General features: G+C 48.6%; 1 protein-coding gene and 1 long non-coding RNA gene across 4 annotated transcripts; one reads left to right on the top strand and one right to left on the bottom strand.

The window, feature by feature from the left end:
* Positions 1-44222: 44222 nt before the first annotated feature.
* Positions 44223-47039, bottom strand: LOC123850583 (uncharacterized). 2 transcript variants are annotated; one of them, XR_010405364.1, is made up of 3 exons: positions 46490-47039; positions 46316-46392; positions 44223-44772 (listed from the first exon to the last, which is right to left on the bottom strand). It is a non-coding gene; the product is annotated as an uncharacterized LOC123850583 (long non-coding RNA). The 2 variants fall into 2 exon arrangements; XR_006792380.2 differs by having other exon boundaries at positions 44223-44643.
* Positions 47040-56019: 8980 nt separating this feature from the next.
* STK35 (serine/threonine kinase 35) lies at positions 56020-128827 on the top strand. Of its 2 annotated transcripts, none has more exons than XM_064572924.1 (4): positions 56020-56517; positions 57117-57714; positions 69804-70553; positions 128696-128827. In XM_064572924.1, exons 1-3 carry the CDS (start codon positions 56212-56214, stop codon positions 70514-70516), a joined length of 1617 nt encoding a protein of 538 aa, XP_064428994.1. In that variant the 5' UTR covers positions 56020-56211; the 3' UTR covers positions 70517-70553; positions 128696-128827. The 2 variants fall into 2 exon arrangements, with proteins under 2 accessions (XP_064428994.1, XP_045741488.1); XM_045885532.3 differs by lacking the exon at positions 128696-128827 and adding an exon at positions 94797-99567 and having other exon boundaries at positions 56022-56517.
* The last annotated feature ends 14560 nt before the right edge of the window (positions 128828-143387 follow it).

Raw genomic sequence — 143387 nt, 5'->3', positions numbered from 1 at the left:
GGTGCCAGACTCCTCTGTCCCAGCTCCAGTGGCAAGCTGCCCTGCTGCCCCCAAAGAGCCTGAAACCTCCCACTCCACAGCCTATGGAAACAGAAGTACCCCGCCCCCACCAAGTTCCTGTGACTTCCATGGGGCTGTGTCTGGTCCCCTCTGTTGACTGTATTGGGGCCACTGTCTCTGATATCTTGGCAAACCCCACAGGCAGCCCCCCCCCAATGCCGTGGCCTCCACAAGCAGTCCAATCACAGAAAATGGTCAATGAATCCAGAGGCACGTCCATGGGGAGATGTCCTATAGGGTTTTCTGCTGGCTGTAAACAGCCTGACCCTGCTAGGCACTCTATAAGGAGAGAAGAAGGGAGGGAGGGAGTGGGGAGGTTGGGGAGTGAGGAGGGAGAGAGGGAGGGAACGGGGTGGGAAAGAAGGAGGGAAGGAATACCTGGGTGGCTCAGTCGTTAAGCGTCAGCCTTCGGCTGGGGTCATGATCTCAGGGTCCTGGGATGGAGTTCCATATGGGGCTCCTTGCTCAGCAGGGAGCCTGCTTCTTCCTCTACCCCTCCCCCTGCTTGTGCACTCTCTCTGACAAATAAATAAATAAATAAATATTTTTAAAAAGGAGGGGAGTGGGGAGCACATGGATAGCCCCCTACACCATCACCATTCCTAATTCATTTCAGAACCAGAAGAGATGCCCCTGCTTTGCTCAGTTCCCACATTAGAGCAATCACCTCTCCATAGTTAAGTGATGCTCTTGAGGGTCTCATATCCTATCCACCCCAAAGAGCCCATCCAGCCATTTATTTTAAATAATGACAGGGCTCCCCAAAGGCAAATGATGCCCAGGTCCTACCCCAGACCAACAGAAAACAAATCTGTGGGGAGGACCCAGTCATTGGTAGTTTGAAAATATTTCCCCTCCATCCCCCCACCACCCCTGCACCATTGCCACTCCTCTTGTGTGGTTAACTCTCACTGGTCCTTTAGGTCTCTCTTCCTCCAGGAAGCCCTCCTATTGTCATTCTCAAAACCCAAGTTGGGTGTGCCTCCTCTGAGCTCCCATAGCACTGATCATCTGCTATAGTCACACTGACTGCCCTGGGAAAACTGTCCCCTCTGAACCTTGAGTGTTACATCCAGATTGTGTCTTATTACTTGCTTGTGTCCCCAGAGTCTAATACAAATGTCTACCCCATTGTAAAAGGCCTTAATAATGGAAATAAATGGGTGAATTGCACACTGAGGATGCTTCTGGAATTTTACTCCTGTAAATAACAGCGAGCATCTCCATAAATAAGCCTTTTCTTGGGTTTTAGAACATTCCCCCAGAAGTAGGGCTACCAGGACAAGGACATAAAGATTCATGTGTCTCTTGCTGTAGGTAAGATGTGTCTTGCTCCATACTTTTCCTTTCCCTCTTCTTTATAAGACGTGGGATATGCCACCCACAGAGTTTAGGTAGGATTGACCAACCCTTAATCCCTTGAGTAAATTTTCGGTTTAATCCAATCAGGATATCCTATCGCTCCCCACACCCACCCACTGCCACATGCAGCGATGGATTTAAGGATAATTACATGATCAAAGTTAGGCCCATGGGGCCAACCAGACTCAGATTCAACACCTTTTTTTCACTATCAGGAAAATGCATGACTCTGACCAGAGCCAGAAAGCATAGAGCTCCTATGCTGGTAATAATCAATTCTGTGGCCATAAGGGGAAGTCCCATTGCTTAATAAGGATTAGCACACACCCCCCCCTCCTGTAAAGGAAGCAAAGGAGGGAAATGCACAAAAAGAAACTGACCCTGGTCACATTGCTGCTGGATTAAGCCTCACCTGAAACTTCTCTACCTCTCAGCTTTTGAGTTTTGTTAGTCAATAAATGCCCTCTCTCGTTTAAAACACGTTGCTTTTTTTTTAAGATTTGTTTTTAAGTAATCTCTACCCCTGCAATGTGGGGCTCAAACTCACAACCCCAAGATCAAGAGTTGCGCATTCTACTGACTGAGCCAGCCAAGCACCCCTGAGTTGCATTTCGTTTTTCCTTACAAACATAAGCATCCTAATGCATATACTACATGCTGCCAGACTGTTTTTCAAGGATTTGTCCGCATTTGCAATTAGGCTGAAATTGCTTTAACCTGTTTGATAAGACAACTGCTTCAAAGAACTCAATAATTCAGAATATCAGGGATCACAAAGATCACATTGACTCATTCACATTGCTCCCCCTCCCAGAGAGCAGTAGAATATAAGGTCAAACAATATCTGTCACCCTGACCTGGAGAAACAGGTAGATGCGAGAACAATTTCTGTTCCCAGATGGTGCTGTGGGTTTTTTGTTTGTTTGTTTTTATGTCTGCGACTTTTGAGAATAACCTTTCTTGTTGGTGTTTCTTTTTCAATTCTTAAATATAAAACAAACCTTGTTCATTGCAGAATAACCAGAAATATCTAGGTTTCAACTATCTATTGATGTGTAACAACCCTTTCCAAAATTTCGCAGCTCCCACATTCTGTGGGTCAACAATCTGGAAAGGACACAGTGGGCATGATATATATTTGCACCACCATGGGCCATCAGTTGGGAAGACCCCAAGGCTGGGACTGACTTGACTGCTGGGGGCAGAATTATTTGGAAATATCTGAACTTAAATGTCTGGTCCTTGATGCTGGCTGGCTATTAGCTGGGACCTCAGCTGGGGCTGTCAGCTAGAACACATACATAGGGCTTGTCCGTGTGGCCTGGGCTTCCTCATAACATGGCTGCCTCAGACGTCTTGCATGGAAGCTCCAGGCTCCAAGGCTTGTGTCCCAAAAGAACTGGACCAAAGCTTCTTGGCATTTTATGACTTAGCATTGGAAGTCACATAGCCTAATTTCCACCACACTCTGGAGAGCATTCAGTCATTAAGGTCCTCCAGATTCAGTGGGAGAGAACAGAGACCCCATCTTTTGCTGGCAGAGGTATCAAAGAATTTGTGGACATGTTTGGGGTTTGGTGGTGGGGAGGGGGTTGGACATGTTTTAAATTTACTACAATATTCCAATAAAAAGAAGACAATAAGCAACAACATAGCCCTGACCACCCAGAGAAATCACAATCAACATCTTGGTGTCTACTTTTATGAATACTTTTTTTAAGATTTTATTTATTTATTTGAGATAGAGAGAGCAAGAGAGGGAGAGCACAAGCGGGGGCAGGGGCGGGGCGCAGAGGGAGACAGAGAAGCAGGCCTCCTATGGAGCAGGACCCTGGGATCATGACCTGAACCGAAGGCAGACGCTTAACCTACTGAGCCATCCAGGAGCCCCAATACTTTTTTTTAATGAATTTTGAGTTTTTTGTTACTGAATTTTATAAAACTGGGCTTGTTTTAGTCAAGTCTTTTTTACTTTAAAGTGAGAGAAATCCAATTCAAACTAATGTAAACAATAAAAGAAATGCATTGGCTCATAGAGTTGAAAATCCTAGGGGCTTCATGATCCTGGAGTCCTGGAATCGACTCCTGCATCAGGCTCCCTGCTCAGCAAGGAGTCTGCTACTCCCTCTCCTGCTCCCCCTGCTTGTGTGCTCACTCTCTCTCTCTCCCCCTCTGTCAAATAGATAAGTAAAATCTTAAAAAAAAAAAAAAAAAAGAAAGAAAGAAAATCCTAGGGGCTGACTTCAGGAGCAGGTGGATCCAAGGGCTCAATAACTGTCATCTGAATCGTCTTCCCACACCTCCTGATTCTACTTTCCCTTGTTTGATTTCATTTCAGGCAGACCCTCCCACATGGAGGCAAAAAGGGATGCCAGAACTCTTGGCATGTGTGGTTGTCAGGCCTTAGGCCTATAGAAAGAGAGTTGCTTCTCTCCTGAGGGTTTTAGCATCATCTTAGGGATGGCCTTCATTGGCCCAGCTTGAGTGAGGAGCCCAGGGCATCCTGTCATGACATGGCCTGCCCCAAATATCCTGAGGAGATGAAAAGCTCATGTCAACTCCAGGGATCATACAACACTTGCAGTTTTGTTCCCTGGTTTTCTCCAATTAACTTTGTATTTATGCAAATGAATACACTTCCAAACACATCATTTAGAACGACTGCTTAGCCTTATCAGCAGATGCACCCTTATTTATTTAAGAATTTGTTGCTGAACATTGAGCTATTTTCAGTTTTTCACTGCAACTGTCAGTCTAGCATGCCCTTTAATTAAATCTTTGCAAGTATCCACTAAATATTATATATGGCCGTGGAATTGCTAAGTCAAAGGACACGCATGTTTTTAATGCTCTTGATGCTTTTTTTTTTTTTTTTTTTTTGGTCAGATTCCCTTCATGAAAAGTTGTAGCAACTTCTACTCCCACCTACATGATTTAAGACTGTTGATTTCTCCCCACCAGGACCTATACTGATACTAAAACTTTAAAAACAAAATCTTTACCAAACAGACGAAATGTTATTTTGTGGTTTTCAATTACTTTTTTTTACATTTTATCACCTATAGTTCTTTTTTTTATTTTATTATGTTATGTTAATCACCATACATTACATCATTAGTTTTAGATGAAGTGTTCCATGATTCATTGTTTGCATACAACACCCAGTGCTCCATGCAGAACGTGCCCTCTTTAATACCCATCCCCCCACCACCCTCCCCTCTAAAACCCTGTATGTTTCTTAGAGTCCCTAGTCTCTCATGGTTCACCTTCCATTTGTTTTTTGTTTTGTTTCATCTTCCTGATCGCTAGGGAGGCTCAATGCATTTCACTTCCTTCCATTAATTGCATTTCCTAGGGAAGAAGCAAAGCCTATGAGGGTAGCCTGGCTCAAGACCCACAGCTCCCAATCCCTGAGCAGCAGCGGGGAATAACAAGAGTGCTATTTGTGGTGATAATTTAAATAATAGTAGCTACAGTAATAGAGCCTCCCTCTATTAGTAATGATCAAGCATTGTGCCCAACACCATCTGTTGGTTATAGCATCTGACCTCCTGGGACATCATATGTGGCCCCTTCTGCTGGGGCCCCCTCTGGTAGACAGAGAGCTTTGCTCAGACCTCAGTTTCGTGGCTATGACGTCCTCCCTCGGGATTTCTGCCAAAGGTAAAGAAATATATATATATTATATATTATATATATATAATAAATACATGCAAAATAAAATATATGCAGAAAAATCTCCGTTTCATCCCCTCCCTACTCAACCTCTTCGCTTACAGACCCAACAGCCACAGAAAGTGGGCAAGCGGCTTACAGCACACACGGTCTGGCCAACTTCACTGTTTCTTGTTTTCTCTCCTCCTCCCAGGAGCAAAATCATCCTTCTCTGTCCACAGAGCAGCATAGGAAGGCCCGGGGTGATTTCAACATGCCCTCGTATGGGTATGTGGCTCTCATCCTGCACAGGCTTATCAAGGTATTTATTTCCACACGCAGAACAGGAAAGCAGTGGAAAATAAAATGTTCTCTAGGCTTTCAATATCTATAAGGTAGGGGGCTGACGCTGCCCCATTTTACAGATGAGAAAACTGAGGCTAAAAGAAATACCATCATTTGTCTGCGGTCCTCCGCTTACTTTCGGCCAAGAAACCCTCAGGGATGCTGCCCCCAGCAACAAGAACCATCTACTCACCCTAAACTTAAAGCACATCTTCTTGCCCCAGGCCTTCCCTCCTGCAGCCTCCTGTGTTTCTCGCTGACCATCCCACGTCCTCCCATTATCCCAATAATGGATGTGCCAAGAGGCCACATCCTCGTCCTGCAGCTGGCCAAACAGAGCTCAGCTCCTGACAGCTGGAGAGATCGGTCACAGACACCTGTCCGCATCGGCCTGAAAGGTGAGCCTCTTGTGACCCTGAGACCTCTCTGTCCAGTACCCCCAGGCGCTCAGCCTGGAGAACTAGGGCACCCTGAGCAGCTCTTGAGTGACTCACAGCTCCTCCGGACACGGGTAGAGATCAGCCTGTACCAGGGCTGGCAACTGACTCATTCACCCAGATCCTTTCCCATCTTCTCGACTCAGGCAGCTCCTGGTGCAAAGCTGAACGCTCTCCTCTGCCTCTTTGTCTGCCTATTCTTGGGGGCGGGGGCTTTGGGTAGATTTTTGAAAAGCAATTATGCTTATTACTGGTTAGGATTTCAGAAACCTTCTCTGTTTGCTGAGTGCATTAATTGCCAGCTCTTTCCATCAATCATGCTTCCTGACAGCCCCATTTTGCAGGTGGAAAAATGTGCCAATGCCGAGCAACAGAGAAAGGCTGTAACAAGAAACCAAAGACGGAAAGAGAATGTCCTGATGACGTTATTGGTGTCCATGGAGTTCCCAAGCCCTCACCCTGGACATCTTGGTTATGTGAGCCAATAAATCCTCTCCTTTACTTAAACAGGTGCCAGGTGAATTTCTCTCCCTTGCAATCAGCAGACTCCTAGGATGCCTCTTGGCATTTAAACATTTAAAATATATGTTTTAGGGGCACTGGGTGGCTCAGTCGTTAAGCGTCTGCCTTCGGCTCAGGTCATGATCCCAGGGTCCTGGGATCGTGCCCCGCATCGGGCTCCCTGCTAGGCGAGAAGCCTGCTTCTCTCTCTCCTGCTCCCCCTGCTTGTGTTCCCGCTCTCATTGTGTCTCTGTCAAATAAATAAAATCTTTTAAAAAAATTTAAAAATTTAAAAAAATAAAATATATGTTTTAAAAAATAAAATATGAATTATATTTATTTTTACTAAATGTTATTATATATATATAATATTTTAGTTTATTTTGCAAACTAAGGGCTCATGTTAAAAATTGAAACCATACAAAACTCTCTAAGGACTTGGGGTTAAGCGTAACCGAAGAAGCCCGTGGGCGTGCCCCCTTGCAAATTCCCACTACAGTGAAAGGACAGGGATAAAAGAGCTGAGCCACAAGGGTGAGGCGAAGGAGAGAGAGGACAACGGCCATCAAACACAGAGGTGCCACAGCAAATGGACAAATGGTGACTGTCAGAGCAGAGCTAAGAAAGCTGAAACCTGTGCGAAGCAGAAGAGAGCGGGCAAGCCATCTAATTTGTGCCTGGATTCCCCAAAAGGCTCAGGAATGAGAGGTGTCAGGTGCTTCCTAAAACAGGGTGCAGACAGGGCAGGAAATGGCCTGTGTGTTAGAAGTCTGTAAAAAGCAGCTATTAGAGGCCTCTGCGGGAGGACCCCTCACCCAGGCAGAAGATTAAAGGGTGTCTTTGTGGGGTTGAGGCAAGAGACTTTGGCTGTGGGAGTCTCCATCCAGAAGCCAGGAAGGAGCGGAGTTAAGTGAGAGGTATAATCTGAAGGCTGAGGCCCAGCTGTCCTCTCTACTCTGAGAGAGTCAGGCTTTTCCCCCACTGGGCAACTGGAAGATTCCACTGTGGAAAAATGAGCAGCGTTATGAGAAAAGGCACATCAATACTCACAGAATTGCTCAAATAAACAGCTCAGCCGGACCAGTCCTTTTCCAGGCAACACCCTCCTCCGATGCATTTACTCACATGCATAATCACTTGCAAAGGAAGGAAGGCTGTAATTATCCACACAACGCTGCCTTTTGCTTTTTTAATTTAATAATGTACCGTGGACACATCCCGTGTCTGTACATATAAGTCTCTTTTTGCAGTAGACGGACCTGTGTGAAGAACAAGGTATTCATGCAGCCTCCAAGAAGCACCCCACAGGTTACTTACATACAGGGCGAGGAGGGTTCTTTCCAGTGAGAAATCCGATGACTACTGCTTTCATCAAAGGCTCGAATTTGGCCTCATCAGTGAGGGACGCACTAATACCACACATTTCTGTGATGCACTAGCAAGCATACCATTACTTGCAAGACATTCCCGCTGGAACTGCACGTCCCGAATCTAGCCAGGAAGAAATAGACAAATCCAGAATGTGACATAGTCTTCTAGACTCTTCAAAAATGTCAATGTTATGAGAGGGGGAAAAAAAAGGCTGAGAGCTGTTCTAGATTGAAGGCAACCAAAGAGATATGACAATCGAATGTAGCGGGATCTTAGACTGGAAGGAAACCAGCTGGAAGGGACATTTCGGGGACAACTGGGGAAATGTGAATATCGGATGTAAATCTGAATACAGAATGGATGGAATGTATTAATTAAAGTGTTACCATTGTGATTCTTGAGTATGGTACAAATATGGCAAATTGTTGGCAATTGGTGAAACTAGGTAAAGGTTATATGGGTGTTCGTTGCCCAAGTCTTGCAAGTTTGCTGTAAGTTTGAAATTTTTCACAATAAAAGGCTGGGGGATGAGGGATTGGCCTCCGGAGACTGATCCACGTGATCCATTTGGGCAGGCGACTCAACTTCTCAAGTGCCTCTTCTGTCAAGAGGGATAATAATAGAACCTACCTCATGAGCCCGTTGAATTAAATGAGATAATGCCTGCAAAGTGCGTATGAGAGTTCCTGACATAGCAAATGGTAACTGTCACGAGCATCTGCCGCATTCTCTTTAATGGATGCATAATTCCATTGTCTCGAGTTTCTCTTGATTTGGCAGGAAAGTCATCGCCCAGCTAATGAGCTGTGCTATTTTCTTGTCAGTGCCAGATAAGGTGGCCCCAGCTGATGCTGATGCAAGGGATTGGAACAGAAAGAGGTCTTGCCCCGACTGTTGAATCTGGATGCCCGACCAGTGGACCTCTGCCCTTTTCCCTACCTCCTTTGGGTTAGAGCTCCCTTTACAGGAGCACCCATTCGAAGTGGTGTGATTTGGGTTAACTCTGCTTCTATTGCCAGTGAAGCAGCCACCCACCCAGTCCTGGATAAAGCCCTTTCCTCCTGGCAGTACTGGTTACTTTAAGCATCATCGCAGATAGGGTCCTCCCTAGGAGTCATTTGCTAGCACAATCTGGAATAGCTACGATGAACCAGAAGTACAGAAATAGATGCAGCCCAGCCCCGGACAGAGGTGATCCTCGGGTCTAAAAGGGGAGACAGCCAATACGAAGACCCAGCTCCCCAGTACCGCAAATCCCAAAAAGATCACTACTTCTCACTTCTCTGTCTTCATGCCTTCAAACGAGGCACCAAAACTGAACTTCTCAGAAACCGGCTTTATCCGGAAGACAGAGATTTAAGGTTGCCACAGAAAGACTCGCGAGGAGCAATTTCCTCCCAATTACCACTAGTTTCTCAATGCCATTCCCTTGGGAGGCTTTATCGAGGGGAGATGGTGCCGGCTGATAATGTCAGGGGATCTGCATTATTAAGGAAGTTCTGGAAATCCCCAAGGTTTAATGACAATGCTTTTCCTTTGAACTCCTTACTTCTTATATATAAAAAAAAAAAAAGCATTCTCCAGCTATTTCATTTTATTGTGTTCAGACTATCCTTTGACGCAAATGGGACAAATATAGTCCTATCTGTCTCTCCGAGAGCAGAGGAGGTGGTGCAGTGTCGTGGAGAAGAACGCGGGCTCTGGCGTCAGACTGCTGCCTTCACCCTTGGCTCTGCCAATTAGCAGCTTTGTAATCCTGGGCCAGTGACTTGGCTTTTTTTGAGCCCCAGGTTCCCTCTTCTGTGAAATAAGGGTTAAAAAGTACCTGCTGTGTGGCATCGTGGTAAAGCTCAAAGGAAATCATGAATACAGGGGCAAAACCTGGCACATAGTAGGTCTTCAATAAGTATTAGCTATTATTATTATTGTTGTTGTTATTGTTATTATTGTTATTGCAGACAGTCCAGGGATGACAAAGGTAGATAAGCAATCATGGATGGCTTCCAGGCAGAAGCATGATATTAGACATGGAGGCAGATACAAGGGCCAAGAAAATTGTCCCTGCTCTCCAGGACCTCACAACTAGGTTGGGAAAGGGGGACAAAATCAGGGGCAAGCAAAATAATAATGCCCAACAATTAGAAAGGGGTCTTCCATCAAAGATGTTTCAAGGGGGCATCAACACCCAGGTGTACACTATAGGCAGGGATGTGAGCTCCACATGGTCAGATGGGGACTCATTCATCTCCAGCTGGGACTCAGCAGGGACTCAAGCCCCAGGAGATGCTCAAGTAAACATATATATACATATACACGTTCAAATGTTCAGAGTGAGGACATTTGTTACAGACAGATGTGCTTTGAGAAGTGTCTTGCCAAATTCTCACAGGGAGGAAATGTCACGAAGTCAGCCTGGCTTAGAATTCAGGCCTATCTGATGCCAGAGTTCCCGATCTTTCTGTGACATCCCACTGCCTTCATTGATTTCTGCCCACATCTCCACGGTTCTGAAGCACGGTGGGTGGAGATGATAGAAAGATGCGTAGATGGCATACAGTGGGTGGAAGGAGGAGAGAGGGTAGATGGTGCGTGAATGGAAGATGAGGGATAGAGAGAAGGATAGTGGATAGCAGAAGGGGTGGATGGTGGCCAGATAGATGTGCGGTGGATGGATGGGTGGCTGGTGGCTGGAAGAACAGGTAGGGGGAATGGATGGGGGGGATGGACACAGACTTGCTTTGTACGTAAAAGCCCAGGAGATGTAGCCTATAGATGAGACACTAGCCCAGGGTGAAGTCCGGATGACAAAGCAACCTAGTCAGGTACTTAAGAGCCCAGTTACTCCTTGTTAAAATAACAACTATCTCATGGTAGTTCATAAGTACTATAACTGAGTACTTACTATGTGCCTGAGCCTGTGCTAAGCCCTTGAGAGGGATCATGTCACAAAAATCCCGAGGTCACTGTCGTCACACCCCTACAGAAACGGGAGCTTCGGGAGGTGTGTCCCCAGGTTGCACAGCAAGTAAACAAGTTGGCAGAATCAGGACTCAGGCTCAGGCTGCCAAAAACCCAAAACTCCTGTTCTTAACCACTGTGATTGACCCTCTTCTTCACAGAAGAAGCGTCAGAGCACCAGCTAAGAGTCAAGAAATTTTCCCAGGGAAGGAGACACCAGAGCTGAGTCTTAAAAGCCAGGAGAAGGAAGGGCTGTCGAGGCAGAAAGCACAGAGAGCCTAGCACCGAGGAGACATGACAAATCCTACCTACATGTGATAGCGAAGCAGGAAAAGAAATGAGGCTGGAGATGTAGGCTGGGACCGAGTCAAGGAGGGCCTCAAGTGCCATATGTAGAATAAGTAATAGTAATATTAATAGCAGAGCACTATGAGTCAAGCATTCTGCAAAGTACCTTCACTGTGTTAGCGCATCTGATCCTCTTAAATACGTGAGCTTAGCTGCTACTGTTTGCCCAATTTGTGGCTGAACATCTGAAAGACTGAGTCACTTACTGAAGGTCACACAGCTAATAAGTGGCAGAGCCACGCCTCGAACCCACATTTCTCTGACTCCATGGTCCATGTCTTAACCACCATGCTGCACTGCCCCGTGTGAGCTTGAACTTGATCCATTCCACAAGGGTTTGGACTTCCTCCTGTCCAATGGGAAGCCATTGGGAGTTTTTGAACAGGGGAATAACCTGATAAAATGCATGTCTTCGAAATGTCCCCAACTCTGCAAGTTGGACAGAGTAAGACAAAACTGGTCTCTACCGTAAGCCCACCTTTGATCAGCCTCTCCTAAGTGCCTCGCTCTGCCTAGACAACCTGGAGCTCACCTCCCAGCCCCCAGAGCCCACTCACTGTGTCAGGAGGCCAAAACAACGGCTTCTCTGTGGGACCTTAAGCAGGACCTGCCCCTCACTGGGCCTCGAATTCCCGATAGGAAGGGGGTGGCTTCTACATCTTTAAAAATTTCTCCAGCTCTGACATTATACTTCCCTCTGATGTTCTCTGGGGCTAGGCAGCGAAATGTGTCACTTTTAGCCACTCATAACAGCCTCGGGAAAGTTGACATCTGCATTTTTTCCCCACCACCATGAAGTTCCAATGGCTCTTCCTCCCATCATAAAAGAGTTATTTTTGGCCGCTGTTCAATATAAAGCTTTGTTCTCCCAGCCCTTATGTGTCATCACCAGCTTGTCGCTATAGAATCCCCTTCAAGACACCTTTGCCTTCCGGAGCCACTAACTCCAAGAGGGAAGCTATTTATAAGCCTCTGACAGTGCGTAATTGCTGATTGCGTCTAGCTGAGGAGTTGTCAACAAGCTGGAGACTGGCTTTCTTAATGCCAGCAGATGTGTCAACTGTCACTCTGTTGAGACTCTGGGGAAGGTCTGCATTCCATTTAAATGTAGCCCAAGAACTAAATGGAGGTCGGGGGGAGGGTTGTTGTAAACCAAATGGTGAACATGACCTCTGGCCTGTGCCCTGAATCATATTCGGGTAGACCTGGCTCCCTTAGTCCCTGATGGAAGGGCAGGTGCTGATGAGCAGGGAGCACTGTAGTGTGGTATCCAGAGGAGTGGGCTTAGAGCCAGACTGCCTGGGTTCAAAGCTCAGCTCTGCTTCTTAGAGGTGCTACAACCCTGAGCAAGTCACCTAACATCTCCGTGCCTCACGTTCCCCATGTGGAAAATGGGGATATTGTGGGTTTAAGGGAGTTATTGTGAGTGAAGTCATAAGAGCATAAGCACATCGTAACAGCTCAACAAAATGTGGGACATGGTCATTATTATTATTAGGATTCCAGGCATAGTGAGAGCCCCCACTGGACTGAAGAAATGAGGAGACCACAAGGCAGTGGTCCTCAAAGTGTGGTCCCCAGCTTTACCAGAGAACTTGTTAGAAATGCAAATTCTCAGACCCCACCCGGACCCACTGAATCAGACTCTCTCAGGGTGGAGCCATAAATCTGGGTTTTAAGAAGCCCTCTGTGTGACACCGATACACAATGACATCTGGATGGCATCCTTCCCTTTCTCCTAACTGGTCATCCCCTAAGATGAATGAAAATGGCAGCACTCACTGTGTGACTTAGGGCAGGCCTTTTCCTTTGCCTGGCCCTTCTCTCCACGGTGAAATGGGTGAAGACGCAGGGCTGGCGTGGGGGAGTCAATGATATTAGGTATATGACAAGCCTGAATGACCTCTCCCGCCTCTGTTTGGTCTTCCCAGGTGACCTGAGGAAAATGTCCCTGGGACAAAAGTCAGGCTCCAGCTGATTCCACAGTTCGGTTCACTGGCTTTGGAAACATGCAGACCTTTACAGTGAAGAGAAAACCAACAGACGGGCGAGTGTCTGAGTGGCTCTCAGCAGGTGGCTCCCTCCTCCTGGATCCAGTTCCTCCCAGCCATTGATAAACATGGCAGCAGAGGGCCTTCAGACCAGATGACTGGGGGAAGAAGAATGGCTTCAGAATGATCAAGACTCAAATCTTGGTCCCAGCTGAGTGACACAGACAACTTGCTGCACCTCCCTGAGCCTTTCTGTAAAACAAAAATAAGCATCCCTCCGTTCAGATGGCTGAGACGAGGAAATGAGCTCTCTCACCAAGAGACCCTCCTCAAGCACGTACTCTGTGCAGGCTCCGCAGATACAGAGTGACAAGACAGATGGGCAGATGTTCTAATGAGGGAGAGAGATATCCAGCATCCAGTTACCAGGCTAATTATCTTATTTCAGTTGTCATCGATACATGGCGGCCTCAGAGGGACTCACTCTAATGTGAGGAAAAATGGTAACATTTGGTCTGAGAGCAAGAACTCGGTGGGTAAAATTCCAGAACCTTGAAGGCCGCCTTGAGAATTCTGAGCAATAAGAAGCAATAACAGATTTCCAGCCAGGGTATGAAGTGATCAAATCTGAGTTTTTTGAAGAACCCTCTAATTAAAAAAAAAAAAGGCCATACCAAGTGCTGATGAGGATATGGAGCAACTAGTACTCTCCCGTATTGCTGGCGGGAATGTTAAATTGTACAATGACTTTGGAAAACAGTTGGCAATTTCATATAAAGTTAAAAATACTTTTGGGGCGCCTGGGTGGCTCAGTTGGTTAAGCGACTGCCTTCGGCTGAGGTCATGATCCTGGAGTCCCCGGATCGAGTCCCGCATCGGGCTCCCTGCTCGGTAGGGAGTCTGCTTCTCCCTCTGACCCTCACCCCTCTCATGCTCTCTCTCTCAAAAATAAATAAAATCTTAAAAAAAAAATACTTTTATTACCATCTAATCCAGCAGTCCCATTTTTAGGTATTTGCCCAGGTGAAATCGACCATCATGTTCACACACACACACACACACACACATACACACTGGAGGCCAATGTCTATAGCAGCTTTGTACAAAATCACTAAAACCTGGAAACAATCCACATGCCCCCTGACTGCTCAAGGGATAAACAAAATGCCCACTACTAAACAGCAAAAAGAAACAAATCACAAATACATGCAGCGACGTGGCTGAATCTCATAAGAATGATGCTGTGTGAGAGAAGACTCGAGAGTACCTACTGTATTGTTGTATTTACATGCTATTTGAGAAAAGCCAAAGCTCCAGATAGAAAACAGATCAGTGGCTGCCAAGGGATAGAGGGAAGGAGGGTTTGATTGTAAAGGGGCACAGGGAAACTTTTGGGGGTCACGGAACTGTTCTACATATCTTGATTAAGGTGATGGTTACCTGACTGTGTATTTGTCAAACTCACAAAACTGTACGTGAAAAAGAGGGAATTTTACTGTGTGTGAATTATGCTTTAAAAAAAAAGTGTTACAGAAAGGAAATAATTAGGGCTGGGGGACCATTAGAAGAAGGCTTTTACAGGTCAGAGATAAGAGAGGACAAGTCTGTGCTTGGGGTGGGGTGCTAGGGATAGAGAAGCAGGCAGATTTAATAACTGGTCCAGGGGTGAGTATACACACAAAATGCCCCACAGCATGAGGGCTGGCCCCTCACCTCTCTCCATGTTATTTATATGAGCCATATGTATACACAGACAGCTTTCACATACTTATCTGCAACTCCTGCCAATCACAGCATGCTGTGGCCTTGCAGTTTCATAAGGGACAGTGTCAGGTGAGGGCACAGAGGCATCACTGGGGACAGAGTGGAACAGAGAGTCACAGGAGGACAGCAGGGCAGGTTGGAGTCAAGGCACATCTGAGGTGTAAACATGGCGGCAGAGGAACAACCAGCCCTGTCCGTGAATGAAGAGACCAATGTAAGGATGACAGTGACCCTGACATGGCTGTCCTGGGCTACCACCACCCCTGCCTGTACCCGCTTATATACCCCTTCTCCTCTGAGCCATTGAGCCTCAAAGCAGAGCCATGAATCATGGTTCAAATCTCAGGTCTAATTATTTCCTTGGATGACATTACCCTGTCTTTCAAATCTTGGACACAGGCTAGTCTTGCGCCGTAAGACCTGGGGTGGGAGTCGTGAGACCTGAATCACCATTCTGGTTCTGACTCTCTGACTCTGGGTGACTTACTTTCACTCTCTGGACTTTGACTTCTGTGTTTGGAAATGAGCTGGTTGATCTCTAAGGACTCACCCAGCTTTTAAAATAAGTGAATTCTGGGGTGCCTGGGTGGCTCAGTCGTTGAGCGTCTGCCTTCGGCTCAGGTCATGATCCCAGGCTCCTGGGATCGAGCCCCGCATTGGGCTCCCTGCTCCACGGGAAGCCTGCTTCTCCTTCTCCCACTCCCCCCTGCTTGCATTCCCTCTCTTGCTGTGTCTCTCTCTGTCAAATAAATAAATAATCTTAAAATAAAATAAGTGAATTCTACCCCAAAAGTTTTTATTTTGCCCATCCTAATTCCAAAATGTATATGTTAAAATATTTTACCAAAATGAATAGAGCAAAATAGAATGAATTGATTAGGAAATTGAGATGAAGGAGGCCAAGGGTAGGATTATAGGCTTGTACTTTGCTAGAGATTAACCTTATCCTTGACCGTGGAGATTGAATTTATCTCCAAGATTTCTAGCAGCCAAAGCAAAGAGGCAATCAAGATTCATTAGATTAGAGGGCGCCTGGGTGGCTCAGTCGGTTAAGTGTTAGACTCTTGGTTTCGGCTCAGGTCATGATCTCAGGGTCCTGAGATCAAGCCCCATGTCGGGCTCTACACTCAGCGTGGAGTCTGCTTGTCCCACTCCCTCTTCTCCTCCCCCTGCTCTCTCTCTCTCTCCCTCTTGAATAAATAAAATCTTTTTTTTTTTAAAAAGATACATTAGATCAGAACTGTTTGATAGAAATTTCTGTGATGAAGTCTGGTGATGGAATATTCTATATCTGCCCTGTTCTAATGTAGTAGCCTCTAGCCACATGTGGCTACTGAGAACTTAAAATGTGGCTAGTGTGACTGAGGATGGGAATTTTAACCCTTTACTTAATTTTAATGAGTCTAAATTGTAGTAGCCTCTAGCCACAGGTTTCACGTGGCTGTTCTATCAGTGCAGCTTTAGAGAATTCACCATGTTTTCTCGGGGTGCCAGTTATAAATCTACTGCCTTAGTCCCACCCCTTGTTGCCGAGTCTGCCATACTGCAGGCGGGCCTTGAAATTATTTCTCCTTTGCCAGCTGGTACAATGTTAGGTTTTTTCACGAGCGGCAAGGGTGGGACCCTGAAGGAGGAAGGGGTTTCTCTTCTTGTTTCCAGCCCACTCTCCCAGGTAGGCTTCCACAGCTCTGCCTGGTTCATGCAGCACCAGGCTCTGGGTAGCACCTGCGGCTTCAGCAGGTCCAGCTCCTGACACACACTGAGAAGCCACGTGTGGGGGGCTTCTCCAGGGCCTGGCAGCTTCTCCCGCAGTGTGTGGGGCTTCTTCAGGGCCTGGCAGCTTCTCCAACCCTTGGCCTCTGGAGAGACAGCACCGACTCCTGCAAAGTGCCCAGAGACAAGCAGCTTTCCCCAGGAGCTCTTCAGGTGCCTCCAGAGTGGAAGGCTACAGACCAGGTACCTCCCTGTGAACCACCCCCCCCCCCAGACAATTTTATAGCAAGCTCCAAGGCATCGCATCTCCAGGCAGATGGCTCCCCACTGGGACCCCTGAGGGCAAATGTCCAGCAAATCCTGCAGATGCAGGACTCAGAGGCTCATCCACTATCCCACTGGCCCTCTCCAAGGTCTGGGTCATAGCCCTGGGGCCGGGAGCCTTTCCTAGGTCGCTCTCTTAGTCCCAAGCGCAGGACTACCCTCAGAGCCTTGTATCCACTATTCCTGTATTCTTCGCAAGTTCTTTACTTCTCACTAGCCAATTCTTTGTTACTCCAATCTTCTCTTTTGGTTAATTTTATATTAATTTTTCTCTGTTCCAATTTCTGTGTAGTTTTTATCTCCTGATGGACTCCGCCTGCGATAGGAGTAGTCTCCGGAGACAGACCTGTAAAAATGGGATTTTGGTGTTGGTGTGGTCATACCCTTGGGCTTGAGAGCAATAATGAGCTCCTCGCCAATGGGAAATGGGATGCTAGTGATCCACTGCATGCAGCGCTGATTAAATAAGCTATCACCTGTGCTCGACTGTGATGAAGAGCCAGCTGAAATAAGCGCCCAGGGAGCCCCGTGAGATGATTCACTTGACTCTATGGCTGTAATGATGACGATAATGACTAGAGTGGGGGATATGTTCCTTTGAGTGGACTGGAATGCTTATAGAGAAAAAAAATGCCAAGTTCAGTTCAAACCATGGCCTGAGAAGTTAAAATGATAGAAGTTAAGTGGGTTGAGCATCTGACTCTTGATTTCAGCTCAGGTCATGATCTCAGGGTCGTGGTATCTGGCCCCGTGTCAGATTCCACACTAGGCTTGAGATTCTCTCTCTCTCTCTCTCTCTCTCTCTCTCCTGCTCCTCCCCACTCTAAAAAAAACAAAACAAAAAGAACAGAAGTTAAAAGGATATTTTATTTCCTAAAGACATAAGGTTGATATGACTGAAAATATAGAATTTAATTGTATGAGTGGCTGAATGTCAATAACAATAGAATTCACAGCTTCATTGAGTCATTCATGTGAAACTAGATCGGGAAAGAATGGGATCATAAAATGTGAAAGGGAAACATCTGATTGAATCCGGATGAAACTGACAATCTTGAACCCCTATGTCATTCTGAGCATCCATTATCAGTAGCAGTAGTTTTCCCCCTGGTGTATTAGGACACTAGCATTTTTTTTTTACCTTGAACCCCGTGATAACTTCATCTAAGGCAAATGCCTTAAGAGGGTATGCTCACTCTCCTCAACACCCACCACGACCACCTCTAGTTGCCACTAAACCCACAAGTAGGGTATTAGTATGCTTTATGGAGACAGGTACACATGATGATCCTGGAGGAAACAGCTTAAATATCCAAGAATTACAAAATTTTGCTAATATATATCAGCAGAAATCTGGGATCCCATGCGTGGGTCTGGATTTGAAGAGTGGAGTGTTAGACCAAGGATGGTGGACTGTAACACTACAGTAGGCAAATTCATTGATGTAGATGAACCTACTAGAGACTCTAGATTTATTGTTATCTCATACCCCTGGAGGTGTCTCTAACTGCTCACTTGGTGATTGACTGAGACTTGAACTCAACAGTGACCTACATTTAATGAAATTGAGAGGCTACAGCCTGGATTTATATGCCTGGAATTATATGGAATACATGAGAAGATTTGATTGGATTTGTCATGTACAACTTGTACACCCACCCACCAACTGTGTTCCATGAGAACACCCAGAAGACACTCCCTTGATTAAGGCATTGAGAAATACATTTGAGAGGGGAGCACCTATATTCTCGAAAGCTCTGGGGTTGCTCTTTTTGAATGATAGGTTCAACTATAGGGAATGTCACTGTTGATATGGGCTCCCTGATTTCAGTGGAAATCATGGGATCCTGAAGTAGCAGAGGACAAATGATATTACTTAACTGCTAAAGACCAGGTGGGTATATCTAATGGCAGCAGGGATGTACCAGTAACTAGATGTCTTGGTACACAAAGATCTTTGTAATGATTAATTGATCATGGAACCCTAGGGATAAAACAGATGGCCACCCTAGGAGGGCACTGCTTGATTTCTATAACAGGAAAAGACTCTAGGTCTCGTAGCCAAAAATCTGACCTAATGTCCACAGTAAAGAGTCATGGCTCTCACCCAATTTCGAAGCCTAGGTCAATTCACACAGTAAGAGCCCTTTGATTGAAGGAGTGGTGGGATACCCTTGAAGAATGGCCCTGCACCACTGCCTCAAATATGCACAGTAAATCTTCTTGTAAGAGTTCCCCAAAAGGACCACCAGTCATTTGCTAGAGTGACTTTATTAGGAGGAGAAAGAAAATTTCAGAGGTAACTAGACACTGGCTCTAAACTGAAGCTTATTCCTGGAGACCCAAAACACCACTGCAGCCCAAGGTGGGGGTTACAGTGGCCAGGCAGTAGAATCTTAGCTCAAGTCAGATTCGCGGTAGACCCAGTTCATCCACAAATCCATCCTGTAGGTTATTTTCCCGGCTTCTAAATTTATCATTTAAATAGACATACTTGACAACCGGCAGAGTCCTCACACTGGCTCTCCGACCAATGGGAAGAGGATCGCTATGGTGGGAAAGACAGAGTGGAAACCCTTAGAACTTCCCCTCTTATTGCTGTGGCAAACCAGAAGTGATACCATGTCACTGGGGAAATTGCAAAGATTGCTGTCACTTTCAAAGACTTGAAAAAAGTAGGGATAAGTGACCTATCACGTACCCTAATTAACTCACCAGTTTGACCTATGAGGAAATCAGATAGATCTTGAAAAATGTGAACTCATATAAACGTAACCAGTGATGCTTCCCACGACAGTTGCTGTTCCAGATTTAGTATCTTTACTGGAACACACCAACAAGGCCCCAGGCACTTAGTAGGCAGTGGATTGTCTACTGGATTGTCTAATGCCTCCCCCCACCCCAGATCAGTGTGTACGGACAGTTAGAAGCAGTTTGTTTTTACTTAGCAGGGACAACAGTCTACCTTCCCAGTTGTGCTCCATGAATACATCAATTCCATTCTCTGCCATAAACAATAATCTGTAGAGATCTTAATTAACATGATATTCTACAAAATATCATACCGATTCACTACATTGATGACGTTTTGCTAATTGGATCTGAGCTATTTTACGCTTCTCATAGTTTTGTTTTATATACACAAGTTTTTGCAACTTAGTCTTACAATTTGGTCTTCTGATAACAATATTCAGTGGGACGTGACAGAACTGGGGAACAATTAATGTAGCTAGCAATGGATACAATGCCTGTTGGGATGGTGCTTCTCCTCTTTTGGGAGAGAGGGTGAGAACTTCTTCATGTGTAATAAGGAGAACTATATCTTATTAGATGGAAAGTTTAATCCCATTGGAGATTTCTGGGACACAGTGTAGAACCCACACCTCAGGGATATCCACCCCGAGGATCAACACAGATAGACTACTTATGCGCGAACTCCCACCAGTCAGTGGTTGAAAGCTGCTGGGGATTGCTGATGCTCCAGCACCTTTAGCTGCCAGGCCAAGGGCAATAGGAAACGCCTGGGCAAAGAAATGCAGGTGCCCACTGTTGGAAGGGGTGGTAAGGGCAGGAAGATGCAGGTGAGGCCCTGAAAGTGCCTGCTCCCTGGCAGTTTCCTTCTTTCTAAACCAGGAAGGACAGGGGCGCCTGGGTAGCTCAGTTGGTTAAACGTCCAACTCTTGATTTAGTTTTAGGTCATGATCTCAGGGTCATGAGATCGAGCCCTGCATCGGTCTCTGCACTCAGCAGGGAGTCTGCTTGAGAGGCCCTCTCTCTCTTTCCCTCTGCCCCTCCCCCACCAAAAAAAGCGTATAAAACAGGGAGGAAAATTCCTACTTCATAGGGTTGTTTCTGTGCTCCTGACTTGCAAGCTCCGGGAGTCACTATTCATGACTTGGGGGCCCTGAACTGCTGGGAGAACTAAGAGAGATGGTGTAGAGAGAGCAGCTGACAAAGAGTCCGTCCTCAATGGGAGTCCATTCCCTCTCCCTTTCCATTTTAGTAACTGCTTCCCTATATCCAGGACTTACTCTGCCTGTGCAGTACAGATGTTAACCATCCTATCCAGAAGAGGAAACAGAGGCTCGGAGCGTTTAAGTCCCTCTCCCCATGTCACTGATGGTCTGACTCCAGCGCCCTGGCTCTTAACCTCTGTGCTGCACTACGTCACCAAGGGCTGGCTTCCGACATGCTCGCAACGGTGCTTAGTGAGGAGCTCAGGTACCACACACCTCAGGAGCATCCGCCCTAGCCAGACGGGACCCAGATTCACTTTGGGAGAAGCCGCTGCCAGGAACGGGTGTGTCTTCTGCTTCTCTTCCTTCATAACTGGTGTCCCACCAAGATAGCTGAGGTGGGTAGGAGAAAGTCTCCTTCCTACCTGCCCCAGGCTTCGTCCTCTTCTACCCACACATGCCCCCGAGGCATCACCTAGCCTCACCTTCTGAGGGCTTCCTTCGGGGAATTAATCTTGAGTCTAGGCCTCGAGGCTCCATGGCCAGGCTCTTTGTTCTGTCAAGCTGGTTCATCTGAGCACAGACAACATGGACGTTCTGCCTACTTTCTACCTTTCTGCCTGGGAAGGCCCAAGCTGTCGCTGCTCACCTTTTCCTCACTGGGCTCGTAGTCTAGCAGAGGCAGAATGAGCATGTGCTTAGGGCACCAGCAAAGAAAGGCACCAGAAAGGGATAGTGATAAGTGCAAACCAATGCAGTGACCAGGAAAATGGTTCCTACATTTGGGGTGTGCTTCTGACATCAAGGGTTGGCTCGCTCAACTCCATACCCCGCCCCTGGGCCTACTTTACCACATGCTAGAGGCTGGCGAGCGCAAGTCTACAGACTGGGTCCTTGAGGAACTTGATTTCCAAAAATGGCCACGTCGTGTGGAAGCTAGAAGTGAGGTGGAGAATGTACTTCCGCTCTCTGCATTAACAAGTGTGTTCTTGGAACATTTTTTTTCCCTTGCAGCAGGGACAGCCGAGGTCCAGGGACTGGGGCCTCACTTTGTTTTACTAAGAGGAAGGTCCTGGGACATCGTTTGGTCGCCTTTGATCAAGGCAGAGGTAGCATGGCCCTAGAGCCTAGAGCCTCTCCACCTGGCCTTGCAAAGGAGAGGGGGTAGCAGTTTCCTGATCTATGCATCTCAGCTGAGGCAACGTGGCCTTGGAGCCAGCGACTGAGACACAGGCTTCCTGAATCTTCATCTTCCTCATCACAGAAGCTCCTTTGGTGGACCAATCCTACTGGCACATTCTGGGAGACATTCCTGGAAGTTCTGCCTACATCTGGGAGGCAAAAGGCACATTTTGATCCCCCTGCGCTTGTGGGCAGACACATGGGCTTCAGCAGATGGCCACAGAAGCCTCTAGACATTCTCTTAAAACTGTGGGGCCTACGAGCAATTGTGGAGCTCCAGGCAACACGCCTGATACTGAAAGGGGCTCCGGAAAACACATACATGACCTCATTTGATTTTCACAGCAACCCTATGAAGAAGAGGCTGTCCATAATCCCACCTTACAGATAAGCGAGGTTAAATAATCACCCTAGGCCACAGGTCTATGTGACTGCAGAGGTCCTGTTCACCTTCTCCTATCCCCCAACATCCTGCCCTGCTCACCTCCACCCCTCATTTGCAAAGGAGAGGGGGTAGCAGGTGCAGGAGAGGAGAGAACTGGGCGGGAAGGACCCAGAGATCGCCTGGAGCCAGGTAGTGGTCAAAGCACAAACTATCCTTGGAGTGTTAGAAAGTTCTCTTGGAAAGTCCTTCAGAGCCTGGAGCACATTCTTCTAAAGCACTTTCTTGATGGGAAAAATCCGGGGCTTTGAGGATGGAACTGAATGCGTGGGAATGGCCCAAGGATGCTGGGTGGCACAGCTGCAGAGTAAGGAAGCAGGTCAAGCTAGGGGACATCATCAGAGGTCAGAGCCAGCCAGCATCACCCAGGGACAGGCCCCAGGGGGTGGTCAACATTGTCAGGACCGTGGAAGCTTCAAGGGAGGAACCCAGAGGATGAGCATTCCAAAGGCATTCATTAGCTGTGCACCCTCGGGGAAGTCACTTCACCTCTCTGAGACTCAGCCTCCCCATCAGCCCTCTGCCGGAGGGGCAGAGCATTACGGTGGTTAGGATTGCTGGCTTTCAAACCCGCCAGCTGAGTCCTTGGCTCTGCCACCAGCGTGGTTTCTCAGTGCCTGTTTCACGTCTGTGAAATGAGAATGAAAGTCCCTAGGAAACAGCGTCATTGGGACAGTTAAATGAATTGGCATAGAAAAGGATTTTGAACTGCACTAGGCGTATAGCAAACACCGAATACACGTTAGCTGTTGTTTTTCTTACCTAAGAGGGAAGTGTGAGGATTAAAGGAGACAGTATGGGGGCGCCTCGGGGGCTCAGTCGGTTAAGCGTCTGCCTTCAGCTCAGGTCCTGATCCCAGAGTCCTGGGTTGGAGCCCCGCATCGGGCTCCCTGCTCAGCCTCCTTCTTCCTCTCCCTCTGCCTGCAGCTCCCCCTGCTTGTGCTCTCGCTCACTCTCTCTCTCTGTCAAATAAATAAATAAAAATCTTAAAAAAAAAAAAGAGACGGTATGTGTGTAAGGTTTCATATATAATTTGCCTTAGAAGATGAGCTCAGAAAGTGGTGGTATTCTGATTATCTAATACTGCATAAAAAAACCATTCCAGAACATAGTGGCTTAAAATAACAATGATCAATTACTTTGCTCACAAATCTGCAATCTGGGCAGGCCTTAGCAGGGTTGGCTCATCTCTGCTCCATGCAACATCAGCTGGGGAGGTTGAAGGGGGGCTGACGGATTCACCTCCAAGATGGTTCACTCCCATGGTAGCGGGTTGGTGCTAGCTGATGGCTAAGAGTTCAACTGGGGCTATAGAGCAATGGCCTATATTATCTCTCCATGGCGTGTCCACAGGGCTGCTTGGGCTTCCTCACAGCATGGCAGCTGGATTGTAAGAACAAGTGTTCCAAGAGATGGAAGGTGGAGCTTCCAGTCTCTAAAGGTGTTGGCCTGAAAAAGGGCCCAACCTCATTTCTGCTGTATTCTGTTAGTCAAGCACTCACTGAGCCTGTCCAGTCTCAAAGGGAGGAAGACATATTCCTCCTCTCGAATGGAAAGAATGTCAAAGAATTTGCAGCCTATTTAATCTATTACAGGTAATTTGTGTTTTCATCCAGGTACTGGCCCCAGGTCTGTGTAAGACATAGGTGGGTAAGCTCTTGTTCCCAAACCACACCCAACTGAGAAGTAGATGATCAAAGGGGGAAAGAGGTACCCCCTCCAACCTGGATAAGTCCTATTTGTTGTTCCAGATCCAGCAGAAGAGAGTCTGTGAGTCTCTCATCTCCCAAGATCCCTGGGTCAAATGCCTACCCTGCATCCCCAGTATCCCTGCTTCCCTTTCCCTAGAGCTGGTTGGGAGCCCATGGTTTATTCAGGGTTATAAGTCAGAATGGTGAAGCACACAGGCTGTGGAGCCTTTGGGTAGCTTCCTAAACTCTTTCAGCCTTACGTATCTCATCCAGAAAATGGGCATGAGATGCCCTACATCACAAAGTTGTTCTGAGGCTTAACTGAGGTCATGAGTAGGTAGGGTGAAAGCAAATTAACAAGTGACCCATCAGGCTCTTTTTTTTTTTTTTTAATGTGGCATATTTTTCATTTCAGAAACAGATTTCCTCTTTCTCTCCAGCTCCCTACCTTACTAGATTGTGGCGAGTAGGCAGGAGTCAGGAGACTTTAAATAACCAATTAAAAGTAAGCCTTCCTAAAATAGATAACTAGTATAGATATAAGAACAGCTATAGATCATAGTATAGTACATAGAGAGAGTATGATCTTAACTATGTGAAAAGATAGAGACTAGAGGAAATGTGCTGAGATATTAACAGTGGTTGACTCTAGAAGATGAGACTACGGCTGATTTTTTTCCCTGCTTCTCCTTTATAATTTTTGTGTGTGCGACCCCCACATCTTAGTAGATTCTGTGTTACTTTTATAATAAAGACATACAGATAAAATGAACAGATATGTGATAGCACCCTTCCCACACATCCTCCCACACAAACTTTTCTACAGAGCAGGCTTTGCACAGGATGATGCTATTGGACCTTTGGGGCGACAAGTCTTCCTTGAGCTGGAGTAGACCAGGCATCGGGGGACATTGAGCATCCCTGCTCCTCGCCCTCGGAATTGCCAGCAGAGCTCCCCAGCATCAACTAAGAACGCCCCCACGTTATGCAGAAAAAATGTTCTTGTTTTTCAGAGATGCATTTGGGGTGAAATGTCAGGATGTTTGTAATTTGGTTTCAACTACTTCAAAAAAAAATGGAACAAACAACAATCGAGAAATCTAGGCCATGGATATATGTGCATTGGTTCAATTACTCTTCTTACTTTTCTGCTTGAACATTTTCACATAATCAAAAAGTGGGAGGAAACGCCCCCCCTCCCTATTTTCCAAATGCCCCTGATGGGTGTGGTACCACCCCTTGTTGAATACCCTATGGCTACGTTCTGTACCAGCCTCTTCTTCATAGATGGTGTGTCTGGTTCTGTCGAAAACCCCTACAGCGGTGCTTCTTTGGTCTTCAAATGTTTCCTCGATGACGTCTGGAGGTAGGGGGACTGTCCTCATGGCAACGAGAAGAAGGGGCCCTTGTCCGGTCCTCTGGGGCCTTGCTGGTTCCGTGAGGTGCCCCCTGCCCTGCCTGGTCAGTGGTTGTCCCGATGGCTTGAGCTACAACTCACGATCCATTCCCACTGGCACGGACTCAACGCCTCCACCTCTGTCCTGGGCACCTGCGTGGCTCGGAGACTCAGATGCACCCTCCATGCAGCCCTGCCTCAGCTTGCCACGTGGCCGCTCTCCAGGCTCACCCATTCTTCCCTGGGGGCACATAGGGACCTCCAGGGCCTCTCGGGCCATGCACATCCTGAGATGATTCTTAACACAGGTGACAACACCGGATGGGATAAGATGCAGTAACAAGGAAGCCCAACCATCCACCTGTACCTTACTTGTACGTGGCATTTTATAGATTTCATGTACATGCTCCCTTCAGTCACAAACCCTTTCTGAGTGCCCACCCTGTGCCAGGCACTGTGCTAAGGGTCTGGGCCCCCCACCCCACTGCATATACACACCAGGTGTCTACTGATAGGTGGAAAGGCAAACAGATCATGCTGTAGCCATACAAGTGAATATCAAGCTGCTGTTACAAAGAATAAAATGAATTGATATGTACTGATAGGGAAAGATATCCAAGCAACGTCGTTCGAAAGAAAGGCAAGTTTCAATATAATAGGTGGGGTAGGCTAGGAGCCCTTTTCCACGAAAAAAAAAAAAGTATAATAATGAGAACTGAAAGCAACACTCTTTTCTGTCCCTGCATTAAATAACATTGCGACCAAGTAATAATTTAGTTGCTTGCTCTAGGAAATTCCTGCTCACGGAAGATAAGACAGAACCAGCCAAGGGGCACCTGGGTGGCTCAGTCGTTAAGCGTCTGTCTTCGGCTCAGGTCATGATCCCAGGGGCCTGGGATCAAGCACCGCATCAGGCTCCCTGCTCCGTGGGAAGCCTGCTTCTCCCTCTCCCACTCCCCCTGCTTGTGTTCCCTCTCTCGCTATGTCTCTCTCTGTCAAATAAATAAATAAAATCTTAAAAAAAAAAAAAAAAAAAAGACAGAACCAGCCAAATGCCTTACTTACCGAAACAGAATGTGCTCATCTGGACTCACTTCAAGTCCCTTGCCTCTCTGGGCCCACAATCCAAAGCTCTTAGGTCATAAATTTTGCCCAATCTCAACCAGTTACCTGCCTTATATGACCACCTTAATGAGTTATCCATTTACATGATCAGTGCAGCCTTTAACGCCCCGGCAGTATCCTTCCTTAACGTCTTCACTTTCCGACACACCTAAGACTTTTTCTAGGTGGTGGTCTCCCTTTCTGCAGGAAGTTGAATACACTTAGCTTTGTCTGATCAACAAGTTTTCCTGGTGGCCTTTTAGGGAATCAATGATCAAGAATTATAATAATTACTATGTGCTAGGGACTGAGCTGATTGTTTTATACACTAATCTTACTCCGTGAGATGTTTAATATCGCTGTTCCCATTTTACAGGTGAAGAAAGTAAGGATTGGAATTTGAACAACTTGCCCAATATTACACAGGAATAAGTGGCAGAGAAGAACTCAAGAAATCTGACTCCAGAGCCTGAGAGTTCAACTCCCTGCTATGACCTCTCTTCTAGCTGTTACGACTATATAACAAGTTGCTCAAAATCCCAGTGGCTTAAAAAAATTTTTATTTTGCGGGCGCCTGGGTGGCTCAGTTGGTTAAGCGACTGCCTTCAGCTCAGGTCATGATCCTGGAGTCCCTGGATCGAGTCCCGCATTGGGCTCCCTGCTCGGCAGGGAGTCTGCTTCTCCCTCTGACCCTCCCGACCCTCCCCCCTCTCATGCTCTCTCTCTCTCTCAGTCTCTCTCTCTCAGATAAATAAATAAAATCTTAAAAAAATTTTTTTTTATTTTGCTTACGGATATTCATTTCGGGCCGGACTTGGTAGAGATAAGTGCCTCGGCTCCATGCAGCATCAGCCAAGGTGGCTCAGACGCTGGAAGCTGGAATCATCTGGAAACTCATTCTGTCGCTTATCTGGCAATTAATGCTGATTGTCAGCTGGGACCTCAGCTGGGCAATTAGCCACCGCACTTGCACGAGGCCTCTTCCTGTGACCAGGGCTTCTGCATAATGTGGTGGCTGGCTTCCCGGAGTGAGCATCCCAGGAAAACAGATTTCCAGGTAAAGCCATATTGCCTTTTATAACCTAGCCTTGGAAGTCAGGCAGCGTCACTTCTGCCACATTCTATCTGTCAAGGCAATCACAGAGCCCTCCCCAGATTCCAGGGGAGGGGAAATAGACTCACCTAGCGATGGGGAGTGGCAATGTCTGGAAGAGCATACGGGACCAGAAATATTGATGTGGTCATTTTTGGAAACACAATCTTCTGCAGACCCACATATTCAGTGTGCAAGCATATAAAACCTGAAATATTATGTAACAAATAGTTAGCTGTGGTTATGCTGGAGCTAATAGGGCTTTTTTTTTTTTTTTAATTTTCTATGCTGTTTGGATTTTTGTAACAGGTGTGCAGAACACTATGGCAACATATTTTTCAAAGTCTAGTGTCCAATCTCAAGAAGCTCATGCTGAAGGTGAGTATATATACTGACCATTGGCTTTCTTCTCCTATATCCATTTTCTGCCCCTTGCTGCTCTACTTTGTGCCTCAAGAGGATGACCCCTACAGATGGTGTCACCTGGATTCCTCTCCCCTCTGTCTTCTGACTGGGTTGATCCTATGGGAGCTGAAGTCGGAGGGTGAGGGGAGAGAGGGGTGGGTATCTATTCTCCCCTCCCTACCTGCCCATGGTTCTCGTGATGGCCATGTTCCCCTATAGCCCAGGGCATCTGTTGGGGAGCCCCTCTTCCATAGCTACAGGTCTCACTGGGTTCCAGTAATACTTTGCTTTATCTCGATTATTCAGAGATAATGGCTAGCCCCTGGGACACCTCATCATCCCTTATGGGTTTCCTTAATCCTCTCTATTCCTCTATAATTGTCTCTTCATTAAACTCTCTTCAGTTGAGCCCTTTAAGTGTGTTCTCTGCTCCCTACCGAGTCCCAGTCCCTGACTGATCCAGTAAGGCATTGATGGAGACAAATATGCAAACAATGACATTACAGTATACTGACTGCTTTGAAAGGCATGTATAGGAAAAGAATATCTTTTCTTTTCTTTTCCTTTCTTTTCTTTTCTTTTCTTTTCTTTCCTTTTCTTTTCTTTTCTTTTCCTTTCTTTTCTTTTTTTTAGAGAGAGACAGAGAGCATGAGCAGGGGTACTGGCAGGGAGAGAGAGAATCCCAAGCAGGCTCCATGCCCAGCGTGGAGTGCAACTCGGGGCTCGACCCCATGACCCCAAGACCATGACCCAAATCACAATCATGAGTCAGACGCTCAACCAACTGAGCCACCCTAGCACCCCAGGAAAAGAATACCGTGGTTTTTAAAAGGAAGAGTCAGAGAAGTCTTCCCAAAGAAAATGACACTTAAATTGAGACGAAAAAGATGAGCCAGTGTTCACTAGTTTGTGAAAAAGAGAAGAACTTTCAATCTCATGAGGTTTCCATGGATAAGGAAAGGGGCCAAGAGAGGTTAGGTGACTTAGTTGTGGCCACAGAGGATGTACCATAGACTCAAGCTTTTTGCTTAATCCATCACACTACAGGACAAGTTTATATTAGTTATATTAGTTGAGATGTTTTTGGCTGCAAGTAACCAGGAAAAAAAATTACTTAAGCAGCAAGGAAAATATGTATATGATAGATTTATATTATCCTGTTATATAATAACAAGAAAACCAAGGTAAGGTAACTCCAGGGTTGATTAAATGAAATCAGATGTTCAACAAAGTCATCCAAGGATTGGAAGACTGAACACTGTTAAATCAATCCTCCTTAAATTGACTTATAGATTTAATACAATCACAATCAAATTCCCACAAAGTTTATGTGTGGAAATCATCAAGCTAATTCTACAATTTATAGGGAAATACACAAGAGCAGCCTAGACTATATTGAAGAAGAACATACACTACCAGATATCAACACTTAATATCAAGCTATAGTAATTAAGTCAGTGTGGTATTGGTACAAAGATAGACAAATAGACCCAGTGGAACAGAACTGAGAGTCCAGAAATGGAACCAAAGTATGTTCATTTTATTTCCAACAAGGGTGCCACTGAAATTCAGCAGCACTGGAGAAATGGGCTATCCATACAGAACATAGGCTGCATGGGGGGAAAAAATGAATCTTTACCTCACACCATATATAAAAATTAATGTGATGTAGATCACAGACCTAAATGTAAAGGTTAAAAAGAATCAGGCTTCTCAAGGAAAATATAGAAAAATATCTTCATGCTCTTAGGTGTAGGCAAATATCTCTGAAATTGAGCACAAAAACAAACAAACAAACAAAAAACCCTATGCTGAAAACATTGATAATTTGGACTTCATTAAATATAAGAACTTATGTTCACCAGAAGACATTATTATGGAAGTGAAGAAGCAATCTACAGACTGGGAGAAGATATTTACATCCCATATATCTGAGAACTTATATCCAGAATATAAATGAACACCTACAAATCAATAAGTAAAAGACAAAACGACCCACTTTTAAGAAGGGAAAGAGACTTGAACAGGCACCTCTTAGAAGAGGAAATGACCAAAATGCACTTGAAAAACTCATCAGAAAAATGCAGACTAAAACTACAACAGGGTACCACTACTCACCCACCAGAATGGACAAAATGAAAGACTGGCAATATCAAGCATTGATGCGCACTTAGAACAACTGGAAATCTCACACACTTCCGGTGGGAGTATAGGTTGGTTAAACCACTTTGGAAACTGGCAGTATCTACTAACTAACTAAAGTGTTATTTATCCCATGACTTAGCAATTTCACTCCTAGGTGTACATTCAAGAGAAATGAGGACAGCCATCCACCCAAAGATGGATACATAGAATGTTTATTGCACATTTTTCCCCCCATAATAGCCAAAAACTGGAAATAGCTCAAATGTCCATCAGCAGGAAATGGATCAGCAAAATTGTGGTACCACTGGAACACTACACAGTGATTTTTTTTTTTTAAGAGATAAACTACTGGTGTACATAAAAACATAAATGAATGTCAAAGAAAACATGCTGAACAAAAGAAGCCAAACACAAAATAGTAAGTACTGCATGAATCCATTTATATGAAGTTCTGGTACAATAATTTATGGAGCTAGAAATCAGAACAGTAGGTGCTGGATATTGCCTGGGAAGGAGCATGAGAGAACCGTCTGGAGAACCCACTGGATATGTTCTGCATCTTGATCCAGTAGTGGTTACTCAAGTGAATACATACATAAAAATTTGCCATGCTGTGTACACTTAAGGTTTGCATATTTTATTGTATGGAAATTACACTTCCAGTTTGAAAATCTGCTACCAAGGATTTTCACTCTGCCATCCTCTGTGCGGGGACTCTGTTCCCACCTAATCACAAGACTGCAGCTTCAATATCAAGGCATCGCATATAGTGAAGAATATGGCTGGGGGAAAGGGAGGCCCTCTTTTCCTGTGCCTCTTTGAAAAGTAAAGAAACTTTCAGCAGATGCTTCCTCACATCTTATTGGCCACAATCTCATCACGTGTGCTGACTTAACCCAACCACTGGCAAGGGAAGTAGGAGTGTCCTGATCAGTTTGCCTTCCTCCTGGTCACATGGGAAAGAGAGGAAGACTTACTGGGTCAGTGATAAATGCTAAGCTCGTAGCAATCAGTTCTTGAACAAGGAACTGGGCTCACCCCACAGAGATTACCTCACAGGGATAATGCAGCATTCCATCCCTTACAACGTCTTGTTTTGTCTTTTTTTAATCTTTTTTTCCAAAATGCATCTATCTTCGTTGTTTTTCTGTGTAGGTGATTAATGTTCATTCTAAAAGTTCAACAAATAAGTGAAAACCAGCTGTAATTAATTCTCCCCTACCCCACACTATGGTAAGTGTGAAAGTTTGATAAGATTGAAAGTTTGATCTATGGTCTTCCAGAATTTTTTCTTGACGTATATGTCATTTTATATACTTATATGATTTTTTTCACCTAAAGAAATAGGGGCACACCATATTTGTCAAATACTATCATTCGCCTACACATTGAATCCTTTCTATCATTTTCTCTGCTGCAACCCTCATTATTCTTCAGGTGTCTAGTGGCCAAGTCCTTCAGGGAAAGTAGCCCCTTCCCTGGCCCTGGGGGATGAATTATGATTAGTGTGAAAGAGTGGTTCTTATCTGTACTGCCCATCAAAAATACCTAGGGAATTAAAAGATCTGTGTGAAGGAGATGCCGGGGTGGCTCAGTCAGTTAAGCGTCTGCCTTTGGCTCAGGTCATGATCCCGGGGTCCTGGGATTGAGCCCCACATCGGGCTCCCTGCTCAGCAGGGAGTCTGCTTCTCCCTCTCACTCTGCCCCTCTTCCCTGCTCTCGTGCTCACTCACTCTATCCCTCTTTCTCTCGCTCTTTCTCAAATAAATAAATAAAATCTTAAAAAAAAAAAATCCTATGTGAAGCCCTAGGTGTCCCACCCCCAGAGAGATGCCCAGACCTCACAGGTATTGCTGAGAGGCAGCTGGGGTTGAGATCTGCTAGTCTCAGCTCTTGGCGATGTACCCATTCCCCGTGGGTGCGCCACTCCTGGAATGATGGCAGTCACCTGGGACCGGGAGGGGAGGAGACTCCGGAGATGGCCGAGCAGAAATGTGGAAAGAGCTTGAGTCCCTGATGATGTCATCGTGCCACCAAATCTGACCTTCTTGAGTGAGATGATAAGATTTCATTCACCTTTTCACCCCTTTGAGTTACATACAGCCAGAAGCTTCCTAACTAGGGTAACCATTGTTCACAACCTACTTACCAACCTCATTGTTTTCGGTTTGGGCTTTTATTACAGTTGTACATTTGTTGCTTGTTTGCTCCCACCCCCCCATTCGGGTTGCTGAGCAGGATCATCTGTTAGAGGGAAGGACTTGGAACGGGTGAGGCACTTGAGGGGCTCCAGCTTGGAACCTGAAAAGCAGTTACTCCCTCCAGATTGGGGGTGCTGCTGAGCAAAAGGGGGAGATGCTAGAATTGGGGAGGCCCAGCTCAGCTGCAGGAGTGAGGGGCCCAGGGGCTGTGCCAGATGTGGTCAGTCAGGGTCAGAAGCCCCTGCAAGGATCAGCAGGTAGGCAGATCCTGAGCCCTGGGGGACAGAAAGGGTAGAAGTGGAACGGGGAGCCAGGGAACCCACAGAAGTAGGAATCGGCCTTAGGGCAGCAGGGTCCCCTCCCAGTCCGGGCATATCCCATTTCATCTCCACTAACCAGGTCCTAAAAAACAGATGTCCTTAATAAAAGTATCAAAAGGAAACCTATTGCCATTATATTAAATGGGAAAACCTCAAAACCCTCAATAAATTTCCTGAAATTTTACTGAGGTAAAACTCAGTAAAATATATATATGTGTGTATATATATATATACATATATATATACACACACACACATACATATACATATATGCACATACATACATATGTATGTTTTATAAAACTATCATGTTAGGGGCACCTGGGTGGCTCAGTTGGTTAAGTATCTGCCTTCAGCTCAGGTCAAGATCGCAGGGTCCTGGGATCGAGTCCTGCATCGGGCACCCTGCTCGGTGGGAAGCCTGCTTCTCCCTCTGCCACTCCCCCTGCTTGTGTTCCCTCTCTCGCTGTGTCTCTCTCTGTCAAATAAATAAAATCTTTAAAAATAAATAAATAAATAAATAAATAAATAAATAAATAAATAAATAAATAAATAAATAAAATGTCCTAATGAGTTTTAGGATCTAAATATAAATGTTTTCCTATATAAACATTTGCCCCAAAAAAGCGTTGTTATTGACAGACACATCTGCACTATCAGTTTGGGTATTATAACTAAGAGTCTTTCTAGTGGGAGAACATTAAGGAGAGAAATATTCTACAGGATATGCTTGAATACTCCGGAGGTTTCTCTCTCCTTACAGCTCAACCCGGTCTTTGGCAATAGTCACATAGTAAACACACCATTGTGTGCCGTAATTGACGTAAACTGTCCTCTATTGTTGGACATTCAGAATGTTTCCAATTTTTCACAACTGTAAACAAAGCTGCATTAAACATCTTTGTACAAACATCCTTTCGTCCAATTACCTCTTTGAGAAGAATTAAATCCTTGAAATGAAACTGCTGGGCTGAAGGTTCTACAAATTTAAAATTTTGATGCATACTGCTCCATTGCCTTCCAGAAAGGTTGTAGCAACTCCACTACTTCCCCATTGCTGGAACAATGAACATGCATCACTGTGCCATGCTGGCCCACCTTGACGGAGAGGAGAATGCATGGCTCTGTTAACATAGCCTTTGGAAGCTTCATAATTCAGGTACCAATTACATTTGGAAATGAGATCAGCACATGGAATCTTCCCATTCATCTCTCTGGGATTTTCAAGGTTCCATTCCTGGGCAGATGAAACAATAAAACAAAACTAGGGAAATGAAGTCAATGTGGAGCCAGGACTTTTATCCTGATAAATATTTTCATTTAGGACAGATTTCCAGGGCTTGCTTGGAGCTGACTTGAAGGAACATCCACAGCACACTCAGTCCCTGGTTGTTCGTCACGAGTGACCCATCCTCCCTAAAACATACATGCTGAGCCCATCAGCCCCCTTCTTAAAAGTAAATCATGATGATGGGCACCTGGGTGGCTCAGTTGGTTAAGCGACTGCCTTCGGCTCAGGTCATGATCCTGGAGTCCCTGGATCGAGTCCCGCATCGGGCTCCCTGCTCGGCAGGGAGTCTGCTTCTCCCTCTGACCCTCCCCACTCTCATGTGCTTGCTCTCTCTCATTCTCTCTCTCTCAAATAAATAAATAAAATCTTAAAAAAAAAAAAAAAGTAAATCATGATGCCCCACCCAAAACGTGTTCTTGAGAAGGATGCCCAGCCTCCTAATCGAACAATTGCAGGTGTTCCCTACATCCTAATAATGATGACATCAACAATGGTATAAAAGTTAGCCCTTACCTAACGGGGAGTTACTGTTTAACGGGTAGGGAGTTGCAATTTGGGGTGATAAGAAAGTTCTGCTGATGGATGGTGGTGATGGTTGCACAACACCGTGCATGTACTTAATGCCTTGGAACTGGACACTTAAGGATGGTTAAAATGATAAATTTTATGTTATGGATATTTTACTACAATGGAAAAAATGTAAGAAAAAAAAAAGTCCCCAACTTCCAGTTTCCAGTCCAGCATGTAAGGAATTGGAAGTCATCACTCTGTCCTAACATTAAGGACAGAACTGAACAAACTGAAAAATCGACAACTCTTCTTGGATCTGTAAGAGAAATGAGGTCCTAAGGCAGACGGCTGCCCCTAAAATTGGACAGACAGGCAGATAGAAAGAATCATGATTTGCAGGAGCAGAAACGTCCATGGGAGCCAGCACCAGGGCAGGAACACCTGAACGACAATTGACAAGTTGCAAGAGGTTCAGTGTGAATAAGACTGAGAGATATAGCCTCTAGGGGATCCCAGTCATGGGGAACCCTTACAAGTTTTTCCTCCAGAAGCTTGACCAAGTTCTCACAGTGAATATTGGAATTTCAGTGAATATGGGAGGAAAATCCGTTCATGCCTCTACCAGGGCAAGAGGAAATACAAGAAAGCACTCTGTTCTTACCAGTGCCTGCCCTCAGGAGAAACTATTTTACCAGAGCTTAACCTATTGGGGTCTTATCAGAGCCTAACTGACCTAGGGGAACAAAACACCCAACGCCAGCACCCTCTAGCCATCTTGTCCCACGTACAGAAATGCTTGTGAAGTCCACAGCCCAGACACACAGCGTCATTAGAAGACTGAGCAGGATGACAGCATGCTTGCCCTCCCCTACACTTTACCATCACATCACTAAAGGCCTATTTACTGGAGTTTCTTCTATCCGGTCTGGTTTTCAACAAAAAAATCACAAGGCATACTAAAAGGCAAAAACACAGTTTGAAGAGACAGAGAAAACACCAGAACCAGACTCAGATATAGCAGGATGTTGAAATGATCAGACTGGGAATTTTAAATGATTATTAGCTAAAGGCACTCGTGGAAAAAGTAGACCACATGCAAGAACAGATGGGCAATGTAAGCAGAGAGATGGACATTCTAAGAAAGAATGGAAAAGAAATGTTAGAGATTGAAAACCCTGTAACAGAAATGAAGTGATGTCTGCCTCCCATCAAGACACATAACATGAGGAATTCCTCAAATAGAGCATAGGGGTTCAGATGCAGGATGGCTTCCAAATAATAATGTCTATTCCACATATCATGTGGGTGAGGGCTGGACCAACTTAGGTACTTTGCACCCTTCCCTTGGCAGACACTAGCATCTGGTGCTAAATCAGAGGGTCAAGGTGTTGCCCTGACCACCCCCCTTCCCTTTACCAAGTTCAGGTTCAAATTCATAGTATTCAGAAGAGCCTCAGTAAACCCAGCCCTAGTAGGTAACCTAAGGACAGAGGCAAAAAGAGTTTTAGTGATTGCCCTGTCTTCCCCTTTTTCTTTTCCCAGTCAGCTCATTCTGCCTTCTGCTGAGCTTTGAAGTGTAATTCAAAGGCCTGAGCTGATTTACTCCCAAGCACCTACCCAGTCCAGCTCTCAGCCCAATTAACAAGCATTTTATCCTGAGACTGGGCGAGCAGGTGCTGCTGGGAGATTGTTACTCAGCTCTCCAACCAGGCTGTTGGGAGAAAAGGGGCTTTTGCATCCAGAGACAGCAGACGTATCCCTCTAAAGGAGACGAGTGAGGTGGGCAGAAATTTGGGGAAGCACCAAGGGGGTCACCCAACCCAGACAGAAGGTTGGGGGTCAGGGAAGACTTCCTAGAAAACCAGTATTTCAGGTAAGTCTGGAAAGAGGAGTGGGAATTAACTCTACCAACAAGGGAAAGGTGCTCCCAGTCAAAGTACCTGTGTGTACAGAGCCCAGAGGCGTGAGGAGGCAAAATATATGCAGGGAACAAGCCCACAGTGAGAAATTAGAAATCTAGTCAGTAAGTGGCCCAGCCCTTAGTGCATCTCAGATTCCCCCCAGAGAATCTGATGTGTTCGTTCTACCCCAGTCATGAGCCCGTATGCACACCTATGCAGAATCTGGCACCCACTGTCAAGGATAGCAGGGATCCCAGGTTAAGGATCCCTTCCATAAGTCAACCCTTCAGTAGCAGCTGCCCAAACAAGCCCAGAGAAGGCCAAAGTGGCAATTGCAGCAAAGCATTGCCTCTGCAACCTTTTCTTGCCTCTGTCTCATTCATTGGAAAACTTAGTGACTAATCATCTTTATTTCAAAGGGAGGCAATCACTGAAAGCTTTACAAGCATGGTGAAGGTTTGACAACCGATATGTTTCACTGTAGGGCAACTGAGTGTCCAGCTGGACTTCGTGAGAAGTCCTGGATGGCACAATTGCAGGTCTTTTCTCTGGGGCAGTTGGGTTTCTTCATAAAAGGAAGCTCTACGTCACTGCTTGGGGCAGGAGAGGGGTAGGGGATGTTGCTGAATGAGCCTACATGCAAATATTCTGGAGCTCGGCTGGGAAGGGCTGGGGGTGTCATCATTCAGAATGCAGCTTTTTAGGCAACCCCTATGTCTAGTTCAGCACCCTCTCCCCCATTCCCATAAACTGGGACTGTGGTCATGAAAGCAGGAACCTCTCTGGTTAAAATTTTCCCAAGATTAAACCCCTGAGGAAAGAAGCACCTCTCAACAAGGGGTCCAAGTGCCCCATGACAAAGAATTTCCATCAGTTCTCTTGTTTTTGGCCCCCTCCCTTGCCTCCACCTCCTGCAAAGCCTGGTTCTGCCAATTCCAGAGCCTTCCGGGATTCTGGGGTGAATTGGCTGTCTGTCCTCCTTAGGCAAGATGGTGGACCCTCCTCCATTCTGCCAAATCTTTTGTCATTCCCCAACCCAGTTTCTGTCTTCATGTATTGTGTTTCACAGTTAGAGATGTCTCCTGGTCTCATCAAAATGGAAGGGGTGTTTGCATTTCTTCTTATGGTCTGAAGTGGATTCAATGAGAAGAGAACAAGATAGAAAGAAAACCCAGCCGTCCTTGAATATACTTAACACTACTGAACCGCACTCTCACACGTGGTAACAATGGTACATGTAATGTTGGGTGGTTTTTTACCACAATAAAAAACAAAAATGAAACTTAGCCATCTTAAAACCAGAAGTCTCCCCATTGAGTTTTCTATGGATTTTGAAAACCAAACACAAGAAGCCATTTCCTTGAAAACCTATTTACATGTAGACGTGAATATTTTGATTCCTTCTATACAAGACAATTACTGGGAATACCTACGCAGTGGTTCTCAAAGTGTGTTCTCCAAATCAGCAGCAGCAGCATCACCTGGACACTTGCAAGAAATGCGACACCCACCCCCAAAATAGAAATGCAAACTCCTAGGCCCTACCCCAGACCTACTGAATCAGAAGTTCTATAATGTGTGTTTTAAAGCCCTTCATGACTAAATATTGAGGATCAGCTTTGTGACAGCTGATACATAAAGTCTGAGAACCACTCATCTAGAGCAATGTGGGGGAAAAAAGAATGAAGCCAATATAGCCTGACCCTGAAAGGAAAGGTCTAACTCCATAACATGCATAAAATGTAAAGGAAATAGTGAAATGGGGAGCGAAAGCAATTCATTGGGTGCCTTCCATGCATCAGGTACCATGCTTGCCAGGTTAGGTACTTATTTAATCCTCAAAGTTTCCTTGAAAAGAAAGACTTATTCCACCTATTTTGTAGATAAGAAAACTGAGGCTTAGGAAAAGTAAGTAACTTAGCTAATTAAGAAGGATTTCAACCACGGTCTGCCTGACTCCTTAGGTCCAATGAGGACAGAAAAGAAAAAAGGCTTTTTTCTCTGCTTGGTAAAGCCTATTCATCCTCCAAAGCAGAACTCAAATGTCACCTCCTCTGGCAAGTCTTCAAGATAACTGCCTCATTCAAAGTTAACCTTCCCACAGCACTTTGCACATACCTGTCTTGGAGTACATCATATACCTTATTATAGAAGTTCTCAAATCTGTGGTCTCAGGATCCCCTAGAAATTATTGACATTCGGAGGCAAATGAACCTTGACCTAAACCTCACAGTTTATACAAAAATTAACTCAAATTCTTTCATCAAAAAAGGATTAGATGTAGAATGAAAACTACACAACTTTTTTTTTAAAGATCTATTTATTTATTTAAGATAGAGAGAGATAGAGCAGGGGGAGGGGCAGAGGGAGAGGGAGAGAGAGAATCCTCAAGCAGACTCCCCACTGAGTGCAAAGCCTGACACAGGGCTCGATTCCAGGACCCTGAGATCATAACCCCAGCCAAAATCAAGAGTCAGCCACTCACCCCCTGAGCCACCCAGGCACCCCAATGCTATACAACTTCTGGGGGGAAAAAAAAACTTAAAAAAAAAATCTTTGTGATCTAGGGCTGTGTGAAAAGTTCTTAGTTTCTTAGTAAAAGCATGATTCATAAAAAATTAATAAGTTGGATCATGCAAAATGAAAATCTTTTGCTCCGAGAAAGGCCCTGTAAAGAGGACAAAAGCACTGGGAGAAAATATTTGCAAACCACATATCTGACAAAGGACTGGTATCGAGAATACGTAAAGAACTCTCCAAACCCAAGAGTGAGAGCAAACAATCCAATTAGAAAATGGGCAAAGAACATGAACGGACATTGCACTGAAAAGGATATACAGATGGCAAGTAAGCACATAAAAATATTTTCAACATCATTAGCCATCAGGAAATGCAAATTCAAATCATAATGAGCTATCACTACACAACTATTGGGATGACTAAGATAAAACACGGTGATAACACCAAATGCTGGCGGAGATGTGGAGAAACTAGATCACTCATAGATTGGGATGTAAAATGATACAGCCACTCAGAAAAAAAAAAATTGTGATGGCCTCTTACAAAATGAAATATGCTTACTGTACTACTCAGCAATTGTATTTGGGGGGTATTTACCCCAGACAAGTAAAAACTTCTGTTCACTCAAAAACCTGTACATGAATGCTCCTGGCAACTGTATTTGCAATAGCCAAGAACCAGAAACAATCCAAATGTCCTTCCCCAGGGGAACCATTCAGTACACCGTGGTGCGTCCACACCATGGAACACCACTCACCAAAGCAAGGGGTATACTCTGGATACACACAACACCTGGGATGGATCTCAAGGGAATTATGCTGAGTGAATAAGCCCATCTCAAGAGGTTACATAATGTATTATTCCATTTATAGAATATTCTTGATGACAAAATTATAGAGAGGGAGAACAGGGGTCCAGGAGGGGAGAGGGAGGGAGGTGGCTGTGGGTACAAGAGGGTAGTAGGAGAGATCACTGTGATGGAATTGTTGTACATCTTGACTGCGGTGGTGGACACACAAATCTACACATGCGATAAAGTGGCGTAAATTAAACACACACACACACAACCGGTGGGATCTGGATAAGGGAGTTGGATTGTATCACCGCCAGGCTCCTGGTCGTACTGAAGTTACGCACGATGTTTGCCATCAGGGGAAACTGGGTGAAGAGTACACAGCCTCTCTCTGCAGTCTTTCTTACAACCCCATGTGAACCTACCGTGATCGCAAAGTGAAAAGTTAAAAAAAAAAAAAAAAAGTATTGAGGACTGCAAAGAGATTTTGTTCCTGTGGGCCATATTAATTGGAATCTGCTATATTAGAGATTAAAATGGAGATTTTTTTAGGTATTTATTACCTTTAAAACAATAATAAGCCCATCTTATGTTAATATAGACAAATCGTTTTTTTATGAAATATATTTTTGAAAAATAGTGAGAAGAGTGACACTGTTTTACAAATTTACACAATTCTCTTTATGTCTGGCTTCACAGACAACTGATTCTCCTGTCTGCTTCTGCATTAGAATATGTTGTGATAAAAGACATCATACAGTTTCTGGAAAATTCCACCATACACATAAGAAAAATTAAGAGTGAAAGGGGCAAATAATGTCTTAGTGTTATTATGAAAATAGTTTTGGCCTCATGGATCCCCTCAAAGGGTCTCAGGGCCCCCCTTTGGAAATTCTTGCATTACTGTGATCATTTTTACATACATTTGCGCCTGCACTTAGTGAGGACAGGGAGAACATCTTTTTCATCTTTGTATTCCAAGCACCTTATACAGTGCCTGGCAAAAAGCTGATACCCAATAAATATTTGATGAACCAATGGAATATTAACAACTTGTTAGCCCTTGGAGAGGGCGAGAGAGAGCACCAATCTGATTGACAATATGGGCTTTAGACTTTTTTAGTTCTGAGTCAGAATAAAGGTCAGAGTGTTCTGGCATAGCTTGGTCCCAAAGAACAAACATTGTTCTGAGAAACCAGGAGGCTCCTGGGGCATGAAACATGGGTTTGCAATGACTGAGTGGTCTTTTGAGAAAGGTCTCACTGTGTCAACATTTCTCACAAGTTTTGACCTTGAGGCCTCTCCACACCATTCAGAACAAACATGGGAAGATGGGGGCTTCATGGGTTGTGTGGAGACATAATGAATTCTTTCTCCTGCGTTATTATCCTCCTACACCTAACCCCCAGGTCATCCCCAAAGCACCCACTGGTGGCCAGTCTCAGTCCACTTGGTCCACAGCCATTCTGGGAAGAGAAAAACAGTTCTAACCACCATTCCAGATTACAAATTGGTTCTCATTTCTCATCCAAAGAATTCACCAAAGCACAATTGAGCAGGGAGCACAGAAAAACAGCCGAAGCTGACTTAGAGTTACCACTGAAAGATGTTCGTTAGAATCCACTCTGCATCAGACACTGAGCCAGACCTGTGGAATATTCCACCATGACAAAGCTCATGCCCCTCCCGCTCCCCGGTCCCCCGGCCAAGGAACTCCCGCTCCAGTGGAGAGATGACTTGAGTCTACGCTAGGCAGCAACCAGGGCTCTGAGGTGGAGAGAGAAACCATCTCTCCTAAGATCAGGGAAAAGAGGGGCACCTGGGTGGCTCAGTCGTTAGGCATCTGCCTTCGGCTCAGGTCATGATCTCAGTGTCCTGGAATCGAGCCCCACATCGGGCTCCCTGCTCCACGGGAAGCCTGCTTCTCCCTCTCCCTCTCCCCCTGCTTCTGTTCCCTCTCTCGCTGTGTCTCTCTCTGTCAAATAAATAAATAAATAAATAAATAAATAAATAAATAAATAACCTTAAAAAAAAAAAAAAGATCAGGGAAAGGAAGTGCGTTTGATTTTGTCCTTGAAAGGCAGGAGAGGGCTGTTGCCAGGCAGATGGTGGGTCAGCACGCTAGCACATTGGGGAAGAGAGTTGTGTTCACACAGACCTCAAGTAATGGCGCCTAATAAAATGGAAGCTTCTTCATGTATCACAGTCCAGGCTTAAGTGGTCTAGAGCCCCTACGGTGTCAGGGACCCAGGCCCCTTCCCTCCTGATGCTCCACCATACCTGAGGCGCAGCCCTCATCTGTTTGCATGGTTCCAAACCATCATGTCTGTATTCCAGCCGGTGGACATGGGCAAGCGGAAGGGCAGACATGTTCTTTCCTTCTGGGGGCACAAGTAGGAAATTGCACACTCCACTTCTGCTCACATCCCCTGGGTCAGAACACAGTTGCAAGGGAGGCTGGGAAATGGGATTTCAAAATGTGAGCTTCTGTTGCTCTAAAGAAATTGGGGGACAGCTAAGGGTTTCTGGCCCCAAGCACAGAGGTGAGAAAGTGCAGGGAGGTTTGAGGAGCCAGTAGCTAGGTGTGTTTAGAAGTTGCAGGAAGGAAAAGGAAAGGGGAGTGAGGGGCATATGATGAAGAGGGGCCCCTTCATTCTGTAAGTCAGTGGTGCCCAAACTGGAGTGCCCATCAGCATCCCTGGATGGCTCTGTTGAAGCCCGAATGCTGAGCCCCACCTCCAAGGAGTCTGATTCAGCAAGTCAACAGTGGGGCCCGAAAATGCACATTGCTAATCAGTCCCAAGTGCCACTGGTGCTGCTGATCCAGGAACTTTGAGAAAGGTGGGGTCACAGAAAGTTTTAAAGAGGAGAATGAGGGCGCCTGGGTGGCTCAGTTGGTTAAGCGACTGCCTTTGGCTCAGGTCGTGATCCTGGAGTCCCTGGATCAAGTCCCGCATCGGGCTCCCTGCTCAGCGGGGAGTCTGCTTCTCCCTCTGACCCTCCTCCCTCTCATGCTCTCTGTCTCTCATTCTCTCTCTCACAAATAAATAAAATCTTAAAAAAAAAAAAAAAAAGAGGAGAATGAGATGACAAGGTCTGTATTTCAGAAAACTTATTCTGTTCAGCAATAGGGAACGAGCTGTACCGAAGCCTCCCGCAGCACTAAAGCTTCTCACCCTCTTGATCCTTAGTGTTCCTGAGAAATCTCACTCAAGAAAAACAGGGATGATAAAAAGCCTGCAAAGCAGAGTTCACAGAACTCCAGTGCTCAGGGGTCGCTCCCTACTTCCTGGAGGGCCTGATGGTGTCAGTACCAACCTGGACCCACCAGTTCTTTGCATTGTGTGCAGACGCCTGGATACGGGTGAGGGCAGGCAAGTCCCTTTCCTCCCTGGACCTGGGTTTCTCCAGCAATAAGAATCATGAGGATCATTTACCTATCCGGGTGCCAAGGACTGTCAGATGGCACAGATGAAAAAGCTGGACAATGTCCTGAGGCTGTGGGGACTCACCGACCCACTACGCCGGGGGTTGGAGAGTAAATTGGACTCCCCACGAAGGGCAATTTGACAATCAAATCAGAATTTAAGATGTCTATGCCCTTTGACCCAACAGCTTCATTTCCAGGAAATAAGCCTATAGATACATTCGTGTTTATGTGCAAAAGACAGGTCGTTCAGTGCCCATTGTTCGTACTGGCAAGAGGTAGGAAACAACCTAAAAGTCACCCACAGGGGGCTGGTTAAATAAACCATGGTGCTTCCACAAACAGAATAATGGGCAGTCCTTAAAAATAAGCTAGATCGGGGCGCCTGGGTGGCTCAGTTGGTTAAGCGACTGCCTTCGGCTCAGGTCATGATCCTGGAGTCCCTGGATCGAGTCCCGCATCGGGCTCCCTGCTCGGCAGGGAGTCTGCTTTGCCCTCTGACCCTATCCCCTCTCATGTGTTCTCTCTCATTCTCTCTCTCTCAAATAAATAAATAAAATCTTAAAAAAAAAATAAGTTAGATCTAGGGGTGCCTGTTTGGCTCAGTTGGTTAAGCGTCTGCCTTCGGCTCAGGTCATGATCCCAGGGTCCAGGGATTGAGCCCCACATCGGGTTTCCTGCTCAGCGGGGAGTTTGCTTCTCCCTCTCCTTCTGCCCCTCTCCCTGCTCATTCTCTCTCCCTCAAATAAATAAATAAAATCTTAAAAAAATAAAAATAAAAATAAGCTAGATCTATGAGCCAGTTTATCTATCATAGATAGATAAGGATGAGAATGATGATGATGATGATGATGATGGATAGAGATAGATATATGTATGTCAGTGAATCTCCCTTTCTCATATACATATATATGATATGTGTATGTATCTCATATGAGATATATATATGATACATATATGGCTGGGGCTAAATACTGTCATGATATGCTGCCATTTAAAAAAATATACATGTGTCAAGAAGATCACACACACACACACACACACACGCACGTGTACCGTTTATATATGCTTACATATCTCTGGAAGGATTTGGAGAAACAGGTTGCCTTTTGGGAGAGGAATTGGAATGGAAGTCCAGGTTGACAAGGAAACTTTCGTAACATTTGTTTGTTTGTTTTCAACTCTCAGTATGTATCATTTATTTAAAAAAACATACAAGCAATGCCTTGTGCTTTACTTGCTTCATCTCACTATATCTTCAGAGTAATCTAGAGGCGAAGTACTCTTATGATTCCCAAGGCACGGGGAGATTCACTCATTTGGGGGAGGGATGTGTGGGTGGAAGGAGCCTTGATGTATAAGGTTTGCCAATTCCCATGGAGTAAATTCTCCCACCGTGGCTAATTTCAAGCTGCCAATGTGATGTCACTGAGCAGAGCTGGGAAGAGATGCACACGATCAGCTCTCACAGGTCCGCAGGAACCAGCTCCAGCACACACCTGTAATGAACCCTTGCACTCGGAAGGGAGGCACCACTGACTTCCCACTTCAAACCTGAAACGGTCGCCTTTCAAGAGCAAAACAAATATAAGTAAATATATCACTTCAGGACCTAAGAGCAGCTTCCGGGGGGTCTTCAGACATAGATGCCGGAGCATCTATTTAGAGTGTAAATAACCTGCCTTGTTCTGCAATGGATTTGAAACAGAAACCCAGAAATTAAAATTAAGCATCTGGGTTTTATATTTGCAAATTGCTCTGCCATTCTCTTTATGAAATACTGCACACAGCCATACAAGCAGAAGGCAATAAAAGAATAATAAATTAATCAGTGTTAGCATTCTGTCAACACAGCCCCACAGACTTACCAGAGCCAGCCATCTAAATTAGGAAGCTGGTTTAGAAACTTTTCCAGTGCTTTAATGGGAGAGGTGGGGGCGAGAGGGCCAGATACACTTGGATTTGAGTTGTGTTCTGGCTCTGCCATCTGCTAGGCACCTTGGGTAAGTCACCTTACCTTCTGCATCTCAATTTACACACACGTTAAGTGAGGATAGTGGCACCACACGGATTTGCACAGCCAGATTCACCACGTTTAATAGGTGAGGTTAACATGTGGTTAAGTATCTGGACATAAGGCAGGGTGTTTATCCCTAAAAAATTACCCCACGACATAAAGTGAGAGTTGCCTTATGTTTAAGTTCTTACAAAAGCTTACAGAATGTTATGTATTCCCTAGACTCTCAATTACTTGATTTTAAGCAACAAAGTATCTTTGAGGAAGACCAATTTATAGAAGTCACTGGATGGAAGTGGTTTAAAAAAAAAGCAAACAATCTTTGTCGTTATACTGGGGGTTGGCCTCACATCCCCTATAATGAAGCCAGCCTTCTAAAGATGACTTTAAAAGCAACAAATTAAATGCTAGGATGTTGTGATCGCAAATATAAACCGATGGGACAAACGGAAAAACAATAGTGTCCTAAGATTAAGTGAATCGGGACTTCGAGGTTAAAATCTTTCAGCAAGAGAATCAATACAGGCTCAAAAAGTGCTGCATCACACACAATCTCAATAGGAGTGAAATTTATGTGATCTAGAAAGTGAGTTGGGTGACTCAGAAACCATCCCTGGTAATAATAACGATCCTACAATCAAAGACGCACAGGAAGAGATGGAATAAAACTGTTTTGTAAAATGCGAGAGTGGAAAAAAACCAGTATTTCTCAATTAAGATATTATTTATTAATATATTAGATATTTAAACTTATCTAAATATATTAATCTTGAAAGTATGTGCATACCTAAAGTAATAAATTAAATATTACACATAGACATTTGATTATTTCATCTACAGCCTTAAGAATTGATATATTCGAGTTCGTCCCCCCAAATATTTTCCTTTTTGCAATCTTCTTATTGTGAAAAATGGGAGGGTCACCTTATATTTAGGACTACCAAATACGGAGAGAAGTATGTGCAAGCACTTAAAACCCAACACGGCTCCGTGTGATTTGCGACAGATACTGTTAGGGTTGTTAATACTATTTTTTATTATGATTGTTGCACCACAGGCTGGGCTCTTTGATTGTGCTCCTGAGAGCACTTACCTGGATTGGAATTCCCTGATCTTCTCCTTCCTAGCCGTGTGATCTTGGGCAAGTTGCCTAACCTCTCTGTGCCTCATCTGTAAGAAAGAAATAATAGTAGGACCTCTCAATAAATTAGTATATGTAAGAAGTGTTTGAACCAGTACCTGGTAAGTGCTTCTTTAATATTATTACCATTACATTCACCAATGGAGACCTGTATTTTTAAACGTGGTGGGTTTCCTCACAACGCAGTGAGATTTTATCAGCAGGGAACTTGTCTTGCTCTTCCAGATCCCCAGCTCACACAGAGGGCCAAGTGCCCAGTAAATGTTGGCTGGACCAATAATGAGTTCTGTAGAGAGAGGAAGGCAATGTGTCATGTTGGGGGCCCAGCACAGCAGCGGATAACACTTTGAGGTTGATACCTAGAGTGCAGCCTCATTCCTCACTGGCCAACTAAAATCAAAAGTAAAACTGCAGTGCAACAGAGCTGGGCAAAACTGTAGAATGGAATTGGTACAACCACTATGGAAAACAGTACAAAGTTTCCTCAATAAATTAAATATAGACCTACCATAGGATCCAGCAATTCCGCTTCTGTGTGTTTATCCAAAGGAAACTAAAACGTTAACTCGAAAAGGTATGTGCACCCCCATTTATGGCAGCGTTATTTACAATAGCCAAGATATAGAAACAACCTGAGTGTCATGTCCGTCAATGGACAAATGGATAAAGAAAATGTGATATACATATATAGGAATACATGTATTATATAGAGGAATATATATATTATAGATGATAGATAGATAGATAGATAGATAGATAGATAGATAGATAGATAGATAGATAGGAATATTACTCAGCCATAAAAGGAGTGAGATCTTGCTATTTGTGACAACATGGATGGAATTTGAAGGCATTATGCTAGTGAAATAAGCCAGAAAGAGAAAGACAAATACTGTAATGACCTCACTTATATGTGGGAACCTAAAAAAGAAAAAACAAAACCCCCCAACAACCCAAGCTCACAGATACAGAAAGCAAATTAGTGGTTGCCAGAATTGGGCAGATAGGTGACGTGAGTGAAGGGGGTCAAAGGTTCACATTTTCCGTTATAAAATAAGTAAGTCAAGGGGAGGTCATGTACAGCATGGTGACTATAGTTAATAATACTGTATTACATATCTGAAAGTTGGTAAGAGTAAATCTTGAAAGTTCTCATCCCAAGAAAAATAATGTAGTAACTATGTATGATGATCGATGTTAACCAGACTTGTTGTGGTGATCATTTCATTATACATACAAATAGTGAATCCTTACGTTGTACACCTAAAGCTAATATTATATGTCAATTATACCTCAATTAAAAAAAAAAAAGGCTATAATGGAGCCTGGGTGGCTCAGTCGTTGGGCGTCTGCCTTCGGCTCAGGTCATGATGCCAGGGTCCTGGGATCAGTCCCGCATCGGGCTCCTTGCTCAGCGGGGACCTGCTTCTCCCTTTGCCTGCCACTCCCCCTGTTTGTATGTTCTCTCTCTCTCGCTCTGAAAAATAAATAAATAAAATCTTTTAAAAAATTAATAACCAAAAGACATACATTAAAGTTCAAATTATACAAAAATGTTGAGAGTAGAAGAATCACCGGAAGGGAATTCTTGGCATCTAGAGTATTATTTATCTAAATGTTCCTTTATGGATGCATGAAACTAACATGTAAGTACACAGGCTGTATCATGTGATGGTTTAAGACCACGAATCAGGTGTGCCCGTGTTTAAAATCTAGCTCCGCCTTTTTAGTGGCATGGCCTTGAGAAAATCACATAACCTCTCCGTGCCTCAGTTTCTTTTTATTTTTTAATATTTATTTATTTATTTATTTATTTATTTATTTATTTGAGAGAGAGAGCTCAGCAGAGGGCGAGGGAGAAGCAGGCTCCCCGCTGAGCAGGGAGCCCCACGTGGGGCTTGACCCCAGGAAGCTGGGATCATGACCCCAACCAAGCAGAAGGCAGATGCTTAACCCTGACTGAGCCACCCAGGCGCCCCTGTGCCTCAGTTTCTATGGAGACTGGAGATTATGGACCCCACCCTCTAGGCTTATTGGAATAATAAGTCTAAAGAGAGCATTTAGGATAGCACAAATACAGAGAAACAACTCAGTGAAGATTAGCAGTTATGAACTTACAAATATATATTAAAACAAAATATGAAGTCGCACTATAGATCCTAGTTTACATTTGCTTTTTTTTTATGTAACAGTATGCTGTGACTAGTTCCGTGCTAGTACGTACAGAGCTAATTCCTTCTTTTTGATGGCTACATTATATTCAAATGCGTATGTAACTAATCCCCTGTCTCGGCTACCTGAGTATTTCTAATATTTTACTATTACAAATAACCACAATAAAAATCCTCATTGCACATATATTGCTCCATCCTTGGGGACGTATTTCTATAGGATAAGTTCTAGAAATGGAATCTCTGGATCCAAGTATATGAATTTTTAACTATATTAATAAACAATGAGTTATCAAATTTCCTTCCTAAAAGGCTGTATCCTTTACACTTTGATCAGCAAGTGTACTTTGTCACCTTGTGGCTGTATACATTTCAACCTGATTCCCCAACCATTTATTTTGAATGTCCCAGTCGTGAACAGAATCAGGGACTTTGCCCTGCTACTTCTGCATTATATTCCCTTATCTTTCCAAAAATCATAAACAACTCCTAAGAACCTGGCAACTAATTTTTCTGCAGCAAATGTTCAGGTACATAGCCTGGCAGAGAATTTTTATACTATTCCCAGATGGGAGAGGAAGAAAGGTTGGAATTCCTGAGCCTTTTCAGTGGCCAGTAGGAAGAACATACGAAATTAGAACAATCCATTAAGTTTGGGAAACGGTACCGGTTATCTGCTTCCATCTTTGTTTTCTGTGACTTGAACCCTCGTTAAAGAGACAAGAGGCCGCCTTTGCTGAGTCTGGCTGGGGACCAGAGTCTCTAGTGCAGAGTCCCCAGGGTGTGATTTGAGTACTTAACTACTTGCAGCTCTTCTGATGCCTTTAGGTAACATAGGACAACCCGTGGGCGTCAGAGCCAGAAGCTGAACAGCGCCACCAAGAGGACAGGCTGCTTCAGTGGTAGCTAAATCCCATGCCCACTTTCATTTTTAATTTAGATTTTAATCCCAGTAATAAATATACATAATGGTTAAGAGTTAGTTACTACTACAAACTAGATCCTATGACAAGGCTTATAAGAAGAATGCCACCTCCCTCAGTCATCAAGTGTCTGCCTTCGGCTCCGGTCATGATCCCAGGGTCCTGGGATTGAGCCCTGCATCAGTCTCCCTGCTCAGCGGGAAGCCTGCTTCTCCCTCTCCCACTCCCCCTGCTTGTGTTCCTGCTCTCGCTATCTCCCTCTGTCAAATAAATAAAACCTTAAAAACTAAATTAAAAAAAGAAGAATGCCACCTCCAAGTCTCATCCATGAAGCAGTAACTCATTCTGTGGTTGTCTCTTCAAACCTGATTATGGTGGCACTTCCAAGGTTTTTTAATTTTAGGCTTTTCTATTAACTTACAGCTATGGAGAATAAGAATTTAGTTTTCCTCTCTCTCTCCACTCTTTCTCTACACACACCCTCTCCAATTTTCCCCAAATAATTACAGCATAATTTTTGGTTAAATCAATGTGCTGTTTTTACATTATAATGACAACGTAATATTATTTCCAGCTAAGTGTTGTAGTTTATGATGATTACAATGTTTTTGTTATAAATCGTTTTTGTTTTCTTGGCTTTCATAATCACTGTGTGTCTTATTTGCTTAGTTTTCTCTGTAATAGCTCCAATCCATCTCCGAATTCTTTGCCAGAATGCCAATCCTTTATAATGGTCTCAGCTTTGTGCTCAGTCTAGGGGCAGCATAGTGTAATGTGGTTCTCAAAGCGTGGTCAGTCCCTAGACCAGCAACTGTAACAGCATCACCTGGGACCAAGCTAGAGATGCAAATGATCAAGCCCTACCCAAGACTTACTGATTAGCTGTCACTCTGGGGCTGGGGTCCAGCCATCTGGTTTTTTAACCAGCCCTCCTGGGGATGCCGGTGTGCACCCAAGCTTGAGAACACCTGTACAAGCGTTAAGAGCTTGGATGCCCAAACCCATGGCTGCCTGGGGTTTGGATCCCAGCTGTTGCACTCGTTTGGGATGGAACGGCTTTCAGGGCCCAATCTTCCCATTCACTAAATGAGAGACGGTTTGTCTCTCCCACATAGTTGTTGTGAGCTCCTTGGTGAGCTCCAGTTTTCCTGGGGGACACCCCTCCTGGAGCCCAGTGAAACCCATTACAGTATGGGAGGGGAGTGCAAGCTGGCTGCAGAGCCTCCCCAGGCCTTCCTGAGTCCCCTACTCAGAATATGCCCTCCTTTAAGGCACCTACCTCAAGCCTCTGTCTTTCAGCACCTCCACAGCCCTCCGAAGTGAAGTCCCCTCCTCTACCCCTGTAGGAGCCTCACCTCCCCCTGCTACAACCACCAATTCGCAGCATTCTCTGCCAGAGCCCCTTGCCACCCAGCCCCACCCTCCCTCCTCATCCCCCTCTCACTCTCTCCTAGCCCACTAGAGCCATCTCATGCCCCCCCCAGCTTCCATTCCTTCCACACTCCTCTACTCCACCCAACCTTCCCCCCCTGGGCCAGAGCTCCCCATTTTCCCATGGAACCACCCCCATGGCTGCCCCTGGGGTATGTTTCCTCTCCCTGAAATACGGGGATGGGCAGGGAGCATCACCACTCTGCCTTCTCCCTCTGGACAGTTCTCAGAGTAACAACATCTGTGAGCCTCAATTCTCCTGCTCCTTCGCTTTCTGTGGTGCTCCGTATATCACAAAGTCTCAGTAAACCCCAAGTCCTCATCACCGCCCACAAGCTGCTGCCTCACCACCAGCCCACCACATCTCTCCCCATGTCCTGCTTGTCTTCCTCCATTCCCTGTGCTCCAGCCACACTGGCCTCCTTTGCACTTGCTCTTCCCTCTGATACAAATGCTCTTCCAGTAGATAGGCATTTGGCTGCCTCTTACTTCTATCAGGTCTCTGCCAACGGTCACCTCCTTGGAGAGGTTTTCCCAAACCACCATTCTCAAACGGCACCTGCTCTTGTCCCTTGCTATCGCTTTACAAACTGCTTTAGTATCCTGTGCAGGACTAATGTTATTCAGGACCACGCAATTCCATGACATCTTTAAAAACCTTTTTTTTTTTAAAAAAAGATTTTATTTATTTGACAGAGAGCGAGCAAGAGAGAGCACAAGCAGGGGGAGCAGCAGAGGGTGAGGGAGAAGCAGGCCCCGCGCCGAGCAGGGAGCCCGATGTGGGACTCAATCCCAGGACCCCGGGATCATGACCTGAGCCAAAGGCAGATGCTTAATAACTGAGCAGCCCAGGAGCCCTCCATTACGTCTTATGTTCTATGTCAGCCCCTCAAAGGCAGGGGCCTGCTGGAAGGGCATAGACCTCACTGCTGCCCCTCCCTTTTCCTTCATTTCTTCTGTCACTAAATGTTGGGCTCCAGTCATATGTCTGGCACCATCTGAGGCTCCGGGGATATGGAGGCAGGCAGACATGCCAACAGAGAAAGGCGTGGAAGGCTTGCCATAATTTTCACATAAATGCTTACCCTGGGGAGGGTTGAGCAGGAAAGGTAGAGTGAAGAGTCTGGGGTCTCAGGTCCAATCCTAGCTGGGCAACCTCCTCCCTCCTCAGTCTCTTCATCTATAAAATGGGGCTAATGATAGTAACCACCTCACGGGATTGGCACGAGAATACTTTGTTAATTCCTGTGGCTGACAGACAACTTTAGTAGCTGTTGGCAACTGATTAAAATAAGAAGAGGGTTCCTTCTGTAACTTAAGAAAAGCCATAAAAAAAGGGGGAAAAAAATCAGTCAAGCCACCAACAATGTTTCAAGCAGCCCAGCCCTTCTCATACACACGAAAAGATTTATGCTCCTCATGGTTCTCCCAGAACATCAGATCCAACCTCTCTTCTAAGACTCAGGTGGGGGGGTGGGCACCTGGGGGGCTCAGTTGTTAAGCATCTGCCTTCGGCTTAGGTCATGATCCCAGCATCCTGGGATCGAGCCCTGCATCGGGCTCCCTGCTCAGCAGGAAGCCTGCTTCTCCCTCTCCCACTTCCCCTGCTGTATTCCTTCTCTCTCTTTGTCTCTCTTCAAATAAATAAATAAAATCTTAAAAAAAAAAAAAGACTCAGGTGGGATCACTAGCTGGGAGAAAGACTCCATTGGCCTTGCTCAACTCTGGAGCCAGTAATGGTGGGAACCGGACCAGCACCCTGCAGCTTTCCATCCTTGGAAGCTCTGAGTAAAGATACAGGTGCTCATGGCGTGGCAGGATTTGGGTGGGGTTTTTTTTTCACCTTTTAAATCAACTTTATTTGCAGTATAATCTCCGTACAATAAAATTCCATCACCCAGAAAATGCTCTTGTGCCCCTCAGCAGTCAACTCCCACCCCAAAGATAACCACTGATTTGTTTTCTGCCGCCACAGATCAATGTTGCTTGACTTTATATTAATGGAATCATACAGCATGGACTCTTTTTAATCCATTTTTTTACAGCTTTAATGAGGTAAAGCTGTAAAATTGATGTACATAAACTGCACCTATTTAAAGTGTACAGTTTGAAGTGGCTTTAACATATTCCCCAGCCCCGGAAACGATCACGAGATAACTTCAAGATAATAAACATATCCATCAGCCCCAAAAGTTTTCCTCATGTACCTGCCTCCCCACCCCAACTACTAATCTGCTTTCTGTCACTGTAAATCGGTTTGCATTTTCAAGCACTGTAAACAGAATCATGTAGTCTGTACTCTTCTGTGCCTGGTTTCTTTCATTCAGCATGATTATTTTAATTCAACCATGTTGTTGTATTCCTCCCCATCCCCCCCACGCCAGCAGCATCTCACCGTATAGGAAGACCCCAGTTTGGTTATCCATGCACTTATTGGTGAACATTAGATTGTTTTACAGTTTGGGATTCTTATGGGAAAAGCCACTATAAGCATTCTTATGAAAGTGTATTTGTGAAGATAAATTTTCATGTATCTTGGGTAAATACCAAGGCATGGAGGTGCTGGGCCATAGGGTAGATGTATATTTAACTTCATAAGAAACTGCCAAACTTTTTTTTTTCCAAAGTGGTTATACCACTTTACACACTCACCAGCCGGCTGAAGTTGAACATCAAGCTTGTTCCTGTCTCACGGCTTCTATACTTCTTCCTGCTTCCTTAATGCCTTACCACTAGTTTTAGCATGGCTGGCTTCAGGTTCCCCCAAATTCATATGTTGAATTTATAAGCCCCAGTACCTTAGAATGGAACATATTTGGAGATAGGTCTTTAAAGAGATGATGAAGGGGCGCGTGGGTGGTTCAGTCCCTTAAGCCTCTGCCTTCGGCTGGGGGTCTTGATTCCAGCGTACTGGGATAGAGCCCTGCGTCAGGCTCCCTGCTCAGGGAGGAGTCTCCTTCTACCTCTCCCTCTGTGTGCTTGCTCGATCTCTCTCTCAAATAAATACATAAATCTTAAAAAAAAACCTAAAGAGATGATTAACACAAGCCCATTAGGGTGGGGCCCTAATGCAATATGACTTGTGTCCTTACAATAAGAGGAAACGATAACCCACACAGAGGAAAGATCTTGTAGGGACACAGTCAGAAGGTAACCACCTTCAGGCCAAGAATAGAGGTCTCAGGGGTGAAACTAAACCTGCCAACACTTTGATCTTGGACTTCTAGCTTCCAGAACTGTGAGAAAATGAATTTCTGTTAAGCCACCCAGTCTGTAATATTTTGTTATGGTGGCCCTAGCAAACCAACACAGAGGACTTCCCATCACCATTTTGCAACCATTATAGTAATAATTGATTCAGGCAAGAATCATCAATGAACGTAAAACCAGTGGGCAGACATTGAGATGAAAAACAGGATAGTCTCAAAATATCTTCCCCCAAGATACTTATTAATTACAAAGGGAAAAACAGCAACTTTTCAGTGGAGTACGTCGGCAGACATCATCTTAATCTATCTTAAATGATCAAATTTAATATCACTAATTTTGGGACAAACCAAGCCTTCTGATGTGATGCACTCAGGACATAAATTTCTTTCAGTGGCATTCTTGCCAAAAATGCATAACCTGAATCTCATCAGGAGAAAATAACAGACAGAGTCAAATTAAGGACATCTACAAAATAACTCACCAGTACTCTTCAAAAACGTCAAGGTCATGAAAGACAAAGGCTGAGGAACTAACTGCTTCTCCAGATTAAAGGAAACTAAAAAGACCAGACAGCTAAATGAAACCTGCGATCCTGAGTTGTATCCTGGGGAATGGCTACATTATTGGGACAATTAGCAAAATTTAAATATTAAAGGTGTATTAAAAGAATCATATCATTGTTAAAATTCCTGATTTTGATCATTACCCTGAGATTCTGCAAGAGAATGTCCACGTTCTTAGGACATAGACACAAGAAGTACATCAGATAAAGGGGCATAATGTCTGGAAACCCACTCCAAAATTATTTAGGGAAAAAAAGTATATGTACATATTATATACACATACACATACATAAGAGAGACTATGATAATGCAAACATAGCAAAATATAACAATTTGTTATTTTGGTTAAAAGTATATCAGAATTCTTGTGTTCACTTCGGCAGCACATACACTAAAAATTGGAACAGAGATTAGCATGGCCCAAAGTATATGAGAATTCCTTACTACTCTTGTAACTTACATGTTAATTTGAAATTTTATCCCCTCAAAATTACAGCCTTTCAATGACCACACTATCAGAAGGGGCCTGCTCCCAAACCCAAAGCACTTTTTCACTCATTCTTTTTCTCCATCATACTTATCCATGTCAAAAATTATTCTATTTGTTCAGTTAATAGTATCTAACATTTACTGTGTGCAAGGCCCTGTCCTAAGTGTTTTAACTGTACAACCACCGTGACTCAACTACTGTTCTTCCCATCTTAGAGATGGGAACTAAAAGACACAAGTTAATTAACTTGCACAAGATCACCCATATCATCTGTCTCCTCCAGGGCATAGACCCTCAACTAAGGTAGATTGTCTTGTTCACTGCTATTTCCTCAGAGACTCAGAACAGTGCCTAGCACATTATAGGAATTCAATAAATACCCAGATTCCGTTTAAAAACAACGGGTACGTACTAGGCATTGGAGTACAAAACAGTGAACAAAATAGCACTTTCAGCCTTGCACCCAATTAGCCACTTATTATATATATTCATATATACTTAGCCACTCTTAGTATATGTATTTATATATTTTTTATATTTATATACAAAATGTTTTATATATATATATATGAAATATATATATGAAATATATATATATATTTCATTTGGCGCTATCAACACTGGGAGGTTAAGGTCCAATCACCCCTTTTGCAGAACAGAAAACTGAGGCACGGAACCGGACAATGATTTGCCCAGAATCAAAGGGGCTATTGGGAGGCAGGGTGTGGATTCCAGCCCAGTCCGGAAGGCTCCCAGGCACTGCCTATGAATCAATCAAACCGGCCAATCCAATCAACCAATCAGTATTTATTAGGCGCCTACTACGCGCAGCCCCTCTTCACACAGCGAAGGCGAGGAGGCAGGAGGCCGTGGTGGGCAGGCAGGCACGGAGAGCCGGGGCACGCAGCGGATCGCGGGGACTTGGCGCCTATTTTTTGTTGGCTGGGTGTTCTCGCCTGTGATTGGGCCCCGCGCGGCGTGCCCCGTGCGCCCGGCTGCGGCTGCTCTGTCGACCTTGGCAAGACCCAGGCGCCGCCGTACGCGACCGGCCTCCCGGGGGATGGGCCACCAGGAGCCCCCGCTGGCCCGAGTGCGGGCGGGAGGTGCGGCTTATATAAACAGGTTATGTAAAGGGCTCAGCTGGCGCGAACACGTGGAGAGCCGCGGGAGCCCGGACGCCCGGTTCTCCCCCGCGGGCGCCGCCGCCACCACCCGTGCCGCAGCACGCTCCGAAGCTCACTCGGCCGCGGCCGCCGCCTCTCGCGCCGCTCCGTACCGGAGGCAGCCCTGTCCCGGAGCGGACCATCCCCAGCCCGGGGCGCCAGGGGGGAAACGGGCCGCCCGGAAGTGGAGGGACGCCAGCCAGGTAAGGGCGCAGTCTGCGGAGTCAAAGAGCGCCGAGGCTGGAGCCACCGCCGTCCCCTCGGGCGCTTGAGGAGGGCAGTCGGGCCCCCAGTTTGGCGGGCTCAGGGACGCGGAACTTTTAAGCCAACCGCCTCCACCCGCCGCCCTCGGGCACTTGGGTTGGTCCGCCGAGCGCCGCTCAGGCTTAATTCAATGGACTGTTTACACCCGGGAGAACCCAAGGCGGGATGCGGGGAAGGGGACCCCAGGGGGGACCAGGCAGGGAACAAGAGGTCCACAGTCAGAGTTGCCTCTTAAGGCAATTTTCTTAAGTCGTAAAGACTGCTGGTCGTTGTTTTTCCTATTCTTGGGCGATAAATTAACTGGGAAGCTGGGGGGTGTTTTGCTTTTCTTTCCGGTTCCCCCTCTGAGCCACAGCCTAGTGGTTTCGTCCTTCCCGCTTTTTCCCCCCCCTCCCCTCCCCCGTTCAGTCAGCGGCGGCGGCTTCCGTCTTAAAGGGGCCGCAGCCGCCGGCGGAGGTGGCGGTGGGGCGCCTTGCGGCCTGCGCTCCTTTCCTCCCCGCTTCGGCCTAGTTGGTTAAACCGATTCTTTCGCCCGCAGGTCACAATCCAGGGTCCCGCTCCTCCGCGTCCCGGGGCCGGACGGAGGGATGAGGCAGGGGGGACCCAGGCAGCGCCGTTGCTGCTCCCCCCGCCGCCCGCAGCCATGGAAACGGGGGAGGAGGACGGCACCCGCAGAGGTACACAAAGCCCCGAGCGGAAAAGGCGAAGCCCAGTGCCGCGGGCGCCCAGCGCGAAGCTGAGGCCGGCGGCGGCCCAGGCCATGGATCCGGTGGCGGCCGAGGCCCCGGGCGAGGCCTACCTGGCGCGGCGGCGGCCAGAGGGCGGCGGCGGGTCGGCACGGCCGCGGTACAGCCTGTTGGCGGAGATCGGGCGCGGCAGTTACGGCGTGGTTTACGAGGCAGTGGCCGGGCGCAGCGGGGCCCGGGTGGCGGTCAAGAAGATCCGCTGCGACGCCCCCGAGAACGTGGAGCTGGCGCTGGCCGAATTCTGGGCCCTGACCAGCCTCAAGCGGCGCCACCAGAACGTCGTGCAGTTTGAGGAGTGCGTCCTGCAGCGCAACGGGCTAGCCCAGCGCATGAGCCACGGCAACAAGAGCTCACAGCTTTACCTGCGCCTGGTGGAGACCTCGCTCAAAGGTAGGAGCGCCGCCGGCCGTCCCGCCCACACGGGGCCTGGACCCGCTGCTCTGGATGGCTCGGCCCCAGCGGACCCCCAGGCCCGTAGGCCCTGGTCCTGGTCCTGTCAGCCTGGGCCCAGACACGCCCTCCTAACCGGGGCCCAGACTGATAGGCCCTCCTCTCATCTCAGGACCCCGGATCAGTCCCTGGCACAGACGGGAGCTGGTATTTTCATAAAAAGGGGCTCATTAAGTGCTCACCATTATTTTAGTTAAGTGCTCAGTAAAGGTGAACTGTTATTATCAAACTTCTAGCACTTTGAGTTTCCACGGGGGGAGTGAGGGGGATTGGGCTGAGTTGGTGGAAGAACTTCAAAGCCCCCTCTCTAGGGCCTCTTCTCTTTCCCTCCTAAAGCAAACAAAAAGAACTTTACTGGACCCACCCACACCCCCTCCCTGTCTGGTTCCAAATGTCCTGACACCCTTCAGCTCCACCCCCAAACTCTTGCTTCCTAGTCTTCCGTTTTCCTCTGAGACCCCCAACCCCAAAGCAGTCAAGCAAACTGGCAGGCTTCCTGGCTAAGTCCTCTGGGGCCTGCTGAATAATACCCCCCCCCCCCCCCCCCCCGCCGTGGGCCTAGAGCTGTCACATAACATGTAACATCTTTTTTCTTCCTTTCCTTCGTTTTACATACTTAATCTTTTTCTAAACCCCCTGAGGCTGGCTGGCTGGCTTGGGTGTTTATAGGGAAGATGGGCCTCAGGGAAGCAAAGGGGCTTTTGCAGTCATGGGCGGGCTTATCCTAATTTCTGGGTTTTAGCTGCAATTAGGGAGTGAGTTCATCTTGAGTGCCCTGTAGTCGCATGTCTTGTTCAGACTTAAAAGTAGCCAAGGATCTCTAAAGAGAGGAGAGGGCCAGGGGGCTAGAAAGGTCTTAGGAGACTTCCTCAGGGGAGAGGTTACTAATCTGAGTCCCAGCTATGTCCTAGATGTCTTACAGAGTGACTTTAGGTAATAACTTTAAAAGTAAATCCTCTCCTCTATAAATGGAGAAACTAAGGATTAGAGGTAAGCAAATATAAGTTGATGAGGTTAATCAGCTTGTAAGGGAAGTTGGGCTTCCTTACAGTTCTTCAGAGCTTAAGTGACATAAACCCAGACCTGTTGATTCAAGGCCTAGATCCTTTCAAAGGGTAATGATGCCCTCACTTCCCCAATAAACTGGAACTGACCTTTAAGAATGGGTAGGATTTGGGGTGGGGTTAGACAGGGCATTTTGTTTGGAGTTTTTGCCCAATTTTAAACTCCTGCAACCCATCCCAGGAGAACTCCGTCCCATTTCAAGTCAGTTGTTTTGACAGTGGATTGAGGGATATGATCAACATCACCTGGGGTCCTTTTTCAGCCCTGCCTCATCCTTTCGGAAAAGCCTACCCTCTCTCCCCAGGGTGAATAGATTTGTTTTGAAAAGACTTTCCACGAGAGTCTTTGAAGCTTACCTGTGTCCTAAAAGCTCTTCACTCGCATTCTCAGACTGTCTTCTCCACTGTGATTAACGAATAGTCTGGACTTCATAATACATGACTGCCTTGGGATGTGGGAATTCACTTTGCCAATGATCCCCTTCTACCCTCAGTTCATTGAGGCCAGTCTTGAAACTTCCACCCAGGTGTGAAGTCTTGGCTTCCCCCTCCTTACATATTGTTCAGATTCTCATGTGTGTAGAATTTGTCAGAACTCCACAGTAAACAGTGGCAGGATAGCCTCGTGGTTAATACCATAGGCTTTGCGGTTAGGCTCACTTTAAGTCATGGCTCGTCTGAACTGACTACATGAGGCATGGGACAAGTTGTTTAAAACCTGTGGGGAGCATTCCTTTATCCATAAGATAAGGGTGCCTGTGTCCTCGAGCTGCTGTGCAGCCTGGGAATGCCCCTAAGTGCTCCGATAAGGAGGAACTCAGCAAGTTCAGTCCACATTTGGAGTCCTCTTTCATCATCCCTTTTGAGAATTCACTGTGTTCTTGTTCAAGTTTGACGGTGGAGCACATCCTATTGTCTGGGTTGTCAGTAACACCAGGTTGAGAGAAACACTGGTATTTTCTGCCTCTCTTTGTGAATTAAAACAGGTCTAGAGAAATGAAATAATTTTGCTATAGGCCATACACTTCAATCGACCCTTTCAGTTGTTGGGAGTCTTCAAAATACTTGAGCCTCTACTAGGGTCAGGTAATGTTCAGGGCTCAGAGAGGGAGCAATAAAGGAAATGGTGCAGAGCCTAGCTGATGAAACTGACATTGAAATTTACATGTCAGATGTTGATTTAGCAAGCAGTAAATAGGCATTGTTTTCTGCTATTATTAAAGTTAAGAACAAAAAGACCCACATTGCTCTTAGGTTAAGTTTTCCTGCCTTCAGCTTCCAGAATTGAGCAGTCTTAAACAGTCCTGGGGCACTGGATTTACAGCATGCTGCTATCACTCAGAAATGTTAGAACTGGAAGGAATCTTAGAGATAATCTGGTTCAACCCTGTCATTAAACTCCTGTGCAGTCACCTTTTGCCCCGTCTTCTGCAATTTAGAATCATTTTGGAATAGGCCAAAAAAGTGTTAATCTGCCTTGAAGTCTCTTTTGAACTAAATTTACGTAGTTACTGAGTCCTCATAGTAGCATTTGGGGCGGGGCGGGGAGGGGGGTGGCCCGCGGGCTGCAGCCTTTCCCCCAAAGGAACTTAATTTGTAAAGTTTGAGGACCTGTGGAAGACTTAAGTGCTCATCAGAGTTATGGGAGGAAAGGCAAGTTGTCTGGTTAACAAGGACTTTCTACAGAGTATTGCACAGGATTAACAAGAATGATAATCTATAGAGTTAGCTAGGAATTGGCAGAGAAGATAGGCTTGTAAGAAGGGTGCCTAGGACCATGTAGATAGGTAGAGAAGAAGTGGGATTTATTTTACAATGGGCCAAATAGGGAATAGTTGGGTTTTTTCCCTCTTTGGTATCAGCGCTTTATTGAATATGCAGAAGGCATCTCTATAGTCTTAAGAAATTATTTGACCTGTACATCCAATCTCAAAAAGAAAAGAGAAACTTCTTAATGCAGTTCTTAGTCTTATCCAACTCTGATAGGCTTCTAGGTCTCCTGTCCTTCCCTGAACATAGGCCACGCACATAGAGCATTATGTAGTAAACAGAAGTTCGAGTCAGCAGTGGTCTTAGAAGCCTGATCTGGTCTTCTGTTTCACAGGCAAGGAAACAACCCTGGGAAAGAGACAGGACTTGCCTCATAGGGGTTAGTGGTAACACTCAAACCAGGCTCCCAGACTTTTTTTAAACCAGATTAACAATCCTGTAAATTATTTGGTGGATGCGATGATGTCTTTGTTTAGCTTTTAAGTACTTGTCACAAAAAAACAGGAGTTAAAACATCAACAGTTGGCTTTTATCCCCTTGCTTCCATTGCCAAAGGACCCTGTCCTGAATGCACCTAAAACTAAATTCAAGATTGCTGCCACTTAGAAGACAGCAGGCAAGCCTGAACTCATTGTCAAACTAAACTCAAATTCCTGCGTGCTCTCTAACCCACACACTGATCCTTCTGACAAACAGCGATGAATAAGGAGTTTATATATATGATATATCATCTCCAGGAGAAACCCAAGGCTCATAAGACCAAATAAGAAGTTTGGAAAAGCTGGGGGTCTAGCTTATCCCATCTTGGTAAGACCCTAACTAGTTCTGCTTTACTGACTATTTCATGTTTACTGTGCTCAAGAGATCTTTAGGCGGCTTCACATGGGTGGGAATCTAGGCCCTTGGTAAGTCTGGTCTGTGCATTTGTGCCCAGTGATGACTGTGAGCCAGGCACTGCGGGAGAGGCTATGGCAAAGTTTCCTCCATGAGGCATGGAGAGGACACAGGCCCAGATGACCACAGTTCAAGGTCCCGAGAGGTGGGTAGCCTAGAAAGTGAGGCAGGAGTTAGTGTGGGGAGGGAAACTGGGGTCTTAGCAGTGGACTGGCTATCAGCCTGCACACACACACACACCCACCCCAGTCTGTAGGAAAACCTGACGCTCAGAGCTGGCCCACCCCTGCCTAGACCCCTAGAAAGCAACTCTGAATTCTCTACTATGCCTTGGGCCTCAGAAAAGCGGAGAGCTGGGGGGTGATGATCCGCTACTTGGACATGATCAAAGGGGTCATTAATGGCCTTGGAAATTAACGGGACACAACAAACAGAGCGCTAGCATTGACTGGGAGTCCGAAGGTTTGGGTTCCACTGTCACCATTAGTAAGAGCTGCAGCTTACTGATTGCTATGGGCCAGGTGCCGGTCTAGACTTTATACCCATTAACCGATTCAATCCTCGCAACCCACTTTTGAAGTCAGTGCTATAATTACCCCTATTTTACAGGTGAGGGCACCCAGGTTAGTGAAACTGCCCCATGTAGGATAGCTAAGCAGATAGCCAAGCTGAGGTCCAAACACAGGCATTTCGGGCTTCAGTCCGCACTTCCTAACTGCTGTGCTACACTCTTGGGACAGGTGGCTTAAATTCTGGGTTCTTCTGTTTTTCTTGGTTGTTAAATGGGCATAATCACATTTTACTGAGAAACTAATGGCCACTGTTTATTTTGTAATTAGGTGCTAATCAGTAGTTGGCACTGCCAGTCTCTACAGGTGCCTCCCCTGTGTCTCGGCTGCCAGGGACCCTGTTCCTCCTTTCTGGTCTGCCCTTCGGTGTCTTGAGACAACCGTGCAGACTTCTTATTGCTGCCTGCCTGCCTTCTGTGTGCACTGGGGATTTGAGGTATCAGCCTCAGGAGACAGGAACAACCCTTGGCTTAAATGAGAGTTTTGGCTAATTGGGTTGCACAGGATAGGCTTTTTATAGTGTAAATTTCCAAGAATTGCTTAGCTTCCTATAAAACATCAGTTCACTCTCAACTCCGATTTGGCCTTTGGGTGGGGTCCTTCGTGACCCCAAAATTTTGGATCCTTACCTCGTTGTCTTTTAACATACACATTCTACATGCCTACTACTAGAACTTTCCCTGTGTCTTTTTTTTTTTTTTTTTTTAACCTCCAGCTCACAGTTCTCTTGTTTCATTTCACCCAATTATTGAGCCCCTGCTATGTGTGAGGCGGACCGAGAGGAGTGCAGAGACTTGGTTTCCTCCCGCCGTGCACAGGCTCATGGCGGAGACGGACAGAACACAGATGTTACTTCACTGCAGCCTCTGAGAGGTGCTCTAGGGGAACGGTTGCCAGGAATGTGGACTAAGTTGAGGGGAGGGAAGGATGAGTTGTAAAAGGGTAAACAGAAGCAATGCTGGCAAGAGGTAAGGCCTAGATTAAGTGGGAAGGCCCTCGCATGTGGAGAGGAAAATGGGCCAGGGCCGCCAGGGGTTACTTCCCACTCTCTGCTTGGCTGGCAGAGTCGGCATTTTAACAAGACCCCTGTAATGTTCCAGTCCTAATAGCTAGGCTCAGTATTTTCATGTTTGTGCTCATTTAATCCCCCATTTGAAGTTGGGTGTTTTCGTAACCTGGTCTTACACGGGAGAAAATCCAGATCCATCAAGGTCAAGTAACTTGTCCAGTACCACCAGTGAAGGGTCAGGTTCCAGATGTACATCCAGAAGCTCCTTCCAGTTTCCGTGTGCTTGACCTGCTGCTGCCTTATGACTGCCCAAGGGCTGCCCCTGGTGTCCAGACATATTAACATAATTAACACCCAGTAGTTGTATGCTCCGGTGTCCAGGTACCATGCAAAATGCTTCCTGTATCACAGTTAGGCCTTACAGTAGCCCGGTCAGGTAGATGTCTCCCAATTTATGGATAATGAAACAGATTCATAGGGTCTTAAGACCTTCGCCCAGGGTCACATAGCCATGGAAGTGAACAGTGGGGGTGCCGACCCTGGGCCTGGCAGGCTCCGCAGCCCTTGTCCTGTCTTTTCTGTTAGGCCTGCAGGTTCTTGGCCTCTTGGCCTCTGTAGGACACTGTATCTTGTCTTGGCAGCCACCCTAAGGGGTTGATTGTCTAGTGCACAGTGACATTTGACTAATCTCATGAAGTACTTTGAACACACCCTGTGTGTTGATACTGGACCCAGCCTCTTTATAGTGACAGGACACAGCCCAAGGTCATTGAGACGGGGACCAGGGCTTGGTCTGTGTGCTCATCTTTCTTTGGAAGAAGAGCTTGTCTTGGGAAGGGTCCTTGTCTTCAGCTTCTCAGGACTGATTGTCAGCTGAGCCACTTCTTTAAAATATATATATTAATATATAGCTTTTAACTAATCAAAAACGGCTGGCTGTAGTCATAATGAATTCAGAGTTCATTTTTCTAGGTTTTTTTTTTCCTAACCCTTTTTCTTAAAATTACAATTTTATATTCTACTTTTATTTCCATTTCACATTAAACTTGCTTCTGACCTGTTACGTGACCTCCTCTTTTGACTTTTTATTTAAGTAAATTAGAGGTATAACATGGCCCTTTAAAGCATTCAGCCAAGTGGCAATACTGTAATTAACCACTAACTCTTCTTGGACCATTCTTTTCGATCCTTCACTTTTACTTTGTTGTGTAGGATACCCGTTCTGGGTGCCTCGGGGGTTTGCTGTGCCCTTTTTGTTGCTGTCGGTGATAGGGGTCTCTAGGGGTCTCGTTCGTTTCTGGTTTTTGTGTTTTGGGTACTCTTCTTAGAATAAATTCCTAGAGTGAGTTTTTTTATGTCCAATGGATTGAGCAATTTTAAGACTTGTGATGCATACTGCTGAACTTGGTACATTTAAGTCAAAATCCTAATTAGTGCTCTACTGAAAAATGAACCTGCAGTTCCTGTGATTGGACTATCAACACGAGGGACTTGGTGAACATGAAACTCCTTGGGGGCATATGTCCGTGAACTTAAAGAATCTGTGTCAGCGGTGGGCCGTAGAACATCTAGGCTGTAGGATCATGGTTAGGAATCCAGACTGTAGAGCCTGGGCCCGTCTCTTACTAGCTGTGAGACCACAGGCAAGTAATTATTCTTGAGCCTTTGTTTCCTCCCCTGTAAAAGGGGATGTAATTATGGTCTCAGTAGATAGGGGTTTGGAGTAAGAAGAGAGGATTGGCTAGAGTACTCTCTCCATGCTTCCTTCCTGTCACAGAGGACATGTGATGTTACTAAGTTCTATTGATTCAAGATCTCCACCCCCCCACCCCCATCTCTCCCTTGCCAGTCCTCACTTCTTGGGGTTTCCAAAACTCCTGATGAATCTCTTAGCTCCCAGGCTGTCTTCCATCTCTAACTCCTCATGCCTGCAGAGGGAACTTGTAGGAGGGATTCTGAGACCTGCTCTTGCATGTGGCCGCATCTTGGCGATCAGAACCCAGTGTAAGCAGCTGTGTGCAGTAGTGTTCTTAGCACCCTGTATGTCTTACTTAAATGGTAGGTCTTGGTGACTTAAGACTCTGTAAGCAGGGTATCGTTCTAAAACATGTCAAGAACTTTTAGTTCCCATTTCTTAGAGCTTAAGCTCAAATCCTTCAGTCTGCCAGACCCCGTTTCTTAGGACCCGACTCCAGCGGCTTCACCTTCAGCCTCCTTTCTGCACATCTCCTGCTACATCTCTTATGTGCTGACCCCAGATGACTTGGGTCCCGAGCTGAGAGCTCCCACCCCATGTGTGGTGTGCTCACTCGCCATCCTGGGAGACACTGCCCAAGGGCCACCCCTGAGTGATCTTCAGCCTGTCTCTCTCCTAACCACCTTGCCCACTCCTTGGGCGGAATTGCACCCTGTTCCTTGTTCTCATCCCCGTGGGCTGTCATTCTGCTTCTAATGACCAGAAACCTGAACAAGGGCAGAGACGACTGCTGATCTCATCTCTGGTGTCTCACAAGCAGCGTGTGCCCAGGAAGTGTTTAAATGGGATTGACTAGAGTTAGGAAATCCCAGCTTCTGGAGGCAGCTTGGGAATAGGCTCATGAACCCCTGGCTATGTCGTATCCCTTTCTAGGAGGTGCCTTCTGTCCCAAAGCTCACACCGACTCATCCTTCTGCCAAGCCTGCGGGCCTCAAGTTTTCTGAACAAAGCAGGCCACATTTTGTTGGGAGACACCTGCTTGACTTGTTTTTTTCCCCCGTTTTCTCTTGTGTCCCTGTGAACTGTGGCATGGAGTGTTTTGAAATAGAGTATAATCTGTGGTCTCCAGGCTGTTGGACTTGAAGGGAAGGTAATCAAACTGTCCTGAAGGTGGGCCTGTCTCTTTAATCACAGTGCGTTTCCTAGCCCCCTGGGACCCGGGTGACAGCATCGTGTTGGTGGAAGGACTTGGCAGCGGAGGCTCAGGTCTTACCCAACCAGCCATGGCCGTGATCTTGGGCAAGTTACTTAACCTTCCTTTTAGTTTGCCAACCTGTAAAAGCACGTCCAGAGAGCATAGACGGCTCAACATAGTGAGCCTTTACATAGTGCCTGGAACCCAGTGGCCTCTTAGGTGAATTTACCTGAAATCCTTAACACTTCCAGGGAACACTCCATCTCTCTCTCGCTCTGGGAAGCTAAATCTTTGACTCTTCTCACCTTATAGAACTGTCAGGCTGTACCAAACAAGGGAATTATAAAATTTAATTTTGTTTCTATCCACTCAAAACATTGTAAGCTTCATGTGGGGATTCTGCTCTAGTTGGTGCGTGTGTATTCCAGTTCTCCATCCTGAAACTGCGGGTAGCCACAGGCTGGCTGGGCAACTGCCGGGCCGGCTGTGAGATGGATGGACACTGATGCTCCCTGGGACCACCTGACCTTCATGAGCCCCTACTGACCAGTGGACCCCAGGGATATGTCTGCAGGAATCCATGTCCTTGCAGGACCATGGTTTGGTGATCCCTGAAAGTTTGAGCACTTTCCCTTCCCCAGTGTGCAGTCACCCCGTGGTAAATTGGAAGACAAGAGCTGTGGCCAGTCAGAAGAGGGAAGTCACCTGGGAGGTCAGGCAGGCATCAAGTAGGTTGGCATTTGGGCAGGGGGTGAAGGTACACATTCACAGATGCACCAGCAGAAAGAAATTTGGGGAGAGAGAAGGCTTTCTAGGGAGGGAGCACCTCAAAACCACCTGGTCTGCCTAGAACATGGGCTTAGCTATTTACGGCCTGAACAATATGATAAAATCATGCACTTTCATTTTCTGATTTCAACGTCCTGTTTCCTAGCACTTTACTCTGTGGCCTACAGCACTGGGCTTATTGGGATCGGTGGCTTCCTCGGACTTGACAGAGGCCCAGTGGAGAGGTTATTGATGGTCAGGATGTCCTTTCCCCAAAGTATCTGAGGCCCTGCAGAATCTGTTTCTTGTCTGTGACTTAACTCCCGGGACTATGTGGTGTCGGTGTCCCTGTGAATGTGGTGGAGGCTGCAGAGGCTCACAGAGCTTCAGCCATCCTTTGCCCAAGGTCCTTCCCGTCGTTTCTGTCTCCCCCATGTTTCCCTTCGAGCTAGGAGCCTACCCAGTTAGCCAGGGCACAGAGTTGTCATCTAACCCCAGACTCGGCACCTTCTCGCCTGGGCCCTTCCTGTGACTTCACCCTGGCTGGTTTCTCAACAGAAACGCATCAGGTGCCACGTGCCCTCCGTCCTACCGTGAGGTAGGCAGGGGCCCAGGTGGGCAGTCTGCCAGAGGGAAAGGACTGGAATTGTCGCATGCCTCTCCTGTTTGTGAGTGGGCAGCAGGGAATTCCTGCCTGAAAACCCATGCTGCGGTTTCTGATGAAATGAGCCCACGGCCCTGGCCCGTGCAGGGAAGTGGTTCTTGCCTCTGGGACAAGTGCCGCCTTCCCTGGCTTTCCATTCTGACATGCTCCCTGATGTCGGGTCGGGTTCGGAGCCCGCTTCTTCCTGTCCAGCACTTTGCTCTCAACAGACAGCCCCTGCCTGTAGCATCCCCGGAGCTCAGCTCATTCCCCCCCACTGGAGCGAGCTTTTCAGTCCCTGGCCCATAACCCTCCCCCCCCGCCCCCAGGGCACTTGTTTACCCTTCTTTTCTTTCCTTGGGTCCTCATAACCTGGACTTACAATGTAGTCTGTTTTGCAGACTTGTTTTCTTTTTACTTTAGTTGCCCTGGTTACCAGCTTTGTATATAAAGTAATCACCATTCCCCACCCTTTATTTCCCCACTGTGTCAGTGAAAAAGTTGCACTGTTTTCTGATGGTAGCCCTTGCAAAAGGAATTTGATGGCTTTTTAAACACTTCCTTTCTGGCTGTACCACCAGCAGACCTTTTCTTGCCCTCCTTTTTATGGGTCTCTACTCTGGCATCGGGATGGATTTGGGCTTTAGATCACCACATCATTTCGCAGTGTTTTTAGATAAAGAGCCTCAGCCCACCAGAGCCAGTGACCTAGAAAGAGGATTATGAGATGGGAAAGAGCTAATTTTAAAAAGAAAACGCCCCATCCGCCCTAAACGGGTTCTACCTGTGTTGCTTTGATTGTGAGTAATATAAACAAACAAATTATATAATTACAGGGGAAGTGAGGTCTGTCTGATCATGGTCAAAAACCCAGAGCTTTTGCCTTGTCCATCTCTCGTCATCATGCCTCAACCTAGAACTCCCAAAGCAGTGGCTTCTGTAGACTCAGCTTTGGCAGAGGCTACGTAAAGAGATGTAGCTCTTGTTTTCCTGGTGGAATGGAGACCCTGTACTAGGGATGAGAGGAGTCTTCACGCTCAGTCTTGAATGATCCATATGACCACCCACGGCAGGCCCCGCCTTTCCTCAGCAAGATAAGACTTCTGCCTATTTAGACTTTGGGGGCAGTTATAGTCCTCAAATAACTTCCACAGAAGGACTCCGTGTGCCATTAATTGCTTTATAAAGAACATTGGGATTTGTTTGGAGATGCCGATCACCAGCTCTCCTGGAGTTTCTGTTGGTTCAACAAAAGGAAAGACTTCTTGAAAGGCAGAGCTGGAGTGTCAAGCCAACACGACTTGATTCTAACTTCTGTGTCTGCTTTGGACTCCTGTTCCCACCAGACTTCCTTCCTGTTTACACCTCTCACATGTCCCATTATACATCCTATCTCTCAGCCTAGAATTCTCTTCTTGCTTCTCCCCACTGATCTACTGCCTGTCCTGTAGGTGGAACCCAGGTCCTGCGCCTTCTGACTCCCAGATACGGCAACTCCTACCCACCGGTCACTGCTCGTTGTAAAAGTTGACCTCAATGCAGATACTTAAGATGCTTGCTGTCTTATATACTTACCTGTTATCTCCTTGAAACTAAGCTTTGTAGAGAGAGGGGCCTGTTATAGACCTAACTTGTGCTAGGCAGATACGGTGGGCGAGCAGCAAACACTGGAATATGCCTCTCAAATGAAACTGTAGTGCCGTGTTCTAGGCGCATCCACAAGAGTCCTGCAAGTTAGGAGAGCGGGGAGGAGAGGTCCTTTGCCTGATAAGGATTAACAGACATTTTTACGGCCTTCTTGCACCCTTGACCTTGTCTCATCAGCAGCCCTGTGAGCCATGGGGGGTGTGATCCGGAGGCACTGGAATGAAACACAGTGGCTTCCCAGTCACGTGGATTGGAGTCCCTGGACTCTTAAGTCTCTGGGAGGCTCAGGTTCTTCACCTTTTAAGATGGGGCTATTTCCGTCCTACCCACCCCCCCCCCGGGGTGGGGGGGAGGGTGAATACCAGCTTGAAGGTCAGAGGCCAGTGTAGGTATTCTGTGAGTGAGTGACGTATGGCTGTGTACAGGTGTGGCGGCAGAAGCAGAGACTTGGAAAGGTGAACTAAGTGCAGTTGCCTCCTGGTTATTCATTGAACTGGTCAGCAGGCACCGGGTAATTCCAAAGCCAGGTGCTTGACCCCAGTGTCCGCAGCCTGTGTCATTCCTTAGCTTGTTAGCCCTTGACTCATCCCATGTGAGTAGAGCTGGGCCTGCTTGGTGCAGTGTTGGCTCCGTGCGGGGTTTGCTGGTCCTCTCGGATGGGAGCCTGGTCACCACTGTCCCATCGTAAGTCCGCTGTGCTGCATGCGTGTCGTCTGAGAGTGGTGTGGATGTGTCCGTGGCACTCAAGCTCTTTCCGGTCTTCCTTCGATTTAGGAGAAAGGATCCTGGGTTATGCCGAGGAGCCCTGCTATCTCTGGTTTGTCATGGAGTTCTGTGAAGGTGGAGACCTGAATCAGTACGTCCTGTCCCGGAGGCCGGACCCAGCCACCAACAAAAGCTTCATGCTACAGCTCACAAGCGCCATTGCCTTCCTGCACAAAAACCACATCGTGCACAGGGACCTAAAGCCAGACAACATCCTCATCACCGAGCGGTCTGGCACCCCCATCCTCAAGGTGGCAGACTTTGGACTAAGCAAGGTCTGTGCGGGGTTAGCCCCCCGAGGAAAAGAGGGCCATCAAGACAACAAAAATGTGAATGTGAATAAATACTGGCTGTCCTCAGCCTGCGGCTCAGACTTCTACATGGCCCCCGAAGTCTGGGAGGGACACTACACAGCCAAGGCCGACATCTTTGCCCTGGGCATTATCATCTGGGCAATGATAGAAAGAATCACTTTTATTGACTCTGAGACCAAGAAGGAGCTCCTGGGGACCTATATCAAACAGGGGACCGAAATCGTCCCTGTTGGTGAGGCGCTGCTAGAAAACCCAAAGATGGAGTTGCATATCCCCCAGAAACGCAGGACTTCCATGTCTGAGGGGATCAAGCAGCTCTTGAAAGATATGTTAGCTGCTAATCCACAGGACCGGCCTGATGCCTTTGAACTTGAAACCAGAATGGACCAGGTCACATGTGCTGCTTAAAATTCAGGGCAAAGCATCTTGAGTGTTTTTAAACTAGGTGAGTGTACTCTTTTTGTTCTGCATGCACACTTCCCGGACTGGATTCTTCATCTCGGGCCCTACAGCGGGCCCCATGGAGCTGGGGGGCGATGGAGGGTTGAAGACAACCGAGTGCTTATTGTGAGAGGACCCGCCTGAGTCTTGAGGAGGAGAGCTTTGGGGAAGTGAGAGCTGAAAAGTATAGGAAAGTTCTCTGAGGGGACATCGCATTTGAGCAGAGTCTCATGTGTTTTAGAAATACTTTTTCTCGTTAATTAATAAATGCTTACTGGAGAAAATGTGCAGAAGAGATAACGGACAATTTTTTTCAGAGAATAAACATTATCCATAATTGTATCCTTCCTATTCACATGTCCAATTCTGCACAGTTGAGACCTGCTATATTTAGGTACAGTTTTGTTTCCTGCTCTTTGAATACTCATCTGAGCATCTCCCCATGTGATACTTTGGAAGTTCGGTTTTCAATAATTGATGTCCCATTATATGTACAATGTAAGCATTTTCCTATTTTAGATATCTGATGGGTTTCCTTCATTTTAGATAGTGTAAATAATGCGTGAGTGAATATTCTTATATGGAAGTGTTTGCTTATTTAAGAGATTGATTGTGGGCTTTCATTTGTCAAGTGTTGTGCTAGGCTCTGGGGTAACAGCGGTGAGCAAATTCAGAAAATGGCTCCCCCATCCTCATGAATTCTGCAGCTTAGTTGAATTAGTCGGGGAGAGAAACATTGATCGTTATTTGTCATAGGTGCTTTACGACAAATGAGAAATGATATTAAGGGAAATTAGCCTTTTAGGTGATGGTGCCCTGAGGCAGGAGGAGGGAATTGGGGGGAGCATTCCAGGTAAAAGGAGTAACCTCTGCAAAGGACCTGAAGCTGGAGGGAGCCTAGCACACTTGAGCGCCTCCGCCAGTTTGGGGCAGTGAGGAGAGCAGACCTTTGGTAATCAGACAGTGACCTGTCAGGAGAGTTAGGCAGAGCTGAGGTGGAAAATCCAAAAGTGTGTACCGGGCAGGGCAGTGGTCGTTGAGATGGACCAGAGTCTGGGGTGTGAGCAAGGGACATAAGATCAGAAATAAGGTGAAACGGGGACCCTGGAATTTGACCTTAGGAGGCATTTGGGAGCCACGTGCATACCAGAGCAGAAGGGTGCAGCGTTAAGGACTTCCGGTACATACGAACGGAGTTGAACTGGAGCCTGAGAGACCAGCTGGACCAATGATTTCATTCCCAGTGCTAGTAAGGCGTTGTTGAACCGGAAATTAAGTAGCACTGAGGATGGAGGAGTGCCTGGATCATCATCAAGGCAGGCAGTTGGCAAGACAGCCGGCCAGATGTGGAAGCAGAAGAAAGCAATACATTGGGAGAGATTGATGGCAATAGATACAAAGGCTGGCTGGTGTATTGGTCAGATTTGACTTGTTTTCAAGTAAGGCAGCCTAGCTTTGTGAGAAGGGACAAGAACATTGACTCCTCCCATATATGCCAGGTGGGTATGTAGCAATTGGTTTCCCCTTTGCCACCCTGCAAGGGGTTAGGTCATTTATCCACCGTCCTTCTAATTTAAGTGCAGGTGTATTTTCCTCATGACCCTCCCCCCATCCTACCTTTTTTCTTAATCTGGCAAGCTGGAAATAAGCTATTCTTATATTTGCTGAAGCCTTGAGATGAGGTGATGAGGGGTGGTGCTAATCCCAGGGGTCACCCTGGGCACAGAGCCGTCAGTCTCCTGGGTGGGTTCTTGGTCCCTTCCTTTCCCCCCATCGCCCTCGGAGTGCTGTTTGCTCTCAGTGAGTGCTGAGCGGAGCCTGGTCACATCTGTAGTGTTCTCAGTGAACTTACTTCGGGAGCGAGCCACTAGGTTTAATTCTTGCTTCCCAGAAACATTGAGCACTTTGGCAGATGGCAGGCCAGTTTGCCCTGCTGCCCACTGAGTGAGAGTGTTCTCCAGAGCTCGGTTTGGGGTAGTGCCGTGTTAGAGCCCAGAAAGGGTTGGCTAGACCACATTTTAGTCATATTTCATGCCACCACTTCTCATTTCCAACTTATCGCTTCCACTTTTAAAAAACCTCTTAGAGGGACGCCTGAGTGGCACAGTCGGTTAAGCACCTGACTCTTGGTTTCAGCTCAGTTTGTGATCTCTGGGAGATCCGCTCATCGTGGAGTCTGCCTGAGATTCTCTCCCTCTGCCCCTCCCTCCCCCCCCATAAACGTGCGCACACGCTCTCTCTCTAAAATAAACCTTAAAAAAAAAACCCTTTTAGAATTCAAGTTTTGTCCTGGGGTAGGATGAAGGTTGTCATTGGGAGAGACCTGAATTTGGGTTAGGATTGTGGGGTTGTCAAAACTAATTGAGATCAGGTCTCCATTTGGACAGCCACCGTTGGGATTTGTCCTGGTTTGCAGGGCAAAGTTCTAGCTAAAAGAAGGGTGATTCCTCCAGGTAGGAGAAATAGGTGACATTGCCGTAAGAGAAGATGAGGCACATAGCCCTGCTGAGTGTCCCAGGCTCTGACCGCTAGTGACAACAATACTTGGTCAGCTGGTGCCTATTTGATCCATACCCTAGCCTAGCCTGTCCCGGCCCGGGCATTTAGATTTGTGGGCCTGGGCCCAGGTCTGTGTAACCAGGAGCTGACCCTTCAAATCATTTGCAGTGTCAATGAGCTGCGTCTGGCTGGTTAAGGAATCAGAGGCTTGAGTTGGAAAGAGCTATTGTCCAAACTACCCCTGCTCCCCGCTTAAGTTTTATAGATAGAGAAGCTAATTTCACGTAGTCAACATATTGACACACTATTTGCCAGGGATTATTTTAGTTACAGAAGATATTTTAGTGGATAAAATAGACAACAGTTCTTGCAGTTGTGGCGCTTACATCCTGGTGGGGAGATAGACAATAAACATAGTATGTTTGAAAATGCCAAGTGCTCTGGGGGCCTTAGAGCAGGACAAGGGAGATCAGAATGCTGGGAGGTGGAGGGTGGAGGTGTACTTTTAAATGGAAGAGATCAGGGTGGGTCTCTTGAGACAGTGACCTTTTGAGTAAAGGCTAGGAGTTGAGTGAGTCATGAGGATTTCTGGAAAAAGAGCATCCCAGACAGAGGGAACAGCCAGTATAAAGGCTTGAAAGCTGGATAGAGAGCTGGGAGGGGAGTGTAGTAAGAAAAGAAGCAAGAAAGGTAACTAGGGGTCAACTAGAGTAGGCCTGTAGGCCATTTTAAGGATTTGGGGGTTTGGGCCTGGGTAGGATGGAAAGTCCTGAATGCGTGTTCGTTCAGCTGTGGGATAGCTGATCTTTTGAAAGGATCGTTGTGGCTGCTGTGATAAAAGTAAACTCTAGGGGAACAAGGGAGGGGAAAAGATGGGAGGCTACTGTGACAAGCCAGGTGAGAGAGAATGATGGCTTTGAACAATGGAGCCCGGGAGGGGATAGTAGATTTGGGGTGAATTTTGAAGTCAGCCAACCATTTCCTGCTGGATTGAATGTAAGGTATGACAGAAAGGAATCAAAGAGGGCTTGGAGGTTTTGGCCTTGGAAGCCCTTGGAAGGATAGAGTTGCCACCAAGTGAGACGGGAGGGACATGGAGAGGAACAGGTTGGGCTGGAGAAGGTTAGGCTTTGCTGCCGTGTGTAAGTTTGCAATGCCTATTTAAAATCTAAGTACAGAGGTGGAGTGGGTAGTTGGGAGTCTGGAGTTCAGGGGAGAGATCTGGTCTAGAGATAGAAATTTAGAGATGGCCAAGGCACCAGAGGGGGGGATAGAGAGTTCAAAGAATGACTGGGCTCTGGGCCATCCCACAGTGAGGTTGGGGAGAAGGAAAGGAGCCGGCGAGATAGGAGACCTGGGATATGGTGTCCCGGAAGCAGGTGAAGACACGGTGAGGAGGAAGTAATTGGCCGTGGCCCATGTGCTGGTGGGTTGAGGGAGATGGGGACTGAGGATTGACCTTTGGCTTTAGCCAAAGTCATTGGCACTCACGAGCAATTTTGGTGGCACGTAATGAAGAGAACCCCTCAAACCACAGCAGGTTTGAGAGGGAATGAAAGGGAAGAAAATTGAGGCAGTGAGAGTTGACCAGTGATTCTCCAGGTTTTTGGTTTAAAAGCCCAGTTACACTTGCGAAATTGAGGACTCTAAAAAGCTTTTGTTTGGGGTTATATCTTTGGATACTGGTAATATTAAAAATTAAAACCGAGAAATGTTTTAAATGTTCTTTTCAAACAAATTTAGTGAGTAGAGTGGTATTGTTTTATATTCTTGCAAATCTTTTTATTATCTGCCTTAATAGCTGGGTTCTCTTATTTGCTTCTGATTTTAACCTGGTGCCATGTCACTCAGCATGTGACCTCTGGAAAACTCCATTGTACACCTAAGAGAGGATGTGAGAAAGGCAAACATGTCTTAGTGTTACTACGAACAGGGTTGGCTTCATGGAGTCCCGCACTCTAGACTACACTTCCGAGAACCAGTGGTATAGATGACTCTTCCTGAGGAATTTTCTGTGAAGGGGAGCTGCTGAAGTAGGGGGCAGCCGGAGATCTAGAAAGGAGTTATTCAAGGTCCCAAATGAAGGGACAGAACTTGTGTGTCCTTACTCCTTGTCAGCGTTCCCATTAGACCTATTATTGTGGCTCAGACTCCAGCTGCATATAGGCAACACTCTGTCCCTAGCTTGGTATGATGCAGAAAGGTCCCCGTAATCTGGGATTGTAGATTTCAGAGTAGTGTTCAAATCAGGGCTCACTGGTTTTAGTTTTTTTGCAACAGTGAACAAATGCACTTTGGGTGGGAAACATGGGATTCCTCTGGAAGGAGTGTTGCCTACTGAGCTGTCCAGGACTGAGTGGTTCCATGTTTGGGGCTTACTGGCCATGTGACCTCAGGCAAGTTATATTATCTCTCTGGGTTTTATCATCCATTAAAGGGGGGTAGATCCTGTTTATCTTATTGAGGTTGTTGGAATCACAGGAGGTTATAAAAGTGCCTTATATGACCTGCCTAAATGAAACGCTAAATTTTATTTTATTTATTTTTTAAGATTTTATTTATTTGACAGAGAGTGACAGCAAGAGAGGAACACAAGCAGGAGGAGTGGGAGAGGGAGAAGCAGGCTTCCCGCTGAGCAGGGAGCCCGATGTAGGGCTCCATCCCAGGACCCTGGGATCATGACCTGAGCCAAAGGCAGACGCTTACGACTGAGCCACCCAGGTGCCCCGAAACGCTAAATTTTAGATACACACTTTGGCTTGAGGTGAAAGTATTTCTCTTTGTCTCTGAAGACAGTGGTCTTTAGTAGCCTTGCTTCAGAGGATTTACCACATAGCTTTTTTTTTTTTTTTTTTAAACAAAGCTGGACTCCAGGCAACTGTGGCCCATTGCTTGTTCCAGAAAACTTAACCTATTTTTAAAGATTACTCAATGGCGGATTCTATCTCTCCCTTATTTGTCATTTTTTAAAGATGTTTAATAATTTCTAGTGTTTCCTCCCAGTCAGCCACAGACCTTACCCAAAGTGGGTAAGCTAAACTGCTGTTCTAGGTGCCACCGCCCACCTCCGTTGCCGGGGAGGGTGTTGTAAGATGAGGGAGTCTGCGTTCATGGCCAAGTTTGCTGTCTCATAGACGAGCCTTGGTTACTAGGGCCTTTGATAGTCAGGGTCCTTGAATGACATTTATTTGGAGCAGGCAGCTTAGGCCAGCTGAAGGAAATCTAGATGTTGGTGTGGCCTGAAGGGTCGTAGAAAATAATTCTTTGTTCCGTATGTGATCTTGGTAGCTGCCTAACATCAGAGGGGGAAAAAATCCAGCCTATTGTTGAGGTAATAAAGGATATATTTATTCTTGGCGTGAGGTCCAAAGATGTGGCTCTGGGCTCATATGCTAGAGGACCTGAGTTGACCCCTTGACCTGGCCTTCAGATTCTTCTTGTTTTTATGAGATTTGAGGTGGAGGTCCCCAACCCACTATTTGGACCCCTGATGGTCTCCTGGGGATTCACAAGCTTCAGCTCATCTAACAGGCAACAGCATGTTGGCTCACATTGAAGCTGTAGAAACCAATTCAGAACACTTCTTTACTTTTTGGCAGAATTATACCCCAATTGTGTCACATTATAGGTGTCGAGTTAAAAGTGATACTGGAAACTAAAAAATGGAAAAGAAATTCTTAATGTGGTTCATTTTAAACAGCAAAGTTTTCAAAACAATCCCCGGAGGGTAAACTAGAAACGGGTTTTCCGTGAGAAGTTGGGAGCTTGGGACAAATAGGTAGGTATTCAGGTCCCCTCTCGGTTGAGTGTGACTTCCTTGTCCAGCCATGAGGACAGACGTGAACAAATCTAGGAGCACGTAACACATGCCCTTCACTCAGGACCCTGTGAGAGGTGGCCACACTAAACGGAACTTTTGGGGTGAGACCCCCCACCTGGAGCCTCGCCTTGTGTGGGGGAGGGGGCTGAAGGGTTAGGTTTTGAAGGAGAGTGACAGTGCTGAAGATGGTCAGAGCTGTTGATAATCACTGCATCCCTGGGGCCAAGTGCTTTTTGACCATTATTTCAACTTCCCAAAGGTCACAGCTGATAAGGAGCAAAGCCTAGATTTGAACCCAGGTCTGAGTCCCTGGTGTCCACTGATATGGGGTAATGCCTCATTGAAACATCTAGCAATCACGTGTTTTTATAACGGAATTCAACAAATAGTTGTGCACTGAGTGGAGTGTGAGATGAGTAACGTGAGCACGAGGCGCATGGCCATTAGTAGCCTTCTAGTTGGGGAGTTTCTTGTACCCCGAAAAGTACAGCGTGCTGAACAGCTAGGTAGCCCAACGGGGCGGGGGGGGGGGGGATGAGCAAGGACACCTTCTCCATGAAGCCTTAACCGCTGAAGGGACCAGAGTTGGTTTGATTCCTACACCCCAGAGGCTCATCCCAGTTAGTCTCTGGTGGAATCTTGAACCTTCCAAAGAGGATGGAAGGAGGGAAATGCCATCCTCGCCCTGAAGCGGATGATTAGATCTTTACGGGATAGGGGTTTTATTTAAAGTTGAAAGATCTTTGGGAGGGGAATGTATTTAGCTGGTGATTATCAATCCTTGGATGCAAGCAGATCTGCAGTCTCTGAGCCTCTTTTGAATCCCTGTCTATAAAATGGATGTCTCAGCCTGGCCTTCCCCGTCACCCTAGCACTCCTTAGGGCTAAGAGTGGAGGGGTTGTGCATGAGGATCCAAAAGGTTTGCTTCTCTTCTCGCTGGGAAATTAGCTGTGTCTTCACTCTGAGGACATGGTGGCCGGAGGTACCAGCATCCAGGAAGACCGTGGGGCCTGGTCTGTCTCCTTGTGTTTTCTCGGGGCTCCCCCAGGTCAAGAAGGCCAGGCATCTCCCTGGGGGCCAGCTTTTGCTCTTGCCTTTGCCCTCCCCTGACAGCTCTGGCTGTACCCACGGGAGGAAGCTGAGCTGGGGTTATGTAATGGGGCGGGTGGCCCCCAGGGACAGTCTGTCTCTTGAAGCTCTGCAGGACATCAAAGCATCCGTGAGGGGACAGGCCTGCCCCAGGGCTGTTGTGGTTCACATTCTCCTATTCCCTGGCATCCTTGGCTCCTCCTAGCCCAGACGGCATCCCTTTGGGCAAAGCAAAATCGCTTTTGTAATCATGCAGCTGTAAGCAAGGCTGCCTGATGGTTGGGGTCCTTCCAAGTCCCATTTCCTCTCCCCCCCCCACCCCCCCCCCCCCACCCCCGCCCTGGGACACAAACACTTCTACCAACAATAACAGCTCCTGGGTGTAAAAACCTGGTTTGAGGGGCCCCTGACTTGTGCTGAGCCGAGGCCTTGTCCTCTCTCTTCAGCTCTGAATGAAATACTTTCCACACTTTTTTTTTTTTTTTTTAAAGACTTTATTTATTTATTGGACAGAGAGAGGCAGTGAGAGAGGGAACACAAGCAGGGGGAGTGGGAGAGGGAGAAGCAGGCCTCCAGCGGAGCAGGGAGCCCGATGCGGGGCTCGATCCCAGGACCCTGGGATTGTGACCTGAGCCGAAGGCAGACGCTTAACGACTGAGCCACCCAGGCGCCCCCACACTTTTTAATAGTTGACACCACGTGTGCAGTTACCACATAGCATCTGCATGACTGCCACCCGCCGGCCTGCTGCAGATGAGGAAGCGGAGAATCCCCTTACTAAGTTTTGAGAGCCGGGATTTCAAACAAGGTATCTGCCCGGAAATTTCACTGTTCCCTTCTGCTTCCTGCAGCCTCTTTAAAAGCAGCTTTTGATGGGTTCATATTTTCAGGCAGATGGTGGACTCCCCCTCCGAGGAGCACCACACAGGTGGCCCCTTAGTTATTCGTGTACAGTGCTGCCCGTGGGCCTCTCTGAGTCTGACGACTGACCTGGGCACAGGCATGCCGGAGCGGGGCCACCGTCCACGCCTCAGGTGAGGTCACCTGTGTGCGGGTTCCCCTTGGGTCACCCTGATAACAGCCTCACACGTGGGCAGGTGAGGCGAGGCTGGGTTAGTGAGGCTCCCACATAACCGGGGGCGGGCCACAGCAGGCAGAAGTCTAAGTTACCCAAAGGTTGGAAGGTGGGAGACCAGAAGCCCGCTCCATGTGATGGCTGTCGGGAAAGCACGGGCACTGAGGGAGTGCCAACAGGCACCAGGCTGAGGAAAGGGCTCCGATGTGACCCAAAGGCAGCCTGCTGTCTCTGTTCCCTCCACCAGGGATCCTGGCAGAAGCCCCTTCCCAGTGAACATAGCCCGGGCCTTTGAGACTGAGGACCCAAAGCAAAATAGCAGTGGTGGCCAGGTTTCTCCCTGACAGATCTAGATCTCCCAGTTCATTTATGAAATCTTGACTAAAGCGGGGGATTTCGTCATTGGTGCCCATCATTGATGTGGCTGCCCGCAGCCCTGTGTGGAAAGATGCTGGGGCCAAGTCGCATTTGGTGAGCAAGAGCCCTCCTGATATGTGGCAGGCACTTGCCTGGGGGTGGTGGTGACAGGCTAGAACCGCCCCCTCCCAGTGTTGTCCTCTAGTCGTTTACCATGCAGCAACGGGGAGATGACATGGAGACTTAATTGTAGTAGCTGTGGCCCAGGAGAGATACAGGAAGCCTGGAGGGAGCGGAGGGAAAGCTTCCGGGAGGAAGGAGCACCTTGGGCTGGTTCTTGAAGGTCGGTTTAGTGGCACCTTGTAAACCAGGTGATAGCAGGTCACAGCTCAGGGCTCGCCAGAAACTCGCCTTTCGCGCCCTGAGGCTTTGTTGGGTACAGGACCCAGCTCTCCAGGGGAGAGGGTACCGCTGTAGTCGTGAAATCCGAACCAGACATGCCTTCTAGACCCAGGACCTGGGGAGACAGCCCAGGGTTCCGTCTTGGTAAACTAGGGCAGCGGCATAAGCTCCCAGCCCCCCCTTTTGTTGCCACTAGTGAGTCCTCGGTGGTATTACAGAACCAAAGGAAATGGAGACCTCTTCCCGCATCTCTAGGATGCAGAAGCATGGCAGGCCTTAAAACTGCCAGCCAAGTTTAAAATAAATCAATAGCATAACATACTGCAATGAATTTCCCAACTTTAAAGGAATTTCACTTTCAGTTAGAGGTGCCAGGGGAAAGCTATAACTCAGCCTGCATCATATACAGGTCAGATTTCTGTGTGTTGTGTCTTTGTAAAAGAAAACAATATCTAGGGACTCGGTGCGGGGAGATGGATTCGAGCCACCCAGCCACACCACAGGGCATGGTGAGGAAGATGAAAATGCTTCTGGTTTTTCCAGGCTGGAAAAAGGAGCCAGGTATGGGGCCTGGGCAGTAATCTCATGGAGGGGAACCTTGACTCCTTGTCATTCCAAGGCCTGGTACCGTAGCAGTGATGGAAGGCAGGTCGGCTTTGGTATATGGTGTTGGATTTTAGCTTTGGTCAGCTGTTCCAATGGGAAAGTCACAGAGATGGTGTGAGCCAGTTGACTCATTCTGCATTTACTTCCATCCATTTAGAAAAAGGAAACCCTTACATATTGTGGACAGCACCCTTTTGTTTTTTGCCTTTCTGCTTTTTTCAGACATGTCCAAGACATGTCTTTCCTTCCAGAAGGCTCTGGTCTGGGGCACGTCTGAGGCATGGGCTTGGAAGCACAATGCCGTCAGATCTTGGCAGAGTGCATGGGCCTTACCAGCCTAGCCCACCCTTGTACAGACATAAGGAAAACTGGAAGTCACAAGTAAAAACTCATTTGTTGTTAGTAACCAGATTGCATACTTGGATTTGATGAATGGTTTGCATGGGGCAGCAGAAATGAGTGTGAGTATACCACACCCCAAACAACACAGTGACTCTTACCTTCTAGAAGGAGTTATTTAGGAGTTTAGGCCAGTTGCCTAAACTGAAATCCAGATGTCACCGCCGATGTGATCCAGGTGACCCCTCCCTGCCCTGCCCTCAGATGCTCAGGGCAGAGGCACCAAGAGCCACTGGAGAGCCCATCACTCCAGCGCAGTGTTTTGTTTGGAGTCCTGTGGCTGTGGGACAGCTGTTCTGGAACTGTGGCTTCCCACCTACTCATAGAGTGTCACTGAGTTGGGGCTAAGGTCGTGGTGCCATGGGCAGACCCAGATGTGAGTCTTCAGGATCTGCAGCCTGATTATGTGGCCTGGGCAAAGTTGAACCAGAGTTCAAAAGACTGCTTCCTTTCTATCAGTGGGAGGAACGGAGGATGTCACGAGTAAGAAGTTTCCTACTTAATAGATCAAGATTCTATCCTGTGAACTTGAAGATGTTGACAAGCTATCACCATACTCCTCCCTGCTCCTCCTCACTAGCTCCCATCCCCCAACACACACAGTGTCAGGGACAGACCGTCTCAGAGTGTGGTCCCCAGACTGGCAGCATCACCTGGGAACTTGTCAGAATGCATATCTCTGGCCCCACTTTAGTCCTGCGGAGTCGGAAACCAGGGGAGGGTATTCAGCAAGCCGTCTGGGTGACACTGAGGCACACTCAGGGTCAGGGTTGAGGGCTGCCCTGGCAAAAGAAGGTAAAGGCACACTCTGCCACGTTACCATCTATTAAACACACAGCCACATACCTTACCTCTTAATCTTTGGTCCTCAAAAAGCTTAGATCTAGGCTTAAGAGCTAGGAAGAGGGGCCTGCTGGGTCCTAATCCTGTCTCTGCCTTCCATAATTACCTATCATCGGGACTTTGGGCAAGTCAGTTCTCTGTGGGCTGTGGTTTTTTTGTCTAGAAAACCAGGGCACCTAAAGGACCACTCTCAGCCCCTCTCTCCCTGCTCCCTCAGCCTGGTCATGTTTGTGGGTTCCACAGTGGATGAGTTTCCAGGAGTCGGGACTCCTGATTCTTGCTTTGTTTCCCCCGCGGTGCATGTGTCCTTAGGATGAGGTGAGGTCCTGCAGCCACCTGCTCTTGGGAAGAGAAAGAAAATAATTGAATTTCTCCATGGGCTTCCCTGGCCCTGGGAGAATAGACTTCTGAGCCGTAATAACAGTGAGTATCTTGGGATGATCTCCAGCAGAGTACCCTCAGGGGAGTACAGGGCCCTGTGAGGTCCTTGTTGTAGGATGGGAGCTTACCCTTCAAGAAAGGGGAACTTGAGAGGCAGCTGGGCATAGGGAATGGGGAAGCAACAGGATGCACAGGTCTCCAAGTGGAGTCTTGGACATGGCTTGAATCCTGACTAAAAATCTTCACTTGTTCATTCCCCCTAACATGTATTGAGCACCTGCTCTTTGTCCAGCTTGGGCCATGGAGACAAAGATAATCCCTGACCTCAGTCCAGCTAAACCTTAGGCATCTCTCTGAGCCTTGGAGTCCTCATTTATAAAATGGGTTGCTACTAACATTTACCCCATAGGATTTTCATGTGGATTCAATGGAAAATGGATGTAAAGCTAGCCTGAGGATGCTGGCCGTGCAGGAGGCACCCCATAGCTCTTGGGTTCTGTTGTCTTTTCATACTAGTTCTTGGCTACCCTGGTGACAGAGCGTGAAGTAGTCTCTCAGGATGCTTCCCACCCACCCCCATCAATAAAACACACACGCCAGAGGGGCCCATTAATTTTTTTGGTAGCCTAACCGGTAGGTGCTTACGGTACATCAGGGACAGCTCAGACCTGGTCCCCACGCTCCGGGCCCTTTGACCTCAGTTTGAGAGATTGGTCCTAAGAGGAAACTAAATTTCATGCCTGTATGGATGGAGGAAACAGAAAATAGGGGACCCTCCCCAAGGCCAGAGGAGGAGGTGCCATTGAACCTGAGACCTGAAGGATGAGGTGTCTGCCAGGCAGCTGGGCAGTGAATGGGTAGGGGCAAGGTGGGAGAGACTGGGAGGAAGAAGCAGGAGCCTGACGTGCCCGGCGTTGGGGATGGTGGTAAGTCTCAGATCAGCTTCCCCCGTCGGGTTCCGTGTTTACAGGAGCACTCTGGCTCTGCTGCCAGGATTGGAAAGGGCAAGCATGGACCTGGGGCCCAGCTAGGAAGTGGAGTTCCCCGGGCTAGGGCGGATGGTACATGGGATGGGGCAGAGTGAATTTAAAGTGCATTTGGAGATTGCTGGAGGACTGCAGGTGGACGGAATGAGGGAGATGAAGGCAGAGTGGCTCCACGAATCACTGGGCTGGGGGGCAGAGCCATTTTCGAGACTGTGAACCCTGCAGGAGAGGGGCTTTGTGGGGGGCCGGGGGGGTGGAAAGTACACAGATGTATCTTGGGTGTATGGCCATCAACCCATCCTCTCTCCTTTAGACAGGTATTTGGTAAGTGATTATCTGGGTCTTCTTGGGGTGCCGCTGGATCCCAAATTTGGGACTAAGCCTGGGACACCTTCATGAGCCCCAACTGCCTGCCTTAGACCCAGAGCTGCCTTCACAGCCTTCATCTGATGACTGTGCCTTGCTGTGTTTTGTTCTTTCCTTTGTAATCAGCTTCTCATTAGGTGACTGGTGTGTCTGGCTCTTCTGTCTTTATTTGCATATGCACTCTGCTATAATTATGTCCCAAGAACATAGCGTTTTGTTGTTTTTTGTATTTACTTTTGCTTTCCCGAGCTGAAAACCTGTGCAGTGTCCTGTCACATGGGCAGGCTGGTGGTTCTGCCAAAGAGCAGCTTTCTAGCGCCCGCGTCTCCCTCTCTGGGTTTTTTTCATGATTATATAATATCGAGACCATGATTGCTGGCTATAAAATTGACTTTGAGGGCCACTTTAATTTGTGAATTGGGAAATACTTTCTATTCTGGGGTAAGGAGAAAACGGGGAGAGGTGCGGAGAGCTCTGTGGTCAGTTGCCTTCAGGCACTTAAAGTGCAAGAGCTGAGGGGCTACCCCAAGGTCTGAACTTGACATCAAGCTAGTGGAAGGGGGCTTCAAGGTCAGTCCTTCAGCCATCCTCGGGCATCTTGGTTTGAACTACATGTGGGGCGTGGGGTAGAAGCTGGCCCTACCTATTCACCACATCTCCTTCCCTGGAGAGTAGGTCCGTGTTTCATACTCATTTACGAGTGCTTACTGGGAGCTTTTGCAGTTTGCTGGCGGGCTTACAGTCCCTTTATTTGTTTCTGTGTAGAACAGGCCTGGGGCAGCCTGGAGCCTTTATCATCCTAAGGCATGAGGGCAAGGGGCAGGGTCACTTCCTCTCAGTTAGCTTCTGACTTACTGAGCGCATGCCATGTGCAGACTTCATACTCTCCCCGTCTGTTTCTTATCTCGTCACATCCTCACATGGGTCCTGGGTAGGATGTCCTTCCCACTCCAAAGACAGTAAGTGATGTGCCCCACCGGCCACATGGCCAGGAAGGGCTAGCTCCAGGGCCCTCTGCCATTGGCTTCTGAGGATAGGTCTGTAAGTGGCACCGTGCTTGGTGCTCCCAGGAGCTCAGTGGAGGGAACATTGGCTTTTGGTTGAAGCAGTCAGTAACGGCAACAAGTAGGACCTGTGACTTAAGATAGCCCTTGAAGAAAAGGCACGCAAGGGTGTTGTAAGCAAGGGACACAGCGTGAGAACATTGAGAATTTGTGTCAAGAGCAGGTCTTCGGGTTGGCTCACACAGAGGTGAAGTGGGAGAGCGAAATGGCACTAAATTGCCCAGAGCCTTGAATGTCAGCCTAAGGAGGGTGACCTTCACCCTGGGGAAGAAAAAGTAGAGGTGGGTGATGGTGGTGTACAAGGCTGTTCTTTCTGGCGATGAGTAGGTCACGGTGAGGAGAGAATGGAGAGCTCCCGGGAGGAGGGAGGAGATGCGACACCCAACAGGGCTGGCCTTCAGAAGGTGCGAGACAGCAGAGGCGCCCTCCTGAGCACGCGAAGGGAGACAGGGCAGCAGCTGATACGGCCATTGGGAGCCCTGTATTTCCCTGTTGGTGTCAGTAAGAGACTGGCTTCGGAACCTGGTGTGTTGATAAATCTAGGTTTAAATTGCAGCTCTCCCACGGCCCAGCTGGGTGACCTTGGGCAAGTCTCCTAACTTCTCCGGGTCCCCATTTCCTGTCTGCTAAATGATGCTCATTTAACACTGACGTTCACTATTGGCTGGTGTGAAGACCAGATGCACAAGAAATAGGAAGTACCCAGTGCAACTCCACGCACGCGGCGAGAGCTCAGGAACAGGCAGCTCTGTGCATTGCCTTCGTGCAGTCTGTTTTTGCCAAATCCTCACAGGCCCGTCATTCGTTGCACTAACAATCTGCAGTGCTCTGCTTTTCCCTAAGAGAGCTCCAAGCCTCTTGGCAGTGCCCCCCCCCCCGTGAGTTCCCTGGGCACACCGGGCTTTGGTCTGGTTGCTGTAACCGGAAGTCCATATGGTCCCCTTTTGCACAGACCACTCTGGGCATGACCTTGTTTGAGTCTTGCCTCTTCTAACCACAGACTGTCCGGTCACCATATGGAAGAGCAACCGCTCCCCTTTAGCTGTGATGGCACCTTAGGCATGCTCCTGGCAAAGGGCCGGGGAGGAGGGTTCTCCCAGGAGCCTGGCTTCTCCCAGGAGCCTAGCCTCTCCCTGGAGCCCTTTGTCTGCTAATCACAGCGGCCACAGCTGAACCTCGGTCTCTTCGGAGACCAGTTGAGGCAGTTGGCAGCTTTCGCTTCATCCCCACTTAATAAGTTGAGGAAGGGAATTAGTTAGGGGGTCCCTGTAGCCGACTGCCAATTACCGGGGCTGTTTCTGCAGACAAAAAGTTCCCCCTTCGTTTGTCTGGAGTGCCAGCCAGTGCCTGTTTACCGGCGCAGGTGCTTCCCAGCTCCCCGAGGGCCCCCAGACATGACTTCCCAAGGCCAGAGGGACCGGCTCTAAATGGGTCTACGGCCTCAGACCCTGGTGGGATGACTCGGGGTGCAGTCCTGTGGATTGCTGGTCACCAGAGAGCCTTCCAGATCTCAGACTCTGAGGTCTTGCCAGCAATTCTTCCTTTGTTTCGGGGGTTGTTTTTGAGAGATTTTATTTTTAAGCAATCCCTACACCCACCATGGGGCTCGAGTTCACAACCCAGAGAACAGGAGTCACACGCCCCACTGACGGAGCCAGCCAGGCGCCCCAGCAATTCTTCCTTTTGTGCATTTGGCGAGCTTTTGAATACGAGCATTTGGGGCAGCTCGCTTTGAGAAATCAAAAGGTTTAAAACAGTGTTAGGCAAGGCTGCAATGGCGACGGACATGAGCCCTGCTGTAATATGACCAAAGTCTCAGAGGCTGCAAGCTTCCACGGTAACTGGCCGTCGCATTTTATGTAGGCGCGTTCACTGCCCTGGCCCAGCTTTGTGACACAGCAGAGACAAGGCTGGCATCTGTCTGCAGCAGCTCGCCCCCCTTCTCTCAGTAAACCAGGCCCCGCCGGACAGCCGGCCCGTCAGCTGTGGCTGCAGGAGAGCGTGGTGTCCTCACCGTGGTGAGTGGGCCACCGATCGAGCTCAGTTGACTCGGCGTAGAGCCCGTCTCCTCTCCATGGCCTTTGTCTGCTTTACGAGTCTCAGCTTTGCCTTGAAAATCTGTAAGGAGAGGGACCCTCCACCCCCCACCCCCCCCACCCCCATCCCACTGGTAGGCAGGGCTCTAGTGCCATCAGCTGCAGCCTGGCTCCTGCGCCCAGCTTGTCCTGCTCCACTGTGCCCCAGGCAACCCCGTGGAGCCCTCCCAGGTTGCTTTCTGGTTCGAGTCTTTGCCTTGATAGATAAGAGCCTGCCGAGGTGCTCGTGGTTCTTAGATTCCTCAGAAGCTGAGTGTCAGGGCTGTCCCTCCAGAAAAAGGCACGCGACTGATGCACCCTGTGGTATATTTCATATGCCTTCCGGGCTCTTGCAGGCCCTATGCATCCTTGGAGTTCGAAGGACCCCCGATGGAGAACCCCTGCCCTGGTCCCAAGCGCCCCTCAGTGGCGCAGGGAGAGAGCTAGATGAGACTGGAAACCAGGGTCCCCACCACCAGGCGGGGTCCTTCATCATTTTCCTGCAGTTTACTTCAGTGTCTCTTAGTAGGGGCTAGGTTCCTCTGGTTGCCATCTGCTGTTCCAGCCTGGGCGACAGTCTGCCTTTCAGAATGCATGGGGCGGCCTCCTCCAGACACGCAGAAGTGGGTGAAGGGTGGGCCCCTGGCTGCTCGAGAGCTGGTGTTCAGTTTCTCGGGGCGGGGGGGGGGGCCTACCCTGCTGCAGCCCTCACCCCCACCTCCACCTCCGATTTCCACGACCAGTGGGCTTCGAATGTGGGGTGCGGAGTCCGCCCTGGCAGGAAGGCCACCACCGCCTCTCTAGCTGTTGGCCCGCTACGGAGCAGTGTTGGGCATCAGAGGTTTTTTGGGGGTCGGTCCTGGAGGGAGGCCGCGTGGGTCTTGAAGATCTGGGGAAGACCACAGAGGTGAAGCCAGAGCCAAGGCTTCCGGTCGCGAGGCCACCGTTCTCATTTGCATCTTCCTGTGGCTGGCTTTCCCGGAGGAGGGGGGGTGGCCCACTGAAGCCAGACTGGCTCCCGCTGGCCACCCCTGGATTTCAGGCTTCCCTCTCCAGATGGAACAGAAGGCCTTATTTTCTTGCCCTTTGAAAGGCGGCGAGGGAAGGAGGGTCAGAGAGCGGGCGTTGGCCCCAGAGCTGCCTGGTTCTGTAGCGGGTCGGCCGTGTCTTGTCCGGGAAGCCCTTCGTCCCCGTCCCCGTGTGCCTCCTGTCCCCCACCTAGCTCTGCAGGTGTGTGTGTGGAGGGGGGGATGGCACGGTGTGGCCCGGTAGGAAATGAGCCTGGATGACCTCCCGGCTTGGACAGGCAGCCCGGTTTTCTGAGGTGAGGGTGAGCATCTCTCTCTCCACCTGGCATTGCATTGTTCAGTGCGAACTCAGCTATAGGCAGGGATGTTACAACCAGATTTTTGTGTTAAGATCCTGTCATGCTGAATGATTCCGTGAAGTTCGTAAATTAATTCTTTTATTGCCACGTGCTAGCTCCCGGGTCCCGTCCATCAGCCAGTATTTGACTTGTGGGCTTGGCGCCCTGAGAGGCTCAAGAGAAGCCCAGGATGTCCTGTCCTTCAGGCAGTTGGGCTTGGGGGGGCACACGGCATGGCTCGTGGGGGTCTGCTCGCTGGGGCGCGGGGGCTGGGGCCCCTGGGAAAAGGCCCGTGGAGGGGGGTCTGGGGGGTCTGGAAGGGTGAGGGGCAGGGCAGGTGACAACCAGACCAGCGCTTGCTGAGGCCCAAAGCAGAAAGGAGGCTGGCTTGATGCCAAGTCGTCTGGTCTGGAATTTTTGCCTGGGCCAGCCAGGGAGGTGGTGAGGTTTAGGGTTGGGGTGTGATCGAAAGCTGCCATCACCGCATGCTAATCGTTTCCTGTATACCTCAGCGTGCCCCGTACGGATACCGTCGCTGCACGTCACACCCCGCACAGCAGACATGGCCACCCTGTCAGCTGAGACAGCTGAGGCTCAGGGGCCTCGACTAGTAACGGGAAGGAGAGCTGGCCTATCGGTTTTAGATCTCCTACCTCGAGGCCCAGGCCCTTGACAGAGCAGTAGCTCTCCGCTGCTCCGTAACCTGATACTCCGTGAATGACGTTCTCCCCGCGTTCGGGACCTGCTCCCAAACTCCTGCCTTCTTTTGGCCTCCTGGTCAGGGCTTAGAGACCGTCGCGAATGGCGCCCCTGGCCTTTGAGAGCATCGTGGCTGCTGCGGAGCCCCTGTTGGGTGTGCTCTGCTCGGACTCCTGTGCCCTTTTCCCTTCTGTAGACCCGGGCGCTCTTGTGGCACCGTCGTCCCTAGCTTTGCCCCTGTCTGAGCCCCTGGGACTAGCAGAACCTTCGATAAATGGTGTATCAGAAAGCTTGGCTCCCTGGCCTCTGTCCCTCTGACAGATGGGGACAGACCGTAGTACTGGGGCCGCTGAACCCCGGGCCTGGCCGGTCGGTATCTGCGTATGAAAAGCCAGCTGCTTTGGTATATTAAGCAAGCGAGGAAGACTGATTCTGCTTAGGAGAGGCCTGCCCTCTATGACCCTGACATCGCCTAGCCCCTGTGCCTCCACAGTGTGATACGCAGACAATGAATACCTGAGCCTTGGTTTGCCCATCTGTAAAATGGAGATCATTCCTCCATGCCCCTTTGTTTGGGCAAAGGAAGCATCGCTTTCGAAGCCTTGCACGCTGACTGGCATGTCAAAGGTAGCCTTAACTACAGGAACAATACCTCCACGCAGGAGTGCAGGGAGGACTCACTTTAAGAGTGAGTTCTTGGCTCCCCACCTAGGAATACCACCATTTGAGTTTATATTGTGCTTTAGTCTATGAGCATGCCAACCCAATGACTTCCTTTTCTGTTGAATAGATGAGAGGGATGGAGAACACTGGACTTGAGGTTTGAATCCCAGTTAAGCATTTACGAGTCATTGAACTTTCTCATTTTGCTGAGTGTCGAGAGTATATGCATCACATATGCTTACGGTTGCTTCTTACCTTCACAGCAGGTGGCATGAGCTCAGGTGCTCTGTGTCACCCTGAAACCTGGTATGGGAGCCCTCCTGACACGTGCCAGTGGTCACCTGGGGTACTGGCCCATCCTTTCCACGGGGTAGCTATGACATTCTTGTACAGTATCACGGAAAATAGATCCTTGGAGACAGCTAAGTGGTATTTCAGATTTCGGGGCTCGTGGGCTTTAAAAATCCATCCTTAGGCCTGAGCAGGTTGACAGGGGCTGAGGATACCTTTGCCACCATCTGGCTGTCCTTGAGGCATTACAGCAATGGTGTGGCAGAGGCTGCTTTCCAGAGGGCGTATTGGGAGAGCTCCCCCCCGCCCCGCCTTCACCCTACACGTCCATACTGCAGATAAGGACAGAAAGTTCCTGAATTAAGCCTCATCTCTAGATACGTTGTACAGTTCGGTCTGAGAACCAGAGTGACCCAGTAACACGGTGAACAATGTGATCGATCGTACGGAGTGTCCCGCTCGGTACCAGGTGATGGGGTAGGCAGCTTACTTGAATCCTCACAGCAGCCCCTAAAAGGGTAAAGAGCAGCATCCCCACTTGCTAGCAAGGAAAAGGAGGCTCAGCTGCTATAAGCGGCCGGTAAGTGGCAGAGGCGGAATTTGAAACCAGGACTGTCCACCACAGCCTTGTGCTGTTTCCCCAATAGAGCACTTGAGTGAAGATGCTCGACTGAAGCATCGTGGCGGCTCCCGGGAGATTCTCACACCCTGCGGCTGCCAGACTGACACATTTGGAAGGATGGTACAGTTTGAAAGAAGGAGGCCAAGTAGGAGACGGGGGACCACAAACCATTCCCATTTAGTTTCGTCTCAAAATGACATTTTGACATCAACGAAGTAGGAGGGCCGCACTTGGAGAGTAAAGGATAGCCTTCTCTTCCCCGAGATGTTCCGTGTCTGCAGGCTGGGGGGCCGGGAGGAGGTGGACGGGGGTTCCCGTCCATCCCGCCCCTTTGTCCTCACTCCCCGCCCCTTCCCCTACTTCCCTTCTCCAAAGTGCTGGTGGCATTCATGGGAGCACTCTGGTTCCCCCATCTCCTTGATCAGGCAGACAACTGCTTAGCTGGCAGAGGAACTTGCTAGAAGGCTACTCCCTGCCCGATGGCTCCACATCCTCCGATGTGCTCTAGACACCAGCCTTGTGCAGAGGTACCTAAGCCTAGCCCTCCCTGAACCCTTTTCTGAACGAATGTGTTTATAAATGAAGGGATTAAGTGGGTTTTAAACTCCACTTAAGCTCTTGTCTCTCCAGGAAGGGATTTCCCAGGACAGTTCGATGCGGAAAGCAGGAGCTGTGGGGTGAGACTGACCCAGGCCCAGACCCTTCTCTCGCCCACCCTTTGGCCGTGCAGCCCTTTTCTCTGAGCTTCTCTGGAACTGGGCAACCTAGTGCCTACCTCATAGGGTTGGAGGGGCGAGATGAGGCCGTAGCTGTAACACGCCGGCTCTGTGTGGGGACACAGTGAGGGGGAAGCAGCAGGGAAGAGCTGAAAGTTGCCTTAATGGGTGGTTCCCTACAAAGCCCTTGGAACGTTCGATGCTGGGTGAGCGATTGCTGTGATGATGATTACAGAGAAGGAAGGTCGGACGTGCTGAGGGAGCTTTGTCCGAGAGCTGAAAGAAGGGGAAGGATTTGCCAACACGCCTTCCCAGATCACTGGCCCCTCTCCCCCTCGGGACCAGCGGCAGATGCAGGCGGCGGCGGCACCCCCGGCCGGCGGCGCTGAGGCTACTGCGGGCAGTGCTCAGCAGCGCTGTGGTGTGGGCCAAGCCGCTCCGTCTCTCTGGGCCCGTCCCCTTGTTAAAATGGGGCGGTCAGCCTCACCAAATGAGACGATCAGGAAGGCGAATGTGGCGGTTAATCACACACCACTTGTCATTGCGCTCAGCGGCCTGACTCGGCCCTCCGCACAGGGCTCTGTGGTCAGAGGTACGCATTCCACTGGAAAGCGACGAGGCAGGCCCTGGTCCAAGCTGGTCACTGGGCAGCCAGGGAGCCGGGGTGTGACATCTGCTAGGATGAAGTCGGAGGCTCCCAGCCCCTACCCCTGGGCTGGGCCCTTACACCATTTCCCGCCCCAGCAGGTGCCTGGGAGGGTCTGCTGTCGATCTAACCCAGAACCAGGGGCTCCGAGCCATTCCTGCTCATAGCTGCGGAGCCTGGCTCCCCGTGCACCTGCCACCATTGGCCCCCCAGGGCAGGTGCGCCTTCTGTAATGGGAGGCGGGAGAGGAACCCGAAGCCGAGGTCCTCTCCCTGAAAGAGAGCCCTCTTACTTTCCTTGTCCCTGCCCCCAAGAGAGAAGCAGACCCAGACCTGTAGGCCATCCTGAGGCATCCTTCCGGGAGGGGAGGGACCCAGTGCCAAAGCCGGGGGAGGGTGGAGGAGCCTATGGGAAATGTCAGCCTGGCTTCCTGGCAGGGGACCCAGTGATTACAGCGGTCATTACACACTGGTGTCTTGGGAGCTCTTGCAGAGAGCTGTGCTGTTGGTTTGACCTTCTGCGGGCACACTCTGTTCTGCTAGTTTATTATGTAAAAAGGGACTTCTGGCTTCTGAATCTCAGCCTCCTTGACCGCTGCTTTTCTGCTGCCGTGGGCCACCTTCCTGCTGATGGGCATCCCTTTGAGCAGGGTATCCTCAGCTTGGGTCCTGCCAAGGGAGGGAGGAAAGCAGTGTCGAAAAGGTCATAACTGGTCCCGGAGATGAGCTAAGCAGATCACACATTAGCCTACAGTTTCCTGGGCTTTTCTTGTCCTGTTTCACAAGGACTTGGAGTGTCTCGGATCGTGAGGTTTCCACCCCCAGCCCTCCCTCCCCCTGGCTGCTGGTTGCTCTGCTTTGTCTTGAAAGCACAGGGAGAAGGTTGTAGACATGCTGAGTAAAGCCAGAGTTTGAAGTGGCTTCTGGGTCATCCCAGGATGTGCTTCTGGTGATTTGATTTTGCCAAGTCAGAAACTGAGATACTAAACCCACCAATGCATTTTTTTGTTGTTGATGGAGCGGACTTCACAGGCAGGGAAACAGAAGTAGCAGAGGAAAAGGTTGAGGCTGAGAAAGCCAGTATGTTCTTCCAGATCAAATACTTTTCCAGCACCTTTATAATTCACCCCCACTCTACTCCCCATACGCAGACACTGGGCGCCCCTTCCTCGCCTTGCGCTGGAGGAAGAAACTGCCAGTCTAACCTCACCTGACAGCTTGTGGAAAATTCTCCGCTGTCCACTCTGTGTGTGGAAGAGCCCAGAAAAGAGCCTGGGTCTGGTCTCTTGGACTGCTCCTCCAGGGACCTTTCTTTGGGGCTGCCAGCTTTTCTTGTCCCTTAGAGTACGCTGGTTTTCCCATTACGAAGTAAAGCACGACAACGTGATGTGTCCTCAGTCATAAGCATGGGAAGGGGAAAATGCACCCACGACAAGTACAACATTTTCATGTACTCTTGACAGATTTCCTATACGTGGAGGTTTTTGTTGGTTACATGGTTCTGCTCATACCATATGCCGCGGGACATCGTAGGCTGCTTATTTCTCCTTAACCCCGGGAAGTGCTTCTGCCATAACCTGCCTTCTCATTTTCTCTGTACTACATCACTGAGTAAGATGGATCATTTGCTTAAATCTTCTCTTTTTGGATTTGTGGGTTGTTGCCTCGTAATGTAGATCATACTTCAACGAGCATCTGTATTCATAAAGTCCTTTTCATATATAAGATGACCAGTCAAGCTGGGTTTCCGGAAGTGGAACCTTAGGGTCTAGAGGTCTGCACACACCTGAGGCTCTGAAAACACAGGGCCAGATTGTTTTCCGGAAGGCGCTGGTACACGTCTCCAGCAGGGTGTGCATCCCTTCCATGCCCCCCTCGCCCAGCTAGGAGCGAGCAGTTTGGGTGGTCCAGTGGCTGCGGACTGCATCCCGTCCAAATCGAACACATTCATCGTTGCCAGTTGGGGACGAGGACAGGGTGGGCTCATGGAGTCAGTCAGTTCCTGCTGGGGGCCAGGTGCTCTACAGTCGTTACTCCAGTCAGACCTCAAAGAAGAGTCCACCATTTCTCACAGGAGACAGGCTGTCTCATATTGCCAGACCCCACTGCCTCCCGTGAGGACCAGCCAGGCGTCTGTCTCCCTGGGACCTGAGGATGACAGGCCCGGGTGGTCAGGCTGCACAGGCAGCAAGTGATGGTGGGGAGGGCACAGCTCCTCGGGCTACACGGAGCTTACACAAGAATAAAGCCCTGGGGGTGGGGGTGGATTTGGAGGGATTTCAAGCATGCCATGAAAGACCCGTCATTCAGGTTGAGAGCAGGCACTCCGAAACCCCAGGATGAGTCCCTGGGCCGTGCAGATGGAGGAGCATTGCTGCCTAGGATGGGGCCCTGCTCAGCTGATCGGGCTGGAGGCAGGTGCTGGCTCAAGGCTGATCGCTGTAGGCTCTTGTGTTCCAGGCCTCCACTAAAATGGGTCCCTGAAAGGCCGATGGCTGGTCCTGTTCCCGAGGCCTGGCACCAAGGCAATTCCCAAGCAATAGCTAATCATAATAGGGCCAGGCGCTGTCTCAGGTTAGATGCATTAGTTCATTTGGTCCTCATAATAACCTGTGATGTGGTGCAAGTGATGAGACCAAGGAGCAGAGGGCTTAAATTTGCCCGTGGTCAAGTGGCAGAACCTCATTCTTAACCCTGGCCCTGAGTCACCCCAGCCCCTGGCTGTGGGGTTCTGGCCTCTCTTGAGACCTAAGAGCTTTGGCTAACTCAGGTTCTCAGGGGGCTGAGCCGCACTTGTCTGTGACACAGAATAAACCCGAGAGCGTGAGCGCAAAACTTCTGTACGGCACAGAGAGGGCGAGGAGGGACGTGGGCCAGGGTCTGGAGGGACCGATGGCTAGGGTCCTGCGACATCTTGTCCTAATAGCACAGGGATGGGGGTCATGATGGGATTGGCAGCTGCAGCCAGCAAGCCTGCGTTCCCAGCCAGGGTTGGCTGCTCCATCAGTGTGATGTTAGTCATGTGTCTTTATTAACAGTGCCTCAGTTTCCCTCTGTGAAAAAGGAGAATAGTGTGCTGTGTCTACGGCAGGGTGGTTGTAGCAAAGCTAGATTCACTCCCTGTGAGGTAGTCAGAAACCTCTCGGCCCGCAGCACGTCACAGCTCCTGAGGTCCTCGGGGTTGAGTGCTGGCCCCGAGTGGGGCATCCGGAGCCTGGAGGTGCCCCGAGCCCACCGGCCCAGCGTCCGCTCATCCCCGGCCTTCTGTCTTCTGTCTTCCAGGTTGATCCTCGGGACCCACAGTCTCATCGTGTCTCCCACAGAGGCCCACCGAGGTGGTGGCTTGGTCGGTTGGTGATCTCCCGACAGCTGGATCTCCGGCAATGTGAAGCTTTTGTTTGGGTTTTCCCCCCTCCTTTTAGTTTCGCTTAATTTTTTTTAAATCTTATTTTTTGTCTTTTTTTTTCCTTCCTTTTTTAATTTAAACGATTAAGACTTCAGAAGAGCAGGAAACTATGCTGTGGAGAAACAACATGGACAAAAGCATATGTATAAATGTCGTTTTTAATTTTTGTAAGGGGTTAGGGAGCTATTTTGTTTCGTTCCTTTATTTTCCCTCTGTCTTCTTTGTTTTACCCATCCTTCAGTTCTGCTTAGAGCACCTCACTTCCCCAGAGAAGGCCTGCCTCTCTGCGGAGAGCCAGGGTGGGTCCCAGCCTGGGGGGCATGAAGACAGAAGGCAGCCTGTGGGCCACCTCCCCCCACAGACACAGGCGCTGCCGGACTCCGCGGGCCTCCCTCAGGCCTTAGAAATGGTCAGAGGTGAAGAAGGACCTGGAAGAGGAAGACAGGGCTTGGCCCGGAGAACTCAAGAAAGAAAGTCTCAACTGCGGGTTTGTTCTCTCTCAGCTGCCGGAAACCCTGGGCCACTCCAGGACTCACAGTAGTGGGAGGCCATTCTCTCTTCTGCCCTTTAGAACCCGGAGCGCTGGGCGGGGTGTGGGGGGGCAGACAGAGGTGATATCCCCCACTTCCCGGCAGTCGAGCACCAGCCCAGCCCAGCTCTACAAGCCTACCTTTCTGTTAGTGGTCTTCCTCCCAGAGGAAGACCCCCCCCCCCCCGCCCAGGAAAAACAACTGTCGTGCCAAACCTCTGCCTGGGACATGGCCGGGTCTTCGGCGGGCATCTGTCACTCCTGTGAGGTTAGCTCCCGTCACCTCCTGCCTCCTGATCATCTCCTTCCCACATGTGCCCGCCACGCATCCCGGTTGTCAGAGACGACCTGAGTCCCTGCGATCCGACTGTGACCTGGCCCTAAGAACAGGGTGTCCTGAAACTGGCTGCCACTGTCACCTCCTCGCAGTGAAGGGCATGCCCTGCACGTGGCCCATGGTGTCCCAGCCGGCGACAGAGTCAAGCGCCGTCTCCCTCACCCCCAGGAACTTAACTGTTAGGTGCCCTCCCTCCGCGTACACGTGTCTGGTGGGAAAAGAATGGACCCACCAAGAGCAGGGAGGGGACGGGCTAGACCCCCCCCCGACCTCCCACAGCTGTCAGGTGCCCGTGTGTGGCCTGCCCCCTTAAAGTTCGCCCCGTGTGACCCTGTTGACCTCAGCACCAGTGTCTGTGCAGACCATGCTCTGTGTGGCCATCCCACGCTCTCTGCCAGCACGCGGGCAGCTCCCTCGCCTCGGGCTTCTGACCCTGAGGGTTTGCCCCCCCACCCCCCACCTCCCTGGGCGCAGGGGCAGGTGGCTGGCCCCGTGTCGTCCCTCTCACCCGCAAGCTGCTGGGGCTTCTCCAAAGGCTTCCCCCCGTTACGACCAAGCAAGACGGGGTCTTGGGGGAAAGGGAAAGAAATTCTTTTGTTTCTTGTTTCCTCGAAACCAGCATAGGATCGATAGGGGAGGTAGTTGGAGGGCATTCAGGTTGGTATGTGACCAAGGGGGGGCTCTCCTCCTCCCTCCCCCCCCCCCCCCCCCAGTGGCCATCCTTTGGCCCTGGGCGTTTGGGAGAGACCAACGCGACACCAGCCCAAACTTGCAAACTCACCACACGTTTGCTGGCATTTTCTCGCCTTTTCTCAGGGCCCTAAAATACCACGGCTGCTGCTGCTTCCTGGGCCGACGGTTGGCCGTGGTGAGCAGGGCTGCGGGTGGGAGCCGTGCCCTCCCTTCCTTGTGAAATCCTTCGTGCCCACCCGCCCCATCTCCTCTCCGGCTTCTCAGGCCACCGGAGTGCACCCTGGGCCGCCCCCGGGAGGGTGGGGAGCACAGTGTCCCTGACTGCAGCGCACCCTCCTTCTCTGCCTCGCCTCCCCTCCCCTCCCCTTGGGGGCAGCGGATGGTGAGAACTAGGGGACTGGTTCTCACCCCACGTTTCCTGGCTGCAGCCCCCGCCCTCAGGTTCTTGGTCAAGGCTCAGGCCTAACCTGAGGCCCTTTGCTTCAACTTCACCTCGGCCCTCCCCCGGTCTCTAACCTCCATCTGGATCAGGTCTCGGAGCTGCAGCGGTCCCCCTTCATTATTTCTCTTGGCATCAGTGTAGCCCCCGTAGGTCACAGGATGTCTCTGCCTTTGGGGCAAGGCAGGCAGCCTGGGAGGGCTAGCACTTATCTTGCAGGACTCAGCCTACCCTTGCTTGGTGGCAGGTCCTCCTTCCCAGGCTCACGATGGCCAGCTCGTTAGCCCCAAGTGCCTGTCTCTCCCTCTTGCTCCCTCCACCCCTGCCCCCCCACTTTGTCCACCCCGGGTGCCCAGCCAGCCAGGTGGACGTCAACCCCAAGTGAGCGCCGGCTCGGCCCACAGCCAGTGGACTAGCCTCGGTTGGACCCAGGTAGCTCCCATCCGCTTCTCAGCCACCTTCCCCCTGTTCCGCTGTGGGTCAGCCTGCTGCCTCTTCTTCCCCCTCTTCATCCTCTCCGCCTGCAGTTTGGGCCTGGCGGCAGCCCTGTACCACCTCATCTCAGCGCCACCACGTTCGTAAGGCCTGTGCGAGTTCTAGGAGTTCCAAACCTTGAAATAGCAGTCACTCTCTTCTCCTTGGATCTGTGAAACGGTTAGCCCGCAGCGGGGAGGTTCTGGGCCTGAGACCTCTGGGTCTTGAGCTCAGTATCCCCCCCCCAGCGAGAGGACTCAGCAAGACAGATCATAGTGCCTTATTCCACTGCCCTCGCTTGACCAGACCTGCTGGCTCCGCTGGAAGTCCGTGGCATCCTTCTCCCTATGTCTGTCACTTAACCTCTCGCTCCCGCCCACAGAGAGCCATGAGGGAAGCCAGGCCCAGGGCTCCCGCCACCACCGGGACACTAAGCGCAGCTATAGCCGAGGACAGAACAACCATGTTTCCACCAGGTGGATGCTCTCTGCCTCTCACTACCCAGCAGGCCCCCTGCCTCTTACCTCTAGCCAGGAGGATGCTGCAGTCTGTCCGTTCAGGACTGGCTCCATTTTGACCCCTTTCTGGGCACCGGGGACGAAAGGCGCAGGCCTTAGCCCCCTTTCATCCCAGAAGCATTGGGACAGGAGAGTGGGACTTCTTTCCTCCCACCCAGACGTGGTTTGCCCCCGATTGGCTGCCTTTCTGAGGGAGTGTATTCAATGTTTACTTAAGAAATACCCTGTTTACAGCTAGAGGAGAAACAAGCCCAACACTGGCAGAGATCTGACTCCTGATGGGGCCTGGCCTCCTTTCGGGCACTGCCAGTGGGGGGTCCCAGAGCGAATGAAGGCTGAGCCCGCAGGGGCGCGCGCCCTGCACACCCTCTGCTCCCTGACCCCGCGGTGCTAAGACCACTCACCACCACCTTCGCAGCCTTCTTGCCCCTGGACATTCCCCACCTCCACCATTCCCTTCCTCCCAGGTTCTCTGCTCCTTGACATATCAGCTGTCTCCTAGAAAACCAGTGTTTGGAGCAATAAGATTATTTTTGCCTGAGTCTTTTTTCTGAGAAAAGGTAAAGAGCCGGCATTGTAGGAATGTTCTATTTATGCTGTTGCAGTTTACCTTTTCAGAAGACAGATCTTTGTAGGATGGCTGTCTGGGTTTCAGCCTCAGAGTATCTTTTGGAAACTTGGAACAGCAGGAGTTGGGCCTCCACCCCCTAAGAAGGGGACCCCTAACTCTCTGCCCTCACCTTGCTCCATGCTGCCTGGGCTCCTGGCTCTGCCCACCAAGTGCGCCTGTCCCCTCTGATCCTCCTTGTGCCCCTCCCTCCCCCGTACACACCCATCTGGGGGCACCAGTGGCTCCTGGGTTATTGCTCCCCCCTGACTCCCTTCCCCTCCCTTGGCCTGCCTGGTGGCCCCCAGACCACAGCGCTACGGGAGTCACCTAGGAACTGACAGCCTGACAACAGCCAAGCCTGGGGCTAAGGCCCGGAGATGGCACCTTGGCTGTCCTCCCACACTGGGCCGAGGCACGGCCTCTGGGACGCCAGGCCCGTCTCTGATCCTGCCTGCCAGGCTCGCAGGTCAGGGACTCCTGTCCAGAGAGATGCCCTCAGAGGGAAAGCGAGGAGGTGGGACAGGAGGGCTGGCGAATGTAAGCTTCCAAGGTCACCATCGAGAGGTGAAGCCACTCCCACTGGTTACCCAGAGGCCGCCACATCTTTTCCCAGGAGGGGCCACACAAAAGGAAGGGAGTTTGTTCAGGAACGTTGTAAAGAACGCTTTATGTGCCCCAGGGGGCCTCCTCCATCACAGCCGGGGAGTATGAGGCCACGATTTAACATGCAGGTGGGGACGACTTGGATGTGAGGGAGGCACCGAGTAACCCAGGCGCAAAGTTAGCTTCAGATACTAGTTAATCTATTTTTCTTTATTTTCTTTTTTTGCACAGAAGCTGGTAATCTAGGACCTACGTGTGAACAACTTTATATGAATATTTTTTGTACTTGGTTTACTTGGGTTGGTATGAGACATTATATTTAAGTTCCTTGAACACTGTGGATCCCCCTAATGTGTATGAATGACTGAGGCTTTGTAAATTAAGGGACGTTTGTGTGAATAAAGTTATTTGATGGGGTCAAAGAAGCCATATGTGATTTGAAAACGAGTGCTTCGTGGTTTTGTTGGCCCCCGTTTGGGGGAGGGAGGAGCCAGGCGGCACCACAGGTCCCAGGTCCCAGGTCCTGGTGGGTGAGCTGCCTGGTGGCCTTCGACCAGCCTTCCAGCCCCACCCGGGGAACAGGCCCTCAGGAGGAGGAACCTGCCTGTCCTTGGGGCACGGGAATCCACACCTAGCCTGGCCGGCCCATCACAGGGGTTCCAGGGGCTGCAACCAGGCGGTCAAAGGCCCTTCCAGGCCCAGCTCTGCTTCTGCAAGTTCTGCCCTCGGGAGTTTCAACAGACAGATAAGAGAGGTCTCCGAACCACAGCGGTAGGGGGAAGGGGACAGGGATGTCCCAGGGGGGGCGGTGGGCTCCGAGAGGAGCAGGACAGAACAGCTCTGAGCTGAGGAGCTAACACCCATGTCCCGAGAGCAGAGACTGAGCCGGGCCGTGGTGGCTGGCCTGGCCAACAGCAGCCGTTCCATGTCCCATGAGCAATGAGCACTTACTACAAGCCAGGTGCTACTGGCCCGCATGGTAGGTGTGGTGTGTACCCCTCTACCAAGGGGTAAGAAAACTAGGGCCCAGAGTCCCGCGGGGTGCCGGCTGGGTGCTCGGTGCACCGGGAAGAACAAGAACTTCTGCCACCTGTCGCCGGGGATGGGGCACTTAGTCTCGCTGCGCATCCCTTTCCTCAAGCAAAATGGCAGTGGTTGAGGCTAAATAGGAACCTCGTGTTGGGCCCAGTACTTAGTAGGCCTTCAACCAAGGCTCCTATAGTTCCCTTTTCCCAGAGAGCCAGGTGTGGGATGATCCCGGCATCTGCTGGCGGCTGAGCCTGGACTTCCGGGCCTGCACAGCCTCGGGAAAGCTGCTCGCTCTGGAAGGGCCGGTGTTTGACCGGAGGCCCACGGCTCAGGCTTTTCGGAATCGGACCTTGTAGACACAGGAATCCTAAAACTGCTGGAGGCCGAGTCAGGCCGCTGGAATGTGTGCCCGAGGAACAGATAAGTCCGCCTTCCTGCCGGTCTGAGAGTGAGCACGCCACATTCCAAGCCCAGGCTTTGGTGTCTGGGGACAAGCCTTCTTGCAAAGGATCCTTCTGTGCTTAGCCTGGGGCTTGGGGAAGGACGACCCACAGGTTCGCTTTAATAACTTGGCTGAGATCATTCACCCTTTTGAAGTGTGTACAAGTCAGTGTTTTTTTTTATACGTTCAGAGTTGTGCAACCGTCGCACCGTCCGATTCCAGAACATTCTTAGCGCCTCAGAAAAGAAATCACACCCGTTAGCAATCACTTATCCCCTCCCCAAAGCGCACTCCCAGCCCGAGGCAACGGCTAATCTACCTTTTGTCGATGGATCTGCCTATTCTGGGCATTCCATGTAAATGGAATCACACACTCTGTGGCCTTCGGTGTCTGGCTCCTGTCACTGCACAGTGTTTTCAAGGCCCATCCATGTCCTCGCGTGTGTCAGCGCTTTGTCCCTGTTGATTGTTGAATTGTATTCCATTGTGTGGAAACACCGCGTCCCCTGTATCTGTTCACGGTCAGTGGACACTGTTTTCCGCTTGGGGGCTCTTAGAAGTAACGCCGCTGTGGACATTTGGGTGCGAGTTTCTGCACAGACCTCTATCTCTGATCCCCTGGGCACATAACGTGCCTCACAGAATTGCTGGGTCCTATGGTAACTGTACAGTCGTTGAGGAACCGCCAAATTGTTTTCCAAAGACGCTGCACCATTTTACATTTCCCACCAACGGGGTGCGAGGGTTCTCCTTTCTCCACGTCCTTGCCGACACTTGCTACTGTCCTTTTTTATTGTCCTCCCAGTGCGGGTCATAGATGTCGACACCATCGTACTACTTACTAATGGCAGATGAGGGGAGAAGAGCAAACGGGTACTTGAGACCCAGATGCATTCACGGATCCAGCAAGTAGTAGGTACCTCGCAGAGTCCAAAGAATGCAGACTGACTCTGCTTCACACTGGCTCCCTGGACGCTGAGGCAGATCGCCTCGCTGACTTCATTTTCTCATCTATAAAATAGGGTGGTTGTCAGGACTAAAGGTTGGTCGTGCAGACGACATGGCGGGCACTCCTCAGGGCATTTCCTTGTCCCTGTGTCCCAGGCACCCGGGCTAACTAGGACGGGACTCAGAAATGAGGCTCTAGGGGGCTCCCAGTGTGTTGGGTTTGGCGTGGGTGATGAGGAACAGGTCACCGTAACACGGGGTCTACTGAGGGCCACACCACACTAAGCAGGGGGATGTGTCATCCAGTCCTGGGAGGGAGGGATCTAGGCGTCCGCTCGTCCCTGCCGGGGCCCCAGAGCCTGCAGCGCCCGGACAAATAGCCCGCAGCGGGCGCAGCACCCTCTCTTGCCTGTTGCTGGCCTCTCCACTTGAAGCGTCGCAGCGCCTCCCTGGTTTCTGGGAGGTGTTTGCCTCACCACGTCCCATCCTGAGGAGCCAAAGGAGGGTCGATGGCGTTTGAGACCTAGCCCTCAATCCAGCCCCCACACCACAGAGCAGGCCAAGGTGCAAGACCATCTGTCGGTCTCCATTGCACGTGGACTATTACCCAGACCCTCTCCTTGGCCTGTAGAAGGCACTTCTCCTCCTTCCCCCTCTCCCCACGCTTACTCCTTAGACCTGCTTGCTACCCAGCGCCCCCAGGCTCTACCCTCTGGCCCGCTGGGCCTTATTGCTGTCCTTTTTTTGTTCATTCATTCAGTCAGTCAGTCAGTCATTCTGTTTGGGTTTTTTTGAGAGAGGGAGAGAGGGAGGGGCAGAGGGAGAGGGAGAGAATCTCAAGCAGACACCCCCTCGGGTGCAGAGCCCAACCCAGAGCTCGAAATCACGACCCCAAGATCATGACCTGAGCCAAAATCAAGAGTCAAGACACTTCCAACTGAGCCACCCACATGCCCCTATTACTGTCCCTGAAGCTCACATGACATTTCCATCTCGGGGCCTTTGTGCTTGCCGCCGTTCCCTCTGCCCAGAGCACATGACTTCTTGCTTCATCTAGGTCTCTGCTCACACACCCAAGAGACCTTCCCTGGCCCCCTTAAAGAAACCTCATCACCATCACTATCTCTTTAACATGCTTTATTTTTCTTTTTAGCACAATCACCAGCAGGAAGTTTTCTGTATAACATACATGTAAAAGTGTGTGTATATATGTAAATAATCTCTCCTCTCCTTAAACTGTGCCTGACATGGCCCATAGTAGACATTCGATGCGTATTTAGTAAGTAGATGAATGAGAGCAGGTTACATCAGTAAGAACACAGCCCTCGTGGAAGGAACTTGCTCAGGAGCCCACAGGGGTGGGGGGGAGCCCACATAGTGTCCATGTGCAGGGCCTATGGTGGACGGCATGGCCCATAACTGACGAGTCCGGCTCAGGGATGTGTTGCCATGTCACGTGTCAGACCCATAGAGGTGATGTTGCTGATGGGGCAAGAACCAGGCCCAGAATTTCTGCCTCATCTCCAGCTGGTCTCTTGGCCACAGCTCCCGGTGCGTGGGAGGGAAGTGCAGGGTAGGGAGATGGACATCATTCACCATCTGACGTATGTTCATGAACCTAGAGGCCCCGAAGTCTGAAAACCTAATGGGAACAAGAATTAAGAAACCTGGATCCAGATCCAGCTGGTCTCCTGCCGGCTGTGTGGGATGTGGCAAAATCTCTCCTCTCTGCGCCTCATGGTATGGTGGATTCTGGAATCAGGCGGGAGGGTTGGATGACTGCTTTACCACGTACAGCTTTGGGGCCTGCTTCAGAAGCTAACCAAGACCATCTTCGCAGCTCTGAGATGCCAACTCCCCGTCAGGGGACTGTAGCCACCCCATCCTGTTTCACATGGGGCTGGAATGACTCCCCTCTTGCAAAAGCCTCCAATAATTGCCTCCGCTTGGTCTGCTGGTTCCTTGAGGGCAGATCAGAATATGAGGAATTTAATAACCATGGTCTGGATCCCCTGCCAAAATGCTGTAGGGCCCTGGCCCAGACTCGAATGTGGTGGGAACACGGAGCAGCTCCCCCAGCCAGCAGACCAGGCCACTGCCAAAACCCTGACACTCCCGATGCCCGTCTGGCAGAGCCCCGCCACTCTGCAGCGAGCCCTGACCCAGCACACCGAGCACTTAGCCCTCTGCTGGGGGGCACCCGCCGTTCGGGAGGTACGCATGCAAACCCTACTGCCAGACTTCAGGGCTCAAGTTGCTCTACCTCTTTAGGACTCAGCTTCCTCAAATGAAAAATGGGCATCATAACCACACCCATGTCGGTGAGGATTCGGTACAGCCTGAGCGGGAGACCCCAAATAGCAGCAGCAGAAGCAAGAGAGAAGCTGGAACTCTCTCCCATAAAAGAAGCCTGGTGGGGCGCCTGGGTGGCTCAGTCGGTTAAGCGTCTGCCTTCTGCTCGGGTCATGATCTTGGGGTCATGGGATCGAGCCCCTCGTCCATCTCTCTGCTCAGCGGGGAGTGTGCTTCTCCCTCTCCCTCTCCCTGCCCCTCCCCCTGCTCATGCACTCCCTCTCTCTCTCAAATAAATAAATAAAATCTTTTTTTTTTAAAGAATTTTATTTATTTATTTGAGAGAGAGAGAGCACATGAGAGGGGGGAGGGTCAGAGGGAGAAGCAGGCTCCCCGCCGAGCAGGGAGCCCGATGCGGGACTCAATCCTGGGACTCCAGGATCATGACCTGAGCCGAAGGCAGCCGCTTAACCGACTGAGCCACCCAGGCGCCCAAATAAATAAAATCTTAATAAAAAAAAAAAGGAAGTGTGAGGCTATCAATCCAGGGCCATCCAGGGCTTCATATGTGGGGAGATCACTGGAGAACCCATCTCCTGTCTTTGTTTCTGACCTCTTCAGCAAGTGGCTCAAGTTCAGGGTCACTTCCCAGTCCAGGATAGCTTCCGGAGCTTCGAGCTTCGGGCATGTTCTTCCCAGCCCTGACAACATCAAGGAGGGAGGGAGGCAGAGAGCTGGCCCCCTCCTTCCATGGAAGCTTCCCTGAAGTCCCACACCCCCCTTCCACTTACATCGCATTGGCTAGAGCTTAGTATGGCCACATGTGGTGCCAAGGAGGCTGGGAAGCAGAGGGCGCAGCGGTCCTGTTACTAAGGTTGACGGAGTCTGGGTGTCGGGTGGGCAAGCATCCATCTGTGCCACGAGCGTGCCTCCAGCTCCCTCCAATAAAGGTTAGGTGTTACCATCATTAATCATAGTCCTGCAGGCCTGGGTTCAAAAGAAATGAAGTAACTAAATTAGCCAGAGGGCCTCTAAGGGGGCTTGTTCAGAGCTGGGACACCAGCCACAGGGTGCAACCAGCAGAAAGTTGTCGGCTTGGGTTCATTGTCTGCTGGTATGTCAGCTCTTCAGTAAGTGCGGACTGAGCGCCACCTTCTAGGGCTGGGGGTACAGAGGAGATGGCCGAAGAGGCAGTGTCTCATGGTGAGTAAGAGTGGTGTCTGAAATACAGAGCCTGGGGTGGAGTCCCAGGTCTGCCACTTCCTGTGCGATCCTGGGCAGCTAACTTAACCTCTCTGGGCTTTGTTGTCTTCATCTCTAAGATGGAGATGGTGATAAACACCAACACAGGATTATTCTGCGGGTCAAAGGAATTAATACAAATAAAGTGCTTTGAACACTAAAAAAAAAAAAATCCCTCCGATCTCTCCAGTGGACCCACGAGCTTCTCGATACCTACTCTGCTTTCTTCCTGCCCATGCTGAGCATTCACTGAGCATGTTCTCTGCTGCTCACTGGAGACTCCGAGATGAAATACACCCTAAACCTACCTGCATCCCTTCATCATAGGGATGTTTCCTGAGCCCCTACCGTGTGCCAAGCTCCATGTCACTTCCAGGCGGAGGTGTGGAGTCAGGGGTGGGACACACAGAGGACCCCAGCTCAAACATGGATGGGGAGCTAGGAGACTTGGGGTCCGGCCCCAGCTCTGTTGGTAGTATGCGGCCTGTGGACATCTGTGTCCCGTGATTCTGGACAGGCGGCCCAGCCAGGCCTGTGGATGGGGCCTGGGAAAGGAGGCCACCGATTCCAGCACAGAAAAGTAGTCCTTTATTTTCCTGGGTCATCAGATAAGCAGTAATCTGGGAACAAAAGGTGATTAGCGGTGGATGCCTGCAGAGCTGAGCCAGTTGCCCTCACGCCAGAGCCCAGCCAGTCCTCTGCTCTCAGGGACCCAAGCTCGCTTCCCCCGGACAGTTCCTTTGACCCCTTCCCCACCCCTACCTATTCTTGAAACCCTCCTACCCCTCCCCTGCCAGCTTTGGAGAGCGGTTGAAATCAGGGTTCTGCCCACCTGTGTCAGTTACTAATTCATTGCCCCTAAGTTCCAAATGCTCCTTCGATTATTACTCTATGATGAGCAACAGAATTCCTTTAGGCATTTCTCCTATAAAGTGAGCACAATTTTAAGACCTCAGTAGAGGACTCTGGGGGGACATTGCAGAAGGAAAAGGCTTCTTGCAATTTCCAGCTTGGCACGTAGGGCTGGAGCGGGGCGGTTACTGAGGAGGGGGTGTCCCACGGTGGATTCTTACCCCTGCCAAGGGCTCAGAGTGTGATCCCCCTGCGACCTTGCAGCCTCGGCCCGGTGATAACCTTTCTACAGCCCTCCTGAAACCAAAGCCCCTCCATGACCTGCATACAGTCGCCTGGGGCCTGGAGAGTCTCACAGACACAACAGCGCTCTCTCCGCAAGTCCGTGTGCAGCCCAGGTAGTCTGAAGACCCCTGCCCGCCGGCGCCCTGTCTCCCGCTGCCCATGACCATTGGCTGAAGGCCTGCAGCCCCCAACACATACCCACTGAAGGGTGGCCTATTGCTTCCCCTAGAAACTCCAGGCCAGCTCCAGCCGGGCTAGGCATCAAAGTTCTCTGCTGCCCGTGACTGAACTACACCTTTCCTAACAAGGTCTAAACCCCTTGCACTGTGTCCTTCCTTGCACAGAACATTTGTGAAGAACTACAGCTAACTAACATCATACCTAAAGGCAAAAGACAGAATATTCTCCCTCTTAGGTCAGGAACAAGAAAGGATGTCCACTCTTAACCATTCAACATTTACTGGAGTTTCTAGCCAGTGCAAATAGGCGAGAAATAACAATTAAAGATAAGGCATGAGATTAGGAAGAGGTTAACTGCCTTGATTAGCACATGACACCACCATCTATGTAGAATATCCAATGGTATCTACAAAAAACCTCCCAGAATTAATTGAGTTTGGCAAGGTTCCAGGATACAACAATCAATTGTATCTTTATATGCCAGCAATGAATAATCGAGAATTGAAACAGGAAAAAAAAACAAAACCACAGTATCATTAAAAATGCCGAACTACTTAGGGATAAATCTGGCAAAAGCTATGAAACACTACAAAGCATTGCTAAGAGAAATTAAGGAAAGCCTAAATGAACGGAGAGATAGAAGTCAGTCCTCATTATTTGCAGATTCCACACTTGGAAATTCACCTACTCACCGAAATGTATCCATAACCCCCGGATCAATAATGGCAGTGCTGTGCAGTTATTCACAGACATGCACAGAACAGCAGAAAATTGTGAGTAGCCCAACCCACATTGCCAGCTGAGGTCAAACCAGGTGATGCTCTGCCTCCTTGTTTCAGCTCACATACCATAAGCAAGTGAGCAAGTGTTTGCAATCTATTTAGTTAGTGCTATGGTTTTCACACTTGTACTAAGGCTGTGATGTGCCTTACTGAGAAAATATGTGTGTTAAACTTCATTCAGGCATGAGTTATAACGCTGTTGACTGTGAGTTCAATGGCAATAAATCAACCAAAGATATGACATAAGTTCCCTTTAAACAGAAACACATATAAAGCAAAGTTGTTTACTGATCAGTTGACAAAAACGTGACTAGAGGCTCTAGGAACCTAACCTTGTATTTCCCCCGGAAACAACAGTTCAGTATTTGCTAATTCAGCATTCACGGAGACTTTATAGACCATACTATTGTGAATAATGGGAGTCAACTGTACTTTGTTCAGGGATGAGAAAACTCAATATTAAGATGGCAATTCTACCCAAACTGATCTATAGGTTCAGTGCAATCCCAACCAAAATCCCAGCAGGCTTTCTGCAAAAATTGACAAGCTGATTTTAAAATTCCTATGGAAATAAAAAGGACCTCAGGTGGTCAAAACAGAGCTGAAAAAAACAAACTTAGAAGGCTAATACTGTCTGCTTTTAAGAATTATTATGAAGTTATAATAATCAGAACAGTATGATAGTGACATAAAGATAGACATATAGATCATAAGACAGAACAGAGTCCAAAAATAGACCCACACACGTTTGGACAACTGATTTTTGACAGTTATGAAAGCAATTCAGTGGAGAAAGATCGCCTTTTTAAAAATGGTGCTGGGAGGCGCCTGGCTGACTCAGTCATTGCATTGTGCGACTCTTGATCTCGGGGTTGTGAGCTCAAACCCCATGTTGGGGATAGAGAGTCCTTAAAAATAAACTCTTTTTTAAAAAAGGTGCTGGAATAACTGGATACACATGTGAAAGAAGAAAAAAAGAATTTCAATGTATGCCTCACACTTGTATACACAAATTAACTCAAAGCGGTTTGTAGACCTGAAGGTAAAACCTAACACAATAAAACTTCTAGAGAAAACGCAGGAGAAAAGCTTTGTGGTCTTTGGTTAAGCAGATATGCCACCGAAAGCACAATCCATGAAAGAACAAGTGAAGGAACTGAATTACATTGAGATGTAAAAATTCCACACTTTGAGGGACACTTCAGAGAATGCGAAGACAAAGCACAGACCGGGAGAAAATCTTTACAAAGCACATATTTAATAAAGGACTTGTATCCAGAGTATTTAAAGAACTCTCAAAACTGACGTGTAAGAAAAACAACCCAGTACAAAACTGGCTAAAGATTTCAATAGACATGTAACAATCGAAAATAGACATAGGGCAAATAGCACGTGAAAAGATGCTCAACATCGCTTGTCACTAAGGGAAGTTAAATGTTTTAAGTTTTTTAAAATTTAAATTTAAAAAGGAAAACCCCGGCGAGATATCACTACACACCTAATAGAATGGCTACAGTTCTGGGGCGCCTGGGTGGCTCAGTCGTTAAGCGTCTGCCTTCGGCTCAGGTCGTGATCCCAGGGTCCTGGGATCGAGCCCCGCATCGGGCTCCCTGCTCAGCGGGAAGCCTGCTTCTCCCTCTCCCACTCCCCCTGCTTGTGTTCCCTCTCTCGCTGTATCTCTCTCTGTCAAATAAATAAAATCTTTAAAAAAAAAAAAAAAGAATGGCTACAGTTCTTTAGCCTGACCACGACAGTCTGCGGGAGGATGTGCAGGAACTGGAACTCGGGCGCTGACTGGCAGGAATAGAAAGTGGTACGACCCCCTTGGGCGCATGTTGACAATTTCTTAAAAATTAAATGTACGCCTCCCATATGATCAAGCCATCCCAGTCCTAGGGGTTTACTAGAGAGAAAAAGTAGTCTGTTTTTGCAAAGACTTACGCGAATGTTCAGAGCGGCTTTATTTGTAATAGCCCCGAACTGGAAATAGCCCGAATGTCCATCACCATATCGACACATGGACAAATTGTGATGTGGTCCATCCAACTCAGCCACGAAAGTGATGACGTCTGGGTACCTGTGGTAACAGAGAAGGATCTCAGTGATGATGCTGAGTGGAAGGAAATAACGTGAAGGAGCACAGAACGGTGCTTCCATTTCTAGAATGCAAGCTCATCCACATGACTCCAAGCAGATCCGTGGTGGCCTGGGGATGGTGAAGGGCTGGAGGGGAAGGTGACCAGATGAAGATGGAAATGCACCAGGAAACATTGGGAGGGACGGATATGTTTGCTCTCTTGAACACGGTCATGATTTCATGGGTATAGACATATGTCAAAACGTATTAATTGTACACTTTAAACATATGCAATTTATTCGATGTCAAGTATGCCTCAATGAAATTATTATTAAAGAAAACATTGGGGCACATAAAGAGTCAGCTGGAAGGGACTTCCACAGGCCAAACTTGGAAAAATTTGAACATCAAAAAGAGCAACAGTCATTAGATTTTTAACACGTTGAATAGTAACATGATGAAACAATCCATAAGTGTGTGGTAATAATACAAAAAGGTGCGGGAGGACTTTTCTTTACTGAGGAACATAGAAGGGTTCATAGAATTAGGAACATCTCCACATCGCAGCCACCAATACAGTCACTGATTCGGGCAAGGTCTCGGGCAAGGCTGCTGAAATCACTGTGTGAAAATTTGTGGGGGAATTCACACAGGACATTCACACAGTCTCAAACATCATAATTCATTACACAGATGGATTATTATTTACAAAGGGAAAGATTAACTTTACAATGGAGAGATCTGTTGGAACCACTTGAATCGAATGATCACATTTAACATCACTAAAGACAGGACAAGTTGGCATGATGCCCTCCTTATGTAACACATGGCGGGGGTTGGGGAGAGGGGGGACGCGACCTCACCTCCGTAGTGTTGTTGCCCAGAATGTTCCACCCGAACTTAATCACGAGGAAACAATCAGATACGCCCAAATGGAGGGTCATTCAAAACAACTGGGCTGTCTCTTCAAAAATGTCAGTGTCATGAAAGAAAAAAAAAAGGCATCGTGGGTGGTGCAGTGGGCACTGTTCATTCTACATCTGACGCTGAAGGAATGTAACCAGCAAATGAAGGGTCTAATCCTTGATGGAATCCCAGATTGAGGAAAGTCAAAGTGAAACAGCTGTAGAGGACGTGGTGGAGACATTTGGACTAGATGCTGACAGACTGCATGCTGATGTACGGTACCAACATCACATGGCCGTATCGTACAGTGGTCAGCGTTTGGGTTATTTTGGTGTTTTTCTTGTAGAGAGGAACGACCTTATTCTTAGGTGGTAAATGGGTACATGCTGAAGCATTTAGGGATGAAACACTAGGATAGCCATACCTCCCTCTCTCTGGTCTCTAGAGACAGAGAAAGGGAGGGAGGGAGGGGGGAAGGGAGAAGCTCTGGGGCCACATGCTAACAACTGGGGTCAAGGGTATCTGGGTGTGTTCATTGTAGGATTCTTTTAACTCTTCTGTGGGTATCAAAACGCTACAGTTAAAAATGGGAGGAGAGGGGCGCCTGGGTGGCTTAGTTGGTTAAGCGACTGCCTTCGGCTCAGGTCATGATCCCCGAGTCCTGGGATCGAGCCCCGCATCGGGCTCCCGGCTCAGCAGGGAGCCTGTTTCTCCCTCTGACCCTCTCCCCTCTCACGCTGTTTCTCTCTCGCTCGCTCTCTAAAAAATAAATAAATAAAATCTTTAAAAAAAAAATGGGAGGAGAAGCAGTAAGGTAGGTAGCCCACAGGGTCTTTCCAGCTGGAGGGTCGGCTTAGGGCTCAGACCCTTGACCACCAGGCAATACGGGGGCCTCTCCTGACCCACCACCCACCCGGAGGCCCCTTCCTGACCTCAGCAGCCACAGTCCTGCCCAGTCCTATCAGGCCACTGGTGGCGGGACAGGATGGTTATCCCTTCCTGCCGGGCTCTTCCCTCCCAGAGCTCCGGGGAGCTCAGAGTAAAGCATGGCCGAGCTGTGTGTGCTGGTGTTGGGGGGACGGGCCACAGACGCCCTCAAGAGGTACCAGGCCACCAGCTCCGTTTGTGGATGAACAACACTGTGTATGCTTCCGGGGCCAGGTTTGACCCAAGATCCCTTCACTAAAACCCTGCCATAGCTTCCATCTCATGGCGGATAAGAGCAGAAGTCCTCTCCATCCCTGACAGGCCCTTAGTCGGCCACTGTCCCCATCCTGACTGACCGAAGGCAGTCGCTTAACCTCCCTCATGCTGTTCCAGCCCCACGCACTTCCCTGTTAGCTTTGAGGACTCACGTCACAGCCACACACGCCTGCCTCAGGGCCTTTGCACTCGTTTGCTCTCCTGAAATTCTTCCCCTCCCATCCTCCACCTCAGCAGCCCCCCAGCTCCCTCACTCCCCTCTTGTCTTTTTTGCTGGCTTTATTTTTATCTTTCTCCTGAGCACCTATCCCCACCTCACACTCCAGGTAGTTGTCATGTTCTTTGTCTGTCTCCCCACCAGAGTGCCAATTCCCCAAGGGCAGCCATCTTTGTCTGTCATGTTCCCTCCTGTATTCCCAGCACCTAGAAGAACACCTGCTCTCATAGTAGACGCCCAATACAGATTTCTTGAGTGACTGAGTCCAAAGCCAGGTTTCTACTTTTCTTTTAGACAGTGGTGTGTGTGTGTGTGTGTGCGTGTGCGTGTGCGTGTGTGTGTGTGTGTCGGGCAGGCTGGGGGCTGGCGAGGCAGGAGCCAGCCGGGTCAGTCTCCTGAGACTCATTTCCTGGGGTGTAGGCAGAGCTCTCAGAGGGTTGGGTGGATGCCCCTCATGGCATCAACATATTACATAACCTGGCACTGGGCAGGGGTGAGGGACAGGCAGGGCCTTTATTCTGTGTTTGCCCAGAGAAGCCTCCCCAGGCCACATCCCAAGCTGCCAGCCCTTCAGCTTTGTGCCCTCTAATCGCCCCGACAGGACCCACCGCCCATTCACCCTGCCCACTGGCTCTGAAAGGAGCCTGCACGGACGCCTGGGGCCTGGGAGGAGCCGAGGCCCTGCTCTGTCCCGACACTGTTGCCTGCGGCCTCAGCCCCGCCCGAGCCTTGAGGACCCTACAAGACCACGCTCACCTGTCCACCTGCTGACACATGCCCGGGGTTCCAGGAGCTCACTCGGGACCCAGCCCGTCTTCCCACTGACGTTTCCTGTGTTGGGACTCCAGGCCTGAGCTGCCTCACTGGGCACCACCCTGTGCCTCAGGCCTCCTCTTACCCCCAGAGTGACCCAGGACAGGTCCTGGAACTGACCTCCCAATGTTACGGGCAGTGATGCCCATCAGGGGCCCGCTCCCTCTTGGAGGGCAGCAAGTGAGAGCCACTGGCATGGTCCCCATCACGGAGGGGCCGATTGGCCAGCCTCAGGCTGGCTGCTGGGGAGCCAGAGCCCGTGTGCATTCAGCTTCTGCTTTCTTGGCACTTAGGGCCCAGTGCAGGGAGACAGATACAAACAAAAGTATGCCGCGGGCAGTGAGTGCTTTGAAGAAGAGAAATCAGGGCGATGGGATAGAGAGCGTGAGGGTAGCAGGGACGGCTTCCCTGCAGAGGGGACAAGGCACAGAGGCCTGACTGAAGTGAGGGGCAAGCCAGGCCATGGCTGGGGAGGGGGCACAGCAAGTGCAAAGGCCCTGAGTGCTGGGTGTGGATGGGGCGGGGGCTAGGGTGGCTGCAGTGCGGGGGGGATGAGGTGGGAGGTGCCAGACCATGCGGGGCCTGCAGGTCATTGCAAGGTCTCTGGCTTTTCCTCCCTTGGTAGGGGGAGACTTTGGAGGGTCTTGAGCCAAGTGACAGCATCTGGCTTCCATTTTCAAAGGGTCCCTCAGCTGCCATGTTGGCAATAGATTTGGGTGAAGGGCAGGTGGAGAAGCAGGGAGGGGCCCCGGGGACAAGCCCCGTCATCCCAGGCCTGGAAGTCTGGGAAGTGGTCAGGGGCTGGGAGGATTCTGAAGGCAGAGCCTCCAAGACTAGCTGACCGATGACAAGATGCATCAATGACACGACAGCCATTGCCACCTTCCCCCTGGCTCTGGGGCATGCCCTGACCGACGGAACCGGCTGTAAGGAACACAGCCCCGGAAAACTGCATGCTGTCCTCATTTTCAAGAGAGAGAAATGGGGGCTGAGAGGCGGGACGTGAACCCCGGGCGGGGTGGCACTGAGTCATCACTGCCCTCCTTGGAGAGGTTTCCTCTGCAGGGAGGCTGTGGCCCAGGCCACGGCTCGCCCACCTGCAGCCACACACTCTCCCTCCCTCCGGCTGCACACAGCCCTTTGCTCCGGGAGAACGCGGTGGCCCGACACAGGTTCCGCATCTCATTATAGGCTTCCGGAAACCTCCATGCCTTCTGTCCATCTGCACCATGGCCTCCAGCCCAAGGCCCCGCCCGGCACCCCGGTGTTCCCAGACCTCCATTCACCCACTGGAGGGCACCTCCGAGTCCACAGGTTGAAAAGGAGCTGACCTCCCCTCCCACGCTCACCCTCCTCCACCTCCACGTTCCTCTTGCCGTCCCCCAGGGTGGGTGAGGACCCGGCGCTTCGCTCCGCACTCAGGCAGGTTAGCTCACTCCCTCTTGGCATCTACTCTCGGAGAGAGGTACCAGGGCTGGCCCCATGGTACAGATGACAAAACCAAGGCACAAGGAAGTGAGCTGGCTTGCCTCAACTCAACCAGCTGGTGAGTCGCTGACGTGGGATTTGAACCTGGAAGTCCTACTCCAGAGGCTAACCCTACCCTCGACCATCCGCCAGCCAGGACTGGGGAGGCGCTAAGCCTCGAGGCACAGGGAAAGTGCCTGACAAACATCCACCCTCTCCCCCCACCCGCCCTTGTACAAGTTCCTGCCACCTGACGTGTCTCCTTATGACACCCAGTGCCGTGCCCGACTCTGTGATGTGCTGTTATTGTGCTCATTTTACAGATGACAAAACCAAGGTCCAGAGCAGTTGAGGCACGAGCCAATTCCGCATAAGGAGAAAGCGGCAGAACAGGGATTGAACGTGGGTCTGTGTGATCTAGGAGCTCGTGCAGATGTGGAGGAAGGCAGCGTCTTCCGTACCTTGCCCAGGAGACAACTGAGTGTGTGTGGAAGGGGGCAGGCGGACAGAAGAGCCTATCCATAGCAGCCCAGGCAGGGGGAGGAGAATCCAAATCCAAGGCTCATTTTACACTTTGGGGTTTTCTGCTGGGTGAAAAAAAGCAGTTCATTATGGAGACGGCCACTGCGCTCCGCCGCCTGAAATGTGGATAGCCCAGGTAATTGGGGTCTTCTGTCTGGTCAATCAGCCCCTGGAAAGAATTTCCAGGTAGATTTCAGCCGGGAGCTCTGAATTCTACTTAGAATGTAAAATGTGTGTGTGAAGTGTTTTCTATGAAGTGGGAATAGGTAATTGATTTTTTAAAGAAGGCGACATTTCTGGGCTCTGGAAAGCGCTTTCAAGTCCCTTTCTTACTTTTCTGTGCATAAAGGCAATTATCCCAGGTCAGCACTCCACACAGGAAATGGGACTCGCTAATTTCGCACAACAAATGTTTCACTGTAGCTTTTCCTTACCGCAGAAGGATTACTGTATCAGCGTTTCATATCAGAGAGAAAAACCGGGCCCTGCCTTAACTAGGGGGGGCTGAGGCCCGAGATTCCAGAGGGGCTGGAAAATCCCGGCTCTGCCTCTACCCACCACGTGCCCCTCCCTGCGAGAGTCGCCTTCCTCTCCCACCTTAGTGTCCCGTCTGTGCAAAAGCAATCATCACAGCACCCACCTCTAAGAATGCTTCCCGCCGCTGGTAAATGGTGGAAATGGCCACACATACCCCCTCCCACCGTTCATGCCCTTTGTCGTCCTCCCTTACCTGACCCTGGGCACGGCCTTGCCACTTGCTTTGGCCAATGGGACAAGAGCAAATGTGACACACACAGAGGCCTGCGAATCACTGGCTGCTCTTTGGAACCCTGTGATTGAGCCTGAGCCAGGCTGCTGGAGTTTGGGAAACCATCCCCGCTGAGGGCTCCCAGACCAACCAGCCCGTCAACTGCCAGACGAACTTGGTGCATGAGGCCAACCTAACCATCGAGCCCCAGATGAGCTGGTCCAGACCAGACGAACTTCCCAATAACCTATGGGATTGTGAGAAATAATTGCCGGTTGTTCCAATCCACTCATTTTCAGGGGTGTTTTATTCCACAGCAGCTGCTAACTGATACATCAGCAGTTTGTCCTGTATCTGTTAGTCCTTTGGTACTGGGGTAAAAGGAGAATTTACTGGGAGATTACTGAGAATCACAGACTTGGGGGGGGGAGAACCAGGCTAGGAATCAGGCCGGGGCCCGAACAGTCGCTAGCAGCCCCACCATCCCTGCATCTCTGCATCCTTGCATCCTCAGGAGTCAAAATCCCATGCCGTGGAATGAGGTCACAGGTCCAGCCTGGGCTGTATCAGCACAGTGAGAAGCCCGAGGAAAAGACACCCACAGAGCAGTGATAAAGCGTGAGGCCCCCAGAGCCAGCCTATCTCCGCTCAGATCCCAGTTGGCTCCATAGGAGCACGTTCGTCTTGGAGCGTGCTTTGGCCCTCTGGAAGTGTGCTGGGTGTGCTGAGAAGATGCAGTGAAGTGATGTGTGTAAAGCCCTGAGACCAACACCTGGCATTCAGAAGACACTCGATAACATCAGTTGGTATTATTACTATTATTACATTCTGCAGGGGGAGGGGAGAACTAGAGAAGTTATCCGGAGGGATCTGTCAAATCACTAAGACTCCACGCCACGTGGGAAAGGTGATCCCGCAAAGGGAATCGGGACACTGTTAGGAAGGGGAGGACGGGCACTGGGTGACCAAGAACAATAAATGTCCCTGTGGGGGATGTTGTGAGGACCCGGCTTCATCATTCCCGATACTGAGCCCAGCGCTGTGCGGGGGGGCGGGGGGTACAGCGACAATGGCAAGGTGGACCCAGTCCCTGCACCCGGGGCTGGCCCTCTGGCCGGGGGGAGGCTGGCTCTGGACAAGTGAGTTCATAGATAACATGATGATTCCTGAGAGCACCAAGTGCCAAGACGAGTGGGAAAGAAAGGGATGGGGCACGGCTTAGGTCAAGGTCCTGGTGCTCAGGCATTTTATTAGCTGCTGCTTGGTCCGTGCAAAGTCCCTGTGCCCACCATGTTATCTCCCTTCCTCGGGGCAGCCCTGGGGTGGGGGGTGGGGGGGGCGGTAAAGAACCCTGGCTCCTAGCCCAGGCTGTGCTGCCCAAGCAAGCTCCTTGCCCTCTCTGAGCCTCCGTTTCCGTGCCGATGTGATGAAGGTGCTGGAGGGGTCAGCAAATTTTCAAAAACAGTTTACCTTCCGTTATTCCGTGTGAGACCCAAAGAAAATGGATGAAAGGGAAGGGGAGTATCAGAGTCCCTCTTGTGAGCCCAGTTCCTCTGTCACCTCCCCTCCGAGGCCCCTGAGACACTCCGCAGACACCTGAGGCTCCAAGGAGACCCAGCTGCAAGCTACAAGCATGCAAAGTGATGCCTTGGAATAGGCAGATGTGGCTGGACTTCACTCCACCGCTTACGCGCTGTGTGGTCTGGGGTCAGTCATTTGACCTCTCTGACCCACCTGTACCATCTCTGCAGCAGGGATGGGACGTAGAAGGTCGACCCGAGTTCTAGAGCCCGTGCCCACCACTGCCTTGCTCTGTGTCTTTGGCAAGCCCCCTGCCCCCTCCCTTCGCTGGTCCCCAAACCTGACGGCAGATTGGGAATCCTCGTTCCTGCCTCTCCTGGGTCTGCCTCTCTTATGGAGGCCCTCCTAAGGCACAGCCAGCCCCCTCCTCCCTCTCAGGCTCAATGGAGGAGAGCCATCTAGGAGGCCCCCTGGCAGCCCCCACAGCCCAGAAATAGCAGGCCGGCTGGTGGGCGGCTGACCTTGGGACTCGGGGCCTGAGCGGAGGCCTGTTGCCTAGCAACAGGTCCATCACACGCCGTGGGTGGCCGGGGGTTCTGGCAGTGGCCCACAGCGCCAGCCCAGACCAGCTCCGCCCCGGGTGCTGGGGAGGGCAGGCGGAGTGTCGGCAGAGGCTTGGAAGCGAGGTTTCCCCCTGCAGGGGCATTTCCATGTGCCCCCCCCCCACCTTCACCCTTCTAGCATCTCCTAGAAGAACACAGCTACCACCGTGTGGTCATCATTACCTTTCACCCTGACAAGAACTTGGCAAATAGGGATCATCAGCCCCTCCGGGCAGGTGAGGAAAGTGCCACCCAGCCTGGCTGCGTGTCTCACCCAGGATCAGGTGGTGGGGCAGCAGACGGCCCCTCGACTGGGGCCCGAAGAGAGGGAGGGCAGAGGGGCCCTGGGCAGGAAGTGGGTTTCAGAGCAGGTTTAGTGGTGACGGTGAAAGATGAGGTGAAGAGAGATGGCATCTGTGGGCCAATCCCTGCCAAGTCCTGGTGAGGTGAGGTCCGGGGTGTGGGCACGGGAGCAGTGGCCGCCCCCAGTGGTGAGCGGTCAACGCCCTGAGCTACTTGCGGGGCCTGGGCTGGCATGGCCCCTGGGCCCTGGCTTGGGGACGCACGCAGGACCATGCGCCGGGAGCACGGAACCTCTGGGTACTGCTCCCTTTCTGCAGACAGCACCTCACCCCTTCCTTGGCCCATCCAGCTTGGCCCTTTAGGGAGTGCTTGCGGGTACGGGACACTGACCCCTAGACTCTGCATGGCATGGACTCGAGCTCCGGCTGTCCTCGCCACCCTCCCCAGATGAGTGCCCTTCTGGGGTTGGGCGGATTTCCCCTGAGACTACCTCGTCATGGGTGTCCTTATCCTTATTCCACAGTCCAAGACACCGAGCCCCAAAGAGGTGAAGCCGCTGCTAAGGGCAGAGCTGGGGTGCAAGCTCATTCATCTCAGTTATCTGTTGCCGTGTGACCCTCATGACTTAAAACAACAACACTGTGTGTGACTGGGTGACATGGCCAGGGTGTGGCGGACACCAGCACCCCGGCTCCTGTCGCCATTAGCTGGGGGAGCTCGGAGGCTGGGGCTGCAATCTGCCTGCTTCACTCGTGCGTGGGTTGTTGGTGGTGGCAGGTGGTGGTGACTTCGGCTGAGTGGCCCTCTGCGCGGCCTGGGCTTTCTCATGACACAGAGCTGGGGTTCGAGAGTTAAGTCCTGTGAGTCTGTCTCCAAAGCCTGTGTTCTTCCCCAGGAAGGACCGAAGGAGTGGGGAATACAGCTCTGGGCAGTGGGGAGCTTGGATCCCCAGCAGGATCCAAGCAGAATGTTCTGTCCTGGAAGGCCGGGCCTGGGGAAGCCTCTCTCCCAAAGGCAGAGGAGAGAGGAGGGCCTGGAGGAGCGGCGGCTGCCCGCCGCCACCCTGCCCCAGCCCCGAGGTCTGAGCTGGTCAGAGGAGCCAGGGAGCCCAGACCTGAGGCAGAAACAGTCCTTTAAAATGCAAAGCTGCCCGGGACTCAGCTGCCCCTCGCATAGGAGTCCAGCTGGGTCCAGGCGAAGAACCAGGGGGACCCTTGCTTTCTCCTCTTGCTCCACAGTCAGCACCCCTCTGATGTGCACGAGTCCAGGCCCTTCTCCTCAGCTCCACAGCCACAGCCGGGGCCTAGCCGCGGTCGCTCTCGCCTGGACCGTAGCAGTAGCCTCCTCACCGTCTAAGCGCTGCTCAGTTCTGAGTCATGTTCCACTCAGCGGCCAGAGAGGCTTCAAACTGTAACCCAAACATCATATCATTCCCCTCTCTAAAGTCTGAGGACCTTCTATCTTACACAACAATCCAAACTGTTCAAACTCGGACTCATACACACACCCGTCAGCCCTTTGCCCTCTTTGCTCCCTCTGCTGAGAACAGTCTCTTGCAGCTTTGCTTGGCAGATTCCTCCTAGTCCTTCTGGTCTCAGGGCCAATGCCACCTCCTTGGTGGGGGCGCTGTCTGACCTCCTGGTGCAAATGCATCGCCACCTTCCACCTGAGGCCATCTTCATCACCCTCTGATGTCACTCTCGTTGTTTGCCTGCTTTTTTTCTGTTTCCCCTCCACCCAGCCTGGTCTCATGAGAGCAGGGACCATATCCATCTGGCTCACTGCTGTGTCCTCAGCATCTAGAGCAGGGCTTGGCGCAGGATAGATACTTAATTAAACACTTGTGAATGAGTGAGAGAGGCAAATGAATAGATGCACCCATAGACACACACGTTCTCACTCCGGGCACTCAATCACATGCTCAGACCCTCTCTCACACTTGCAAACACACACACTCATCCACACCTGGCTCACACGTTCCGACACTCCCAGGTGCATCCTGCCAGAGAAACTCTGGAGATGCTCAGGTGCCTGTAACCAGGGACGCTGCCGCCCCCTCCTGGACAGATCGGGGAAGTGCAGGCAGGGTCTTGCCGCCCACCTGAGGCTAACCCTAACTTGACTTCCTTGCAGACACCAACCCGGGCGTTCCTGCCCGCTGTCCCCTCCCAGGAGGGTCTCTGTATCACTTCTGAGCCTTCCCTCCCTACCCTGGCATTTGGCCCAGGCCCTGGACCTCAGGATGTTCTAACCAAGGGTGCAGAAGGAAGGGGGGAAAGTCAGAGAGCTCACCTCTTTGACATTTCCAAGCCAAGTTTCAGGGTCATTGTCATGGGCCTGGAAGGGCAGGTGTGCAGCCAATGTCCATGCTCTCATAGGTTTGGAATAAAATGTGAATGGCTTCGAACGCTGGGAGGAAGGCCTGGGTTTTATCCCTTCGTTCATAAGGAGCCTCCGTGAGTTTCTGAGCAAGAGAGGGACAGGGAGCAGAACTGTCCTTCACAAAGATAAAGCAGACCACGTGCATTCACTTGTTCATTCATTCATTCATTCATTCATTCATCTAACAGGCTCTGGGAATCCAGCAGTACCAAACAGAGGTGAGGTTGGCCTTCATGGGACATGGTCTAGGGTAACATATGCGGGAGGGGGGATTTGGACATAGAGGGACATCACCCCAGTCCTGGGTCTGTCGAGTCCTGGGGTAAGGTGAGGCTCACATAAGAGCCTCAGCTCCTGCCCAGGTAAGCCCTGTAGGTAGAGCAGAGGAGAGGGTCTGCTCAGCCACTGATTGAGTGCAGACCCAGGGGCAGGGCCAAGCTGGGCTCTCCTCCGGCGCTTTCCAGCCAGCCTGCCTTAAGGGCTGCATCTGTTGAGTTTTTTCCCCAGTTTAATCAAATAGATGCAAATAGAATGCAAATGTATGCAAGAGGTCCTAACTCAGGGTATGTTAAATAAATGTATTATGGTCTGCTTGCTGCAATTATAGTCAAACTCAGCATTTAGGATGTGACCGACATGAAATAAGGAACTGATTTTACTATCAGACAGGATAATCACTTTGGAGACAAAATGAAGCAGAGGCCCAGGGACCCAGACACGCCATATGGTGAGATGCACCTGCAACGCTCAGGTGTTTATAGAAGATTCACTGTGTTCGGGAGGTGAGGAAAGAGGAAGGAGCACATTTCACTCTCAGCCCAGGCTGGCACTTCAAGCCCTTCTTTCGAAGGACAGCAGATGAGGAGTTAGAAGTCCTGGGTACTGGTCCTACCTGTGCTGCTTGGCGGCATAACAGCTTCCAACTAGTCCCTTCCTGACCCGTTTTCTCTTCTCTTCCCTTTCTCTTCTCTTCCCTCTCTCTGTACCATGACAGCGAAGCATGAAGGGGACCACAGAAGGTGCCTGAGGTTAGGGTTCCCAGAAGTTGACCCTGAGACAAGGATTCCTACCAAAGTAAAGAAAGAATTCCATGTAATATGATGTAATATAAGGATAGAGAGTAGACTCTATCTCACTGTGGAGCGGTCCCAGGAAAGCCGGTGGGAAATCAAGGAAGGAATGGACAGAAGCCAAGCAACAGGTGTGTCATCTCCAAGTGCCACTTCGGGTCAGTCCTGCAGTAGCTATACTCCTACACTCATCAGTGATGGGAGGAAGTCAGTCCCCTCAGGAGGTCATGCATTTCCAGGCACTGCCTACTCTCTATCAATGAGGGCCAGGTAAGGTCCTCTGAAAGAGACAGGTGCTGGCTGCGGCGGGGTGGGGGAGGGGGAAGGGGTAAGCAGGGGTGGAGTGGAAGCATACTGCGAGCCGGCACCCAAAGGATCATCTACTACAGGAGGGGACATGCTCTGGAAACTGTGAAGGACTTTACCACGTGTGAGCTCCTCTCCCAGCTCACTGATGACCTTTAGGAAGTCATCTTGCCTCTCTGGGCCTCTTTCTTCCCCGGGACTGTCCTGGGGTGGGACGCTTTGAGCAAGGGTGGCTGTTGGGGTGGTGAGCCCGTGGGGAAGCAGCCCGTCGCAGTGAAGCCTGGTCTCACCGCTTGGGAGGGCCGTGTGGCAGGATCGATCAAAACTGCAGATGCCCGAATCCTTCAACATTCATTTTATTTCTACGATGTTGTCCTCACGCACATGTGAAGCAACATATCTACAGGTCTATCCACTGCAGCATTGTTTGTAATAGCAAAGAAATTAAAATAATGTAACTGTTGAGCAAATTATGTACACTCATGTAATGGAATATTCTGCATCCACAAGGAATAAATAAATACGTAAATACACAAAAAGGGAATGAGGCAGTGCTCTATGCACAATTATTGGATGATCTCTGAGCTCTACAGTGAAGTTAGAAAAAAAAACAAAACAAATAAAAAAATCAAGATAAAGAACAACGTGTATGATATTTATTTAACAAACTGCCACATAACCAGGTCTTATCTTAGGTGCTCTACCAATATGAATTCACTTAGTCCTGACAATCCTATGAGATAGGTATTATTATATGTCCATTTTGCAGATGAGAAAACGGAGGCAGGGAGAGGTTAAGTAACTTGACCAAGGTCACGAAATGAGGACAAAGCAGAGCCAGGATTGAAGGGTGGAGGGGCTGGGAAATTTGAACTTTTTGTCGCTCTGCTGGCTTTCCTTTTGGGAGCTGCAGATGACTGCAAATCAATCATAATTGCTCTCCTCTCCCAGCCAGGGATGGGCTTGGGAAGGACACATGGCCCGCTTGTGACCAATGAGATGTGAGGGGCCACCCGCTGGGGGACTTCCAGGAAAGGTTCCCTCATTGATTAAGAGAGATGTTTGGCAGGGGGCACCTGGGGGGCTCAGTTGGTTAAGTGGCCGACTCTTCGGCTCAGGTCATGATCTCAGGGTTGTGAGATCGAGCCCCGGGTGGGGCTCCATGCTTAGTAGGGAGTCTCCTTGAGATTCTCTCTCCCTCTCCCTTTGCCCCTGCCCCATGCCCCTCCCCCCATTGCCTCTCTCTCTAAAGAGAGGGAGAGAGAAAGAGATGTTTGGCAAGCACAGTCCCCTGTGCTTCCTGATGTGCTCATGGGTAAGCTGTCCGTGGAGACAGCCACCCAGTGACTGGGGAGGGCGGAGCCTGAAGACAGGCTGATGCACCAACGAGGAAGGTGTGGACAGACAGACAGAACTTGGGTCCTTATAAAGCCATCAAGCCACTGAAATAACCAGCCCTGGGGCCTCTTGTTCTGTGAGCTAATGAACATCTTTAATGCTTCTGTCAGTGGTTCTCGGACTTGAGTGGGCATTAACATCACCTGTGAAAACACAGGTGGCTGGACCCCCGCTCCCAGCGTTTCCGAATCAGGAGGCAAAGCCAAGAATGTGCGTTTCTAACAAGCTCCCAGGTGATGCTGTTGCTGCCTGGTCTGGGGAACCACACTTGGCGAACTACTGCTTAAAGCATTTTTTGAGTTAATGTTTTTATTCTATGAAGCCCAAAGCACCTCGAGGGATGATGCTGTGACTCAGGTCTGTGTGCCTCCCAAATGCTCTGGGGCGGGGGAGGCCAGGGGTCACTGGTCAGGGAGGCAGCATGGGGGGATGGAACTAGCCCCAGAATGGGAGTCAGGAGCCCAGGACGGTCTACCCGCCCTTGTGACCTTGAGCACTTTCTTGCTGCCCTGCACGGTCTGCTTCTCCATCCCTAAATGGAAGGAGGATGGGGGAGATTTCAGCTGACTTTGCTTCCAGCTTGGACTCTCCTGTTCCAGGATTCACCAGAATGGCACAATCTGACCTTGGGGACTGAGGGGGGACCAAGTCGGTGCTTTTTGTGCCATCCACTTCTCTATCCCTCTCTCACGCCCTGGAGAGTCTCCTGCAGCATCAGGCGCTGGGAGGCAGATACAGGCTCCATGGCCATTTTTTTTTTTTTTAAAGATTTTATTTATTTGACAGAGAGAGATACAGCGAGAGGAGGAACACAAGCAGGGGGAGTGGGAGAGGGAGAAGCAGGCTTCCCGCAGAGCAGGGAGCCCGATGCGGGGCTCGATCCCAGGACCCTGGGATCATGACCTGAGCCGAAGGCAGACGCTTAACGACTGAGCCACCCAGGCGCCCCTCCATGGTCATTTTTAACATATTAAAGTTCCGGGCAGAAAGCTCACTTGGAGCTTGTGTTTGAGCTGGGAGAAGAGAGGCTGGAGCCAAGCCTCTCTTGCAGTGGTTTTGTCTCCCCGGCTTGAGCAGGAGTGCATCACAAGCCGGCATCTGAGGGGCGCAATGCCCAGGCCTCCCTGGGAGCCACTCCCCAGGGGTCTGGATTTGAAGGTGTTGGGTAAACACAGACTTGGCATGATTTTTCTCTCCATATCCAATCAGTCCCTGAGTACTAGCTCCCCCTTCCTAAATGCCACTCAGATGTGCCAGCTTCCCCCCATCTCTCTGCCCAGGACTCTTGGAAGGAGCTCTAACCAGGCTCTCTGCCTCCAGTCTGGCCCCTGCACCCTCCTGCCCCACCAGCAACATCTGATTCGGCCTCTGGACACTCACACAGCCCTTCACAGTCTGGCCCCTGCCACCCTCTCTGGCATCCCTGTGCCCTCGAAACTCCAGTGGGACCAAAGTTTCCAGAATGTTCTGAGCCTTTGCACATGCTGGGGCTCCTGCCTGGAGCACAGTTCTTCTCATTCTCCCTCCCTCCACGCAGCCTCTCGGGTCTCAGTGTGGATCTCACACCAGTAACTACCAGATACCTGACTTGTTGAGCACAGTGCAAAATGGAAATGTGGGGCCCTGTTGGAAATGTACTGAGTTTCCAGATGGCAACAGCAAAGCATCAAACCAGGTTTGGGCCCCTTGTAATTGTGGGCCCGGTATGACTGCACAGGGTGCCCGCCTGTGAAGCCGGGCCTGCTCCTGTCTGTCACCCCACAGTCTCCACCCTGGGTCTCCTCTGTGCCCACAGCCCTCTGTGTGTCCCCGTCATGACCACTTGCAGCGATGGGCTATTTTTCTCCTCCCACTAGACTGTGAGCACCAGGCGGCAGGACTTGCACCTGTCTTGTTCTCAGAATGTCCTGGATGCCTGGCACGGCACTTGGCAGTAGGAGCTCCACATATACCTGTGAATGCCATTTGATGCACAAACAATCGGGTCAACGAATGTTTCTGCAGAGCCCCCATGTGCCAGACACAGTTCTAGGCGCTGAGATTACATCCCTGAACCAGACGGAGACCCTGGCTCTTGCAGGGTTGACATTCTAGCAAGGAAGACACACTGTCTCAGGTGGGTTCTGGCAGAAGCAGGCCCCGAGGTTAGGATGTTCGGGAGGGGGTAGGCACGGCAGGGGACTGGGGAAGGGGGAGAGGAAAGGAAGAGGCGGTATCCAGAGGAGTGGGCATAGGACTCAACTCCAAGGGGAGTTCTGTGGGCTGGTGTCCCATCTGAGGGGGAGGAAGATGGGAGTACCGATCCATCACCTCCCGTTCTGCGGTGGCTAAGGGCTGCCCCTTGGGCCAGCAACACCCAGGGGCTTCTGCTCCTGGGCCGGAAAGGGTCTTTCGGCAGAGTCCTGGGGGCTTGCAGCGAGAAGCCACTGGCAGGGAGGGGATCCCGCAGAGCCGTGAGGGGTATGGCGCGCCGCATATGCACTCAACAATGACCACAACCAATTTGCACCATGTGTCTAAGCTTGGGGGGTGGGTATGTGGAGCAGAGTAAGGGGGGCTGGGTGTGTGGGGGAGGGAGGAGCTGCAGAACCCACTTGTTCTGGAGCTGAACTCCCCCACCTTCCGCCCATCCTCAGCCCCTCTGCCTCCCTCTCTCCCGCCTGACCCCACGCCACAGTGTTTTCCTTTTAGCCTTTTCGTTTGGACCATATATTATGATGTCGTAGGCCCCCGCAGCATGAGAGATGAGGCCCCACATCGCCAGAGACTTCTTTTGGCTTCTGACAACCCCTCCACCGGCCCTGTTGATCTTCCAGAGAGCCCAGTCTACCCCTCCCTCTGGGCCCTAGGGCCTGGAGCCGAGGTTGCTCACTCCCTTCCTCTGGAAGGAGCTGCTGATGAAGAGGGGCAGGCGAGGCACTGGCCCCATCTCCTGCGGTGGTGCCAGGAGTCCTGACAGATGGCGGAGGGAGGAGGCTAAGGCTTGTGACTTTATCGAGGTTAGCGGTCAGCTTCCTCAGAGACTGCGCCCGGAGGGTCAAGACCGGCCAATCCTGCGAATAATTTGTCTTGATTTTGCCTTGATTTTGCCTTGATTTGTTGCCCTCGTCAGAAACAGGATTTTGAAGTCCAGCGCCAAGCCAAAGCTCTGAGTTGTTTCTGGGAGGGTTTGGATCACTGAGTCGATTTTGAGCCAGCACCTTGCCCTCCCCCACTGCCTCCCCCCAACAAAGGAGAATTATGAGCCCTCAAGTGGACAGCATTTAACTCACACACCTGTTTTCAACGTTCTTCCACATCCATGATCTCATCTACCTTCAAAACAATCTTATGGATTCGGCAGAGGATTACTATTCCCCTTTGAGAAATAGGCAGTGGACATTAAGGCAGGTTAAGACAAGGTGTGGGCTGGTCTAGAGCCTAGATTTCTGGAGCCTTCATGCAGTGCCTTCCCCATCACACCGAGCTGTGTCCACCTTCCATGAACCCTGTAGTGGGGATAAGATCTTTGGGAGGGACTTTTAAAACATTTTTTAAATGGAAGTATAACATAGATTTAGAAACAAAAAGTCAAGGGGATGAAAAAGTACAGTGTAGGGAATACAGTCAATAATACCATAAACAGTTTGTATGGTGACAGATGGTAACTTCACTTACCATGGCGAGCACTGTGTCATGTGCAGAATTGTCCAACCCCTATTTGGACACCTGGACCTAATAGGATGTTGTATGTCAACTATACTTCAATTAAACATTAAAGAACAAACACAAATCATAAGCATACAGCTCAGCGAACTTCACAGCATTTTCACAAAATTCCTGTCTATCCAATACCCAGGTCTAGAAACAGAACGTTTCCCTGGAAGCTCGAAACTTCCATGTCACTGGAAAATCCAGGGAGATGATGAACGTGAAAGCCTTGTGTGAAACCAAGTTTCATGTGTGTGTGTTTACACATATATATTTACAAATTAATCTGCTCATTTATGCATGCTTATTGCACAGAAGCAAAAACATGAAAACCCTCTGCAATCTCACGTTGAGTAGGTATCTACGTAAAGAACGTCAGGACAGGGCGCCTGGGTGGCTCAGTTGGTTAAGCGACTGCCTTCGGCTCAGGTCATGATCCTGGAGTCCCGGGATCGAGTCCCGCATCGGGCTCCCTGCTCGGCGGAGAGTCTGCTTCTCCCTCTGACCCTCCTCCCTCTCATGCTCTCTGTCTCTCATTCTCTCTCTCTCAAATAAATAAATAAAATCTTTAAAAAAAAAAAAAAAGAATGTCAGGACAACATGGAGGCATGGTAAGCCTTTCTGAGTGGCTGAGTTTTGCCCCACTATCAGACATCAATGAAGAGAGCCTAGGGAGTGATGTGGACCACAAGGAGCCCCTCCTGCCTCAAGGTCCTCCAAAAGAAAGAGCTTTGAACTAGTGCATGCTGGTCAAACCTCACCCCCTCCCCCCTCAGATGCTCTAACTCGGGAATTGAGACCTCTCTCACTCCGTACTACAGTTGGGCACATAACAAAGTCAAATGGTATATTAATATTTGGCATTTCTCTAGCTGGGAGTGGGAGTGGGGATCACTCCTAATTTGGAAAAAAATACCTCAGTAAATCACTAAGGGTAGAAGACAGGGGCTTCAGTGTTGGCAGGGTCAGGGCACCCAAGAGGAGAAGCCAAACTGCTCTGCCCTAGATGTTTGTTTTGCTGAGAATTGTGTTCTCATCCAGGGAGGGAGAAGGAAAGGAGAGAGAAGAAAGCTGAGAAGGGAAGGGGGTTAGCTGCAGAGAGACGGTAGCCTGGACTGTGTGGGGCAAAGTGCCTGAAGAAAGCCCCTTGGAGACCAGATGGATTTTAAGAACGGGGTGGGCCATGCAACATGGTGGTGCTTGCAGGATGGTGCACAAGGCAACTCCTCCCTGGGACTCTCACACATTATTAACGTCTGCCATTTTCATTTTGTGTGGTTTGGTTTTCTTTTCTTTGGAGAAGACTAGGTGATGGTGGAGAGGACAGAGAAGTATGGGAACACTTGAAGGGACCCAGAGTGGAACAGAGATAACACTTGGGGAAATAGGAGTCCAAAACTAGAAGTGGCATTGAGAGTGTCCACCATATTCCTACCCCTCCTACGCCACCCTGAAAATTCACAGATACCTCAGGGGAATCTTTGATGGGGCTTGGAACCAAGAGTTCTAGTCAATCTTATTCAGATCTCAAGAGACAGAGAGGGCCAGCAAACACAGCGTTTGAATAAAAACCTAAAAGATTGCAACTCCAAACTCATTGTGCAAACACCACAGCACCAGCATCTGAAGAAGGCTGAGGGAGACATCCCCAGGAAGACTCTGTGTCTAGACTGATGACATGGATCACAACTGGCCTAAGCTCATCTCTACGGTCCTGTTCCCCTTTCCCAGCTAAGGGTGGCCTCATGACCCAGTTCTGGCTAAAGAGACCTACACCAAAGTCTGCTGAATTGTGTGTAGGATGGGGTTGGGGATTCTGGAAGCTTTTGTTTTCTCCTTCTGCCTTGAACACCGACATGATGATTGGGGTGAGGGCAGCCATCTTGTTACCATGAGGGAAATGTCAAGAGAATCACAGAGGTATGCATCCTGACATGGTTGAGTTGCTGAACCAAAACCAGCAGCCAACTACCTCTGGTCTTGTTGTATGAGAAAAATAAACCTCTGTTGGATTATAACCATTAGAGTCTGGTTTTCTGTTTCTTGCACTAAACACATTTCTAACCTGTACAGAGGGAGATGAAGGAAACTGCTCCCCAAATGACTTGATTTTACTCATATATGAGAATTAAAGACAAATTCAGAGGACAATTTAACCAGATGCCTGGAACCAACAGGCTCAGCTCCAGTTCCGGTAGAGAATAGCAAAGAACTGCCAAATCTCATTACTGAAGGCACAAAACAGCCCTCCAGTGAAGCATCCAAGTTAATAGTGTATCTCAATCTCATCCACAGGCAAAGCCAAGGCAACCAAATGAAGCCAGTGATGGATGCTGCCACATCAGCTGTTAGCTTGCTATGTTTTTAGTCCCTTAATCATCAACAGCTTAAGATCCCAGTGGAGAAATGGACGATCAAACAGGAGAGCTGAGAAAAGGTGAGCCACTTCTAGCTTGCAGGAACAATTCATGGGCAGGAGAAAGCAACCAAGTGTAGGTAACTCTCGTCCTTATTTTATATATGAGAAAACAGACCGAATGAGACTTTAAAGGGCTTTGTTTGGATTTAAATTAATTGATTCATTCATCAAACACGTACTAAGTACCCATTGTGTACCAAGTCCCATGCAGGGTGTCAGTAAGATACTCTGAGTATAGTGAGGACAATAAACCAAGGACACAAATAACTATAACATAAACCAAAGGGATCTTGAGAATCTTGATAGAGGAACAAAATGTGCTGGAGTCTTGGGGAAGTGAGACAACTCTGACTTTGGATTTCCCATGGATGGAAGACTCCATTCAGCTGTACAATTACTGTTGGGACGCATGTGACAGAAGCATATAAAAATAAAAGGAAAAGGAGGGAAAGGAACAGACATCCATGAGGCAGGGAGTCTGTTCCTGATTGGTCTTCAGCAACTAGAACGTGCTAAATGAGCATCTTTATTAGTCACATACAGTGTTTGAGAGGCACTGTGCTGGGCACCTCTGGTATGTGGGTAGAGGGTTTATTGTCATTTTTCAGAAGAGGACTGGGTCCCAGAAAGAAGTAGTGTCCACGGCCTCACAGCCCATGAGCGCTACATCAGGATTTGAACCCAGGTATATCTGAATCCAAATCCAGACTCAATCCACAACACTACCACTACAGATTCCTTCTACTGGTCAGGACCCCTTCAAAATATCCAACTGAAACTGTCTTAATTGGAAAAGGAGATTTGCAGGATCACATAACCGAAGAGTTTAACAGTAGGTTCAGGCAAAGGTTGATCCAGCAGCTCAAATTATGTCACCAGAGGACTAATTTCTTTTTATCTGACAGTGCCATGCTGTTTAGATTTCTTCCGCTGGCTCTGTTTTTGTCCCATCATAAAATAGGCCCATGTTCTCTTGTGTGCACAATGGTCCCATTGTTCTAGATTTCATATCATCTACACTATTGACTAAGGGAAGACAGAAGGTATGTCTTGACAGCTCTTGTAGAAAGGAGAAAAAAACAGCTTCACCTTTCCAGAAATCCTGGAAAACATGTTCTCATTCACTCTGGTGGGTCATGTGCCCATCCCTGAAGTATCACTGTGGGTTCCCTAAGGATGCCTTTTATACACAGAAAAGACTATTTTTATTTACTTTAAGTTTTTAAAAATTTTTTTAAATGTATTTGTCAGAGAGAGAGAAAGAGCACAAGTGGGGGGAGGCAGAGGGAGAAGCAGGCTCCCCGCTGAGCAAGGAGCCCGATGTGGGACTTGATCCCAGGACCCTGGGATCATGACCTGAGCCGAAGGCAGACGCTTAACCCACTGAGCCACCCAGGCATCCCTATTTACTTTAAGTTTTAAATTTCACACTAAATATATTAAAATTAGAAATTAAAAACTTTGTTCATTAAACTTTTAAATCCAACCTATAAATCTTTATTCTACCTCTAGATCTAGCAAACTTTAATAACCAGGTTTCAGGGGGCCTTTGCAATTAACATTTTCAACTGCAATTTCATCATTAAATTTAATACAGTCGATTTTATTTTTTTAGGTATTTTATCTGTCTACTAAGTAAAAACATTGAAATACTTTAGTAACACTTGCAATGTGGTGACTCCTAAGGCTTCTTGAGTGTTTCAGATCAGTTCCCAACTTAATAAAATCACATAAACTTTTTAATGTGAAATCATAAATCTAAATCCATGACTCAATTACACTTTTTAATTAGATACTCCAATATGCCAAATAACCTTAAACATTGCAGACACTTCAAAAATACCCAATATAGGGGCACCTGGGTGACTCAGTTGGTTGAGCATCTCGCTCTTGATCTCAGCTCAGGTCTTTTTTTGTTGTTGTTTAAATATTTATTTGTTTGTTTGTTTATTTATTTGAGAGAGAGAGAGCTGGGGGAGGAAGGACAGAGGGAGATGGAAAGAATCTCAAGCAGACTCCCAATCTTATGACCCTGAGATAATGACCTGAGCTGAAATCAAGAGTTGGATGCTTAACCGACTGAGCCACCCAGTAGACCCTCAGCTCAGGTCTTGATCTCTGGGTCGTGAGTTCAAGCCCTGTGTTGGGCTCTGCACTGGGCGTGGAGCCTACTTCCAAAAAAAAAAAAACAAAAACACCCGATATATACAAGTTACTCCTAAACCAAACACATAAAATATATTCAAGTTGTGGGTATGATTTACTTATTGTTTTATTACCACTGCTAAAGCTTAAGACTCTTCCCCCACTTGGGAAACATGGTCTTCTCAGCAAGACAAGTCCCTGCCTCGCAGGCAAAGGTGGACTTGCAAAAGATTGAGTTGGGGCCAAAGCATGAACAGGTTCTAAGCCGTTGATGGGACATGCTGAAACCTACTTAGAGGTGCCATAATAGAGATTACATAATTCTGAAGAGGTTGTGGCCTAGCAGGACTGAGGAAGGAGGGGAAGGATTCAGTCATGGAGGGTATTTTTGGACCATCATAAGGACTTTGGCTCTGAGTAAGAAGGGAAAGCCTTAGAAGCACAGTAAAACAACATTTTGTTGAGGATTATTGTATCTATATTTATGAGGAATCTTGTGATATTTTTCCTGGTTTTCATATCAGGGTAATATTGGCCTCAGAATTAGTTGGAAAATGTTTTCTTCTTTCTCCTTTCTGGAAGAGTTTGTAAAGGATTGATATTAATTCTTCTTTAAACATTTGGTAGAATACACTAAGAAGCCATATGGGCCAGGCTTTTCTTTGTGAGAAGGTTGATTACCAACTTCCTATCTTTGTGATACATCTATTCAGCTTTTCCATTTTTCCTTGAGATGATTTTGGTTGTTTTTGTCTTCCTAGGAGTCTGTTCATTTCGTATAGTTTATCCAATACAATTGTTAATCGTATTCCCTTCTAATACATTTTAATTTCGTAAGGTTCATGGTGGTGTCCCTCTTTCATTCTTGATTTTAGTTATTTGAGTCTTTTCTCGTTTTTCCTGGCCAGTCTAACTAAAGGTTTTTCAATTTTGTTGATCTTTCAAAGAACTAATTTTGGTTTTGTTGATTTTTTTTCTTGTTTTTCTGTTCTCTAGTCATTCATTTCCATTTTAATATTTACCATTTCTTTCCTTTTGCGTTCTTGTGCTTTAGTTTGTTCTTTTTCTTGTTTAAAGAAAGTTAAAGTGAAATATGAGGTTACTGACTTGAGATCTTGCTTCTTTTTGAATACACCTATTTACAGCTCTGAGCCTTGCCTTAGCTGCATCCCATAAGCTTTGATGTGGTTTGTTGTGTTTTTGTTTTTATTCAAACTATTTTCAATTTCTCCTGTGATTCCTATGTTGTTTCATTTTCACATATTCATGTAATTCCCAAATATCCTTTTGTTATTGATTTCTAATTGCAGTCTACTGTTGTCAGACAATATACTCTGTATGATTTCAATCCTTTTAAATTTATCAAGGTTTCTCTGATGGCCTGATGTATGGTGTGTCCTGTAGAATGTAGAATGTTCCATGAGCACCTGAGGAAAGTGTACATTCTGTTCTGGAGTGTTCTATGTCTGTTGGATATACTTGGCCTATCTGTTGCTCAAGTCTTCAGTTTCCTTGTTGATCTTCTATCTAGTTGTTCTATCCATTATTAATAATAGGCTATTGAAATATCTAACTATTATTGTTGAATTGTTAATTTCTCCCTTCAGTTCTGTCAGTTTCCACTTTGTGTATTTTGTGGCACTTTTGTTAGCTGCATATATGTTTATAATTGTTATTGGTGCATTATAGAATGACCACTTAACAATTTTTATCTATAGTCCCTTTGTCTCTTGTTTTTACAACCACTCCAATTTTCTTTTGGTTGCTGTTTGCATGAGAGATCTTGTCCCATCCTCCTACTTTAAACTGCTTGTGTCTTTGAATCCAAAGCATGTCTCTTAGAGTCAACATAGAGTTGTTTCATGGAGTCAGCATTATATTTCTTTATCCGTTCGTCCAATCTCTGCCTTTTATTTGGTATGTTCAGTCCATACATATTTAATGCAATTGCTGATAAAGTAGGCTTTGCTTCTGCCATTGCTTTATTTTCTGTATTTCTTTTGTCTTTTTTCCCCCTCTATTCTTCCATACTGCCTTCTTTTGTTAGAACTGTTTTCTAACATACCATTTTAATTCCTTTGTCTTTTACTATATTTTTGAGTTATTTTCTTAGCGATTTTCCTGGGGATTCCAATTAACATCTTAAATTATAACAATCTACTTCAGATTAATGCCAACTTAATTTCAATAGCATATAAATATGTGCTCCTTTATAGCTTTATTTTCTCCCTCTTTTGTGCTGTTCTTGTCATACAAATCTCATCTTTATACATTGGAAGTCCATCAAAAGAGTTTTATAATTAGTGCTTTATACAATTGTCTTTTTAAATCATATAGGAGAAAAAAGTTACAAACAAAATATCCACTTATACTGTCTTTTATATTTACCTATGTATTGGTAATTTGTTTTCTTTGTGTGGATTTGAGTTACTTTTTGGTGTCATTTCATTGCAGCCTGGAGAACTCCCTTTAGTATTTCTTGTAAGAAAATTCTGCTAGCAACAATTCTTTCAGTTTTTGTTTATGTGGGAATATCTTATCTTCTTCACTGAAGTATGGTTTTACTTGATATAGAATTTTTTTAAATTCTGAGTATGTCATCCCACTGCCCTTAGTTTCTGATGAGAAATCAGCTGTTGATATTATTAAAGATCCCATCTATATGATTGCTTCTCCACTGCTGCTTTTTTATTTTTTTTTTTAAAGATTTTATTTACCCATTTGACACAGAGAGAGATTGAGAGCATGCCCATGCACAAGCAGGGGGAGTGGCAGGCAGAGGGAGACAGACTTCCCGCTGAGCAGGGAGCCCGATGCCGGGCTCGATCCTGGAACCCTGGGATCATGACCTGAGCCGAAGGCAGACTCTTAACCAACTGGGCCACCCAGGCGCCCTCCATTGCTGCTTTTAAGACTGTCTTTGTCTTCTTCCTTCAACAATTTTCTTATGATGTGTATAGTGTAGATCTCTCTGAATTTATTTTACTAGGAATTCACTGAATTTAGAAAGGTTTTGGCCACCATTTCTTCAAATATTCTTTTTGCCTTTTTTTTTTTAAGATTTTATTTATTTGTTTGACAGAGAGAGACAGTGAGAGAGGGAACACAAGCAGGGGGACAGGGAGAGGGAGAAGCAGGCTTCCCGCTGAGCAGGAGCCTGATATGGGGCTGGATCCCAGGACCGCTGGATCATGACCTGAGCCAAAGGCAGACGCTTAACAACTGAGCCACCCAGGTGCCCCTCTTTTTGCCTTTTTTGTCCCTTTCTCTCCCTCCTCCCAGTCTTAGTCTCCCATTATGTGTATATTGGTAAGATTGGTCTCGGAGGATCTGTTCATTTTTCTTCTTTTTTCTGTTTGTTCTTCATTGCATAATCTCTATTAATCTATCTTCAAATTCACTAATTCTTTTTTGTGCTGGTCTCTGAGGATCTGTTCATTTTTCTTCTTTTTTCTGTTTGTTCTTCACTGCATAATCTCTATTAATCTATCTTCAAATTCACTAATTCTTTTTTGTGCCATCACAAATCTACAACTGAATCCTGCTAATGAATTTTTTCATTTCAGTTATTGTATTTTTCAACTCCAGAATTTCCATTTGATTCTTTTTTATAATTTCTATCTCTCTATTGATATGCTCTATTGAATGAGACATTGTCATTATACCTTCCTTTATTTATTTTTTAATGAAACCAAACATATTTACCTAGGACTATTATTAAATTACCTTTTTAAAAAAAAGTTTTTAATTTTTTATTTCTAATGTGAAATATGTCACTGACCTTGTTTCATTGATTATAAGAAGACCTTGCTCCTACACGTGTTTGTTGCAAACAAAGAAAGGTGGGCAACAGAAAGCTGTCTTGTTTTTGAACAGGCCTTGCTTTTCTGGATTGATTTTGCTTATAATCCAACAGCCAAAAGAAGAAACTCCCAGGAAGCTTGATCATCAAAATATTTAGCCACATGAGATACTTTCCACATTTTGAGATATGGGAGCAAGCATTTAGCTCAAAGCTGCAAAATGCTCATGATGGATTTATTGATGTATTTTTAATGAGGATTGCATCCAATACAATAGCAAGATTAACGAGAATAGGCATTTGTTTAATGAAATTCATATTTTTATTTTGTCATACAAGCCTTTGTTTGATATTGACATAGAGAGTGCAGCCAGAACACCTCATTCAGCTGAGATCTCTCAGAAGTCATCTCTGTTGCCTCTGTGAATTTTCCAGATAGCTAAGTTTACTCATCACGGATGAAAATCCAACTAAAACATGTTTTCCTATCTTATGAGACAACACCAAGCACATTTAGACATTAAAAAAAAAAAAATTAGAACTCTAATGTGCTCTATAAAATGGAGAAGGTACATAACAATTGAAGGCTGTTAGCCTATTCTCTCAGAAGCCCAACTTCTTCATGCTCTTGGGTCTCATTTTAAGTATTTCTTTTCCTTTGTTAGACTCTCAGCTTTCACTTCTCACTTCTACCAATGTGCCTTAGCCCTATTCCTTTACTTCCTTAAGAAAGGCTTCCTTTAGTTCTTTGAATATATTCTTTTTTTTTTTTTTTTTGGCTGCGTCGACGTCTTCAGGCTGGCACCTGGGCCTTCTCAAAGGCCATTTCTATTGCCGACTTCTGTTCCTGGTTGGCCATCCTTTTTATTTCTTTGTGTGTATCATGATGTTTTTGGAAAATTGGACATTTTAGATAATATATTGTAGCAACTCTAGATAGAGTCCCCACCCTCCCCTAGACTTGTTGTTGTTTGCTTGCTTATTTGGCTAGTGACTTTGCTGGAATATTTTGGTAAAATCTATTTCCCCTCCAGGGTGCAGCGTCTGGTGTTGCTTCTTAGAAAGCACAGCCTTGGGCATGAGCACAGTCACCCTTCGATGCCAATGTATTCAGCAGGACTCTCTTAGACTGTCTTTTTTTTATCTCTGTGTGACTGCCCCTCTCGGTAGCACACCTGGCTGTTAGCCTCCATTAATTGATGACTGATTGTTCTATTGTTTTTGACAGGGCCCTGGAGTATACACTGCTACACAGTCGCTCCAATAACACTTGGACTTCTTTGCAGGGATAGTCTTTAAGGCTCGTTCTGATCCCAGGAGGGCTATTCTAGCTGTCACTTTCCCTGACGTTATGAACCTACTAGATGGTCTAGGGCTCAGCTTGTTGCTTTCAAGGAGGTACCAATGTCCTGGTAAGTGCTTACACCCAAGTCTGATTTTGAGCACACCCTTAGGCCTGAACTTCGCCTCATTCTGTTCCCAATAAAGTCAGTTCTTTTGAGGAGAGCATCAGAGTTTTTAGTTCTTCAGGCCTCCCTTCTTCCCCTGAAATAAGCCTCCGTACCACTCCTCCACTTCTCTTGCAATGATATCCCTGCTGGGCAAGTGGGGTGCTGGGTGGGCTCATAGCCTCTGGTCTTCTTGACTTGCCTCTCCTAGTATGGAACCTCTGCCCTATGATCGAGCTGCAGGAAGGGCAATCAGGGTCCCAGTATACTCAACCTGCCATTCCTGGGGTAGAGGTTCTGTCCTCTGAGTGGGGGCTGGGTAGAGGAAAGTAATCCCAGATGTCTTAGCCACTCTCACCCGGAATTAGCCTCTGCTACATGGATGGAGATGGGATGTGAATTCCAGGGAGCCTGCAGTATTCTAGCCCTCCGCAGGGATCTGGGGAAAGAAGGAGCCGTGTGTTCTTATCTGCACCCACTTGGGGCAGAGCTTCCTCGTGCTGAGCTGGGAGAGAGGAGAGGGGACAAGCCATGGTTCAAATGGCATAGACTTTTGTTGTTCTTACTTACCGTGAAATGTTTCTTCATTTTCCATATGTTGATAAGACAATTTTCAGAGAATTTTAAGTGTCTTTTTTAAAAATGTTTTTTTGCCAGTTATGGTTGTTTCATTGGGGAGATGGTTTGCAAGAGCTCCCCACATCACCATTCTGGAAGTTGTTTCAAAGATGGAACTCGGATCTTTGCTTTAGCCAACCCTGGACATTCCCTGCCTGCTAACTTCCTTGACTTCTTATTTGCATGTTTCTGTTACTTGTAGCCAATCGCATCCAGATTAGTCCTAAACTTCCCGAAGCTGAAACAGAGGTGAGCAGAACTTCCTGCATCCAGAAAGGTGACATCACGTAAGACCTAGCTTGAAAGGCTGATCACAACATCTGTAACTCTTTCTTGTCACTTTTTTCTGTTTACTGGCCTCTTTCACTAGACGGTGATATCTTTAAGTCAGTGTCCATGTTCTGACTACATCCATGTTCTGAATATTCCAGTATTCCTACTTCCCAGCACTGGGCCTGCTCCTTAGGACGTATATGGAAAATTAGCAATGAATGGATGGCTATTAGCAAGGTGGCTTCATTACTTTAGGACCATTCACCCTTCAGCCTGTCCCCGCAAACTTCCCAGATCTCCTGTGGAATAGAATTTGGAATTTTGCTATGAGAGCTGACCTACTCAGCCAGGCCTATTTACCTTGGCGGCTGACATGTCTGATAATGTAGAGATTAGACAGGGTTTGAATTGATTTCTATCACTTTGCCTAACAACCTTGGACATGTGTGTGGCTTAACTTCTCGGTACTAAAGTTTTGCCATCTGTTCCTTGGGGATAACAATACCAGTACACATGAAATTTTACGTAATAATAGCTAACATTATTGAATGCATACTGGGCATTAGACACTGTTCTAAACTCTTGACATGCATGAGCTAATTTCATCCTTACAACAACCCCATGAGGTAAGTAGTACAATGACCCCCCGCCATTTTACACATAAGAAAACTAAAATTGCCTCGTCCTTGGCCAATGCAGCTGTTTACTTCAGCCCCCGTGTATCATGAGGACCTCATTCATTCATTCATTCAAGACCCAGTCCCTATCATGTGCTTGGTACTGTTCAAGCAGCTGGGGTTTTCGTGGTGGACGAAAAAGTCTTTGCTTTCATGGAACTTCCATTCTAGTGGAGAAGGGTGGCATATAATAAACAGATATGTATATTTTGAATAACGTCAGGTGGAAGGAAACAAAAAGGATATGCAGAATGGGGGTTACGCTCTACCCCCTGAGAGCAAGCGAGGGGACAGCTGTACAGCTCTTAGCCGCGCTCACTCTGGGCGAGCTCCTGCCAGAAGCCTGCGCTCATGGGAACGGAAATGATTCGGCTTAAGAGGCCAATTGCACTTGCTCGCCAACACCGTCCGGTGGGTGGAGCAGGCCCACGCTGCCACACTCACTTAGGATGTGTCTCTGTGGAATTGAGTTTTCCTCCTCCTCCCCCCACCCCATGCCAACCTGGCGATTTTGTGTGCAGAATGACCTGGACAAGTCAACCGGGAGACTAAGAAAAATCCCCACAAACCTCAAGGCCAGGAGCACACAGGGGAGCCTGAAGTGGGGGGCTGCAGGGCCCTCACCCCCTCCCATCCCTGGAGATGGTCTAGCTCCCTGGCTGTCACAGTCGCCCAGCCTTACCTGCAGCATGTGTAGAAACGCCGGTGGCTGGGCTCCACAGCCAGAGGTCCTGCTCAACAGGCTGCTCTCCTTTGTCCCCCCGTGTCCCCTCCCCAAAAGCCTGAAGGTGGCCTCCGTGCTTCACGCTCTCCCGTCCCTGCCCTCCCGGACCGCCTGCAGGCTGTGGTGGCATGAGGACCCGTCACGGCACTGTATTGAACACCGATGTGAATTAAAGAGCACAAAACAGCTCCTTTGTTCCCTAGATTTTGCGAGAAAGAGACATCTGAAGGTCTCAGTTGCAGTCTCCCTGGCACAGCCTGACGGGTTGCCTGAAGACTGAATGACAAAGCTGATTGCTACTTCACAGAGAAGAGGCAGAAAAGGAAAATAGGACACACGTTTTGTGAAGACTTTTCAAATGTCAGTGACTTAGCATCAGGGAGCTGCAAGCCAGGGGGCCTTTTGGATTTGGGCTTTTGGGAGCTTCCGGGCCTTCATTTTGCGTGTTTAGATTCTGCATTTCGGCCCACTCTGCCTCTATTGATCTGCCTCAGTGCGACATCCCTAATCCGAGCCGCTCGGCTCGCCTTGGACGCTCAGCCGCAAGGCAGACACTCTCCAGGGAGAACACACACGGGGACTATTATCGTGATACTGGTCTTTGTCCAGGGACAGCACGGAAAGACCATAGCTTAGGAGGCAGACTCACGGGACCGTGAGCAATCCTGGGTCACACCAAGCCTCAGTTTCCCTGCCTATAAAATGGAGAGAATGTTCATGACCTCCCAAAGTCATTGCGGGGACAAACAAGGTCAGATCAGGGAGGCGGACATTTTTGACCGTAAGCATCTGCACGCTCGCAAACAATGTTATTAAACAGCCAAGGAAATGGATGAGCGCCGACATGCAAGGTAGCCCTGCCAGCCCTGGGAGCGACACGGGGCTGGTGACATCTGTTGTCAAATTTCAGAGATTCACTACTTCCTCCAGGTCATTACAAGCCCAGCCCTTGTTCCTGCACTCTGCGGTCTAAATTGAGAGAATAAAATGCGAACATAATGTCCGGAAAATGACTTTATATTTCAGCACTGAGATTCTAAGGCAGGTTCAGTTCTCCGGCTCTCAATGTTGGTGTTTCTATCTGTTGTAACAAATAAACATGCAGAGGCAAAACTGATCAACCATTTCATTGCTTTTAAGAAACGACGAGATGAACGGCTTCCCTAAGTCAGTGCGTCACTGCATTTCATTTGATGGTGTTGTTTAGAAACTCTAGGTATTGTTTTCCAGGCCAAAACATATCAAGCATTTATGAGAAGAAAACCAAAAGATAAACGACCAATTCCTTCTAAAGAGGGAAATTACTGTGGCGGTTGATTATAAGTGTAGACTCCATTCCCAGGGGAGGAGGGCAGAAGCTCTTGCAGGATTCAAAAGAAATAAGAGAAAACTTCTGTTGTGTTCAGGTGCTGAGCATGGACTCAGAAGCCCTGGGTGTGGAGACCTGCCTCTGCCGCCCACATTACATGACCTTGAGCAGGTTCCTGCCCTTTATTGCGCGCATCTCCTCGTCCTCAAATGCACCACAGCCGTTCCTGTTCAGCCAGCCCCCTGGGCTGCCCTGAGCATCCACTGAGTGAGCCCTGCCAGAGCTGCACTTGGTACCTGGGATTTCATTTAATCTTCACAAAGCCCGGTGACATTTGTGATTTGCCCAGAGCTAAAAAAAAGAGAAGCCAGCATTGGAACTCTAGTCTGTATGCTGGCACCAGGAACTATAAAGAAACAAAACAAGAGCGACGACGAATATCATCGCTACCAGAGCCACCATGAGACCTCAGCAAAAATAGAGTGATATTCATTCATTAACAATTATTTATTGTAGAGGATAAGCCAGGCACTGTTCTAGGCATGGAGATTCTGGCGGCATATGAGCATGGCGAGGGGGACATACAGTAAACAAGTAAATAAAATAATTTTAGATCACAGTAATTGTTATGAGGAAAGTAGAATGTGGGTTTTCTAGTGGAACATGGGAGATGAGGGATAGCACATTTAATGGAGGCCAGGGAAGACATCTCTGAGGAGGTGACTTCTGAGCAGAGACTTTGAGGAGTGAGCCATGGAGTGTTGGGGAGGTTGAAGTACAGGGATCAACTGGAGCAAAAGCCCCAACAGGGGACTATGCTTGGTCTGCTGAGCTTCAAGAGGAGGTCAGAGTGGCTGGATCTCGGTGAGAAAGTGCTAGAAGGCTAGGGCAGAGATGGGGCAGGGTCCTGCTGGGAGGCTTTGTGCAGAAGGGTGAGGAGACTAGATTTTCTGTCAAGTGAGATGGGGAGTGAGATCCGAGAGTCTACTACTTAATTCATATAAACATTTTAATTTAATTGATTTATTGTTGAACAGGTAATATGGTCATGAATTCAAAATTCAGAAGTACCAAAGGTATACTATCTCCCTCATCACCGTCCCCAACCTGCCTGCTCCTCTCCCTGGAAGCCACTTAGGTGTGGTGTCTCATGCTTGTTTATAGAGCTCACATGCTCACACACTCTCTCTGCCCCCTTTTGAATTTACCAATGGTGGCATGCTAGCCACATGTGGCTTTTCCACGTCCTGTCTTGTAGCTCATTCGTATCCATTCTGGGAGAACCTTCTCACGACCATATTTTTTTTTGGTATGTCTGCACAGTCTTCCATTACATGGGTGGAATTAATAATAAGTCAGTGTTAATTATTAATTAATTAATTTAAAAGAATGATTTATTCAAGCAATAAACATTTATTTATTCCCTACTGATAGTCATTTAGGTTATTTCTTGAGGGTTTCAAGGGGAAGTACGATTCCAATTTATATTTTAGGAAGAGCCCACGGGCTACTGCGTTCCGAATAACACATCAGAGAACAGCCGTGCGAGTGGTAGGGCAGTCGTGCCCAATTAGGAAGGGCTGTGGTTGTCCGGGAAGGAGAAGATAATGGTTTGGCACAGGGTGGTGGCAGTGAGGACAGGACGTGAGAGCTGGGCAGGTGTGGGATGCTTAGAAGACAGAACCAACAGTATTAGTTAATGGCTCAAATGTGGAGGGTAAATCAAATGGGATCAGGGATGACTTTTGAGCTTTAGCAACTGGGGGGATGGTGAGACTCCCTTATTCTCTGAACAGCGTGTCATGCCTGGTTTCTGTGAGCAGGTGGCAAAGGCTGGAGAACTGGCAGTAGAGACGGATCCTCTGCACTGGACTCTTCCTTACGTGGCAAAACAAAAGAACAATAAATACACTGTATATACTAAATGAACCATGTCACTTGTTTGGCATTTTCCACTCTCCAGGTCTGAATGGAATCGGTCCCAAAGAATCTCCCCCCATTTTGCCTGCCAGCCCCTCTTTCTCAGTCTCATAGGGCTTCCTCTACCTGATGTCTGAACACTGGCCTTCCTCAGGGATCAGCCCTGAGCCCCTCTTCCTCTCTGCCCGCACCGTGCAGGATCTCATTCTGCCCTATGGCTTTTAATGCACCTGTCTGCTGAGCCACAGATTCCTGTCTTCAGCTCCAGCCTCTTCCTGGAGTCCCCCACTGGAAGCTTGGATACTCAGCTGCTTGCTTGACATTGTCACATGGATGTCGAACATCTCACACTTATGTTCCAAATAGAGCCCTTGACCCTCTACTTACAACCTTGACTTCCCAGTTCTACCACCTGTCAGTAAATGGTCACCCATCCACCATCCACCCAGATGCATCAACTACAACCCTAGGAGTCATAGTTACCTCCCATCTTCTGTCCAGCAAACCCTGTTGGTTCTTACTAGAGGTATCCTTCCAGGTCCGTCTACTTCTCTTCAACCCCTCCAGCCAGACACCTCCCTCCCAGGCTCTGTGCTCCAGCCACAGTGACCTCCCTTCTCTTTCCTGAACACCTGAGACCAGAGCGTTTGCACTCACCATCCCTCTGCCTGGAACACTCTCCTCTTGGTTCCCCACATGGCCGGCGCCTGCTTCACCTTCAGGTCAGCCTAGCCTGAAAGTCCCCTTCTCAGTTTGATCTAAGTCCCTTTACCCCCATCCCATGCTGCCTTCATCAGTGAGAGCAAGACCCACTTGACAGTCTGCCAACCTTGAAAGAATCCTGTGTGAAGCTGTCCGGCAACTGGCCTCTATTTGCCATTCGTCCCGTTGACATTTTAGTGCTGCTCTCGGATTCGTGCTGTGGGCAGCTGTGCAGATAATCCAGCCTTTGATCTGGCTCAGCGTGTCACATAGTACAATAAATGTCATGATAAATGTCAGCCGGTAGCATTGTGTGTCCTTCACCAACCCTAGCACAGAGGGTTTCACTAAAGATTGTTCTACCGAGTCATTAACTTTTTCTAACTCAATGCCATTTTGATTGTTTGCGTACTTCTCGCTTAAAAGTTCTCGGAATTTCATTTCGATAAACGAAATAATTTCCCAAAAACGTACCCAATCGCTTTGGCAATGTGCATTCTTCATTTCTGCACTAAGTAACAGTGCTTAGCATTTAGCTTATGCTTCTTTCCAGAACCTCCACCTCCAGCAGTAGTTAAAAGTCTGAAAACCAGTATTTTGATGTGTTATGAGCAGATGGCTATTAAATTCCTTTATTAAATTCAAGTTTCAGAAGAAAACCCTCTTCAATGCGGAAAAACCACACAAAATCACTCTAAATGACTTTAAATAACTTTATTCCAGAGATTGCCGCATAGCACACTATTGAACAGTCATTCTGGACACAATCTCCTTTAAGGACACCACTTCAATCCAGTATGGCCACTTCAAACGCTTTAATCAATGACTTGAGAGGTCCGGGACTTGCAGAAAGCCAGTGGGAAAACTTTTTAGAGATCATCAAAGTCCATCATCCCCCTTTCTCGAGTGAGAAAACAAATACCTGGGAGTGTGGGTGCCTCCTTTCTCTG

The sequence above is a fragment of the Mirounga angustirostris genome, unplaced genomic scaffold (assembly GCF_029215605.1).
Source record: "Mirounga angustirostris isolate CCGP_5_RB_7025 unplaced genomic scaffold, mMirAng1.0.hap1 SCAF_10, whole genome shotgun sequence".
Taxonomy (NCBI): domain Eukaryota; kingdom Metazoa; phylum Chordata; class Mammalia; order Carnivora; family Phocidae; genus Mirounga; species Mirounga angustirostris.
Note: the sequence above shows the minus strand (reverse complement) of the source record. Positions and strands in the feature narration are given on the sequence as shown.

Excerpts from the sequence above, each read along its gene's own strand:
- STK35 (XM_064572924.1), top strand. The coding sequence starts at position 56,212 with ATGGGCCACCAGGAGCCCCCGCTGGCCCGAGTGCGGGCGGGAGGTGCG. Across the intron at positions 56,518-57,116 it reads AGTGGAGGGACGCCAGCCAG|GTCACAATCCAGGGTCCCGC; the intron begins GTAAGGGCGCAG and ends TTTCGCCCGCAG. Across the intron at positions 57,715-69,803 it reads GGTGGAGACCTCGCTCAAAG|GAGAAAGGATCCTGGGTTAT; the intron begins GTAGGAGCGCCG and ends CCTTCGATTTAG.